At 37.4% G+C, this 144179-nt stretch overlaps 2 long non-coding RNA genes across 2 annotated transcripts; both read right to left on the reverse strand.

Annotated features, from left to right (window-relative positions):
* Positions 1–13763: 13763 nt before the first annotated feature.
* Positions 13764–36966, reverse strand: LOC114893302. The gene is made up of 3 exons (XR_003792859.1): positions 34955–36966; positions 32935–32971; positions 13764–14163 (listed from the first exon to the last, which is right to left on the reverse strand). It is a non-coding gene; the product is annotated as an uncharacterized LOC114893302 (long non-coding RNA).
* A 3053-nt stretch (positions 36967–40019) lies between these two features.
* On the reverse strand, positions 40020–94335 carry LOC114893303. Its single transcript, XR_003792860.1, has 5 exons — positions 94283–94335; positions 50374–50508; positions 49212–49375; positions 41657–41861; positions 40020–40094 (listed from the first exon to the last, which is right to left on the reverse strand). It is a non-coding gene; the product is annotated as an uncharacterized LOC114893303 (long non-coding RNA).
* Between the last annotated feature and the right edge of the window lie 49844 nt (positions 94336–144179).

Consider the following 144179-nt stretch of genomic DNA (forward strand, 5'->3'; position numbering starts at 1 on the left):
CGTGATTATACAGTTGACCCTTGAACAACAGGGGTCCACTTATAGAGGGATTTTTTAAAAATAAACATACTGGAAACTTTTTGGAGATTTGCAACAATTTGAAAAAACTCGCAGATGAACCTAGTAGTCTAGAAATATCGAAAAAATTAAGAAAAAGTTAGGTAAGTCATAAATTCATAAATTATATGTAGATACTAGTCTATCATTTACCACTATAAAATATACAGAAATCTATCATAAAAAGTTAAAATTTACCAAAACTTATGCATACAAACTGTACATGGCGCCATTTACAGACAAGAGAAATGTAAACAAATGTAAAAATGAAGAATTAAGTCATAACTGCATAAAATTAACGGTAGTACATACCGTAGTCCTGTGATAATTTCACAGCCACCTCCTGTTGCTACTGCGGGGAGCTCGAATGCTGCGAGCATCAACTTCAAACGCCAGAGACGCCAATCATCCCCACCTGAGCCCGTGTGTCTCGCCAGTAAAATCTCATCTCGCGGGAACATGAGCTCTCGCAGTTCTCGCGTGTTTTCCATCGTATTTAGTGAAATACCTTAAACCTTGAATAACACCGTGAGACCCATACAAAGTGCCACTAGTGGTGCTGGAAGTGCTCCGAAGAAGCAGAGAAAGGTCGTGACGTTACAGGAAAAGTCTGAATTGCTTGCTATGTACCGTAAATTGAGGTCTGCAGCTGTTGTTGCCGCCATTTCAAGGTAAGTGAATCCTGTGTAAGGACCATTGTAAAAAAAAGAAAAGGAAATTCATGAAGCCATCCCTGCAGCTATACCAGCAGGCACGAAAACCTTGTATTTTGCAAAATACCTTTTAATCTCGTATTAACAATGCAGCATCTATGTGGGTGCAGGATTGTTATAAGAAAGGATACCTGTAGACCCTAATAGGATTGGAGAAAAAGTAAAGTCAATATATGACAACTTAAAGCAAAAGGAAGGCAAAGTATATAAAGCTGGAGAGTTTAATTCCAGCAAAGGATTGGCACCATATAAAAAACTTTAGAGAAATTAGAAAGTCAGACAGAAATTACAGTGTATTTCCATAAAGTTTGCCGAGTGTGCCTGCCCCTCTTTTCTCCCTTCACCTCCCCCACCTCTTCTGCCTCTGCGACTCCTTAGTCAGCAAAACCAACCCTTCCTTCTCTTCCTCCTTAGCCTACTAAACGTGAAGGCGACAAAGATGAAGACCTTTATGATGATCCATTTCTACTTAATGTAGTAAATAATCATCATGTTGTACACTTAATAAACCTATCTGTTGTGTATGTGTGCGTGTCTTTGTGTGAAAATCTAATAACTATATGGAAAGAACTATTTAAGATGTTTTTGTGTCATCATCACCTATGTATTCATCATTAGAACATCGTGTACAAGACAGTCTGGATATTAATCCTATGAGAGTCATAAATATTACAAATACATCATTGTTTTTAGTTTGCACTTTCATGATTTAGTCTTTTGATAAATGTAAGGTCTTACCTTTAATGTAAAGTTAGTAATTTTCTCCTGTATAATTTGACGGTTTGTGTCATGTTTAAGAATATAATAAAGAATATGTTTCTCGGGCTTCCCTGGTGGCGCAGTGGTTGAGAGTCCGCCTGCCGATGCGGGGGACGCGGGTTTGTGCCTCGGTCCGACAAGATCCCACATGCCGCGGAGCGGCTGGACCCGTGAGCCATGGCCGCTGGGCCTGCGCGTCCGGAGCCTGTGCTCCGCAACGGGAGGGGCCACGACAGTGAGAGGCCCGCGTACCGCAAAAAAAAAAAAAAAAAGAATATGTTTCTCTAAAAATATATAATTACATCTTTTATAATTAATGTCACCAAGAATTGATGTTTGTGTGTGGGTCTGTAGAAGTGAAGTGGGATTCAATTTCATATCTTTCCACATAAACAAACGTGTGCCCATTAACTTTTATATTGCTAAGCCCACCTTTTTTCAAATCATCTGTACAGCACTTCTGTAATATAATGTTTTCATATAAACATGAAATATTTGGATATATGGATATATTTCTAGGATTTCTAACATTCCATTGATTAATTTATCTATTAGCAAGAGTTTTTTTGCACCTGCTGTTGCTTCTACCTGGAAAGCATCTCCAGCAGGTCTTTTCTTGGCTTACTCTTTTCTCCATTTAGGTCCTTTTTTCAAAGGGTACTTTTCTGACAATTTTAACGTAAAATAGTCCCCATTCTCTCATTTTTACCCCATCTCATATTGTATTCACTATATCCTTTACCACTGCTTTATATTTATACTTACTTGTCTGTTTATTGCCTGCATCTTCCATTAAAATGTAGAACCATGAGAGCTGAGACCTTGTCTGTCTGGCTCATTTATGCATATTCGGCGCCTTTGGAATACTTGGAAGATAGTAGGCATTTAATGAGATGTTTTTCAAGGAATAAATGAAGAAATAGTATAAAGTTTGCTCTGTCACTTATGAGATGAGGAATCTTGGGCAAGTTACTTAATCATTCTAAATGGCACTTCTAAAATGTCCATATTATTTCCTTATTTGCAGGCTAAGGCTTAGGGATAATGTTTATAATGTGCCTACGATGGTGCCTGGCACACAGAAAGTGCTTTGTAAGTGGTATATACTATTATATACCGTCCACTGATAAGAAGAAACAAGATGCAACTTGCCATCAAGAAAACCCCAAATATCAGGGCTTCCCTAGTGGCGCAGTGGTTGAGAATCCGCCTGCCGATGCAGGGGACACGGGTTCGTGCCCCGGTCCGGGAAAATCCCACATGCCGCGGAGCGCCTGGGCCCGTGAGCCGTTGAGCGGCTGGGCCCGTGAGCCACGGCCGCTGAGCCTGCGCGTGCGCGTGCGCGTCCGGAGCCTGCGCGTGCACGTCCGGAGCCTGTGCGCCGGGAACCTGTGCTCTGCAAGGGGAGAGGCCACAGCAGTGAGAGGCCCGCGTACCGCAAGAAAAAAAAAAGAAAACCCCAAATATAAAGATACAAAATATCAAATGAGAATTTTGGACTCTGATTATAAAAAAATGAAAGATATTTAGAGAGAACCCCCTTGAACTACTTTAAATAGAAGAGGGACTCCATTAGGAGATTACAGTGATATCTCATGGAGCACAAGACTGGAAATGGGGAATGCAAGGAGTCCTTCTCCCCCTCTCATTGCTGCTTCCCTCTGCAATTAATTTAATGTCCTCTTCATTTCAACTAGCTTTCTGTTTTTTTAGTTAATAGAGTAGCCACAGGCTACTGAATTTATATGTTACAAATTCAGCCAATCAAAAAGAGGTCAATCTCATTTTTTCAAAGTCCCAATTCCAAATTTTCATGGAAAGGATTGATTTGACTGCTTTGATTTATAGACCTACCATTCAACAAATTGGTTGTGGTTAAAGAGCAAGGGTCATATTGTACAAATATAGCAGCTCCCTCTAATCCTTGTGGGTGGAGAGAGCAATTACCTGCTCCCCAAAAGGAAGCAGACCTCAATAAGTTAAGGGGGCTGAGAGGATCATGGATAGGCATCCACTCTCACTATATTTTTTTGAATGTTAACCGTGTCCTTTAAGCATCAGCTCACAAAAGAACCACAATCACAGGCATACTACAGTGAAAAGACCACTACCCTGAAAGTTAAAAGACTTGGTTTCCAGTATCTAGTTAACCAGCTGGAAAAATTCAGAGAAGTCACTGTACAGTAAAAGGGTTAAATTAAACAGGATTACTTTTTATTGCTTTAAACGTTTAAAATTCAATCCTTTCAGTGATGGGCTAAATTCCAGGATATGTTGATGGCTATAAATAATATTTATTTTTCTCCAAAGTTAAAGGCAGATAGATATTGGGACTGACTTTCCTATCATGAAACTCTTATTTTACCTGGCATACTGAATGGCTCCAAAAGGGCAAGGCACTGAGAAGGATATATTTCTCTTCCCTCATTTGACCTAACATTCCTCTGGAGGGGTCACTCCCATGGTGACAGCTTCTGGGAAATTTGACAGTACCATCACCAATTAAAGTGCCTCTTTTTCTTGACAGTCAGTACCTATTTTATTCTAGATGTGCAATTTGGCCTCTTTCTGTCATAAACCTTCTCTCCTGGATGGCAGTTTGAGGAAACAGACACCGCTACTTGATTTCTCTCATACCATGGGAAGTTTCAGCCCACTGACATCTCATCCACATGGCACTAATTCGTTTTCCCTTTACAGCCCTCAAATTCAAAAGGCACTATCCACAGGTCCACGAGGCAAAAGACCAAGTAGATAATAGTTTGCAAATGATATAGACAGCAAAGCCATTAAGGTAAAAAAAAATAAAATACTGTGTTTTTATTCCCGTCTTGCCCCTAGGTTCTTCATGACCTTTTTTTTTTTCTTAGATTCCATATATATGTGTTAGCGTACGGTATTTGTTTTTCTACTAGAGAATGGATTTGAGGATATGGGGAGGGGGAAGGGTAAGCTGTGACAAAGTGAGAGAGTGGCATGGACATATATACACTACCAAACGTAAAATAGATAGCTAGTGGGAAGCAGCCGCATAGCACAGGGAGATCCGATGGGTGCTTTGTGACCACCTGGAGGGTGGGAGGGAGGGAGATGCAAGAGGGAGGAGATATGGGAATGTGTGTATATGTATAACTGATTCACTTTGTTATAAAGCAGAAACTAACACACCATTGTAAAGCAACTATACTCCAATAAAGATGTTAAAAAAAAATACTGTGTTAACAACTGTATTACAGTAATGTAGGCCACATTCATACATGAAAAAGAATGATTAGAGAAGCTAAGGCTTCTTTTTCTGAGCAACCACCAGAACCGGTATTAAGCTAAGATGTTTAAATGGGTTATCTCATTTAATCCTGTCATAAAATCTCCATTCTTAAAATGAGGAAAAGGCGGCTTGAAGAAGAGATTCCCAAATTACACACAAAAAAAAGTATTGTTTAGTGCAAGTTTCACAAACTCAAATGTTCACAGGAGCCAAGCAGGTAAGACAAACGAATAAATTAGGTGTGGCACTTGCACATTAAACAAGAAAAATTTTCTTTGCCTCTACAATTAAGAGTACAGCAACTTTCAAGTATACAATACAGTATTATTGACTATAATTTTAAATGTTCTCACCACAAAAAAAGAAAGGGAAATTATGTGACACGATGGAGGTGTTAGCTAATGCTATGGTGTTAATCCTTTTGTAGGATATAAATGTGTCAAATCAACACGTACATCTTAAACTTAGACAGTGTTATATATCAATTATATCTCAATAAATCTGAAAGAAAAAGAGAACACTGTCTCCTTTTCCTCGAAAATCCCCACCCTCTAGATCCATCCTTCATTTTTGAAGGTACATTTTCTCTATTATAAGAAAGGCAACAATGTGAAAGAAATGGTCACTGCTTATTGTCCCAGCTTTGCAGTCAGGACAACAATATAGAAGGATAGATATTATGGCAAACTGTAGAGGTCATGTCTTGACTAAATGGAGGAGACAGAGTAACTCTCTAGTTGATAGTTCCCCCAGGATATGGACACATTTTTCAAGGGAAGATGCAAGTCTGGATTTTTACATGAAGTCCTCCAATTTTTAAATGCTGGCTCAAACAATTTAAAAATATAATACATAGGCCAAATAAAATACACCTGTGGATAAGTAAAAAAATGAAGATTCTGGATAGTGCACACCTGGGTTTGAAACCTAACTATGCCACATAGCTATGTCCTTAACTTCTCTAATCCTGTTTTCTCATTTGTAAAATGGAGATTAAAAATAGTACCTGTAAAAGAATCATTAAAAGGATTACATGAGATAAAAAGAAGCACTCAGTACACAGTAAATGGTCAATAAATGTTAGCTAATGTTTATGCTAAGTAAATGAGTCAGGATTTAAACTAAAGTTTACCTTCCTCCAAAGCTCATGCTTTTCACATTATATCATCATTTATTTAACCAGCTGAGGATCCTTCACAATGATTTAAGGACCTCTCCTAATTTTGTTCCATCATGTAGTTGCTTTCCCCCCATATAATTGTGATTAATCCCCTGAACTTACTTTAGCTAGCACACTTAGAAGCTAAACATTGGCTTTGGTCACCAATAAAAGAAATACCCAGAAAGTTTAGGCTCAACTGTATCACAAAAGTTGTGTGTGCATGTGAATGTGTGTATGTATGTGTGTGTGCGTCCCATATCTCACTCTGCATGCCAAGATGTTTACGCTAAAACCAGCGTATTTTATGATCTCAAGATGGCTGCTAATGCATGGTATACACGCTTCCTTATCCACATGTAGCAGGAAAGAGAATATCTTTACTCCTGAATTCTCAGCAAAACCCTGAATTTCACTTCTATTAGAACTAAGGTGACATGAGAATGGGATGGCAACCCCAGAACCAAAGCATACAATCAATGAAATGAACTGATCTGACTGGCTTAGTCTACCTAGGTTTTTGGCTTCACCACTAGATGCCCACAAGAGAAACTGGCAAGTGTTTTCAAAAGGGATTGAGGAGAGGGTTATAAAAGAAGATAGCAACAAATGTCCACTAAACTGGTTTTGAAATTTTGTTTGTTTGGAGAATTGAAGGGTAAGTTTTATTACCAGGGGGTGTTGAGATAGCCATGGACTGCACCAGTTATGCTCAGTGATAATTTTACATTAAATAATGCCACACTTTAACACAAAGTAAAGTGATACTTAGTATCACAAACTCTTACAGCTGAAAAACTACAAGAAATCTTAGACAGCAGCTAATGCAACATATATATTTGATAGATAAATAAAAATGTTTCCTGAATAGCATAAATGTCATGCTTAACATCAAACTTAAAAGTTAATTGTAACTAGAATCCATATTTCTCTACTCATATTTATGTTTTCTTTGAGCAGCTTAGAAAAAAGATACAAAACAAACCTCAATCTTTATAGAGAAAATTTAGATTGATAAAACATAAAGCAATTTTTAAACCAGACTTACATTCTCTAAGTACTTCTAAGAGAAGACAACTGATGGATCCCTGTTTGAGGGAGGAAATAGATAATAGTCTCTACATCTGCCTGGGCACATGCTATGGTCCCACATAGCCATTCATCTGGCTTGATATATTTTCAAGTTCTCCAGCCTATAATATGAAAAGAGAAAGGAGAAGAAGAAACAGAGAAAGGGGATGGGAAGGGAAGAGAAGGGAAGGGAAATAAATAGCTTAATTACTAGACCTTGTATTTTGTCAAAGGCGAATCTTTTTCAAGGTTTTCAGATTTAGAAAAAAAAATTATATTGTTCTCGGATTTTGTCTCTGCCAACATCAATAGCAGAATATTGTCAGAAGTGGTAAGCAATGCAATACCGATACAATGCAATACCATACCATGCCATATCATACCATACCATACAATGCAACACAATACTATATATATATATACACACATATACAAATATATACATATATATGCTTCACTTGATAGGGAAACCAAATCCATTATAAAATCTACATCCTTACAAGTTTTTTGTTTGTTTAGGGATAACAATAGTAGTATAATAAACCTGTGTTCTATACTCCTAACTTGAAAGTTAAAACACTGTTTTTTTATAGCTTTCAAAGATATTCCATAATTGAACCCTCTAAAAGGTAAAGAATCTGTGCATATCCAAAGCAAGAAGAAAATTAAGCAAAGGTTTTATAATGACTTTTCCCAAAACATACATTTCTCAATCTCACTATTCTTCCTGGTATTTTTCTCACATAAAAAAGTATGATTTATAGCCTAGACTTTTAATGGAATAATGATCCTAATGTTAAGATTAACTATGGTCTGGATGGAACTGCTGTGTCAAACAACAGAACACAGGTTGAAAAAAGCCAATTTGGGGTTTAAATTAAAGATTGAAAAAAAAATTTTTTTTATTTCTCTGGAAATAATAGCCTTCTTGGACTACGTGATTATCATTGTGTCCCTAATTCACTGGTAAATAAAGATTTACAGAGTATATATGTGGCTGCACAGCAAATAATCTTTGAACTACTTTTACCACTAGTTCGACCGTTCGTTGGATGTTATTCATCAGTGTTTCACTTCAGGGAAAAAATACTTGGAGCAGTGTGAAAATTATTTCTTTAACAGCACCACATTTCTTTTTGTGGAGGGAACCAACTTTGTGTAGGAAATGCAATGAAACAAAAGCGAGTTTGGGAAAAGTGAAAGTGGTGATAGGTTGGCAAAAACAAGCACAACAGAAGAAATATTTAAAATTCTCCACACTGGAGAAAAAGAGATAAAGTATCCTCTTTTGGTTGCCTTTAATTACCTATTGTATACACAGAGAATCAAAAGTGGGGAAGGTGTGAGAACAAAGAAGAGAGAAGGAGGCACAAAGAGGGTGAGGAAACACAACCAGGGAGCCTGAAACTCAACTGGAAATAGCTACAGGACTTCTAAAAACAGGCATGTCTTACTGTGAATTTTAAGTTCTATGTGTTTCTTCAGGGTAAAACTCTCCATCTACTCAAAAATTCAGGAAAACCTGGACACAAATTCCTTAAATAAACGGTTTGGTGAAAAGTGAGGGGGAAGGCTAAGAAGGCTGCTTCTTGGTTCATGTGGTGTGAAACAGAGACAGAGGCAGAATGGACAGACCATCCCCAAACTGACCTTATTCATCAGAATATGATGACTTTATTCATCACTCATCTCAAGGACCTTAAATAGTATCTGGCATGTAGTAGGTGCTTAATAAATATTTGTTGGTTGAAGGAATGAATGCATGAATTAATTAATTAATTAATGGAGAATTTGAAAGGCAGCAGTGATTTTAAGAAAGTAAGCCCTTTGGGAACCATGCAAATCCTGGAGAGATGGTCATATTGTTATATATGAAATGAAGTTTCAAGTAATCTTTTCCAAATCTTACAGGTCAATAAAAGCCTGTTTAACATCTAGTTTACATCTAGGTTAACATTTAAGACTTTTAAAAATCATTGTTTCAAGAATAAATATGACCAAAAGGTTTGGTTTTTTTTAATCTTAAAGTATCTACTTTTGCTTGCCTTTAATTACCTATTATACAGAGACTCAAAAGGTTTCTAAAGTTACTACTAAAAATAAATGTCCAGAGCATAATTTAAAACTACTGGAAGAAAAGCATCCTGAAATACAGCTTTATAGACACTCTAGTTAAACCAAAAACTCTATCAGGCTGATTTCAAAGTATTAAAGGGTTAAGGCTAACAAATTACCTTAAAACTTAGTGACTTAAAAGAGCAAAAAATATGCATCACCTCCCAGTTTCTATGGATTGAAATGTAAGAACTACTTAGCCCAGTGATCCTGGCTTGGAGTGTCACAGGAGGTTGCAGCCATGATGTTGGCCACGGCTCAGTTTTCTGAAGGTTTGAATGGGCTGGAGGATTTCCTCCCAAGGTGGTTCATTCAAGTAGCTGGCAAGTCAGTACTGTTTCTTGGCAGAAGGACTCAGTTCCTCATTACAAGGATCTCTCCTTAGGGCTGCTTGAGTGTCCTCACAAGACAGCCAACTTCCACCAAAGCAAGTGATTCAAAAGAAAGACAGAAGCTTCAGTATATTTTACAACCACCCTTGAAAGTGACACACCATGACTTCCACCACATTTGATTCATTAGAGGAAAGTCACCAAGTACAGCCCATAGTCAAGAGGAGGGAAATTAGGCTCCACATTTTATAGACAGGTGTGCCAAAGGTTTGGGGGACACATTTTAAAACCACCACAATTACTGTGAGTCAAAAATTTTAAGTATTCAGTTAAAAAGCTATATTTTAAATATATGTTGTACTTCAGTAATACAATGCAATTTAACAATTTAATGACCTTTTTTTTTTTTTTGGCTCTGTTGGGTCTTTGTTGCTGCTCGTGGGCTTTCTCTAGTTGCGGTGAGCGGGGGCTACTCTTCGTTGCGGTGTGAGGGCTTCTCATTGCAGAGGCTTCTCTTGTTGCGGGGCATGGGTTCCAGGTACGCAGGCTTCAGTAGTTGTGGCACACAGTCTTCAGTAGTTGTGGCACGTGGGCTTCTGTAGTTGTGGCTCGTGGGCTTTAGAGCTCAGGCTCAGTAGTTGTGGCGCACGGGCTTAGTTGCTCTGCGGAATGTGGAATCTTCCCGGACCAGGGCTAGAACCTGTGTCCCCTGCATTGGCAGGCGGATTCTTAACCATTGCGCCACCAGGGAAGTCCCTTCACTATTATTTTAGCAATTAGAAATGCATTATTTAGCAAATTAGAAGTAAAGTAGTCCGTGAAGAATATTCCTTTACTGTGTCACATTATTGAAGAATGTTGTTAAAATTAGATCTTAAATACAACTTCTTTAATGCCAAATCAGCAAGGTCTGCCAGGTTGATAAATTTTTATCCCATTTTTCCATCTTTATTCATTATTCCTGACATTTTTATTTAATTAAAACTTGGCCATCTCCAAATGAAACTGAAAATAGTTTTTAAAGACAGACATCAATGCTTTGCATTCTAACAAAGGACAGCGTGTGTATAGTTTCATGCATGCATTCCCAGAAAATATGTAGGTATTTATAGGCACGGTAGTGTATCAGAATGAAATTGATAATTCATTAAAATCACTTTAAAGAGCTGTCCTTGGCCATTGGGTTTGAAGATGAACTTCTAGCTCATGACATTTCCTTTTGAAGGAATCGCTTTAAGAACACAAGTTATATTAACCTTAATGTACACCACAACAAGAAATAAAAAACGTCATAGTAAAAACATTCAGTTGAAGAATTGCTACCCTTAGGCAACACAGAGAGTGTTACCACCAGGCGTTGTAAAACAAGTATTTGATATCTTTTAGGGACCACTACTAAAGTGTTGTTATGAATGAGGATATTAGATCTTAAGATTCCTATATCTATTTGTGCTTTTGATTAATCACTTATAAATTTAAATAACAAAAAATCATGGAGATTGTTGACATACAAGAAAGAAAATTAGCATTAAATATTAGAGATCTTTCCTAAATAATGCGTTGTTTGAATAACCAGACTTGCTTTAATTAATATTTTCCATTGCATGTTTATTCATACCAGAAAGGGGAATAATTCATGTACAGACTATTGAACCAATTTTCTGCAAATGTTAGAGAAACAGTGGACACCTAATTTGACCAGAAATGGAAAAACATGACTGCTAGCTGATAATGATCATATTTTACTCTGAAATTATGGGTCAAAATTGTAATGTTTACCTCCCTACTTCACTTAAAAACTTGTTGTGCTATTTTCTCATGTGTAATCTCCTCAAGGAACTTCTAATGTCATTGAGGAAATTAGACCAGTATACATAGAAGGATCCCAGAATCCCGTTTAAGGCAGTATATGAAGAAGTCCTGGGTTTTAATGATTATGGTATCAGAGGTCACACAATTCCAACACTGAATGCACCTCTAATATATATATTAGTATCCCTTTAGCTGAGGCCCTATGAATAACATGATTCCTGTTAGAAATGGAAGTTATCAACAGATTTTTCAAAGGTTCTAAGGGCAATATAATTAGTAACAATAAAAGATATATAACCCATCAATAGTATAACATTTAACTGTTCATATACAAATTTTAATACTAACGACCATCTCTTCCTCAAAGCAAGTCATACATAAGACTTACATTCCAAAAGGAGGACTCCATATGTACCTAGACCAAGCCAGAAACAAAAAATGAAAGTTTAATCTAGCGTTGTATTTGCAAGTTTTAATAACTGGAATCTTGAAGAAAGTAAATAATTCTGGGTTAACCTAAGTTTTCAGCATATTTGCCATTCATCACTGGGTAGAGTATAGTCAAATTTGATCTTTTGCATTGACAGGCATTTTTAACTATATATTTAAGGTAACCACAGAAAATAATATCATCCAACACTGATCCATCATAATAATTCATGATTAGTATTTTCTCAAAAAAAGACATTGAGTTATATGCTCTTATAACCATATTAAATGCTTATTCATACTAATACAAAAAGAAAAACATAGTCACCTACTCGCACAAAGATTTCTAAGTTTATAATAGCTAATGATCTTCCTAATATTAAGAAACCTACAAAACTCTAGACTGACTCAGATGCTCCACTGCAGACTAAGCATTCTCGAATAAAAAACAGAGCTGGGCAGTAGTTAAAGCAGCAAAAACAACTTTTACTCAGGACTATCGCAATAAGGTAAAAGTGACTCAGTACCAAACCTGGATTAATTGCAAATACAGGGCAAGTGGGAATATACAGCCAAGGATTGGAAGGGGAGGGAGGGTAGTGGATGGAAAATTACTAAGGGGAACATCAGGGATAAGGAGAATTTCACCTAAACTGACCTAACAGGGTTCTTTGCTGAAGATAGGCCAGGGTAATTAGGCATCATCTGGGGGTGATGAAGGATGAAGAACCTGATCAGATATAGAGGGTGATCAGATATTGAGGATGGGGGACACTTGCTAAACTGACTTGGCAGGGTTCTTGCTAAAACTGGATTTTACAAGGAAGTATACAGGTGAGTCCAGGAGAAGGCTCAGGAGCCTAACTAAAGTTTGGTCAATCAAGCAAAGAATCTGTCAACATAAACATAGATGATTTTAGGATACATACTGTAGTGATGTACAATCACTGCATGATCATTTTCATAGTTAACATCTAGTTTCAAAAAGTTCTAAGTGTGAACACACTTATCAGTAGAGTTTAAAAGAAAAAACTACAGTCATCCTTCAGTATGCATGGGGGATTGGATCCAGGATCCCCCACAGATACCAAAATTGGACGGTGCTCAAGTCCCGCATATAAAATGGCATAGCATTTTCATACATAACCTACGCACATCTCCCATATACTTTAAATCATCTCTAAATTACTTATAATACCTATTGCAATGTAAATGCCATGTAAATAGTTGTAAATAAAATGTAAATGCTATGTAAATAGCTGCAGGCATGGTGCAAACTCAAGTTTCGCTTTTGGAACTTTCTGGAATTTTTTTAAAATATATTTTTAATCCACAGTTGGTCGAATCCACAGATACAGAACCTGCAGATACAGAGGGTCAACCGTATTTTTTTCATAATTGTGAGCACATGGAATGTCATCCTAAACATATTTTCAAAGTTCAAAACTGTAAAGAAAGAGGCTGATAGACTTGAAAACATAAACATTTCAGAAATTTGAATAATAAAATGCCATTATCAATGTTTACAAAAGACACACTGGCCTCAGCACTAGTCCATTGATCCAATAAGAAGCCTCCACCTTAAAATTTCTTATATTCACTGTTGCCCCTACTAGGAACTCTGTTGCTCAGGTCTCCAGATGTCCTTATTTCTCTCACTTCCTTCAAATTACTACTCAGCTGTCACTTTCTCAGTGGGGCCTTTCATGACCACTTTATATAAAATAAATGACACGCCTCCCCAAAATAAGCAGGTATTCTTATTCCCCCTTACCCTACTTTATTTTGTCCAGAGCATTAGTCCCCATCTGACATACTTTGTATTTAGTTGTTTGTTTATTTTCTGTCTCCATTCCCACTCCAAATAAAAGCATGATCCATGAGGTTAAGGACTTCATTTTGCCACTGCCATATCCCCAGTAACTAGAATGGTTGCTGCTCCATAGTCTGTGCTCAATAGGTTTTCATTAAATGAATTCCTAAAAGAAAAAAAGGATTTTAAAGTATTGCTACATGCTGCCAGATTACCTTCCGAAAATGTTGCAGTAATCACCACTATATGTAAGAATGACTGTAACTGCTTCCCCATACTTTCACCAACACTAGACATTATCAATCTATTATGTATTTATTTATTTATTATCAAAAGGATAGGTGTAGCTTTTATCAAATGAATAGTCAAACCTAATTTATAGCCAGGAGTATATATTTTTGTTGATAGATTCCTATGTAACACACTATACAGCATGCAAACAGAAACAATGCAAATAAAGTTTCAGAGTTAATATCCTCAATAGTTCATGATCGTGCCTTTTAGCTCTAAGAATTAAAATGCAAATAAAATACGTCTTCAGGGGAACCTGTGGAAGGCAGTAATCCCTCCCTTTCAAGAAAGCATCTTTCAGCCAGCACCATCCTTCTGTGAAATAAGCAGTTTCTCTGGCAGGTCTGAAAGAAAGAATGAGAAAAATGAGAGGATCACTCATTATAACTGCCCTCCTGGAATCCTTTCAAGAATATGCTTCCATGACGATAAAGAGAATTCAGAGGCTAAAAGGCACTCTACTAAGATTTACGGGAGGTTTGGAATAGATCCACATGAAAGATAAATACAAATGTGCAAAAGAAAGACGGATGTGGCAGTGGTAAAGACATTCCTCATGTGACATGGAAGACCCCAAGGAACAGTGATTCCGGGGATGCAAACTCAGCCTGTTGAATAGCTCTTGAGAATGACAGCTGTAAAAGAACATCGAGCAATTGGAAGACCTATGGGGAAATTGGCTTAGAATCTGAAACTAGATAGTCTGCATGATAAAGTTTCAAAGGCACAGATTATCTTTAAAATGTCTCAGTGTTCAAAGATCACTGCCATACCCAATGTAGAAATTACAAAGATGGGCCATTCTTTGGATAGTTCTGAGTTAATACAAATAATAGCATAAACCAAAATTAAAACAACTTTCTGCCATTCTTTTCTTTTTAAGTTATTCTTTCCTCTCATATTTAATAGGATTTTAAAAAGTAAAATAGCTGTCTTTCCAAATTGCAAACTATAGATGTTCTATATAAACACCAAATAGTCAGGCTTACTTCTAATATTGGCCAAATTCCCCATCTGAGAGACAGAACTTAAGCTGGCATTAAAGCAAAAAAAAAAAAAAAAAAAAAATTAATTAACTACTGCCAGATTACAGAAGACTTGGATCATTTCAATGATGTTGCCAACAGATGGCAAATTCAGAGCAATGGGAGGTAATGCCAAAATAATTACTTCTCAAGCCAGGATCCAAGCTAAGAGTGTGCTCTCTGAGAAATAATGATTCTGCTCACTGCTGAGGGAAAAGACATACACACACAAATATTAGGAGAAAAATAATCAAATCTATAGAAATTAAGGCTGAGAACTAAGGTTAAAAATATTCTAGTAGAAGGAAAGGAAAAGGGGAAGGAATATTTTAAATATGCCAATTAAGAATAAAATTATATTAAAATTATTCAATGGTAATAATGCTGACCTTTTTAAAGCAGTATGTATATAGTCCATGTCGTTTTACAAGTACGTCCCCATTCAACCCACAGGAACGCTATGAGCTTGATTTTATTATTACCCACATTTTACAGATAAGGAAACTGAGGGATAAAGAAGTTAAATAACCTTCCCAAGGTCACAACTTGTAAGTGGTAGAGCCAAGATTCATTGCTAGACATTCTGATTCCAGAGACCCTACCCTGGACATCACACCACAAGGTATCAGGTTAAATGTTGCATGTAAACACCCAAAAGGCAGTTTAACTTTCTGTTTGAAGGCAACCCAGCTCTGTAAGCCTAGTTCACTATGACAGCATTGCTCTGCTCGCATAAAACTCAAAGATTCATTGATTCAAACATTTAATTAGCACTACGTATAACACAAACATCACATCAGGCACTAGAGAGATGACAATTTATTTCCAGCTCAGAAACAGCTTATAGCCCAGCAGGAAATAATACAGATATGTAAACAAAAATAATCATAAAGTGATACAGGAAGTAACATCCTATGAGGTACATTTAAAATATAAAAAGTTACAGACTTACCAAAATACTATTGCATTTTAATCTCAGGCAGGGAGGGGGAAATGAGAAGAGAGAAAAGGATAAGAAAGAAATAATGGCTGAAAGCTTCCCAAACCTGGGGAGAGATTCAGATATTCAAGTTCATGGAGCATATAGGTCATGTTAAAACTTCAATTCAAAATAATCTTCTCCAAGACACAGCATAAGAAAACTGCCTAAAATCAAAGTCAAAAAGAGAGTTTAAAAAGCAGCAAGAAAAATCAAATTTCTTTCATACAAGGAAACCTCCATAAGGTTATTAGCAGATTTCTCAGCAGAGACATTACAGACCAAGAAAGAATTGGAAGATATATTCAAAGTGGTGAAAGAAAAAAAACTGCCATCCCAAGAATACCCAGCGAAGTTATCCTTCAGAAATGAAGATGAGATAAAGAATTTCCTAAGACCTACCTCACAAGAAACACTGAAAGCAATTCTTGAAGATGAAATGAAAGAATACCAACTAGTAACATGAAAACATGAAAATAAATAGCACACAAGTGAAGGCAATATATAATCAAATTCAGAATACACTAATACTGTAATATGGTGGTATATTAACCACTTAATGCTAATATAAAGGTTTAAGAACAAAAGTAATAAAAATAGCTATAGTTACAATAACTTATTAATGGATACACAATATAAAAAGATGTAAAGTGTAACATCAAAAATATAAAATGTGGAGGGGGAAATGAAACAGTAGAGTTTTCATATGCAATTGAAGTTTAGCTGTTATCAGCTTAAAACAGACTGTTATAACTATAAGATATTTGAAGTAAGCTTCAGGGTAACCACAAAGCAAAAACCTCTAGTAAATACATGCAAGATAGAGAAAGACATTAAAATATACTGCCATGGAAAATAATTAATTTACAAAGGAAGACAGCAAGAGAGGAACAAAGGAATAAAGGAATTACAAAACAGCAAGAAAACAATTAATGAGATGGCAACAGTAAGTACTTACCTATCAATAATTACTTTAAATGTAAATGGCTGAATGGAGACAAAATAAGACCCAACCATATGTTGCCCACAAGAGACTTACTTCAGCTTCAAGGACACACATAAGCTCAAAGTGAAGGGATGGAAAATGTTATCCCACACAAATGGATACGAAAAGAGAGCAGGGGTAGCTATACTTATAGCAGACAAAATTAATAGACTTCAAGTAAAAAATAGTAACAAGAGACAAAGAAGGTCATTATATAATGATAAAGGGTCAATTCATTAATATAATATAACAATTGTAAGTATATATGCATCCAACATCAGAGCACTTAAATATATTAAGCAAATATTAACAGATCTGAAGGAGTAATAGACAATAATATAATAATAATAGTAGGTTACTTCAATATCCCACTTCAAAAATGGATAGATTAATCCAGACAGAAAATCAATAAGGAAACATTAAATTTGAACTATACTTTAGACAAAACAGACCCGACAAATATATACAGACATTCCATCCAACAGCAGCAAAATACAGTTTTCTCAAACACACATGGCATATTATCCAGGATAGGTCATATGTTAGGTAACAAAACAAATATCAAAAAATTTAAAAAGACTGAAATTATACCAAATATATTTTCTGACCACAATGGAATGAAACTAGAAATCAATAACAGGGGAAAAATGGGAAAATTTATTAAAATGTGGAAATTAAACAAGATGCCACTGAACAACCAATGGGTCACAAGAAGTCAAAAGGGAAATCAAAAAATACCTTGAAATGGATAAAAATGAAAAAATATACTAAAACTTATGGGATGCAGCAAAAGCAGTGCTAAAAGGGACGTTTATAGCAATAAATGCCTACATTAAGAAAAAAGAAAGATCTCAAACAACCTAACTTTATACCTTAAGAAACTAGATAAAGAAGAATAAACTAAGCTCAAAGTTAGAAGAAGGGAGGACATAAAAAAAGATCAGAACAAAAATAAATGAAATAGAGAATGAAAAACACAGAAATGATCAATGAAGCTAAGAAATGATCAATGAAACTAAGAGCTGATTCTTTGAAAAAATAAACAAATTTGACAAACCTTTAGCTAGTCTCACCAAGAAAAAAATGAGTACTCAAACAAGTAAAATTATAAATGAAAAAGGTAACAGTACAACTGATAAAACACAAAGGATCATAAGAGACTACTATGAATGATTATATGCCAACAAATTGGACAACCTAGAAGAAATTAATTAAATTTTTAGTAACAAACAACCTACTAACCCTGAACCATGAAGAAATAGAAAATCTGACAGGTCAGTAACCAGTAAAGAGATTGAAGCAGTAATCAAAAACCTCCCAACAAGGAATATCCCAGGACCAGATGGTTTCCCCGATAAGTTCTACCAAACATTTAAATAAGAATGAATGCCAATCATTCTCAAACTCTTCCAAAAAATTGAAGAGGAGGCAACATTTCCAATCTCAGTTTTTTAGGCTAGCATTACTTTATACCAAAGACAGATATGGGGCTTCCCTGGTGGCACAGTGGTTGAGGGTCTGCCTGCCGATGCAGGGGACACGGGTTTGTACCCCGGTCTGGGAGGATCCCACATGCCGCGGAGCGGCTGGGCCCGTGGGCCATGGCCGCTGGGCCTGCATGTCCAGAGCCTGTGCTCCACAACGGGAGAGGCAATGACAGTGAGAGGCCCGCGTACTGCAAAAAAAAAAAAAGACAGATATGGATACTACAAGAAAAGAAAACTACAGGCCAATATCCCTAATGAATATAGATGCAAAAATTCTCCAAAAAATACTAGGTAACCAAATTCAACATCACATTAAAAGAATTTTAGGACTTCCATGGTGGCACATTGGTTAAGAATCTGCCTGCCAATGCGGGAAACACAGTTTCGAGCCCTGGCCCAGGAAGATCCCGCATGACGCAGAGCAACTAAGCCCACACACCACAACTACTGAGCCTGTGCTCTAGAGCCCGTGAGCCACAACTACTGAGCCCATGTGCCACAACTACCAAAGCCCACGCACCTAGAGCCCATGTTCCACAAGAAGAGAAGCCACTTCAATGAGAAGCCCGCACACCGCAACAAAGAGTAGCCCCCACTCTCCGCGACTAGAGAAAAGCCTGCGTGCAGCCACGAAGACCCAATGCAGCCAAAAATAAATTAATTAATAAATTTATTAAAATAAAATAAATAAAAGAATTTTACGCCATGATCAAGTGGGATTTATCCCTGAGATGAAAGGGTGGCTCAACATACAAAAATCAATAAGTGTGATACACCACATTAATAAAATGAAAGATTAACATCATATGATCTCAATAGATGCAGAGAAAGCATCTGACAAAATTCATCATTTCATGATAAAAACTCTCAGCAAATTAGGTATAGAAGGAATGTACCTCAACATAATAAAGGTCGTTATATGATAAGCCCACAGCTAACATCATACTCAACAGGGAAAGGTTGAAAGCTTTTGCTCTAATATCAGGAGCAAGATAAGGGTGCTTACTCTCACTACTCCTATTCAACATAGTACAGAAAGTCTTAGCCAGAGCAATTAGGCAAGAAAAAGAATAAAAGGCAAAAGGCATCCAAACTGGAGAGGAAGAAATAAATTGTCTTAGTTTGCTAACAACATGATCTTGTATATAGAAAATGCTAAAGAAACTACCAAAAAAACTGTTAGACCTGATAAACAATAAATTCAGTAAAGTTTCAGGATAGAAAATCAACATACAAAAATCAATTGCATTGGTATATACTAACAATGAACTATCTGAAAAAAAGATAAAGAAAACAATCCCATTTACAACAAAGTCAAAAACGATGAAAGCTTAGAAATAAATTTAACCAAGGAAGTGAAAGACCTAGACACTGAAAACTATAATACATTCATGAAGAAATTAAAGCCACAAATAAATGGAGAGAGATCCTGTTTTCATAGGTCAGAACTAACTAATATTGTTAAAATGTCCATACTACCCAAAGCAATCTACAGATTCAGTGCAATTCCTAACAAGTTTCCAATAGCATTTTTCACAGATATGGAAAAAACAACTCTAAAATTGTATGTAACCACAAATGACCCTGTACAGCCAAAGTAATCTTCAGAAAAAACAAAGCTAGAGGCACGATACTTCCTGATTTCAAACTATATTATAAAGCTACAGTAATCAAAACAGTATGATACTGGAATAAAAATAGACACATAGACCAATGGAATAGAATCAAGGGTGCAGATTGAAACCCTTGCACATGTGCTCATATAATTTTTGACAAGGGAGGCGAGAATACTCGATGGGGAAAGAATAGTCTCTTCAATAAATGATGTTGGAAAAAAATGGATAGTCACATGCAAGAGAATGAAACTGGACCCCTATATTACACCATTCACAAAAATGCAATGCATTAAAGACTTAAATGTAAGGTCTGAACTGGTAAAATTCCTGGTAGAAAATATAGCGAAATGCTCCTTGCCATAGGTCTTGGCAATGATATTTTTGGATGTGAAACTAAAAGCACAAGCAACAAAAGCAAAATCACCAAGTGGGATTATATCAAATTAAACAGCTTCTGCACAGCAAAAGAAACAATCAAAATGAAAAGGCAACCTATGAAATGGAGCACATGTATGCAAACCATATACTTGATAAGGGGTTAATATCCAAAATATATAAGGAACTCATACAACTCAATAGCAAAAAAAAAAAAAATCTGATTTTAAAATGGGCAGAGGACTTGAATAGACATATTTCCAAAGAAGATATACAAATAGCCAACAGGTACATGAAAAGTTGTTCAACATCATTAATCAACAGGGAAGTGCAAAACAAAACCACAATGAGATACTACCTCACACCTGATAAAATGGCCATTATCAAAAAGACAAGAAATAGCAACTGTTGGTAAGGATGTAGAGAAAAAGGAGCCCTTGTACACTGTTGGAAGGAATGTAAATTGGTGCAGGCATTATGGAAAACAATATGGGGGTTCTTGAAAAAATTAAAAATAGAACTACCATATGATCCAGAAATTCCACTCCTGGGTATTTAACTGAGGAAAACAAAAGCACTAATTCAAAAAAATATATGCACCCTCATGTTTACTGCAGCATTTTTTACAATAGCCAAGATATGAAAATAACCTAAGTGTCCATCAATGAATGAATGGATAAAGATGACATGATTATTATATATATACACACATATATGTATGTGTATATATATACATATATGTATATATACACATATGTACATGTATATACATATATTATACTACACACACACACAATGGAATACTATTCAGCCAGGAAAAAATGAAAGCTACCAGTTGCAACAACATGGATGGAACTTCAGAGCATTGCGCTAAGTTAAATAAGTCAGATAGAGAAAGACAAATACCATGTGATCTTATTTAATATGTGAAATTTTAAAAAACAACAAATGAACAAACAAAAACTAGTTCATAGATACTTGCCAGAAGTGGGGGGTAGGAGATAGGTAAGTGGGCAAAGGGGGTCAAAATAAATGTCATGGAGATGTAATGTACATCATGAGGATTATAGTTAATAATACCGTGTTGCATATTTGAAAGTTGCTGAGAGTAGATCTTAAAATTCTTGATCACAAGAAAACCAATTGTAACTATGTATGGTGATGGTGATGGATGTTAACTAGACTTACTGTGGTGATCATTCTGCCATATATACAAGTATCAAATCATTATGCTTTATACCTGCAACTAATGTTATACGTCAATTATAATTATAATACCTCAATTTTAAAAAATGTATTCAAATATAAAATACAGGCTACGGCAAAAGAAAAGGCAAAAAAATTTTTTTACATAAGCAGTACTCTAGTTGATAACATTTTTTGCCACAGGGGCTTAGATTAACAATTCTAAACAACTATATATGTATATTGGAATTGAACAATGAAGTAAATGGATGGTGGGTGGTGGGAGCAGGTTTTTCACTATTTGAGAGGAAATTATAGACAAGCAAGGGGACAAGACTAGATTGACCCTTGTGGTAATGGATTAGAATGGGAGACATCAGTATAAACTCATGTTTAGCTTAATATAAATATAGATGGAAATGTACAGGAATACTTACAGATATGTGTATATGCACAGGTTTATATACTTACATATACTTCCTTGTTCTGTCAGCTGTGAGGCCTAAGAGAAACAACATGCCAGTAGCAGCTAACACACCTAAAGCCCAAATTTTGATTTCTAATACCATGCTCAATAAAAGAATCCAAAACTACCTGGAGAAATGTCTGATTCTAGGACTTGGGAAGTAATTATTCAAGATGAGCATGGAATATCTTGCACAGAGTAATTTTAAAAATAAGCCAAGGGCTTCCCTGGTGGCACAGTGGTTGAGAGTCTGCCTGCCGATGCAGGGGACGCGGGTTCGTGCCCCGGTCTGGGAAGATCCCACATGCCGCGGAGCGGCTGGGCCCGTGAGCCATGGCCGCTGAGCCTGCGCGTCCGGAGCCTGTGCTCCGCAACGGGAGAGGCCACAACGGTGAGAGGCCCAAGTACCGCAAAAAAAAAAAGCGCCAAAATTGGTAAGGGTATGTCAAAATGGTACAGAAACCAAACGCAAGATCTCCCAAAGGCCAAAGCTGGAACAATTTGAGCAACAAATAAAGTTGTATTAGATTATAACCCAAAGTATAAAATACTCATAAATCCATACTAATCTAAATAACTGATTGAATAAATAAACAGAGGGAAAATATAGAAATCTCAATCTGACCTGGAGAATATTCTGCAAAATACATGAACAGTACTCCTCAAACTATCAAGGTCATCAAATACAAGGGAAGTCTAAGAAGCTGTCACAAACAAGAGGAGCCTAAGGAACCATGACGTGTAAATGTAATGTGGTATCTTGGATGGGATCTTGGAACAGAAAAAAGACATTAAACGACAAAAACTAAAGAAATCTGAGTAAAATCTGGACTTTAGTTGGTAAGAATGTATCAATGCTGGTCCATCAGTTGGGCTAAATGTATCATACTAATGTATATATTAATAATAGGGGAAACCAAGTATGAGGTATTATGGGAACTCTCTGTACTATCTTCACAACTTTTGTGTAAGTCTAAAACTACTATAAAGTGTAAAAGTTTATTAAATATAAACATCTATCATAAGAAATAAAAAGAATTTAAAGAATGTATGAATCAAATTGAATATTTTTACATTAATGAATTTCTAAAAAGAAAAATAGCATCCTATGAATATGTACCTCCAAGTATTACGTGGTTAAGTACCTTAAAAACTTATACACGGGAAAGATGGACATTTTTCTCAATATGTAAGAATATTACAAGAATAGAGCAACTTTTTAGCAAATTCCAAGAAGCAGGACTTCTGAAAAAAATAAAGGACTCAAGTAAAGAGTTGCACGACAAACCTGAAGTGGATAGAATTGGTATTATTAAAGAATAAGACTGTCTCCCTGAATGACTCTCTCTCGATTCCTAGGAAGGGGCTTGTTCTTATTTTTCTAACCAAAACTTTCAAAAAGATGGGCTTGAAATGAACTGCCAAAGACTGAATGGACAGTGGTCAATTGTCAAATCAACTGAACAAAAGAGGATCGTGGACTCTCAGAGTTGGCAAAATCACCAGGGTCAAACCTTTATTTCTTACATGAGGAGGCTGAGATGCAGAGAGATGAGGTGTCTTGTCCTACAAAATACGTGCAGCTGGTGATTCAGGATTCTAGAGCCGAATTCCCTCTATCTCCAGGGCCATGCTTCTCCCAGTGTATAACACCAGTGACAGCGAATGACTGCTACCAGTTACTTCTTATAGCCATTGCTTCCCCAGTACACTCTCATTCTCTCCCCTCTCTTGGGATAGACAAAGGTTTTTCTATCACAATCCACTTACTCATTGAGCATATACGGAGACTCAAATAGTTCTCTATGCAGTACCCCATGCATCCTCTACCCAGGATAAAAATTGACACAATTGAAAACAGTAAACTTCTAGTCCATTCCTAAAAGACAAGAAAAGGTACTAATATAAAGCAGCTATGCCCTAAGGTGACAAGTTAATACTGGAACTGGAGTGAACAGCCTCCTACCATAATAAACCCAGAAACTTCATTAAAGTAATGTTTGCTTATTAAACTGGAACCAATTAAAAGTAATCAACAAAAAAAGTGATCTATTTCTTCTACTATATTAATTTAATTTGGATGAGAATAATCTATACCTCGAATTAATCACTTCAATGGGAGTTGGTTAAAACAGTTAGGTTTTCCAGCCTATCAATTTTTAAACTAAAATGGAGAAAAACACAAAAGCAGTTCAGTTTAAATAAAAGTACTTTGAAGCTTTGAACTTCAAAATAATCAGATATTGAGCAGACATAGCTATTTTTCCAACATAGATCCTAATTAGTTTTCTTCAGTCTGAGGCTGATATGCATCTAATAAACTTGCAAATTTAGCAATTATCTGCAAAAATCTTTTCCTTTAAATAACTTGAGAGTTGTCTCCTGGGACTAAAAATATAAGCAACAGAGAGAGAAATGTTTAAAAATGACAAATTTGCCTGACTAAAATATACTTAGAAATGTGAAAAATCTGTGCTTAAATAAGTTACCTCAAAATTGCATCACGTGACCATGAATTTCAAACTTATTAAACTTTCAAAACCTCAAAGGTGTAAGGAAAATGTCAGCAGTTCCTGGCAAGCAAGAGTAAACTTTATACTATGATAATGCTTTACAGACTGCAAAGTCTGAATTTCAGAGCAGAAAGAAATCTCAGCAACCACCTAAATGAAATTCTGTGTTTCACATTTGTTTATTATACTTACAGTCTGAGTTAACTCCCAGAAGGGACAAGGGTAGTTGGGATTAAAACCCCAGGGTACTGCCTGCTCACTCAGTGCTTGCCACCTCTTCCCATCATAACGTGCAGCCCTCTCAGTTTCCTCTCTTCAGAGCTGGGTGGCTGCCAGGCTTATATAACAAAGAAACCTGCACTCCCTCATCCTCATCTGTTTTCTTGGTTCCTCTTCACCCTAAAAGTCAAGACTATTTACTTTGGGATCTTTATTTCCTCATAGAGCACAAGACCTGACTGTTTGCTTTCTAGCTTAAAGCAATAGGTCTAAAATATAATACAACCTTTATTCTTTTCCTTCTAAAACAGGGTGACAGTAAGTAAAATATATCTTTCAGATCCAGGACGAGCAAAAGAGAAGTTATTAAAGTATATGCCAATTAAAGAATAGTCATACTAAGTGGAGCTCCCCTCAGTGACTCAACATAGTTGGGTTTTTTTTGTTTGTTTTTTTGCGGTACGCGAACCTCTCCGCTCCGCGGCATGTGGGATCCTCCCGGACCGGGGCAAGAACCCGTGTCCCCTGCATCGGCAGACGGACTCTCAACCACTGCGCCACCAGGGAAGCCCAACATAGTTGGTTTTGTGGCAAAGAAGCAGGCTCTGGAGTCAGACTTCCAGAGACCTTAAATCCTGCTTCTCCCACTGATTAACTGTGTGACTTTAAGCTCAATGCTCTTCTTACCACATCCTCACCAGTTTTATATTTTTTTTAAAAAAAGGAAAGAAAATATCAATATACATATATTTATATATCTGAAATTATAAAAATATGTAATTATATATAAATTATATATCTAAGTCCCTGGATTACTGCCTCAATGCCTCTTTTTAAAATGTTAAATAACACATTATTTCATTACTTTTTATCTTTCAGGGGTTATCTCTGCTATACTAAATATGTGTCAGTCAGCCTATTATGTAATCCAGGGACTACTTACACAAGTTCCTTAAAATTTCCAAGTCTCAGGTTTCCTCATGTATAATCCTTAAAGAATAAAAGGAGACAATGACTATTCTGCTATGAGTTAAATGTAGAGATTTAGCAGACTTTTCACCCTCTTCTAGCCTTCTCCCTTTATAACAGAGGCTAGAATCTTAGGAACTATATTTCTCAGACTCCTTTGCCAATGTGATTCTAGATATAGTTTAGTTTCTACAATTCGGGTAAGTTTTGGAAGACAGACAGCTACAGTACATTACTCTTCCTTTGGTAGTAGCAGGTAATCATGTGACCTCTGGCATACACAATGCTTCACAGGGGCCTCTGGATATTTCCCACCCCCATCCCCGCCCACACCTCAGCATTACCTATCTTCATGCTACAAGTTGTCTTTTCCTAACATGGCAAAAGCAGCAACCTCTTGATCCTCTAAAAATCTAGAGCCAACAGAAAGTCAGTGACTTTTCCTGACCTTCACTCTTCAAGCCCATCCAATAATTTTGTAATCAACTAATCACCTGTATTAAATTCCTCTCTTCACAAAATACTTAGAATAATGTCTGTTTTCCTGACTGATAAACCTATAAAGTATTCATCACAGTGCAGTGCCTAGCACACAGTAGGCACTCAATAAAGATAACTTGTAATGGTAGTAGTAGTAATAGCCACAGCAGGAGGAGGAGTAGAGGCAGTAAACTAAATACCCACATTTTCAAACAAAACAAGGATAAAGTACCACGCAAATTAGGGGAAGTTCTGGATTATGGAAATCATAAGAGAAATGCTACCTTAGTTTTTAGAATTTGATGCAATAATTCAATTCAGCTGTCATGCTATTTTGTTGAACAATATATGGATTTGCAAGTATTGTTTGTGTATTTTATATCCTTGTGATTTGGAGGAATGATCTCTAGATGAGAAACCAGGAAATCTGGATTCAAATCTCACTCAGCCAATTTTTAAACTGTGATCTTGTAGAAGTCAGCTTTTGGTGCTTCAGTTTTCAAATCTGCAAAACGAAGTAGTCGAACCAAATGCTCAGTGAGGGCCTATGTTCTGCTTTTTTAACTAAGTATGTGAAGGGCTTTAAGGTCCTTGAAGACTATTGCCCAAAGTCATTTAAATATTCCCCTGAAATCAAATGTATGTGATTAATTTTCCTAAGAAAGAAAGCATTTGCATATCAAAAGGTATTTTTCATTTTAACGTAGCCTAGCTCCTGTCCCAATTATCACCAAATTTTTATTAATAAAGTAATGCTGTCTCATTTCAACCAATTTACTGTGGAGAGAAAAGAGACAGAACTGAAAAGTATCCATTCATTCCAGCTCCATCTCAGACAGCAATTATACACTGGTCTTTTCAATCATCAAATCCAAACAAACAAGTAGCTCCTAGTTTAAAAAAAAAAAAAAAAGGAAAAAGTAGAGGAGAGAGAGATGAGAGAGATGCAGAGAAAGAAAGACAGAGACAGAGAGACAGAAACAGAGATGAAGACACATGAGAGAATATGGAAACATTTTGAAAAGTACAAAGCACTCAATAAATGTAAATATAGGCAGCTTCAACCACCCACTGGAGAATTAATTAACCAATTAATGAATTCTACTTCTTTATGTTGCTTGAAAGTTTAAATTACCTAAGGCAGTCCAGCAGACAGTGGTGAGAGCATGAGCTTTGAGTCCAAGCAGACACAACTGAATGTCAGACTCAGTAATCACCAGCTGTTTTAACTGTAAACAATTTGACCTCCATGTGCCTCCGTTTCTCATTAGTAACATGAGAATAACAGTAATATCATAGGATTGTTGTGTGGATTAACTGACAAAATACATGTCTACACATGCATGTCTACACATGCACTTATCAAGGTATTTAGTATAGAGTAAATGCTCCATACCTGCTAGTTATTGGTAGAAATTGCCCCTCCCACCTGAGTTGTTCCACTTCATGAACTATCCTTAGCTAACCCATTGGTGCGTTTTGCAGCAATGTCATTCTTCTAAGCCCAGCTCTGTAGGGCTAAACTGATTTCAGCCTACCCCATTTGGGACATGTGAAGATATGCTGAAAGGAAAAACCAGAACAAATCAGAAAGTAAATTAAACTTACTAAGTTGACGCTGAAGTTGAATTATAAAGGAAAAGTATGATCTTTTTAATTGATTAGGAATACTCTATTCAGTCACAACTCAATCTTTTAATCTGCTTTTATTTTCAGCAGATGCTTACCCATTCAGTCCTAATTAAATTATAAAAATGACTGTGCCCCTGAAAAGACCAACACATGTGCTGGCACTTCCACATGAGCATGACTGATCAGATAACCTTCAGTGACAGAGGATTTTGCAAAATCTAAAAGAAAGAGGGAAAAGATACAAATCCAAGGGGCCTCAGAAAAATATTTCTCAATATACTAATAAACTGGTGTCTTATCAGGCAGTTATTCTCAAAGTGTGGTCCATGGCCCTTTATGGGCTGTCACACACTTTACAGTGGGCCACGAACTTCTCCAATTCAGTGGCAATATCATTAACAAATATTCCTTAGATGTAATATGTGCTATTAACTATTCTAGATGCTGAGGATACAGCAGTAAATAATATATAACAAGCCCTTGTTCTCCTGGGCTTACTTTCTAGTGTCCAGAGACAGACACATAAAAATTAATAAGTAATATATATTCTGTGTCAGACGATGATAAGCGCTTTGGAGAATAATAAACAGTGAAGGTGCATAGAATTGCCATGGTGGGGAGCAAGTTTCAATTTTAAATAGAATAGTCAGGGAAAGGCTCACCAAGATGATAACATTTGAGTAAAGATCTCAGTGAGGTGAGTTGTAAGCCATTTGCATATTTGGGGAAAGAGAATTCCAGGCAGAGGGAAGAAAAAGGCAAAGACACTGGGGTGAGGAAGTATAAGGAAGTCAGTGTGGCCAATCTTTTATCTAACTCCTTTTTTCACTCAATGCAGTAAGTGCACCATGGAATATTTTGACTTTCCCAAAACAACCTCCCCAAAATCAGGAAAGTCCTCTGAGGCACCGCTGCAAGTTGAGCCCTGTACAGCGGAGACCTGGGCAAATTACTCAGAACAACATGATACAATTAAAAAAGAAGCATGTCCAATGAAGATTCATTTTGTGCTGGTATATGCTTCAAGGCACTTCCCTAACTTTATCTCATAAGAACTCCAAGGACTGAGCCACCATCTCCCTCCAGAGCCACCCTGATTTCTATATTTGGATTACTTTCCTACACAGTTTGCCATGGACTGAGATACAGTTTTAAGACTTCTTCCCTTCCTTTCCCTGCCCCTTCTTTAGACAGATTCTTTAAAGGTTTTCCCTGTGATTTTACCAATAACAACTCTTGGAAAAGCAAGGGGAATTAATAGCATAATAAACACAGGGATCCTACCAAGTTATAAGACAGGACACGGGGAGGGGGAAGGGTAAACTGGGACGAAGTGAGACAGTGGCATTGACATATATACACTACCAAATGTAAAACAGACAGCTAGTGGGAAGCAGCGCACAGGGAGATCAGCTCAGTGCTTTGTGACCACCTAGAGGGGTGGGATAGGGAGGGTGCGAGGGAGACTCAAGAGGGAGGAGATATGGGGATATATGTATATGTACAGCTGATTCACTTTGTTATAAAGCAGAAACTAACACACCACTGTAAAGCAATTTTACTCCAATAAAGATGTTAAAAAAAAAAAAGAAGAATGTCCAAATGAATATCATATCACAGTCTCTTAACTCTGGAAAATACAAGCCCTGTGAATAAAAACTAAAGAATAGCAACCACGTAATAATGGCACTCATTCAATAGTCAGCAAATATTTGGTAAGCATGAATTATGTTTCAGATATTATTCTTTATATTATTATTAGGAATACAAATAAGTACACCATTTCCTCTCATCCTGGGCTTGGACAGATAAAAGGGACACATTCACAGAATCATGTGATAAAACAATTCATGCACATGGACTCAACTTTCCATCCCACCAAGTGCCATCAGGAACATTCTGAAGACAATTTCCTTTGGAGTCTCACGTTATAGCCACGGTAATCTCCATTTACAGACAATCCTGGGATTACCAACTTAACATTATTCACAAGTACTGGATAGCATAGGTTCTAAAAATAGATGTAAACAGATTAGATTCTGTGTTCCTAGTAGAGATAAATTTCACATAAAACAAAGCAAGAAATAAAAAGGTACTCTAGAGAATAAAATTTCCACTTACCCTTGGGCTGGACAACCCTTTGGTATTTTATGGATGCAGAAAATAGCACAGACAATTCCCCCTTGTCTTCTATTCCCATGGTGAACATCTGCTGCATTTGTCTTTCCACAGTCCATTCTCCCCTTCTCTTAAAGAATCATTTCCTTTTCCACTCTGAGTCTGTTACTTTGATTATGACTCACAACTCCAGTGGTAAGCAAGTGACTGAGATTGAAACAGAGTATTTCCCGTGCCCTTGCAGGGCCAGCTTTACAGGCATGTGAGCTGTGAAGGTGTACAGGGCCCTGCACTTACAAGGGCCTCACACTGGGTTTAATGCTCTTCAGTCTCTGTTTCAAAGTGCTAATAATTTTCTCTTTGAATTTGTGTTTTGTAAATAAAGCCCAATGAGACAATAGAATATACATGTGCGCAGAGAAAATACATACAATATGCACCATTCCTGGTCACTCCATTCACATATAAAATTTGTATATCACATTCTGGAGGCCCCATGAATACAACATTCCAGTCTGTAGAATTATGAAGATTCAAAGCAAACACTAAGAATTTTTACCTAAAACTGAGTAATTGAGGCCCCTGAAAACCACACTTTCCACGTGAATCAGGTTTGCTTCAATGGAGAAAAAAGCAATAGCATTCTAAGAAACACAAATGACCAGAAAACCCAATTGTATTCATTTTTTACTGTTACTTTCCTGTATTAGGCAACCACTTATGCTGAAAATAATGACACAGAAGAAAAGAGAACTATGGGGTAACTCATAGTTCCTTTTCCTTTTGGTCCTTCCTTACTCAACAGTAATCTGAAAGATGGAGAGTGTTGATAGAATGAGCACATAACAAGAAGTGAAGTTAGTTTGATGAAGCATCTCCACTGCTTTGGTAAGAACAAAATTCATGTGCATGGGCAGGCTATGAAACTTATACAATGTTATAAACCAATGTTACCTCGATTTTTTTGGGGGGGGATTCTTTTTTTGTGGTACGCGAGCCTCTCACTGTTGTGGCCTCTCCCGTTGCGGAGCACAGGCTCCAGACGCGCAGGCCCAGCGGCCAAGGCTCACGGGCCCAGCCACTCCACGGCATGTGGGATCTTCCCGGACCGGGGCACGAACCCATGTCCCCTGCATCGCCAGGCGGACTCTCAACCACCGTGCCACCAGGGAAGCCTGATTTTTTTTTTTAAGTTGCATTATATACTCCTACTTATGTCACTTAAGATGAAATGGAATTAAGGTGTTCCACATCCTACCTGATCAAGATCCTCCCTCACCTTTACTCACAGGTTCCATCAGACAATGCTTCAAAGAGACAAACTCTACCAACCTCTGGTCTGAGTCTCTCAAGTCACAGGTATTCATCTCTGTGGTACAACAGGGAATATACACTTGGTCGTTGTCCCAGATTCCTGGCACAAAGCTCCTAGAAGCCTTAGGATCTCCAGAGTGATGTGTCTTTTGTGTGCTAGTGACATGACTCGTGCTGAGGGCCCCTAGACACCTTCAGGATGGGGGTTGATCACCAGAAAGACCAATCATGATTAGAAGGTTGGAATTTCCATACCTTCCCCATCTCTGGGATAGGGAGAAAGGCTAGAATTTGAGCTAATCACCAATGGCCAACGATTTAATCAATCATGTCTGTGTCAAGAGACTTCTGTAAAGTCCTTAAACTACAGGTTTCAGAGAGCTTCTTGGTTGGGGAATGCATCCAGTGCCGGGACAGTGGTGGTGCACCCCAATTCTACAGGGAAGAAGCTCCTGTACTCAGGACCCTTCCAGACCTCACTCTGTACACTTGTTCATGTGGATTGCTGTGGATTGTTTTGATAGGATTTCAAATCCACTTGTTTATGACAAAAATGAAGTTGTTTTTAAGAGTAAAGTTGTTTTTAAGAATGAAGTGTTTGTCTTGATATAAAAGTAAAATTGTGTGTCAGGATGTCATTATCCACATCTGTGGTTTCCAGTAATCACTCAGAAGCTCAGCTCCTGAGGGGCCCTGCTGGGGCCTTATTAGAACATAGGGAGAAGCAACTATGGGGAGGAACATTTAGACTGTAAATACCAAAAGTTTATGAGCACTAACCGAGATCGTTCATCTAGGCAAGGCTAACCTTTGATGGTCTAAATTAGCTCTCCGAAGACCGTGGGGCACCAGCTCCCGCTGGAGTAAAGGCGACTCTTTTACTGGCAGTGCGGTAGCTGCAAGAAGAGAATCATCTTGCCCACCAGCATCAAGGCCATTGTTCCCTAGCAACGTGCTCTAGCAACAGGGGACCTTTGTTTCACTGGCAGCTGGATGTCAGCTCACGGTTGGTTAAGCCCACTCTCCCAAGAAGCAATTTGTAGAAACGGTTCACCTCAACTAAATCTGAACTTTATTTCTTTCATCTCCCCTTGTCTGGAACAATACTGTGATTAATCTGTCATTGGTTTGGAGTATGTTACATCTTTACTGGCTTATTAAGAGACATTATCCTGTATGCTGTTGGCTTGTGAAATTATTACAATTTCCACAGTAAACCTGTGTTAAATAAACTATTGGCAAAAACAATCTCAGTCTCTGAGTATAAGTTTCCTTGAAACAAAACATGACTGATCCTTTTAATATAGTAAACCAGTGATAATAAATGGAGTGTCTTCCTGAGTTCTGTGATCCATTCTAGCAAATTACTGAACATGAGGAGGGGTTCATGGGGACCCTCAACTCATAGTCAGTTGGCCAGAAGGATGGGAGGCCCAGAACTTGCAATGGACATGTGAAATAAGAGGGAGTCTTGTAGCACTGAGCCTTTAACCTCTGGGGTCTGTGTTAACACAAGGTAGTTAGTGTCAGAATTGAATTGAATTGTAAGACACTCAGTTGGTGTCTGGAAAGTTGGAGAATTGGTTGGTGTGGGGAAAAAACCCTGAAACATTTGGTGTCACAAATGTTGTGATTAGGAACAGATCAAAATATTTTAGGCAAAATCAGCACTTGGATATAGAAAGTCTCATATTGTATTCCAAACCATTTTTTATTCAATAAACAATAAATTCAATGAAGTCAAAGACATACCATTTAATTTTCTTCCATCTTTCCCTCTCTTCTACTCCTAGAACACAGAAAGCATCCAATAAACACTAGCTGAAAGATTTAAACTAAGATTTAGTTATTATCAAAGTCTATTCCTTAAATATTTCTTCCACAGTTGTTGTTTAGATACTGTAATGTAAATGGCACCCACTGAAGGACAGAATACAACATGAACAGTGCCTCTGGAGTTTTGCACTGGCCCTGTCTTAGCTTGAGTGTCTCCATAAACAATGATATGGGTGCAAGTAGTTTATTTAGAAGGTGATACCAGGAAGCACTTTGAAGGAACAGAAAAACGAGAGAGGGAAGGGAGGAAAAGTTAATACAGGGTTCACAAATAAGCAAGTTACTACTGTAGACAATTGGATATCAATCCTGCTAAAGACCCTCTGAGAGTCTCTGTGGAACACACACTAAGATTCCCATTCCTCACTGGGTTGAAAGTCACTCCAGGATATTAACTCTCTAGCACTTCTGGCCTTCCCCTCGGTTGCCATACTCCTGCAGCCAGAGAAAGTCCTTGGGCAAAGAAGCACAGAAGGCTCTGGGCATATAAGGGATCTATGTGCAGTTGTCCTAGGGTATGCTGAGGTGACACAACTGACAGAATCTACTACAGATCCCAATATGGGTCCATGACATGCTATTAGAGTGCCAATACTTATCTACTATGTGTCTGCTATGTGCTAGGCACTGTTCTAAATGTAAAAGATACAAAGTTGAAAATAAAAGATTAAAATCTCTCCCATTTTGAAACTTGTAGACTAGTGTAGTTAAAGGATATTAACTAAAATATTATATTGGCTTGGCCAAAAAGTTCGTTCAGTTAATGAATACATTGTTCAATAAAGTTCTTGCTGAAAATGAAAAATGTGTCTTTTATTTTTACTTAAAACTGAACGAACTTTTTGGCCAACCCAATACAAATATATGGAGCATGTTTCAAGAAGTTCAGGAAGAAGAAATGGATATAAATGATGATTTGGTCTTATCTGGGAGATTGGTAATAAGCTTCATAGAAAAAGTGAGGTTGAGATGAGGAATGAAAGATAAATGAGAATGTACTAAGAAATACTTTCAATGAATTAAAAAAAGGAAATAGAGGTGAAGTGTAGAGATAAAATGGGAAAACCAGCAGGAGGTAAGTCTGAAAAGGCAAGCAGGGGCTGGGTCATTCTGGGCCTTAAAGGCCATATTATAACCTGTAGTCCTTAAAATAAGATTGATGTTGTTCAAGGGTACGAATTTGTAACCAGTAGTAAATAAACCATGGAGACCTAATGCACAGTGTAATAAATATAGACAATTATTATACTATAATTATATAATGTTAGAAATACCACAATGGCAATCATATTACAATATATATACATGTATCAAAGTAGCACACTGTATGCCTTAAATTTACACAATGTTATATGTTGAATTTATTCAATAAATAAATAAGATCAATAAAAATCCATTGAAAGGTTTTAAGAAAGGAGTATCTGTGGCAAGAAAACTGTGTGTGTTTTGAAAAGACTACTATGCCTATCTTGCAGAGATTAGTTTAGAAAAGTGCAGAGTAGGTATAAGAAGTACCCTTGAAGCCATGTATAGCACACTGGAGCAAAAATGGTAGCTTGCACTAGACACAGAGTTAAAAAATAGATGAACTGATTTAAATTGGCAGGATTTGATGATGACTACGGGAGAGGGAGTATCCATGCAGATACTGCCCCTTCCACTTCTGGACCATAGAACATGTTAAAAAACAAACAAACTATACATATATATATATATATATATATATATATTTATAGAGAGAGAGAGAGAGAGAGAGTTATATAGAGTTATATTTGGATACATTTTAGATAAATATTAGAGAAGGAGCAAATATAGATAAGGGAAGATTATTTCACTTTGGACATGCATTTGAGACATTCAAGTGGAGCTGCTCAGTAAACATTTGGAAAAGGAAGCCAATAGCTCACAGAAGGGAATAGTCACATATATTTGTTACCTGAGGCCCTGGCCATACTTGGGATTGCCTGGGGAGAGAAGTTAGTGTTAGAAGATACCCATGAGGAACTTGATTTTCCATATATTAAACCTAATGTGTAACTTCAAAACAATTTCTCCTTTGAAAGTTTATGTCAATATTCATGTTATTTTGATATAAATAAATTGTCAAGACAGTAGCTTTTGGTGTTGCTTTTTTGCTTTGTTTTGTATTTTACATTGCCTTGATTTCTCAATCTCTTAGAGATAATTTTGTTTTTCTCTCAGACGTTAATTTCAATCCAGACACAAACATGCAAGTGGGTCTCACATTTTAAAAGCCTGTGATAAAGCTTAACACAGCTTGAACTATTATAAATAAGAAAACTATTCAACAGTGTTCTGAAATAGCTCTCTTTACCCTCTAAATTTTCTAAAATGCAGAGTTAATTACTTAGTAGGACATAATGGCAAATAAAATTAAATGGAAAGAAGGCACAGAGCTGTCAATAGAATCCCAGAAATAAGACAACTGCTTACTTGTAGGTTGATGAAGAGAAAAAACACCTCTTTCTAATTTTTTCAAGAGAAACAGAACATACACATCAAATGAATAGTTTTTATCTTACATCTAACAATGCCATAAATATACAAAAAAGCATTTGATCTTTGGGATCTTGTAACCATACACCAACCAGAAAAACAGTAGCTAAATGATATTTACAGCACTGGAAACAAAGCCATATAAACTGGAACTTCAGGTAATTCTACTTATTTTAAAACTCACTTCAGTTTAGATTTTCCCCAAATGTTTGTTTAAGCCCCACACACTAAAGGGAGAAAATAAATATATCCCCAAATCATAAACAGTTAATAGCAGTTCTGGCATCTGGATCACGGTGTGTCTTAGACCAGGACTCTCTTCCTCAAACCACACTTTTCATTTTTACCTCCCGTGAGTTCCTCTATTAAAATGAGTCTCTTCTCTATCATGTAGATTAATCCAAGGGTCATTATTCTAAATAAGCAAGAGAAGTGAAAGATGAAGCTTACATTTTAATATTACTGAGTCATCACCACCTGCCCATCAATGGATTGAAAAAGGAAACTAAGAAAAAATGGGCTCCCAGAGTTACATCCAAGGGTGAATCTCTTCGATAGGCGATATCAGCCTTTAGTTATTCAGGGTAACTTGACTTCAACCAAGAGTGGGTGGCGAACTGCCCAGTTGTGAGTACCATTAACTGGCTCTTCCCCCTGCTTCTGGGACTATACCCATGAAATGTCAAGAATCAGACTCCCTAAATTTTAGATTTTGGAAATACTACTAGACATGAATGAGGAAAATACAGTTTTTAAAATCTGACATATAAGTAAAATTAGATGTACAAATGGACTTGCCTCCAGGAAACCAAAACTTCGCAGGAAATGGTTCCTATATGTGATCAGATTCTGTTTGTTAGTTTCTCAAACATTGAAACAAATGTAGAGGTGCCCCAAATTATAAACCATAGCTTCTACCTCTCCTCTGACTTCCAGGTTCATACCCACTCCACGTCGACTCTTCCACTAGGCTCTTCTGCAGAATGCTCTAAAATTTGATTACGGATTGCTACCTTCTCCCTCCAAAGCTGTCCACCCTTTAGGTTTCCCTATGACATTAAACTGTGTTCAAACTACCCAGCTGCTTAAGTCAGAAACATAAGAGTCATCCTACTCCTTTACATCTCACATAGAATTTACCAGCAAATCCTATTGCTATCATATCTAAAATATGAACGGAATCCATACGGTAGTCTCCAACTCTGCTACCACTAGCACTGTCAAAATCACCATCAATCCTCTTCTGCGTAATTACCTTAGCCCCCTGTCTAATCTCCCTGCGTCTAAATTCATCCCGTACCCAAATTAATAGGAGCCATAGGGCTTCCCTGGTGGCGCAGTGGTTGAGAGTCCGTCTGCCGATGCAGAGGACACGGGTTCGTGCCCCGGTCCGGGAGGATCCCACATGCCGCGGAGCGGCTGGGCCCATAAGCCATGGCCACTGGGTCTGCGCGTCCGGAGCCTGTGCTCCGCAACGGGAGAGGCCACAACAGTGAGAGGCCCGCGTACCGCAAAAAAAAAAAAAAAAAAAAAAGGTAGCCATAGCAATATTAGAAAAACATAAACATGATCATGTCATTTACCTGATTAAAACCTTTCACTAGCTTCCAGATGAACTTCAAATTAAACCCAAACCCCTTTTCATGGTCAAAGGTGAGTCCCTGCAGGCTGAGCTCTGCCTGCTTCTCCCACCTACCCCACATCATCACTCACCATGTACTCACTGTCATGTACTCACTGTCACCCAGTCACAGGGCCATGTCAGGAGCTGGTCAAATACGCTGAGGTCTTTCCCACTTTGGGGTTTTTGCACGTGCTGTCCCTTTCACTTGGAATTTTATTCTTTCTGCTTATCCTTTTTTGTTCCTTTTCATATTCTGGACTCAGCATAAATGACATCTTCGCAAAGAGTCCTTCCAGAGTCAGTCAACTGGAAGAGAAACATCTTCTCCCCTCACCCTTATTCCCTACTCAGCAGCCTAGTCTTTGCTTTCTTCACAGTACTTGGGGCAACAGGTAATTAGATGTTGATTGCCTTGTTTACTAGCTTATTTCTCATTTTCCTCATAACATTGTGAGCTCTGTGAGGGCTGGGCTTTGTTTTACTCACTAATTTACACCTAGCATGTCAAACACTGTAGATATATATTTGCTGAAAGAATGAATGATGCAGTGAAGTGATAAATGCTCCTCCTTGGAGAATCATGAATGCATCTTCAAACATCAGCCTGGCTGATTTTTGAAGGAAATCATCAAGAGGATGTGACCTCCAGTTGACCCTTGATCTGGACTCAGGGAATTGGAGGCTCCTCACCCCGTCCTGTGTCCTTGGAATGTATGTTTTGCCCACTCTTCCCAAGTAGGAACTGTTTTCAAGGACACAGCCTTATGAGAGTAATGTGTTGTTGAGACCATCTGGACGATATACATGAATGAATCCCGTTAGGGCTTCTACATAAACTTAAGATTCTGGTGGGTGGGTGCGAAGGTCTCATTTTGCAGCTGCCCAAGACAAGCTTTGTATGTAAGTTCCCTTGCTCAGTGAAACTGCCACCTACCAATCTGGAGTGGTCTGCCTCTTTCTCTGATCTCTCCTTGCCCTCCATGTATGGGGGCCAGTTTGCAAATCACCACTAATAATCTACTGAATTCAGAACCTACTAACAGTAAATAAAGCAAAAACTGAAACCACAATCTGGCAGTTTTTTTCTGCAAAAGGATGCTATTTCCTCTCTCATTTGAAATATGCTAACCATAGAGTATTCCATTGATGTCTCCAATTTCACAAGTCTTCAAAGATCTTGGATTTTATTTTTAACCTTTTTCCCATTTTCAACTGAGTGTTTGTTTCAGTCAGCATTAATGGGTATGCCATGCTGATTTCAGAGAAGTGGAATGAAAATTTAAGACTTTTATTTCCAAAAACTCAATTATTTTGGATGTTATGAGAAACTAAAGGCTCAAACATTTCTAATCTTTTTTTTTAATACATTTATTTATTTTATTTATTTATTTTGGGCTACATTGGGTCTTTGTTGCTGTGCGCAGGCTTTCTCTAGTTGTGGTGCGTGGGGGGCTACTCTTCATTGTGGCGCGCGGGCTTTTCATTGCAGTGGCTTCTCTTGTTGTGGAGCACGGGCTCTAGGTGTGCAGGTTTCAGTAGTTGTGGCACCCAGGCTCAGCAGTGTGGCTCACAGCCTCCAGAGTGCAGACTCAGTAATTGTAGCACACGGGCTTAGTTGCTCTGCAGCACGTGGGATCTTCCCGGACCAGAGCTTGAACCCATGTCCCCTGCACTGGCAGGCGGATTCTTAACCACTGAGCCACCAGGGAAGCCCTCAAACATTTCTAATCTTAATAAGCAGTTCCCAAAAGAACTTTTTAATAAAAGCAGTTGTTCTAAGAAGTGATGGTGTGTATACAAAAACACATACACACATACCTATATACATACATAAGACATGCATTTATATATATACACACAGGTATTTATATAGTCAAATAAATATAGGAAATACTGAGTTAGACAAGGCTAAATAGGCCTTATAACTGTCAATTTCTCAGAGCCTTTATTAACATGCAAATATGATTATGAATTTCCAATTTGGAATAAAGTACTCAGCATTTCCAATTTTATTTGACCCTCAAGTCCTTGTCATCTGCTATCATCTTGTAGAAGCATTGTTCTACAGAGCATAGTATAGAAAATGCTTTTCTAGAGAGAGTAATTAAAATTCTAATTCAAGAATTTTAAAATTGTTGGGACTTCCCTCGTAGCGCAGTTGTTAAGAATCTGCCTGCCAATGCAGGGGACACGGGTTCAAGCCCTGGTCCTGGAAGATCCCACATGCCGCGAAGCAACTAAGCCCATGTGCCACAACTACTGAAGCCCGCGCACCTAGAGCCCATGTTCTGCAACAAGAGAAGCCACCACAATGAGAAGCCCGCGCACCACAACAAAGAGTAGCCCCCATTCGCCAGAACTAGAGAGAAAGCCGGTGCACAGCAATGAAGATTCAATACAGCCAAAATTACTTACTTACTTAATTAATTAATTAATTAATTTAAAAAAAAGAATTTTAAAACTGTAGAACCAGAAGAAATCTTAAGAGATTACCTCACTCGGTCTCCTGACCAGATGTCACAAACTCAAATGCAGGACTAAAGCACACTGAAAAGAATATATCCAACATAGAGGAGAAAGTAATGACTTAGCTTCAGTTTTAATGCAGAATCAATGTCCCAGATTATTTAATTTTCCAAAAGAAGCCAGAAACTCAGTTTGTATTAAAACTTTCCATTTTTAGATATTTGTAACTATTTCAAAATGATGTTTTTCAAACACTAAACAGACTAAATAAAAACACCTGTAGGCCATATGTAATACACAATATACCAGTTTTCAATCTGATTTAAACTGCCTAGTATAGATATTTGTCTATTCCATTTTTCAAAATTTGTATTTAGTGACTCACCTAACGCTGCTGCATTTGTAACCATCTTTGATTTACTTTCCTTTATGGTCTCCTGTGAATCCTCCAATTTGGCAAATCTTTCAACTGGAAGGTATAAGTAACATCAAAATGGTCAAAATTTCCTTTGCATATAACATTAAGAAAGGGCCAGGTAATGTGCTAGAGTAGATGTCCTCCAAGATAAGCTCCATTCCATTGAAAGATCCATTTACTGCCATACATTCTATAATGTTCTCTTCTACTCAAATAGAGATATCTAAACTAACTCATTAAAGACTATTTCACTTGGAAAAATAACAAAAATTTTCAAAGGGAAACTTGTCTATAACTCCTGTAAATAATAATTTTAACATCATTAGGACCTAGGCATTTATCAGTTACAAAGTAGGTGAAGAAAAATGAGCAGCATAGATAAGAGCATAGGATTTGGAGTCAAATAAGCCTGTGTTAGAATCCCAGCCCATTTCTTACTGGCCAGCTGATTTTTAACACGGCATCCTCCCAGACTCTTGGCATCTTTGTGTCCTAGGTTAAAATGAAGAAAATAATAGTATCTGCTTTAACAGGTTGCTGACAGTTCTAATTATATAATATGCTTAAAGTAATAAAGTTATAGCAATTGAAAAGAGATCAGTGGTTATCAGATTGTTTAGTTGGGATGTGTGACTATTATGGGATAACTTGAAGAAATTTCTTTGCAATGACGGAACTCTGTATCTTGATTGTGATAATGGTTACATGCATAGATGCATATGGTAAAATTTCATAAAACTGTATACCAAAAAATGCATGTAAAACCGATGTAATCTGAATATGGTCTGGATTCAAGTTAATAGTTTATTAATGTCAATTTCCCGGTTTTGACAATGTACTATGGTTATGTAAGCAATTATACTGAGGGACACTGGGTGATGGATACACAAGAACTCACTATATTATTTTACAACTTCTAATGAGTCAAACTAATATTTCAAAATTAAAAGTCTAAAGAAAAACAAAGGAAAAAAAAAGCTTGCTAAGAGGATTGCATGTGAGGGTGTGCAAAGAACTTGGCACAATATCTGGCACATTATAAATGCTCTCTAGATGGTAGCTATCATTTTTTAATTATTAAGTCTAGGAATTGAAACTTAAGAATAATGAAAATGGAATATATACCACTGAGAAAGGAGATAAAATTTATCAGTTATCTAAGGAGGTAACTCAAATTGAAATTTGAATATTAAGACCAGAAAAAGGGCAAAAGATGAAGCAATAATAACTCATCAGCTTCAAACTCATTTCTCATTGCCCACCTACCAACATTTCAGTCACTTGACATTATACCCAGGAATCACTAACACATCACTGAAATTATGCAGTCCTTTAAAGGACTGCATAATTTACTGTAATGACACAGTAAACTTTTCTATCTCTAAGCACTTTCATACTAATGATGCTTTAACTACTTACAGCTTATTAATAGCTATAACACATTATAAATAGTTTATAACATAATCACCTGTTTTAATTAATAGCAGGGCTTAAGCAGTAGGAAAAACTTAATTGTGATAAATCTTCATAGACAAGTTAAACTGACTTTCTGGTCAGTATAATGTTCCCTCCTCTTGAAGTAAACTCTGAAAATAATTAGAATATTAACATACATGAATCTTTACTTTCTTCTTTCCAGATGTACAGCTGCTTAAGAAATACAGCTTGGGGGCCTCCCTGGTGGTGCAGTGGTTGAGTGTCCGCCTGCCAATGCAGGGGACACGGGTTCGTGCCCCGGTCCGGGAAGATCCCACATGCCGCGGAGTGGCTAGGCTCGTGAGCCATGGCCGCTGAGCCTGCGTGTCGGGAGCCTGTGCTCTGCAACGGGAGAGGCCACAACAGTGAGAGGCCCGCATACCGCAAAAAAAAAAAAGAAATACAGTTTGATGTTCTAGTTTTTATGAAGAATTATGAAAAACATGTTCTAATCACTAATTAATTGATACATGTCTAAAATGATCTATAACCATACCAATACTCTGATTAAGGTATAATAAAAATAGCATGTGATTTGAGGTGAGATAGCATGGGCTGTTATTGATACATTTATTCAACAGATTTTATTGAGCTCATACTATGTGCCAGTCATTTTTCTAGGCACTAGGCATACAGCAGGAAGCAAGACAAAATCTCTACCCTTACGGGGCTTACATTCCAGTAGGGAAGACAGACAAACAAATGGCAAACAAACAGAATAGAGTATTTCCTTTTATAAAGAAGAATTACATAGATCCAAAATAAAAAGTGGGGGGTGATGGAGAGAGGGGGGACTATAACATGTAATGATTAGGGAAGGCTTCTTCAAGGAGAAAGCATTTGAACGACAGAAATGAATGAAGATGAGGAAGTAAGCCATTTAAAGACCTAACAGAAGAGTATTCCCAGAAGAGGGAGCAGCCAGCACAAATGTTCTCAAGAGAGTCAGTCTTGGTGGGTCTAAGGGACAAGAGATAACCATTGTAACGACTAAATTAGCCATGCAGAGGGTGAGGTAGGCAAGACAGCAAGAGATAGGCTCACGGGATATGGGTGTTACTGAGTGTGATCGGAAGCCTCTAGGAAGTTTGAGTAAGTGTGTGTGTCATCATCTGACTTAGATTTTTAAGTTCAAACTCACTGCTGGATGGGGAACTAACAGTAGGTGGGACAGAATGAACAAGGAGACCTAGCTTAGCAATACTCTTCCCGGTGAGAAGTGATGATGCCCCTTCTCAGCACTGTGAACATGTTACTTGGCCTCTCTGGCTTCAGCTCCCTCACCCACAGACTGTGAGCTATAAGTGAGCTGTTTTTACATGTAACTTAAATTCTGCATGGAAAGTGAAACAAGCTTGGCTGGCTGACCACAGATTCTGCATCTGAAATAAACATCAGGTTCCAGTTCTACCCTAGGCAAAACTAAGGGCTGCCTTTCACAGAATTTATTTCATAGGTACTGTATAAATTTTGGAAACGATCCCCAAATATAAAGAATAACATAAAAAATCTGCAGCAAGTCTACCATGTAAGAATGATGATCCCAATTATGTTGCGTTTTCCCCCCACCCACACATAACCTTTTTGGAAAACTGCTTTTTTCCTCAGAAGCGTTTACTATACTTCAAATCATTAAATATTCTTCAAAAATATGAACTTTTGATTTATTTGCATAAGTCCCTACCATGGTACATTTTACCTGTTTCCAGGCCTACATAACTATAAATGACGCTATGATAAACATGCTAATATGTAAATCTTTGCATGCAGAGCTGGTTGTTTCCCTAGTGTAAACTCTTAAAAGTAGAATTTCTCAACAATCAAAAACTGTATGAAAATTTAATGCATTTAACATATGCTGCCAAATTTCCCGCCAGAAACTATTCCAATTACCCTTTAGACCAGTAATATTTTTGAGTCTTCTAGGGCTTTTTTGAAATCTCTACATTTCTCTTTATCACTAATCTTACAGGGCTTCTTGTATCTACTGCAATTTCTATCTCTGTCTGTTCCTCTTGGGAGTCCTTGCTCCAGACTTCTGCTCTTCATCCAGATCTAACCCCACATAAGTCTACACACTCAAAGCCTCCCAAGTTTGGTTGTAGCACACACTGTTGACTCCCTACATAACTGCCTTTCCACCGTTCTCCCTGGCTAATAGTGACATGCTCTTGTCTGGGTATCAGATTGCTAGCAATGTACTTGAGGAAAGTAGGCTTCTCTTCCAACCCTGAGGGCGGGGGGGTGAATATTTATTTTTCTCATCCATTGTTAGGGGATAAATCTCTTTTTTTTTTTCTAATTCCATTGCCTTTGCCACTAAATAGCAGCATGTGAACTATGTCTAGTGAATAAAGCGTAAGGGGAGATATGCTGGGGCCTTCTAGAACAACAATCTATCCTTCCCAGATAAAAGGAAAGAAGTAGTTCTCAAGCTGCCCTAGTTCTCTCCTGCTTCCTACTTTTGAACAGAAATGTGATACATGGACGTTTGGCAGCCATTCCGCAGCCATTAGTTGTTTCAGGATGAAAAAAAAAAAGGTCAAGGATAGTAGAGCAAAAGGATAGAAAGTGGCTGGCTTCTGGACATTACTCAGGCACTGAACAAATCTTGAAGACCATCTGTATTTAATAATTGACATTTATTGAAGTAAGGCTCTGACTGTTCCACAGAGACTGCGAGATAGAGGCTCTATCTTTTTTGATGGTTACTATTCAAAGGAATGGCTCCTAGGTTCTTAAGGAAGACATTCTTGGGTTGTAAAACCGGCAGGAGGCTAGGAAAAGATTTATATCTCTAAGGGGCTGAGAGAGATTTTATAGTTGCAAGGTTTCTAAAGTAAATACTCTAAGGAAAGGAATCTCAGGGGCCTATAGTCAGAAAGAAAACTGCCTATGTTTAGTGATGGTGAGAAGAACACTGAAGCCATCTTTGTCAGTGAGCATGCTGCTTCTCCCTCAGTTACTCTAATCACTCCCCACTCTGAAAACCTGTGCTAAGGAATTAAGTGAGCCTCTTATGACCTTTCAGAAAATTTCTAAATTGGCCAGAGTTAGTTTCTGTCCTTTGCAACTAAAGCCCCTCTGATGAATCAAGATTGCATTCCTTACGTTTCTCTTTTTTGGAAATTAGGAAATGAAATTACATTTTCCACTGAGAGTAAATTAAAACAGATCAGATATAGTGGGGGGAGAAAGGTACTGAGCTTGGAGACCTGAGATATGGATTCTAGTTTCAGTTTGGTTACTGTATGTTTGAGGTCTGATGCCGGTTTTTCTCAACCTGACAAATGAGAAGGTTGGACCAGATGGTCTTTGAGGTCCCTTCCAAATCTGACTTTCCAAAACTCTGTGATAATTTTGCCAGTTAAACAAATGCACCTTTAGAAATGTAAAACCAAAAGATCATTTCTTTATTCTCAGATTTTCATTAGCTGGAAAGAATAAAGATAACTATGCCAAAACTGTCCATGGTTTAGCAGAAGCAAAATCACAGTCAGAATTTCAAACAGCAGGTTTTGAGTAGAAGGAGTTCAAAGCAGTCATAATTTACTTTCTCTTCAAAGAAGCTCTTAGCATAGACCTGCACAAATTACCAATATAAAGTGGTTGGCAGGTACAAGGTAAAAGACAAGAACTATATTGAGTAGATAAAGAATTATCTCAGACACTGGATGATATTTTAGAACAGTAACTTGGGAAAGGAGGAATACGACAAACTGATCGGCATAGAATAAGTTCATTTTTCCAGCAATTTGAAGGCAGCAATCCAGAGCAATGAAATAAAATCAGCACATCTCACCACATGGGGCAGCTAAAGTTGTAGTCTCCACAAAAGAAGGATAAATGGAATGTGTCACAGGGGATTAGGTGTTTAAGGGAGTAGAAAGTTCTTATAATAGCTGCTACTTGTGATAGATTTCAAGAATGCTTTTGAAATGAGTAGATAAGGTACTAAAATTCTTGCATTCCGCCTGGGCTCAATCCTTTGGGAAAGGGAGTAACGTAAGAAACAAGTGCTGAAATTTGTTGCTGGAAAATGCTGAACATAATTTTAAATATAACGTTTGTCTCATTTGAATCATAATTCATGCTCATTTTAGGAAAACTGCAAAAGAAATATATACAAAAAAAAATTAAGAACACATATTTCCATTACTCTTCTAGACACAACTCTGCTTCTTCATTTTCCCTGGAACAAAATCTCAGCTATTCCAACTGGGGAATTACTGCTTTCATTACTAGCCACATACCTAGAAGGGGTGTGTTCAAATTGGAGGACTAAAGAGAGATGGGCTGTTGCCTTTCTATCTCTCTCCCTCTAACTACAGATATAATTACATAGATATTACTTAAAGAGCCTAGGAATGTTGAGGGCATAACTTGGTTTGCCCAAGCTACTAGGTTAGGCTACTGGGAAACTACCTACTTCTACTAGTAAAACTAGCTTTCCTATAAGCCTGGCATCCCTTCTTGGGCAAAGACAGCAAGGAATTCCATATATTAGGTTTCCCTCCAAAGAGAATTATCAAGGTATAATTCCCTGCACTTAATCCCTTAGGTTCTCCTCCTACATGCCAGCATTACTGGGTCATGGTTCATGGAGAGTAATGCATATTCAAGTACAAATACTGCCTCTGTCAGCACCTACTACCTCTAAGCCCCACCCACTCAGGGAAGCAAGTGTTTTAGCACGTAGCTCCATCCTAATCCTCCTGCTCTCTGCATACCACTTGAAGAGGATTTAGAAACCCTGTATGGCTCCCAAATGCAGGATAGGTCATCTTTCTAGTCTGGATAATAGGGGAACAGACCACACTGAATGGCATGAAAATCTCTGTCAAAGGCACTAGTAAGGAGTTCCATGGGGTGCTACAGCCTTAGCCAATACCACCACTGGACTTTTCATTTAAAGTCAGGTGTTATTCCCTTGGATAGAGGCAGAGCCAATCACTTACACACATTTTAAAAGCACTACTGACCAACCCAATACTTTAAACATTTAATTTTTCTCTACTGGGTGAGCAGCTCAAGCCGTGCAGCCAACACCAACTAGTTTTTGCATTACTTCAAGCAAAGGCAACAAAAGAAACAAAACTCATTACCTTTGAGCATTCAAACCCTGACAATACACCACATAAATCATCACTTCAAAAGAACATGTTAACAATGACTTGACTTCCCCATACTAAGCAGCTAAGGAAGCATTACAAAGTATGCTGATTGGTTGGTTTTGCCAGGGGCAACCTATCCTTTTTAAGGGGTGTCCAAGATATTAGCATTTGTCATTTACTGATACTATCTGTACACAAGCTCTATGCTGGGACTAGATGTTGGAAAACATGGCATTCAGAAAGAAAGAGGGCTTGAAGTGGCTTTCTGCAGACTTCTGAGAAAAGGTCTCAGGATTCCCTCTTTTATTTCTCAATCCATCTGAGAAAGTTAGGAAAGAACCCTGAGGTGAAGTATGGAAATGAAAATAATTCTGAGGAATTTTCTAGAAATTTCCAGAATCCAAAAATTTCTTTCTCAAAATTTTAATGGAGCAGAAAGTTCTCCCAACGTTCCATGAGTTAGCCTTTATTTGCCAGTCTTAAGCAACTTTGGATAAATGGTTAAAAATCTGAAAGAGATAAATATTGCCAATCAATGTAAACAACTGATGGCTGTTGACTGATGATTAAGTTGTGTCATTGATACTTTCCTATAATGGCATATTACTCTGTGATGTGATATAGGTTGTAACAAGATGCAGCCACGGTAGCTAGGACCAGTGATGTACCAAATATGTGGGTGTTCCTAATTCTCTCAGTTGAAAATACAACCTGACACAACCCTTCTAGGAGCAATATAGGCCCTTTGTTTTGTTATCTCTATTTTAAACAAGGGAGAGGACTATCATGAAGTAGATAAATTATGCTAAGAATCAAGTATAATCTCCTTATCCTCTTTTGGTAGATTCTACATGAACTGGACTTGCCTATCTCTCGAGTCTCTTATCCTATTACCATAGCCTCAAAACTTAAGTCCCTTCTGACTTCGCTCACTTTCCTCTACAAGAAATTTTCTTCCTTCACCCAGTCATCACAGAGGTAACTCCTTCTTACCTGGGTTTCAGCTCAAATGTTAGCTTTTGAAATGTTTTTAACTGACCAATCTAAGGTAACTTTATACCCCAGGTAAAGCTTTATGTTTTTCATGGTTCTTACTCCTATCTGAAATTATCTAGATTACTTGCTTATTGTCTTTTTGTCACTATAACAATACAGATTGGATTGGGGATAGGAAACTTGTATATCATGTTTATTGTTAGATTCCTATCTTCTACAAGAATGTCTAGAATATTTGTTAAGGAATTACTAGAATGCAGAGTATAGTGGTTTTCCAAGGAAGAAAAATTAAAGAAAGATGTTGTTTCTTCAGTACTGGTATGTGCCTCGTACTTGGAACATATCATGAACATTTTCTTAGAACAGGATGCAAAAGACAATTTAATCAAATGCTGATCACTATAATGAAAAAGGTGTTAAAGTACCTCCACTCTCTTTAGTGCATTATTGTTATTCACATGGCATGAATAAAACCAAAGACATATGTAGTATATTTTTACATTTTTTCAGTGGGGGTTGTATATATTTTTTGACAACTGGCTCCCAGCACTTAATTTAATGCTATACTGGGGTATGTTTTAGCATTTTTGTACTCATCTATTTCTAATCAAATTAAACCAAGTCTATACCTTATCAGCCAAATGCTACACTGACCCAAAGTTTAAATTCCTGTTGGAATCTCTCTGGGAAGGTGGTCTATGTTTCAGCATGGTTTTCAACTTCTCTTCAGTGTTAACCTGTTATTCTTATTCCGAGATGTAACCCTTGGCCATTCCTACAAAAGACATGACTCTTTTTTCATACTAGGTCCAGTAATAAATTTGGGAGCTCCATCAAGCCTAGGAATGAGTTGTGCAAATAAATACCAGAGTTTATGATTATCTTTTCAAAAACAATATTATCCTCCAACCTCCTAAACAGCTTTCCTGGAAAATAATTTAAACATTGATAAATGAAATGATTAACCTAGTCCCATTAGGTTACTGCTAGCTTGTTTGGAATCTGAATGCTTTATTATTGCTTTCAGCTGATTTAATACCAACTGCCTATTTGCTGTCAATGTCAATGTCTTTAAAACTCCTTGACTGGGTCCCTAATGGAAAGATATTAGATGATAAGGCAAGCGATTTCTCTACCTTCCTTTTGGTGTCTGACATCATTAATGTGATTAATGAGGTGACCAGGGAACCAAAGTCACTTGTCACCATTAGATTGCTAATATAATAGCCAAAGCTGAAAGGTGAGGAAGGAATGAGAAAAAAGCCTTCTCTTATCTCTGTTCTCTACTTTATCAAGGAGACAAACAACCTACCTTGTGTGAACCTTTTTGTAATAGTAAACATTTTGTAATAGTAAATGCTAAGAAAATGAAAAACATGTTTATTTGGTTTCAAGTTATTTGTGATGACTGAAAAATAATTATTTTACCTTTAAAGATTAAGAATACATTCTAGATGATTGAATAATGACTATACATTATAGTCATTATACTGACTATATTGTATATACATTATATACATTATAGAAAAGAAATTGCTGGATCAGTGCCTTTAAAAAGGAGTAAGAGGAAAGGTAGACTCACCAATGGAAGTGATTGGCTCATGTTGATGTAAAGTCCAGCAGAAGCTCTTGCTTCAGGTACAGCTAACTCTGTCTTGCTCCTCCTGTCCCCCTCTTTCTCTCTTCACCATTTCCCCCTTCTCCCTCCATTTCTCTGCTATAATTTTCTCTGTTGTTTTCAAAATCCTGGAGAATAACAGAGAGAGAACTTCTTTTCTCTCATTGTAGTAAAATCCCAAAATTGATACAAACCTGGCTTGGACTACTTACTCAGTCTTAGAGGATGAGGATATGTATATTGATGTGTTCATACGAGCCCAGACCTGGAGCAGGGGGAAGTAGTTTACCCAAATGTGAAACATACAAGAGTGGGAAATTGTGATGCTTTTTTACACATAAAAGGAAAAATCAATCCTGAGCAACCAAACAATAAAAATAAACTACCTATCTACCATAAAAGGAACAAATGGTTTTTAAAGAGAAACTGGGTTTGCATTTGGTCATACAAACTTTTTTCTGTAGAGTTATATGGATTGATGGGCATTCTCGTACATGGCTGGTGGGAGTGTAAACTTTAGAATTTTCCTGAAGAGCAAATTGGAAACATTTTAAATATGAATATACATCTTAAATATGAATATACACCATTCTAGAAATTTATACTAAGGGAAAAATAATAAATCATCACAAAAATGTGACTAAATTGATGTTTCTCTCATTGTATATATGACAACAAAGAACTGGCAACAACCTAAATGTCAAAAAATAGGGAAGATTAAAAAAAAGCATTGAAAGTACTATTTTAAAATTTATGTGTTTGTCTGTTATTTATTTATTTATATAATCTGAAAAGATATATACCAAAAGACTAGGAATATCAGGATGGTTGAAATATGGGTGATTTTTCCTGTCTTCTTTTGGCTAATCTCTATTTACTAATTTTCCCCCAATGAGTATAAACATGTATTAACTGTGTAATGTTTGTGTTCTGAGAAGAGAGCAGCTTGAACACAGATTCCTGATTCACTCTAAATACCCTTTCTAAATAATACCATATTGGGATGGGAGGCTGGTGAGCAGGACATATAACACTTCAAAGGTGTCTTTAGGGACCAAGAATCAGCTGTAAACTATTCTCTTTTGTGATCTAAGCCAAGGGATCAGACCCAAGGGAAAGGGCTTACCTATGTTTGGGGTCTCCAATGATGACTCAGGTTTCTTTGTTTCTTGAAGGAAATCAGCAAGCAGAAGCCTGGGCTTCTCTTCCAGAAAGACTGCCCCTGTCCATTTGCTGCATGTGGTCCTACTGACCCAGAGGCCTGGAAGAAATTACACAGAGGAGAAAAATGCCCTGTCCCTGAAGTGGGGAAAGGCCTGCCACTTGTACCCCAATTTCACATGCTATTTTAAAATTAATTCCAGATGAAATAAGTTTTTAAATGCAAAATACATAATGGTTAAAACATTACAAGAAATTTAAGAAGAGTATTTGTGTGCATTATACAAGATTATACCTAGGCAAAATAGGAGACCTAAAAGCCTTATGTAATATTTCATTATGTAAAAATTAAACACCTTTCATGGCAAATATACCATAAGCAGAATTAAAGAGAAATGAGAAACTGAGGAAAATATTTTCAATGCCTATGTTAGATAAAGGGTTAATATTCCTTGTATTAAAAGATCTCCAGAAATAATTAAGAAAAAGGGAAGTAACTGAAGGAAAAATGGATGAAAAGGCAAAGACAGAAGAAGAAATTCTAATGGTCAATAAATACACAAAAATTCTCTTAACCTCTCTAGGGTTTAAAGGAATGCAAGTAAAAGCAACCAGATGTCATTTTTTCATTAATCTCATATAGAAATAATAATATAGTGAGAAAAAAGCACTGATGAAAAAACAGGGAGACATAACCTCTGATAGGAAATAATTTGTGAATTGCAATGACCTCTTGGATTGACCTATTAATCTCGATTTGGAAATCTATCCATTAGAAATAAAAACCCTGTGTTCTATGAACAAAGATGTCTATTGCAACACTATTTTATAGTAGCAGAATAAAAGAAAAAAATAAAGGGACACCAACAAAGGAAATGGTTGGATAAATCACAGTACATCTACTCCATGCAACAGTCCATAGCTATCAAAAAGAATAGATTAGGCCAATGACTCTCCAAGTGTGGCCCTTGGACCAGCAGCCTCAGCATCACCCAGGAACTTGATAGAAAAGCATGTTCTCTGGTCCCACGCCAGGCCTGCTGAATTGGAATCTGTGAGGATGGGGCCCAGTAATCTGTGTCTTAAGTTATCCATGTGTTTCTGATACATGGTTAGATCTATATCACTTGTCTTGAGAAGTCTATTCATATTGTTAAATGAGAAAATTAAAATTTAGAGTAATATATTTAACGTGATGCATTTTTATAAAAACAAACAACTATAAAGCATACATTTTTTTGATACGTACTCATAGTTTTGTATGGGAAAGCATAAAGTTGTGCCAATAACATTTTTTAAGGTAGGAAAGGAGTAGGGAAAGAGGAATAACCTCTCTCTTCATGTATCTTTGCTTCCTTTTTCACTGGAAACAGTGAGCATATATTACTTTCCCAATTAAAAAAAAAAGACATTTAAATAATAAGTTAAAGAAAAAATGGTCATTGAGCCTAGATTTTCACCTGACCTAGATCAAATAGACTCTAAGCTATGTGGACATCTATTAGTTACATCTTCCTTTCACCAAGCCTTAATTGGCCTTAAGACCTAGCTCGTGATGACTCTGGCATAATCCTTTACTAAGCAAACTATTAAATAGGTAGGTGGATCAGAGCAAGGATTCTTGCATTTTGCATGAAGGGGCTCAAAAGAACAATTTCTCTGGATTATTTCTCCAAACTGCCTTTATAGTTAAAGCTAAGACCTATCCATTGGACCCTCTGAAAAGGTTACAGTCACTGTAAGCAAACTATATAGATGTCAACAGCTATAATACAAGTCTATGCACAGTTTACTGAATTTAAAAATTTTGTCAACTGGTAGTTTATTCCAATCCTTCTTTCCATTGTGTTTTAAATTTTAAGTGTGGAGAAACAATGCATTCTTCTTTAAAGCCTTAATCATTTATTGAAATACCATTTTCAAAGTCAAATTAAGTTAAATGTTGAATTATTACATTTTTTGGCTAAGATTTTCCCTTCAAGGACAAAATACTCCAATACTATCATTTGAGATTGGTTTTATCTATATCCGAAGTTTGTTAGAAAATACATATATTTGCAAAGCTCTAGCAAGTCATAAGTACATGATTATAGGGTCCAAAAGTTACATCCCAGGAAGTCACAAAAGTTAACAACATGGGCCAGAATAATCATGGAGATTAGGTAAATTTAACTTGTGATCTTGACTTCTTCCTTTTAATTACTTAGCTCTTGAATATAGTCAATAGTCTGATGAGCTCTGATTATGGAGAACTCAGCTAAAAATATACTGAATTATAATCACCTGCAATGTGACATTTAAAATTCTACGATTTTAGTTCTCCTATCCACCCATTCTTCTTCCATGGGACAACTTTAGGGTTATAACTGAAATGAATCTCTAATGACTAATGCCCCAGTGATTTGATTTTTGCACATTGCTGGAAAATTAAGAAGAATGTTTATTTGCCCGTTAAAAACCTATATTCCACTGAAAGGAACCTAGATTTAAAATTCTCACAAGCCTGAAAGAAATAATTTCATAATCTAATATGTTATGGTGGTCTAAATGAGAATTTTCCAACTCAGTCTCATAAAAAGAAGCCATTTGCCACTAGACTTAAAAAAGATTAGACATACAATTTAATTAAGTTAACAAAGTCCACTGTAATTCCTTAGAAGTCAATCTCTTTTAATCTTCCAAGTTTATTGGCTTCATTACTGTTGCAAAGAATTTCTAACCCACGATTACATCTGTGCCTTTCTGCAGAGCCATTCAGCATCCTGAGAAATACCCAACTAATTTGATTACATGCTTTGGTTCTCAACAGATATCAAATAGAGAAAATCCTTTCTGCCTTTTATCTAAAATGTTTGCTCTGCATTAACATATTTCACTAGTATAAGTAAAATAAGCTTTTTTTCCTTCAACCAAGTATTTGAGAACCTACTATGTGCCAGTGCTTGCCAAGCACTTCAAGTGCATAAGGAAAATCAAGACAAGGATTTGACATAAGTAGCTTACATTACAGTGAAGGTCTCTCTCTAAAACGATTCCTTAAATATTTTTTGCTAACTCAATATTTATTACTTAATCAGATGCTTGATTTAACACCCATGCTATTTGCTACCCTATTAATAACTGATTAATGCATTTTACTATTTTGCTCTAAATGTTTTACTACCCTCCAAGGGAAATATTTGGACATTTCCCTTCACTGAGGCCAGATTATCACTGGCACCCAACCAAGGAACAGACCCTATGTTCCTTCCAAAATTATTTGACTTTATTTCCATAACATAACATCCTTTCTTTTATCAAAGAGTGTATGAAATGCTGGAACTGAGGAGAATATTTTTATTTAAATATTAGAAATTTGTACCTGTATAACTTAAAGCACCATACCTTACCCTGAAAGGATTTATACGTTGTGCTGAGAGAGTGAATCAATTTTACTTGTGGTGTTAACGGAAGTTCAAATTGTTAAATTAGATTCAGATAACATATTCATGGTTTGCATTAACAAGAAAATAAGCAGACAGTTGAACAGATTCAGAAACTGCATGTTTAGAGCAATGAGCATTTTAAGTGTGAAGAGAAAAATAATGTAGTTTTAGTAAATAGTCTTTCTATTTTAAAGTCTCAACCATGGCCATGGGATTTCTGTTCTCATTAAATCTTAGTTTTTTCTTAGTCCTAAAAAGACTTTTCAGTAGGGGGCGGAAGAAATCCAGTTTTGAAGAACTCATGTTACTGTAATTGCCATGGTCAGACTCTACAGGTGAGAGAATGTACTCCCTCCTACAAAGTTCGTCCTGTTAACCAGAGGAAGGACAGAACCTTGGGGCTGAAAGAGTTCAGATTCACTACCCATAACTGATACTAAATTTCCCACATTTGTAGTAGGTGATTATCCAAAAGATACTTCTATGCATTTGCAACAACAAACTTTTAAAAGTTTGATGCTATTCCATAGGACTTTTCCTGGAAATTTTCTTTAACTAAAAAGTACTTTAAACTTCACACTAGAATTCTTAGAAGGGTGATTTATAGAACCCACACTGGGGTTTTCCATTAGAACTGTAACTAAAGATAAATAAATAAGAACTGCCATCTCCAAACAATGGTTAGGAATGAAGGTGCTGGATTTGATATCCTGGGTTTGATTTCCAGCTGTGTAATCTTGCACACATTACTTTCTCTAATCTTGCTAAGCCTCAGATTCTTCACAGGTAAAATGAGGATAAAAGTAGTGCCCATCACAAAAGGGTCTTTGTGAAGATTAAATGTAATAAGGTGTTTATCAGTACAATGCCCTGCACATAGTTCCCACTCTATAAATTCATGATTCAACAAATAAATATGTGCTACTCTTTGGTCATTTTCAATATTTTTACTCTCTATTATTTTCCTTAATAGACTTTAAGGGGTAATGATGTCACTGTCATTTTCAAAGAACCAGATTAGTATTTATTTATCTCCTCTAGAATTTAAAAAAATGTTTGCCTTCTTTTTTATAAATAACACCTTTTATTTCTATTTGTCTCTTCTTGCTTTTTCTTTTAAGTTTTATTTATTTTTAGCTGTGTTGGGTCTTCGTTGCTGCGTGCAGGCTTTCTCTCGTTGCAGTAAGCAGGAGATATTCTTCGCTGCAGTGCGCAGGCTCCTCATTGCAGTGGCTTCTCTTGTTGTGGAGTACGGGCTCTAGGTGCATGGGCTTCAGTAGTTGCAGCATGTGGGCTCCGTAGTTGTGGCACGTGGGCTCTAGGGTGCATGGGTTTCAGTAGTTGTGGTGCGCGGGCTCAGTAGTTGTGGCACACGGGCTTAGTTGCTCCGCGGCATATGGGATCTTCCTGGAGCAGGGATTGAACCCGTGTTCCCTGCATTGGCAGGCGGATTCTCAACCACTGTGCCACAAGGGAAGTCCCTCTTCTTGCTTTATTTTTCTTTTTCCTAACTTCTTAATTCTTCTATTTTTTGCTTTCTCTCCTAAGGTAAGCATTAGGACTCTGATTACAACTTGTACTATAGCCTGTAGGTTTGTATGTGATGTGTCTCATTAAATTGCTTTCTAAAGAATTTGCAATATTCACTGTCTTCTCTTGGATTTGAGAATAATCTGGGAGTGAATTTCTTAGTTTCCATGTAGTTGAGATTCTTTTTGATCACCTTTTAATTTTTGGATTACTCTATTTGACAATACCTTTTAATTTAGAATCATCTTTACAAAAAAGAGATTTCTTTCCTAACAGTTAGTTAAAAATTCATTATCACCTAAGGGAATTTGTTTTATTTAATAATTTGGATAGCCCTTTAAGAATTCCCAAGAAAAATTTCACAGTTTCTGTAGCCTCAATACTGAGAAGCATGCAACAATGAGTAAAAGCAAAAGAAAGTCCATATTTAAATGTCTGGGCATTCAATGTATTTTGCTTTATTATAAATTTTAAATATCTAGTAGGAATCAAGATGGAGAGAATTTAAAGTATTCCCACTTGCTTATACACTTTACTCTTCTCAGTTTTAATAAAAAGCCTTTATAATAGAAGCTAGTCCAGGGAATTTTTCTGGAAGTAAAATTAATAAGAAGTCAAGCATCAAATCACAGTGTTAAACATAAAATGAGGCCAACAGACTGGGTGCAAGGAGTATGTAGATGATGAAAGTCAAACCTATGTTTAAAAAAATAATAAGTACCCCATCTGAGCCATATGTATGATCCACAAAGATAAGGAAACCCTATCACTGTTGTAGCTCCACCTCAAGGAGAAAAGAAACCCCAGGAACAAGTGGTTTAAGTTCCAAGACGTAGCCAACAACTCTAAATGCAGAGACTTCCACATTAGTTCTAGAAGTTTATAATCTAATCCTCAGTCCCAGGAAAACAAAACATTTTACCCTGGATCTAGAGTTCTCTCCAGTTGTATGCAGGGTTATAGAAAGAAAAGACTATTTTCAGAGCTTTAGGCAAGTGGTTCTCGCTGACCCTTAGTTTCCTCATCTGCTGAATAGCTACCAGGTGGCAAGAGCCCTGATTATATAATCTGTATGTTTATTTTTAGCTCTAGCATTTTAAAATTCTACAGGCAGGTTAACATGTGTCTATTCTAAGCATTAAAAATGTATGAAGAAATTCCAATCACAAATAGCAGGGCTATAATAGGACTTACCAAAATAGTTTTGATCAAATATACAACACCCTGAAGTATTACTTGATAAGACTAGTTTTGCACTAATCCTGTCATTGATAAATTAAGTGTTCAGGTATGAAGATTAGTCATGTCAAGTTATTTCATGATGCAGAAATTTTATTTACCCAAAAGAATAAGAAGAAAGTAAACTTCTGAGTACTTTAAATGGGCTGAGAAATAAGTGCTAAGCATTTTACGTGTGCCAAATAACTGGAAATCATGAAAATAAAAATTGTGGACTATCAGTCTAGAGCAGATGTTGCTGGTTCCCTGCCCATATCCCTCTGGTCTTGTTACTTCAGTTTGCTCCTGTATAAATACCAATGGCCAGAATCTGCATCTCTTTGCCCAGGAGCCTTTGAAGACTTGGAAGGCTGCCACACCTTGCACCCAGCAGACCTGCGGTAGAGGGAACTAACACCTCTACCCCAGGGAGCAGTCTAAACCAAGGGCTGAATGGAGTTGCTTGGTAAATGCCCAGCTTGCTCACCCCACAGGCAAGATGTGTGTTTTACACCATTTTTTCAGAAATTCCCAGAGGTGCTAAGATCTAGTTACCAATAGCAGTGGCTGCATTGATAGTTCTTCGCACATTGGCTACCCCACCTTCCTTGTGTCTCTTCCCCACTCCCCTACTCAAGTTTCCTGCACCTGCCAAGCTAACTACTTGCACTCAAGTCCTTCTATTGTCTCAAGATCTGCTCCTGGGGGGACCCAAACTAAGACTGACTACTAGAAACAGATTGATCTCATTGTGCAAGTCAGTTACGATTTTGTCAGTAACTTCAAGTCAGTTATGATTTTGTCCTTCACCACCCCACTTAAATATACAGTCATGCTCTTTGCCCCAGATGAGGAACAAACTGGGCAGGAGTCTTGTATATGCAATCAAGAAAGCAATACCCACTTCCAAAAGAAAAACAAATACAGAGGTGAAACTTGATACCCACCCTGGGAGCAAAGAACATGACAGAAACCTTTTGCTCAAATGAAGATATTATAGGATGGGGAAACGGAAGGAAGAAGATTAGCCCTTTGATTACCATTTTCCCTACTCTCAGGAGAATTTTGATGATAAAGATTTAGACAAGCATATTTTATTAGGGTAGACATGAGTTAAGGGTTCATTCTGCTGAACACTAGTTCTGAGTCTGAAAGCAAAATTGTGGCAGGGACACATCATGGATATAACCTGTACCTAACACAGTAGTTGGAACATAGTAGGAGTTCACTATGTATCTGTAAATGTATACTGAGAACCAAGATGAATCAGGCAAGCCTTAAAGACTAAGAAAGAGGAAGTTAATCCACTATAACTAGCTCAAGACTAGTTAGAAGGAAAACTAAAGCGTCATCCCGTTTCAGCTCATCAAGTTAGGAAGGAAGCCCGCATGATCAAAAACTCCACATGTACTGTCTTATAGGAGCTTGGAGATAATGATAGAAAGGGGGGTGGACATTCTCCAAAAGGAAGAAAGGGAAACGTCCATGATCCCAATTATGTTCTCATTATAAAGTCCAAACCAAAGGCAAACTTAACATGTTATATTCAGAATGACTAAAGAATTAATTACTGTTGTAATATCTTAGTTCTCCTGTGTTAAAGTCAAAATTATACCTTCCCAAATGTCTATTTTCATATCTCTGAATCACTCATGAACACACTGTAGGTTACAGGCATGCTACTTTTACCTGACCATTGTGGAGCCCTTCATATTAATAGACCTGATCTTAGATAAAAATATTCTGATGGAGACAAAAGAAATTTAACATTTGACTGATCCTAGCCTTCTTACATCACCTCCAGTTATAAAGAATTTGCTCATTCTCTTTCTCTTCCTTCTTCTCCACTCTCTTGAAAACCCAGTCCCCAGGATATTATCATCCTGACTTTGGAGAACAGGTATCGTGATATCTGATTGGAGGAATGAGGATGCTTCCAAGAACAATGGACACATGGTTTGGGGTTTGGTAAGACAGGAAATAAAGCGAGAGAATGAAACATTCAGGGATACTATGGTATATTAAGAAATGAGAGAGGAAGGGGGATTTTATAAAGCGTTGTTGAATTACAGAGCTGTGATTCAAATATAAACCACTAAAATACTTGTCTGGAAGTATAAGTTTAAAGCATAGTATGGTATAGTAGAGTAGAGTTTAGTATAGTATAGTATTGTCTGAAGTACTATAGCTTAAGCTGCCTCTAGGCTAAGCTGCCTCTTGGCTAAGCTGCCTCTCCTACCCTCTTTCTATCCTGAAACTATATACAATAATGTTGCTGGGTCCCCAGAGCACTAGCAGGACAACTTTGAAATAATTTATTAGAAAAGCAAATCACCAAAGAGGCATTAAACTATCATCTTTCCATCAACCACAATACCCTTCTGTCTTTAAAAGACAGATGTTCAAAGAGTGAAAATGTGCCTAGTTTATCTGGGAAAAAGTGGGAATTTTATTTCAACTTTCTGTGTATCATTAGGTTGCTGGAAATCATGGAAACCTAAATTACATATACAACCACTTCATGCACTGAGATCTCTTATAAGAAGAAAGCAGCAATATAATCAGTCAGCTCAAATCATCCTCAACATTAACAAGGTGCCTGTAGAGTCATTTTAAGAAATGACTTTCTGCTCCTATTAGTAGACTGATTATACTCTAGCTTTTGTTCCAGAAGCATATCACCAAACTAGTCTCTCAAAATGTGTATTAAAAATGATACATTTTCCTTGCCAGTGTTTATATTCAAGTCAAAGTTTCTTTAGAAAAGAACAGGAATACAAAAAAATTTGAAACCATGGCAGTTTGCATCTCTCCAGCGAAAGCAATCATCAAGGCAAATATTTATTGTTTGAGTTGTTGAACATAGATGTGTGGACAGAAGTTTAGTGTCCATGCAATCTGTTTCCAGTGCATTAGCTATCACATTACAAATGACAAACAAGATTCTTTCTTGTTTAAAATGTGTCCCACATGCTCAGAATCAATCTTGATCAACAGACCGTGGTATAATTTGGCAGTTCAGAGATGAGAAGTTTATGGACACATTTCAGTTAAAAAATAAATTCAAAGAAGACAACTTGTGTGCATGATGTTACCTAAAAATGCTTCCGAAAGACATTTAGAAATCTAAGTCAACTCTGAACAGAGAGTCTTGGTCTATTTTGTCAAACAATATAATGTAGAAGAATTACTTATGGAGAAGCTACAGACAACCTTCCACTTTTTATACAACAAATTCCTGAAGTATATTCAAAAGCTGAATGTGAAAAAATAAAACGATCTATGTGGAACCTTAGCTCCACTAATTACTAGTTAAAATAATTTAAATTATTTAATGTCTCTAATTCATACACTTATACATTCAACACATATTTACTGTGTTCCTGTTACATGTCAGACACTGCTCTAGGGTTTGAAAACACAGAAGTTCACAAAAGAGGCTACAGTCTCTGCCTTCACACTTTGAAATGAAAGAGGCAAAACTGGAGGAGTATTACATAGGTGTTTGATAGATATTTTAGAGTGGGACAGGTAAGATGTCACCAAGAAGACGACCTTGATGATAACCTGAAGAAAGTGAGGGAACAAGTGTGGATATCCATGGAAAGAAACAGCATTTCATGAGTGGCCAAGTGCAAAGGCCCTGAGGCAAGACTATGCCTGACAAGAAAAGGTAGCAAAAGAGAGCAAAAGCAGAGAGATGAAGGGTAGAGTGTCAGAAGAGGAAGTCAAGAAGTAAAGGGGGTCAGAGCTGGGGAACAGACCTGTTAGTTCATAGCAAGGACCCTAAAGTGAATAAAAAGCTATTAGAGGATTTTGAGAAAAGAAATTATATCATCTGCCTTACATTTGACAGGAATAATAACAATTCTTCCTCATAAGTTTACTGTAAAAATTAAGATAGGTACTTCCCTGGTGGCACAGTGGTTAAGAATCTGCCTGCCAATGCAGGGGACATGGGTTCAAGCCTTGTCCCAGAGCCCACATGCTGTAGAGCAACTAAGCCCGTGTGCCACAACTACTGAGCCTGCACTCTAGAGCCCGCGAGCCATAACTACTGAGCCCACAAGCCACAACTACTGAGCCTGCATGCCACAACTACTGAAGCCTGTGCACCTAGAGCTTGTGCTCCGCAACAAGAGAAGCCACGGCAATGAGCAGCCCACACACCACAACGAAGAGTAGGCTTTGCTAGCCACAACTACAGAAAGCCCGTGCGCACAAATGAAGACCCAATGCAGCAAAAAAAAAAAAAGTCTCCCTTTTAAAAATAAAAATTAAAAAAATAGCCCTCTTCTCAAAAATTTTTTTTTAAAAATTAACTAAGATAATTGACATAAAATGCTTCCCACAGTACATAGCAAAAGGTAAACATAAAATGTTAGCTGCTATAATTATTTTTGTTATTCAGACAGGGATTAGGAACACATAATAAAAAATGAAAGTCATTGCATGGGTTAGGCTTCTTATTTTTTATTTTGTCTTTATCCTTAAAAAACTCAGAATAACAATCCAAGGAGGGAAAGAAGAATAGTGAAGAGATGCTTTGGTTCAAAGATCAAGTGAAGATAATTTCTGATACATTTAAGTGCCTTTTTTTAAAAATGGAAGAAAAAACTTAAAGTACAAAACAGAAGGATAGTAAATTTTCAGGGTAAATCTCTCAATGCTCTAAGCACAGAAATAATTGGAAATCTATTTGAAGCAGTTTGAATTGATGTTTCTTCCAACTTAGGGCCAGGAAGAAGCATCAAAACTGCTTGGATGACTTTTGGCAAAGAGCTATACACAGTAAATAGAAAGGATTTATTGTAAATAGATTCCAAGAAAGCTACTAATAGGCCTCCCTGCTGGCTGAGCAAGATTACTGAAACAAAATAAAGCAAAGCAAAAGGTATTATTGTCTACTTAAGCAGTCTGGCATAAAAATTATTACAGTAGCTGGACTGGAGAAAAAATAAACAGATCATGCTTAAAACGTCATGAGAGGCAAAGTACATTTTGTCTCTCCCAGTATATCATGACAGGTGTACAATAGGCATAAATGATATAAATATTGGAGAAGGATTTATGACTTGAACTCCCAGAGAACCTTCAAAGTGCAGAATCTCATTTCACACACAGCGAAGGAACAGTATGTTGTTATCTTTCATTTTATATCATTTTGTGTATTTCATTCCTTTAAAAAGCATTTATTGATTACCTATTATGTGCAAGGAGCTGTAGAAAATAGAAAATTGTGTAACACATGGTCCTTGTCACCTAAGAAACCCACGTTATAGCAAACGGACACAAGGCATAGTGTCTATTTCACTGAACATAAGACACCATCAATTGGCGTTAAATCAAAATAATAATTTTATAGGAAAAAAGAAAATCAATAAATATACATAGAGTTTTTAAGATAAACCCAATATCAAAAACATTAAAATTTGAAAGAAATACATACCTTAACATATAAAATCAAGTATATAAATATCTACACTAAGAGGAAGCATAAGTGTCAAAGATGGTTTCTGAAATAACAGGATGTTACAGGCGCCCAAAGGAAAAAGTATTACCACTGGGTCAGAGAGGTTAGCAAAATCCAGATGATGTTAACATTTCAGCCGGGCTTTAAAAAAAGAAACAGAAAGTCTATAATGAAAATGACGGGTAAAAAAATAAAATAAAATGCATTCCAGGCAAGTAGAAATGGTGGGTAAGAAATGCATTCCAGGCAGATGAAATAGCACGTACAGAGTAAAAATTACTTTGCACAGAGGAGCAGCCATACATTCAGATTGACTGAAGGAGGTTCATAATGGACCCAGTTGTAAGGGGCTTTAAATGCTAAATAAATGATTGTAAACACTGCCCTGTCAGAAACTAGGAAGCTTCAAAAGTAGATAACATATATTGTTTAGGAAGAATAACACAACAAAAGTCCACAGTGAACTGGAGGGAGGCTAGACTGCAGAGTGGAAGAGCAGTAGGGAATCTTCCATAATACTCCAGCAAGATATGCCAAACCAGACGAGGGAGGTGAAAAGGTGAGTTGAAGAGAGATGGATGTGTCTCTCTCCCTTTAGCGTGCTTTTACTCACATGCTCGTAATTAATCCGTAATAATGTGACATCAAAAGAATTATTCAGATTTTAAAGAGGAAGAAGCCAAGAGAGAAAATTTATGACTTTTTTTTTTTTACTATATATCATGTTGAGATAAACTGAGTCATATTAAAAATTTTAAGTTTATTTGAGCAAAAATCAATTGGAACCAGGCAGTGCCAAACCTTCAGTGGTTAAGAGGGCTCTGCCGAGAAGAACGTGGGGGGGGGGGGGGGGGACGTGCCGAGAAAGGAAAGCATAACTTGGCTATAGCTTAAAGCCTAGTTGGCTGTTTGTGATTGGTTGTCCTTAGTGTATTGATTTTGGAACCCTAAAGCATTTGCAGGCTTAGATTTTGGTTTGCTCACGTAGGCCACAGCATTAGCGCCTCCGCAGTCTAAGGGCCTCGTTTAATTAATTTAACACTAGATAGATTCGACCACCCCAGAGGGCAGATCTGCTGTTCTCTTCTCAGCACATCACCTAACTTTCATAGGTTTCTGATCAGAAATTACAGAATGAATGCTTTAGGATGAGTTGGATGTTTCAACCTGAAAGATAAAAAAAGCACTGTGAGCATACAGGGTGCAGTGCTTTGCTAAACAAAGATGGCTATACTGACTCAGCTGTTCAACCTCATGCAGTTGTTGACAATTTTCGTGGCAGTAACAGTTTGTAAAGGCATTATCTCTGTGCCCAGCCTGCGCCATGTAATCAGAAAACTAGGACAGGTGGCTGAGTGACATGGGATGAGAGGTGAATCAGAATTTTGGCTACTTTGTTAGCAAAATCGTGTTTAGGGTGATTTGGAATTCCACATTCCTATTTCAAATGATAAAATATTTCTGAAGGAGATTAGGCATGCACACATCATCAAAAGAAATTTCATTTAATGATGTTGGACAAATTACCAATCAAAATAGACTAACTTCCCCAAGCATCACTTGCATTGAGAACACTGGTTCTCAATTTGTAAATCATTTCTTAGATACTTGGTAGAGTTAAAAAATAAGGGTCTTATTTTGTGGAGTCTCTGACAACTCTATCAGAGTCACCTTGGGTGACCCATAATTCAGATTATAAATCAGGCAGGATGGAGTCAGGTTTGGAAATCTGTAACAAACAGATTTGGAAAACACTGCTCCAGGGGACACTGTGACCAATAGATAGCTCACATTGAATCCATGAGTAGAAACTAGTTTTTCTCTCCATGCCATGATAACTTACATCTTCAAATTCATTCCAAGCACATTCTTTTGCAAGCAACCAATTTCTATCTTTTGTGATAATTATATTAATATTGATACTAAGCACAAATGAAAACCATGCATTCTTTTCTATCTGGCATCTTTCAAGATAATCCACGTCATGGTGTGTATAAGTAGTGCGTTCTGTTTTATTGCCAAGTATAATAAGAAGGTTGGGAAGCAGAAGCAAACCTGACCACAAGTGGGATTTTTCAATCATGAAAACTATTCTTAATTAGTAAATACTTACACATATGTACACATATATACATACACTTTCATATATATGCATCCTACGAAGGTCATCTATGGTTTCAAGATTATTCTATTTGTAGTTATACAGTTTGTGATGATATTTTATTGGTCTGGGGCAACCTCTGTTTATATAATGTCCCCCAAAAGGTGTTTTGTTCAACAAAGAGAGGAACACAAAAGTCTCATTTTTTCCAAGTTCTTTGTAGGATGGACCTGTATAATTTCTAAAACAGTCATCAGGGAAGGCACTGAAAAAAAATATTCTAAAGCAAGTCTCCACAAACTTTTTCCATAAAAAGCCAGATAGTTAATAGTTTAGGCTTTGTGAGCCATATGGTATCTGTCGCAACTACTGAACTCTGCCAATGTAGCATGAAAGCAGCCACAGACCACAGGTAAAGGAACAAGTACATCTATGTTCCAATACAATTTTATTAATGAAAACAGGTAACTACCAACACCTATTAGAATGGCCAAAATCCAACACACTGGCAACACCAACTTCTGGCAAGGATGTGAAGCAATAAGAACTCTCATTCATTGTTGGTGGGAATGCAGAATGGTAGCCACTTTGGAAGACAGTTTGGTGGTTTCTTACAAAAGTAAACATACTATTGCCACACGTTCCAGCAATGATGCTCCTTGGAATTTACTCAGAAGAGTTGAAAATTTATGTGTTTTGTTCATTAGAATACTCACAGGGGATTTTTAGGGCAGTGGAACTAACTCTTCTCTATGATAGGTAACGGTGCATACATGACATTATGCATTTGGCAAAACTCATAGAATGTACAATGCAAAGAGTGAACCCTAATGTAAACTTTGAACTTTAGTTAATACAAATGTATCAATATTGGTTACTCAATTTTAACAAATGTACCACACTAATGCAAGATGTTAATAATAGGGGAAACTGTGGGTGGGGTGAGAGCACACTTTCTGATGGGAACTCTCTACTTTCCGTTCAATTTTTCTGTGAACCTAAAACTGCTCTAATAAAACAAAACGAAAACAGGCAATGAGCCAGATTTGACCTGTGGGCTATAGTTTGCTGCCCTCTGTTCTAGAGAATGAAGACATCATCAGAGAATGCTTGGAGTTCATAAAGTTGTCTTTGTGAATGTCACTGACTTCAAAGAAATTCATTCAATATTGCTTTCAGAATTTTGTTTAGAAAAGCATGATAACACTCCTGCCAATTACATTCATATTTTCATATTTTTATTTCCATAGCAAAAAGTTATCCATTATAATCATGAAACTGAACCCATGCACTTTTCTTACAAGCCAACAGTTAAGCAGATCCTTCTTGCTCCAGCACTGGAGGGGCCTCCCACAACCCACAGAGCCCCTGTGTGGGGAACCTAGCACATCTTAATGTAACATAAGCAGTGCTCCAAATACAGGTGGTTTCAGGCTATGGCTTCATCTAGGCTGCTCAAAAAGATTAGATACTTTATTGCCCTCTTAAATAGTCTCATATTTTATACTTTAGAAAGTTTTATCTTCTAGAGTTTCCACCTGTCATGTTGCCATCAGTAGCACGGGAAACAATCCTAGCATTTTTATAAAGAGTGCTATAAACTCAGTCTTATCTCCATGGCCACTTTACAGTAGCAATGTGTATTCCATTTTTAAGATACTAATCAAATTTTAGTTAAAATAGTAACATGTATTCTCAGTAACAATACTATAAATGATCTGTTTTGCACTTAATGTAACAGTAAAAACATATATTCAATGGTGTTATTATTATTTTAAATATTTAATTGTTTTGGTTTATGTTTCAAAATGCAGCAATAAAATTTACTTCAACTGCAATCACCCATGCAACTACAACTTTTCTTATAATTTGCCATAAATAATAAATAATGCAGTGCCTATAAATGCACAACAATCTTTCTTGGGAAAAGTTGGCTTTTGACTGCTGTAATTTTTGTGAGATTTGTCAAGTCAAGATAGAATTTTAACTAACTTGGGGTCCACCTGCTGCTAAGTGATCTAGGAACGTGTAGAAGACTTGTTTTCTTTAGGACAAGCTATAACTGCTCTGGGAATCGTAAAATGTATATTTCTGCCCCTGTTTTGTTATTTTCAACAGAGTATACTCATTAACAATGGGAAAGTAGCTGAACTTCAACCATTTAGTATAAGGATTAGGTTGATTAGCTTCTGAGGGTAGGATGGCTGAGTTGGAATGAAAGACTTGACTTCTCAGTATCTGCACACATAAGCTATTTGCCACTCATAAAAGACTAACAACTTTCTGGGCTTCCCTGGTGGTGCATGGTTATAATCTGCCTGCCAATGCAGGAGACACGGGTTCGAGCCCTGGTCTGGGAAGATCCCACATGCCGCGGAGCAACTAAGCCCGTGCCCCACAACTACTGAGCCTGCATGCTACAGCTACTGAAGCCCGCACGCCTAGAGCCCACGCTGCACAACAAGAGAAGCCACCACAATGAGAAGCCAGCACACCACAATGAAGAGTAGCTCCCGTTCATCGCAACTAGAGAAAGCCCGCACACAGCAATGAAGACCCAACGCAGAACCAAAAGTTAATTAATTAATTAATTTTTTTAAAAAAGACTAACAACTTTCTTTCCTGACCGTGTCTGTAACTAGGTCAACAGCCATTTTGAAAAGAGACAGATATGTATATTGTGGAGAAGGTAGAATAGAAAAGAGAGAATCCAGAAAAATCTCTTTTAAATAGAAGCAGCAGCAACTGAGTTATGAATTGAGTTATTTGTCAAGTGATCTTGTCTTGAGAAAGTACAAATAACCTTTAGAGAAGTGATAGGGACATCTACTACCAGCTATTGACCACATACCATGCTAGAACAGAAGTCAATACATAAACAAAACAAGGTTAAATACATTAGCAAGGACCCAGTGCCATATAACTGCAGTGTGCCCCAATCCTTCTCTCTCTCTTTTTTGTCTCCAATTTTTGTGTGTAGGAGGAAGGCAGGAGGGAATCAAAGCTTGCAAGGAGAATTTTGCCTTGTTATTTTGCTAATTTAATGTTCAGCATCTGGTCCATCTGCTGCTGTGCACGGGCTATGGTGATCTGACACTGATCATGGAATGCTGATTGAAAAATAATGAAGAGTCGACTTCAGATTGAAATTCTTTGCAGGTGAACTAACAACATTCAAGCTTATTAAGACCAGTCAATAACTAACCAAATTTTTGCTTTTGAGTTATTTTAACAGATGGCTGCTTTATCTTCTTTCATAAGCTCACAAACAGTGCTCATTTGCATTTTCTTTACATCTTAGAAAACAGTTGCTGTGGTTCTTCACTTTTATTCCCTTATGCATTTAAGTTGAATTTTTTATGTTGAAATTTTGCTCTGGGCTTTTCCACTTTATAGTGGCAAGGTTAGAATAAGTTAGTAAGAATTAAGTGTGGGTCAGAGGCATATGTAATTTTTGACATATGCCTTGGAAACTCAAGCTGCCTTAGGAAAACACCCCACCCATTTCTTCAGCTGCAAAATGAGAGATTCTGTGTTTGCCAGTCAGCATCTGCCTATATAAGACAATTTTTCAAAGTTAGAGGAAGTTTAAGGCAATAAGGTGACTTTTTCTAATAGTTACGGTGACTTTTTGTAACTACAAACAGATATTTAAGCAATTATGACAAAGTCACATCTCTGAGTGCTTACAGGGCAAAGCTTTCCAATGGCTCAAAGCAATATACACATCACCCTAATTCTAGGACTATTTGGCGAGAATCATAGTGGCACATTACAGCAATATGGAATTTATCCCAGTTAGTTGAAACTTTTTCTCCTCTTGTCTAGCCTAACTTAGTTCTAGAAATACTTGAAAGAATTTTTTTATCTCATGGATAGAGCTTTCCTTTTAATCAAGGATAATAAGCGCTAGTTGAGAGAAATAGGAGTCTTGATCTGTTGGGAAGTAACATAAAGGCTTATATTGTGGAGATGTGGTCAATTAATTGCAATATTCATAAAAGTTCTCAAAACAATAAAAAGAAAATTGGTAGCAGGTCTGAAAATATCATAATTACCATCCCAAGATACAAGCAAACCAGTTTACACATAAGCTAGTTTGATAATTCTGCAGCCAGTTAGTAACGATACAACCAAAGTTACCTGAAGTACTCAGAGAACAGAGATTGTTCTTGTTACACTCTTCAAACAAAACAAAACCAAGCCTAGTATGGTAGATTAGTTATATTAATGGTCCCAAATAATGCCTCCCTACACTGTGGCCCTTAACTGTGTGGTCCTCTCCCACTCTGTCTCCCGCTGTGGTCAACTAACTTATTTTAGCCAATGGGATACTAGTCCACATGTTGCAAGCAGAGACTTGAGGACATGTACGTTTCTGCTGTTCTCTGGTGTGACTGAGGGACTGGCTTACTCTTGGACCCTTACCACTACCAGATGAACATTCCTAGGCTAGTCTGCTGAAAAGATAAGAGAAACATATGGACTAAACCCAAACTGTCCAAGCTAAAGTCATCCTAGTTAAGACAGCCCTCTGCTTACCTGCCAGCTGACCAGAGATGCATGAGCCAGCCCACCTCAGATCAACCCAGCCTCTATCAATAAAACAAGCATCCAACCCACAGACTTATGAGAAATAATAAAAGTGTGTTTTAAACATCTTTGTTTTGAGGTGAGTTATTAAACAGTATTATTATGGCAATAGATTATTGATACACCTTGTTACTGTCTGAAAATCTTTCTGAAAACTTATAAATCCACCTTTTTGCCTGAATCTGTTGATTTGCTAAACACAGTAATTTTCTCCATTTGTCTCTTTCCCTCAATAAATTGAAATTAAATGCTTCATTACGTACTGAAATGTCTCTCTGTTATTACCATTACCTGCATTTCCAGTACAGTATACCAGTTATCTAAAATTACTATTCAACTTCCAGGTCAAATTTTTGCAGTTTTCCAATATGCCTTCTACCTAAAAGAAGTCTCAAAACTTGAAGGGACACTTCTAAAAGAGATTAGGCTTAATCAGAGAAAAAAAATATCCTAAAGGTCTTTGAGGAAATAAATCAAAAAAAGAAAAAACTTGGAGTATATGCAATTCCTTGCTGCTACATTTTTTTTTCTTTTTGAGTTTTAAATAAAGGTCAGCTTAATAACAACTAGAACCAATCTATTTCTTGTCGTTATCAGTCAAAGTTCAGGTCATTTTAAAGGGACCCTCCACTCCTTGACAAGTTTTCCATACATTTCCTAAGGACAGTACTGTATCAACATTAGTATGATATGCTTATCATATGTCTTTGCACTGAGGGATTGGAAATCATCGATTTTTCTTTACAGAAAGGAAATCTGGGCCATTGAAGAGGTGAGGTCATTTGCTTTTTGCTCAGCCTCTCAGAATCTTGGTTTTTTCTTTTATCACAAATCAAATGAAGTTGCCGGGCACAGAAAGTTTTGAGCAATTTGATTGCCTTCAAATAACTATTTTTCCTCCATATTTCTGTGGGAATAGAGAATACAGAATCAGAAAACAGAAATGATCTGTTTTTATCATAAATCCATCAACCCACATAAAGGCATAGGTGTGGAAATTTAATGTGAGAAAGTTATAGGTTTTAAAGTTCTAAAATAAAGGTAAGATACTTTATTTCTAGTGGGTTTATAGCATGTGATCAGAGTGTAGGAAATAAACAAAGAGATGTAAGATTGCCAAGCTAATGGCCACTTATTGATAATGATAAAACACGTTACTGAGAATGATAAAAACTGCTATATCTTCTTACTCTAAGTCAGACTCTCTGCTAAGTGTTTTCCAAACATTTAGTTTAATGCTACAACAACCATATGATTCAATGGCAAATACAAGTAGTTGGCATATCCAAGAGCCATTTCTCTCTCCCTTTTCTCATACTACCTTCTACTACTATGGCTAGAAAAGTGAAATATTCAGTTTTCCAGTTTTCCTTGTAGTAAGAGATGGCCATGAGATAATGTTCTATCCAAGTATATATAAGCAGAAGTTGTTTCAGGAGATTTCTGGGAAAACTTTTGTTTTCTTAATCAAAAGAGATAGTCATGAATGACATGACTTTTCTCCCTTTCTTCCTGCCTTGAATGCAGATCTGATGCCTACAGCTGTGGCAGCCATCTTGTCACCACATGGAAAAGGCCTAGAGGATTACAGAGGTGCCAATCCTGTTAATACTGAACCACTAAACCAATCCCAAGAGCCTCTATCTCCAGATTTCTCATCATGAAAGAGAAGATAAACCTCTACTTATTCAAGTCACTGTTAGGTAAGAGTTTCACTACTTCAACTTGTAAACATTCCTAATAGGAATTTCAGATCCCATGTTTGTTTCTTTGTTTGTTTTTGTTTTATGTTTTTCTTTTTGCCAATTTGTAGATTAGTTTCTTTAATTCACCTCCAGTAATGCTAAAGTCCAAAATAAATCCACATATTCCATTAAAAATTTATATAATATCTAAATATGAAACATATCAGGTAGGTTTTAATTTTGCCTTGTTTAACATTCAACAAATTGAAATTGGGCAGTGCATAGATATCCTAGTAACTTCAAGCATTAAAGCAATCTCTTAATTTTGAATACCCATTCATTCTAAAATATACACAAAATATGCAAAGAGGTGTTCATACTTAGCTAGAAACAAACAGAAGCTATGATGTCATAATTGAAAAATAACCTTAAGTAAACATCCTATACTATTTAATATCCCATATTAAAAGTATAGATTTAAAAATGTAAACAATTAAAAAAATTAAATATCCATGCAAAATACCCAATGCAGAAGATACACTTTATATTCATTCATCTGTTTTTCACACATATACCTAAGTCCTTATGTCTGGGAAGGTGCTTTGTATTTCTGTTTGTTATCAAATCCCATGTTCTTAAGCAAGCTCAGTACTACCTCTCTCTGTACTCAATATTGAAGTAAACATTCTATCAGCAATCTCTCCAAAACTTCCCAACACCAATCTTTTCCTAGATTCCAAGTGCATGTAAGGTGCCGGTTATAAACTGAAATCAATTGATTGTTGATTTTAGTATAATGATCACCAAGAAAAGCAGAATTAGCAGATGGAATAAGCAAAAGGTTTACTTTTTATTTGGCCATAAGGTGGATATAAAATAACAGAGACCAAAACAGACATTAAAGTATAAAATGAATGACTTTCAGAGAGTGTATTTCCTGGGAGCAGGCCTTGCATTCATCCCTTTATCTCTGAGGATGCAGTAATCCTCAAACCACTCCTAATTTAGAAAACTTTGGAACTATTAGAATGACTCAGCGAGGATTTTGAATTCTGAGGACAATGAAGTATAACTGCACTCTCAGACTTTGGTATCATAGAAAGAGTTCAGGCTTTAAAGCCAGATGAACATTTACTAGCAAATCACACCTGGGATGATTTACTTAGCATCTTTGAGCATTAGGGTCTCATCTATAACTCACAGAGAAGTTGCAGACTAAATATACCATTTTTTAAAGTGTTGGTACAGACTATGGCATATATTAAATGTTCAATAAATGATGGCTATTTTTATTAGCTTATTTTGATATATTATCTTACTTTTAAGTATCTTTAGACAAAGCTAGAAAAAAAATCACAGTATGTTCAGCCAGTTTCACACTTACTCAAAATGAATTTCTGGCCTCAAAATTAAATCTTCTTTTATAACCTATAATCTTTAAGTATGAGGCAAGAAAACTGCGGTGAGAGCAACCATTGATCATGACGAGATCCCTGACTGAGCTGAGTAAACACTGGGTAAACTCCAAGTTCAATGAGGATTGAGCAAAAATGAAATAAACCCACAGCAAGTACTGTTTGCTCCATCTGCCTAAAATGTGGAGAAAGTGCAATTGGGGTGTCCTGTTAGCCTTCTCTTTATTTGTTTAGTAAATGTGAGAGTAGTCAAGGAGCCCGTGGTACATTTGGCAGTGTGGGTCACAAAATGTTAGCTATAAATAAAAAACAAGATCCGATACCCTCTTTTTATCCATTCTTCCCTCAAGACTGTTCATTTGACAAGTATTTCAGCTCCTTCTGTTTGTTAGGCACTGAGGATACAAAGGTTAATGAGATACAGTTCCTGTCCCTGTGAGATCTCCCATTGTGGTTAGAATGAGAAACCTTTAAAATCTGACTGCTGGAGCAACCATGATGAGCAGCAAGGTGAGTGCAGAATGAGAACGTGGAAAATAAAAGCTCTGCAGCTCAAGTTATTAATCAAAGTTATAATGTGAAAGGTCTCCCCCTCCCCTACCTCCCTGATCAAGCTTCTCTATGTGAGTGCCAAACCTGGGAGACTGGAGTGAGGCAGAGAAGATGACCCAGGCTTGGATTGAACTAAGATTATGAAACCAGCCTGAGGAAAAACAAAGAACTATGGATAATGTGTCCCATCTAGCCTGACTCAGAAACTCCAAATGTCCACTCTGCCCAGCAGTCCAGGTGGGCAGCCGGTGAACCCAGCTCACGTCCCCATGAGGTGACCTTCTCCCAAGGAGAAATAGTGGCAATTGTGTCCTGGTGACAAATCAGAAGCCTCCCTGGTTACCAAACCCAACCAGGTACTCTTTGTCTATGGTCACTGGGTTCCCTACAACAGCTGAGTGAACAGAGGTGGCGGACGGAGTAGTAGTGAGACTGACATGCAAACAAGTAATTATAATACAATGTAATGTGGAAGTTCAGATTGGTGAGCAATGAACTCACTTCAGTCCTGGGATCAGATGCTCACAGAAAGCTCAGAAGACTTGTCACCTGGTGATACTTGGAAGAGGATATAGAAATTTCGTGAAGCTGCTGTGTGGAAGCAGGGAGTCAAGGAGAGAGCATGCATGCCAACGGAAGAGCCGAGCAGGAGGTAAGAAAATAATTGAAGTGCTCTGCGAAAGATAAACAATTTGACGTAACTGGAGTGCAAGTGCTCCGTGTGCGGAGAGGTGAGGGCAGTGGGTGGTAGGGGTAGGAGTGAGGAGAGCAATGAGACAGAAAGTTAAACCCAGATTGGGTATGGCGTTTTATGCATAAGTAAAGGGTCAGACAAACTATGTGCCCATGCAGCTCAAATTTGCTCCCCAAAAGGGCATTTTTAAATTTCCTATAGATTACATAATCATCTTTACAAAAAATTCCATATTTTTGTTCTTTCTTGAAAACTCAGATGTGGTGGTAATCTCAGAGGTGAGGTGATCACGTGGCCCTCTTAGAGCCACGTGGGATCCAGTGGGCCACGGACCCTGCCCAGTGCATCTCACTTGTTTTGTTTCCCACCAGAGCCTGGAAGTCATGTGAGTTTTTCACTCCTGCACTCAGTGATGGAAAGATAACAAAAGTGTTTTATAGGAATACTGATAAGATCGCATTCATTATCTGCTCAACACTGTGAGCAAAAAAAGAAGGGATATCACAGAAACTCTACTAATGCCAGCATTTTAATAGTTTAAAACTCTTTCACTGTTGCCTTCGCAATTTTCAATAGTATGTAAAATGGACCTCTGAAATACAACTATCTTACTACCAAATCCTTCTTTTTCTCTCCTTTTGTAAAATAATTTTCAAATCATGGAACCCATCCCCAGAAAGCCACAGAAGATAAATTATTTCACTGTGCTGAGTGCCTTAAACAATTCAAATCAAAACAAACTCTGAACTTACTATCACTCACTGATGATGTTCTAATGCACATTAAATATCTAGCATTGCTCTACTTGGTTATATAAAAGTTTATCCTAATTTGTAGTGTTTGCAAAGCCCTTCAGCATATGTGTTGGTGTGGTATGTGGCCTCAGTATGTTTCACCCCCAAGTCAGAGCAAAGTTGAGTTTAACAGTATCAGCATACTTCATTGCAGTGTGCTGAATTAAAAACAAATTAATATTTTATCCTCAGGTAACTCTTAAAATCTACAAAGTCTTATTGAAAGAGATTTATTAAAAGAACTAGGAGTTTAGCTGGTTTAGTTTAGCTTTTTATTTATTTACTAATCAGAGCAATTTTGACATTCTCCAAGATGCACAGCCAAGATGCATAAAATGTAAAGCTTCTCAAGAAACTGAAGTTACAAAATCCTCTGAAGTAAAATATTGACCAATGAAGAATATGAAGATGTATCTCATGCCATCACAATAAATGAACTCGAGGTGGGAAAAAAATGATTGACAAAGAGATAGATCTCTATTATTTACTGAACACCTTCTAAAGTCAGGTACTATATTGGGCTTTTTACATATTATAGATTTAAATCTTACAGCAAATCTATGAGAAGTTTAAGTCCCCACTTTATAGGTGCAGAAGCTAAGGCTCAGAGAGGTTAAGTAACATGTGTAACAGGTCACAGCTGCAAGAGGCACTCAGTTTTGAACCCAAGATTCCAAAGTTATGCTTTTCTCTTATATACATAGATATGTATATACATATATGTATGTATATAACTATAATTGACTTACAGTATTATATTAGTTTCAGGTATACAACATAGTGATTCAATATTTTTATACATTATGAAAGGCTCACCATGGTGAGTCTAGTTACCATCTGTCACCGTACAAAGTTATTACAATATTATTGACTCTATTCTCTATGCTGTACATTACATTCTCATGATTTATTTTTTAAGCGAAGTTTGTAATTCTTAATCCCCTTCCCCTATTTAGCCCATCCTTCCCACCTCCCTCCTCTCTGGCAACCACTAGTTTGCTTCCTGTATCTATGAATCTGTTTCTGTTATATTATATTTGTTCATTTGTTTTATTTTTTTAGAGTCCACAAATAAGTAAAATCATATGGTTTTTGTCTTTCTCTGTCTGACTTATTTCATTTAGCATAGCATAATACCCTCTAGGCCCATCCATGTTGTCATAAATGGCAAGATTTCATTTTTTTTATGTCTGAGTAATATTCCATTATATATACATGCCACATTTCTTTATCCATTCATCTACAGACAGACACTCAGGTTGCTTCCATACCTTTACAATTGTAAATAATGCTGCAACGAACCTTGGGGTGCATATATCTTCTCAAATTAGTGTTTCATTGTTTTCAGATAAATACCCAGAAGTGGAATTGCTAGATCATATGGTAGTTCTAGTTTTAATTTTCTGAGGAACCTCCATACTCTTTTCCACAGTGGCTGCACCAATTTATATTCCAACCAATGGTGTACAAGGGTTCCCTTTTATCTACATCCTCAACAACACTTATTACTTATCTTTCAGACAACACCCCTTCTGACAGGTATGAGGCGATATCTCATTGTAGTTTGGATTTTCATTTCCCTGATGATTAGTGATATTAATCTATGACAAAAGAGGCAAGAATATACAATAGGGAAAAGACAGCCTCTTCAATAAATGGTGTTGGGAAAACTGGACAGCTATATGCAAAAGAATGAAACTAGACCACTTTCTTATACCACGTATAAAAATAAACTCAAAATAAATTAAAGACTTAAATGTAAGACCTTAAAGTATAAAATTCCTGGAAAGAAACATAGGGAGTACTCTCTTTGACATCAGTATTAACAATTTTTATTTCTTTTGGATCTGTTTCAAAAGGCGAAGGGAACAAAAGCAAAAATAAACAAATGGGACTATATCAAACTAAAAAGCTCTTGCACAGTGAAGGAAACCATCAACAAAATGAAAAGGCAACCTACTGGATGGAGAAAGATATTTGTAAATCATATGTCCAATAAGGGGTTAGTATCCAAAATATATTTTAAAAATTCATACAACTCAATATCAAAAAAAAATCTGATTTTAAAATGGGCAAAGGACCCAAATAGACATTTTTCCAAAGAAGACATACAGATGGCCAAAGCTATGCTTTGAAAGGAAACTCAACACTTAAAATGATCAGGAGTTACACTGAGTATTACCCAATCCTGCTAAAGAACCACTGCCAATCTCAGCTCTATGGAGGATCTGAAGCTAGATGCACATATTAGGGAAGGGAGGTTTACAGGTGCCTCATATTTGTTCCTCTGTTAAGGGGTACTCCTGCAAAGGTTACACAAATACACACACACACACACACACACCAGCAGCATTATTATCATCAAACTGACAGCAGTCCTATATATCTAGAAAGTTATGAGAGGATGGGCCATTCCTCCCCGCAAAATAGTTAGGCCATCTTAAAGGAGATCAAATATTGGGTACCTGGACAGACACCGCCCCTGTAAGCGCATAGATAAATGTGCACTATCCTGCTAAAAAGACAGCAATAAACACACTCACAAGCTATCCATCATGGCTAACACTCTGAACTGATCTGGGCACCAGAGGCCGCTGAAAAGAAATCCGTAAACCAAAGACCCCCTTTTACTTGTTTCTTTAATATTTCACTAGGTTTGAGGAAAAGCTGGCCAAACAACTCCACCAAAGTAGCAATAGTTCCATCCAGATATTTTTGTATGCAAAGGAGCCAAAAAACTCAAGGGTAAGAATAATGAAGCTGCCGAACAAGATGGATGTAATGGCAGCATGAAGCAACAGGATAAGTGACTGAATTGCAGAATGAGGGCTATGCTGCTGAGGCCAGTAAACCAAAGGTGGCTTGTTGGGACTAAGCTCTAAACATTAAGATTGGGTCACATCAGAAAAACTCCAAGAGAGGCTTTCAAAAAGCAGATCCCTTTCTGATGGCTTCATTTCATTTACGAATTCACACAGTTACACACCAAATTTCAAATTTTGCTATCTGCCTAGTATGAAAAAACAGAAAGAGCAGGATTTTGCGTGTGTGCGTGTGTGTGTGTTACTCTCATGGAAAATATTATCCTCCTGAAAGATTGTAGTTGGCAGAGATGAATGCCTGAAAAGGTTAGGAGAACCACTGACTTGATTGGAAGAGAGGACAGTTTGTTAAGAAACTGTCCCAAATCCACCACAGAATAATGAAGCTAATTTCCAAAGACCCTGATGCAATTCTCTGTCCTGGCTCTATCCATCTTCTCTACATTGGTAGGCAAAAACCACGGAAGCAAAACCCTTTTTCTAATTTAATAGATTCTGAGAAACAAAATTGACTAATGAAGGAGATCAGAACACCTAGGCAAACTGGATACTTACCTAACACTTGAATTTTCCGAATTAAAGAAAGAAGGTTACAGTCCCCTTCATTAATGTTCCATTTAGAATCTCTGCATCTTCTTCGGAAGAGAGACCTTCCATCCTACAGGGATACAACATTTTCTAGGGTTTTAAAGCTTCCTTTGAGTGGCTTAAAGTAGGGATATTTCACTATCATCTTCATTTTTGAAACTCTATGCCATTGAGCATGGTGTTCTCCTTGAAGTGTTTAGCTAGACCAAAATCACTCTGAGATGTACACACAGGAGACGCACCTGTCTCATGCCCCAAACACACACAAGGCCATAAAGCACGAAACCTAATTAGTCTGGGGTACGTAGCCACATTAACAGATGTTTTAGTTGTGCCATTTTTCTTCTTCACTAGTTTTCTATTCTCCTTGGCAGTGACTCTCAGAATTTAGTTGGCTTAAGTATCACCTGGGATGCTTTTTCAAAAATGCAGGACCTCAAACCCCCAGTGATTCAGAGTCTTCACCTCTAGTGTTGAGTTTGTGAATCTGCTTTTTAACAAATCCCCCTCCATCCTATGATGCCATCACAATATTTATAACACACTAGCCTGTGGGATAAAATCAATCCCTTATCACAGCATACACAGTCCTCCTAATCTGGCCCTTGCCTACTTCTATAATCTATACTTCTTACATCCCAGAGTGAATGTCATTGCTCTAGTGGAACTTGCAAATTTCCATGCTATTTCATATATGCATGCCATATTTCACATTATTTCCTGGGATACATGTCTCTAGCCAATATTTATTATTTTATGTTCCCATCATCCTGGGAATAATCTTACCTCCTGGGAATAATACGCTCTTAGGAGTGGGATGGGGTATGCTTTTCATACCCACTCATTCATTCTAAACATGTTTCATAGGATCTGCTAACCATAGTATCCACTCCCCCAGCCACAGGGAAATAGGAGTAGGTATGTGAGACCAACAAAATATTTTCCCTGGGATTTTTCAAACTGGAAATTTAAAAAAGAGATAGACCTTTACCAGTGAAAAAACTAAAAAAATGTAAAGGACAGGAGCTGCGTAAAGACTTGTTCCTTGAAAATGGAGGAAGGCCATCAAACAGAGTAAAGCTAACATTCACAAAGGAGCAGAGATAGTTAATAAATGTGAATTAACCAAAATACAATTTTGATACAGATGATAACTACTATACATTTTTAAGTTAAATATTCTGAAAGAATTATTACATGACTGGTAGACTGAGGACTGCATGGACAAATTTTATTTAGGAAAAATGTATTTAATTCTAAGATTTATTTAGGACTTTAGTGTTGTTCAGTTTACTTCAAAATGCCAATAATACCTTAATATGATAGCATATATTAATATGTAGTGAAGATAAATAATTTCTTATAAAGTGCCCTAAAATGACAGAAAATTATAACATTTTCTAGGTCATAGATCTTTTTGAGAAACTGATTAAAGTTAAAGATTCCCTTGGGGGAAAAAAAAATGCACATTCACACAAATTTTTACAATTTCTGGAGAATCACAGTTTCCCCTGAAGCCCATTCATGGACCTCTTAGAAATCCCTGGGCTCAGTGAGGCTTGTTTTGGTTCTATGTCACACATCTGCTACACGAGCCTACCTGTGTACATAAAAATGGATAAAGTAAAGTGACATGTGTGAGAATTGAAATTTATTTAGTTTCCAGGTTGGAGATGGTAGACAATAAAATAAATGAGAGAGTTTCAAGTGGCAATTAGGAATCAAGAAAAACCTTAACATAACCAATTTTAAAAACATCTTCCTTCTCTCTAATTTTTATTTGGTTTAGTTTTTGCTTTCTTTATTGCTGTTGGTGGAAGTGTTTGCTTGCTTATTTTTCTTATGATTACTTAGTATATTTATTTCATCTAATGTAAAATGCAAATGCTTTTCTCATGATTTTTATTCAGATTTTGTGATCTCTGATGCAAAATATAGGTGCTTACTTGCCACATTCCAAGTACTTTGTTTTCATATCTATTGACTGTGAAAATGAGGCAGCACTCTGAAATATTAAATAGATAATTCAAGATTGAATAGAGTACAGATTTTACATATTGAATAGAGATTCTAAACTGTCTTTACAACCAGCATCTCATGAGACAATTTTTAGATTATTTCATAGTCTGACATTTAACAATATATTTTATATTGTTTTCTAATAACTACATGCCTGTTAAACTTCTTTATCTTATTATAGCAAATTACTTATGAGCAGGTTTACCTGCTATTTTCTCCTATTTCCCAGGTAATTTTCACAAAATATTTTGGTCAACATTATGAGTTGCATGTGACAGTGACAACTCATACCGCCTTAGGGAAACAAAAGGAAGGGGAGTGCTATTGCCTTAAAAACTGAGGAGGTCGATGATGATTCTTCCTTCTGGCACAGCTGGAACCCGGGGTTCAAACAATGATGTCAAGGATCACTCCTTCTATAGTTTGCACAGTATTTCTCTGTGTTAGCTTCATCATCTGATGGGTTCTTTCCATGTGGTGGCTCTCAGCACTTCCAGGCTTACATTGCCCTTGCATTCTCCTTCCCAGTTATACACTCCTGCACGTTTCTGGAATTCAGTGCCATGTACCCAACTTGACTAATGTACTCATCTCTGAACCAGTCTGGACATAGGGATTGATTCTATACAAATTAAATGAGTTAAGAACTGAGAAGAGAGGGAGAGATCAATATGGCAGAATAGAGGGACATGGAGCTCTCCTCCTCCCACAAACACAACAAAAATACATCTACATGTGGAACAAGTCTCACAGAACACCTACTGAATGCTGGCAGAAGACCTCAGACAACCAAAACTGCAAGATCACCATATAACCAGGTAGGACGAAAGGGAAAAAAAGGAATCATGATGGGACCTTTGCTCCCTGGGAGAGAGCTGTGAAAGAGGAAAGGTTCCCTTACCCTGGGAACCCCCTTCACCAGCTGGGAGATCAGACAGGACAGAAAGGGAGCTTCAGAGGCTCAGAGAAGAGTGCAGCAGCTGGATTGTGGCAGGCAGAACAGAGAGAGACCAGCACAGCCTGTCCTGGCCACCTCACTGCACTCCCAAGACCAAGAAATGCATCCGCTACAGCACGTGTGGGCTGGGTACTGAAAATTGGACTTCAGCGGACAGACATGGGGAGAGGACTGTGGTTGGCTGAGTGGAGACAGCCTGAAGGGGAGGGAGTGTGGGCCAACCCACAACCAGGGGTATATGCAGGACAGAACCTGGGTCCACCATAGAAGCCCTGTTGTTAACACATGCGAAGGGAGGAGCGGTGCCCCACCATAGTAGCCTCATTCTTCACATGCTCACAGAGGGCATGGCTCTGCCTCTATGAGCTCTGGGAGTGTGCAAGCGCCAGGGGTTGCCTGTACATGAAGGCGGGGCTGACATTTGAGCCAATCTCAGGGGCTGAGCGACGTAGGAAACAGGGCTGAAATCTGAGCACAGCAGCTCTGAGATCCACGGATTTACACTGCTGCCACCTGTGGCTATGTAAGCTCTGCATCTGAGGGACATCCAAGCCAATTACTTTTGCTCCCATATCTGGGGAGGGTCTGGCATCAGTAGCTGCAGGCTTTGTGGGCACAGGCTTGCAGAGGCAGGGCCAGGGTCTGGGCTGATATCATAACTACCACTGCGGGTCCAGGTACATGACTACACATGACTACAGCAGGTCCCAGTGCTTGACTTCAGGGGACCTGCACTGGTGGCTTTCTGAGCACAGCACCTGAGGGACACCTGGGCTGATTGCCAGCATTCCCACAGTTGAGGCAGGTCCAAGGGCAGTGTCAACAACAGTGTACTTTGTGAGCCCACACAATGGGTGACAGGTGACACCACACAGCACACTTCCTGGTGGACACCTCCTGTGTCCTGACAGATGAATGGATAAATGTGGACAGATGTGGTACAACGGAATACTATTTAGTCATAAAAAAGAATGAAATAGTGCCATCTGCAGCAACATGGATGGACCTAGAGATTATCATACTAAAGTGAAGTAAGTCAGATAGAGAAAGACAAACAGCATATGATATCACTTATTTGTGGAATCTAAAAAAATAATACAAATGAACTCATTTACAAAACAGAAACAGACTCGCAGACATAGAAAACAAACTTATGGTTACCAAAGGGGAAAGGGGGTAGGGGGAGGGATAAATTAGGAGTTTTGGATTAATAGATACAAACTACTATATATAAAATAAACAACAAGTTCTGTGTAGCACAGGGAACTACATTCAATATCCTGTAATAAACCATAACAGAAAAGATTTTATATATATATATATATATATATATATATATCTGAATCACTTTGCTGTTCACCAGAAACTAACTAACCTACAACACTGTAAGTCAACTATACTTCAATATATTTTTTAAAAAAAAAGAACTGAGAAGATATACTTGCCCAAGGGAAAATCATAGTGTGATTATCAAAAGAATGGCAATTATGAGAAGGTAACTGGGTGCTGGAAAGGAGAAAAATAACATATATCTACTAAATAGAGTTTACTAGCTTTAAGTACATAGCAAACACTCTTTGGTTGATATAGCATCCTCTCTCATTCAAGACTAAAGATAAAGAATCATTTTGTGTCTGTCTTACACAGGGCCCACTTGACTACAAGGCACTCATCAGTATAGTTCAAGTAAAAATTGGTTTTATTTCATTCTCAAGCAATCTCACTGTAAGAATTACAGCAGGGTCTCCAGAAAACCTGAAGGTTGTCAGGCAACTACATATGTGTATGGGAGTGTTGGGGCAGGGTCTACCGGGTAGAAGATAGGATATGTCTTTTATATAAGATATGTCTTTGTGCATTTGTATGGCTTTTTCATTATAAATCAGCTTGTAACTTACATCATTTATTCCAAGGTTTACATATGGCCTCATCTAGGCCATCCAGAAATAGAGAACTTAACACCAGAATGCACAGGGACTTCTAGCTCTGCTGCCCACAAAAATCTCAGTTCTCTAGTTCAGATCTGATGGGCCAGCAGAGGTCAGAGATCCATTGTGGGTCCCCTAGATGAGTTGTCTGAAGTAGGAATAGTAGTGGAGGCGTTGAAAATGAAGACTACATAGCTCCAAGGAGCTCTCATTCTGGAGCTATAGGTGCTGGGCAGGATCCTTGAAGGTAGTTGTGGAGGCAAAGAGGAAATTATTGACACCTCTAATGCAATTTGATACAAAATTTAACTCTGAATTTTACACCAACTATATGAGAATTACACAAGTGGAAATAAATAAGAAAGTAATACTCTAATAATGAGAATTTCATTCTATTTGTCATGTCAAAACCAAGTTTTCATTTAAGGAAAATGATAATGAGATCATGTATGAATAAAATAAGAATTTCGTTCATCTATCTTAAAGCAAGGTTACTAAAAATGCTTAATATTATGAATTACGTAATAATGGTTTTAATCGGTAGAAGTTGGAGTTTTAAGGGATAATAAAAGTAATGAACTTTTGACTCCCACCAGATTTAACAATCTCTAATATTAAAATATTAATATTTATATATATTTAAAATTCATATTGGAGTTAATACTAAAACAGTAGATAATATCTATTTAAATAAATATGTGGTATCAAAAACAGCAATACAGTATGTATTATGTCTCAGCTTCTAAAAATTCACTGACAGTAAAAGAAGGGTTATTTTTATCATTTTAGCTATATTTTCCTTAGCTCTGAGTCTGTTGATATTAAAAAAAAAAATGGAAACGAACACATTTTTTCCATTAGATTTGAGTAAATTGAATCAACCACCCAGAAATGTGTGATTCTGGTGTATGTTACTTTTCAATATTCCATTTAAAATTAACCAGCACCAAGAAAAGCCCAATGCTATTTTCAACAGTACCTTCCAGAAGAGGGAAAAACAAAACTGATTTATATAGCAGCACTTAGAACATCTAGCAATAGAAAATCTGCCAAATGTTTTCTATTTGTTTTTATGACTGTGTATATAGAAGTTTATATTCCTACATGGGGTGGGTAGCTATCAATAGAATACAATGAAATAATACCTCTTTTAAATCTTAAATCTTTCCTTAACTTTGTCACTTTAGGGTGATTAGTTGTGCTCATAATAAGCCTATTGATGTGAAATCTCTAGTGCATGAAGTAAAAAAGAAAAATTCCTAAGCATCCCCCAGAAAATACATTATATCCAGTTCCCTGAGATTTCTGGGATTGTCCTTCTGGAATTTACATCTACCAGGTCCCATATAGACATTCATCTTTCTGGGGAAAACTACTTTTGCAAAGTAGTTAAGGCAGGGAGTGTAAAATCAGACAGAGTAGAGGTTGAACTCCTCCTTCTCCACTTATTGGCTGTGAGATTTGGGACAAATTACTTAACTCCCCTCAGCCTGTTCCCTCATCTATAAAATGGGTACCTACCTTACGAGTTGTTGTGTGGATTAACTGAGATAAAGTGTGTAAAGCACTTAAGATGGCACCTACAGGGTCTTCCCTGGCAGTCCAGTGGTTAAGACTCTGCGCTTCCACCGCAGGGGGCATAGGTTCAACCCCTGGCCAGGGAACTAAGATCCCACCTGTCGCATGGCATGGCCAAGATAAATAAATAAAGTTTAATCAAAAAAAAAAAAAAAGATGGTACCTACACAAGAAAATATGCAGTCAATTTGGTAGCCATTGTTGAGAAAGAATTCATTATGTAAAAAGTAATCATGTAATAAAGAAAGTAGGGCCATTCCTACATCTGAGCTTGTATATTATACAGCTTTTATAATATATATGGTGATTATTTTTCCATATCTGTCCTACCCACCCTCACTGGACAGTGAGCCCCTTGAGGGTAGTGATTTTGTCTTATCTTTTCATCCTTAATTCAGATCTTGGCACATATTAGGTCTTAAATAATTACTTGTAGATAGAATTGAACCTAAAAATTCCTACAAGTCCATTATTCCTTCTAGGATATAGAACTATGCAGCTCTTTACTCTGTTTTATGTAGCTGAAGTACGTAAGATATATTGCCCTCTGAAACCTTTAGTCAAATGCCAGGAAAAAAGAGTCATTTGTAAAACAGGCTATGCAGTGTTTTTTAACTGGTAGAGGAGATTTAAAATCTCAAGACAAGTACTGAGTAAATGTCTAACAAAACCTAACTGATATTACATCTTAAGTTCTTAGCAGTTGGTATAGAAAAAAGAATCTGCAACATTTTTTGAGATATTGCATCAGAATTTTTGGTGCTGGGCTCCAAACCTTGCTGCATCAATCTACATTCTTTTTCTATTTTTTTTAATTAATTAATTTATTTGTTTTATTTTTGGCTGCGTTGGGTCTTTGTTGCTGCGCGCGGGCTTTCTCTAGTTGCAGTGAGCAGGGGCTACTCTTCGTTGCGATACGCGGGCTTCTCATTGTGGTGGCTTCTCTTGTTGCAGAGAACAGGCTCTAGGCACGTGGGCTTCAGGAGCTGTGCCTCGAGGGCTCTACAGCGCAGGCTCAGTAGTTGTGGTTCGTGGGCTCTAGAGCACAGGCTCAATAGTTGTGGCGCACAGGCTTAGTTGCTCCACAGCATGTGGGATCTTCCCAGACCAAGGATGGAACCCATGGCCCCTGCCTTGGAAGGCGGATTCTTAACCACTGCGCCACCAGGGAAGTCCATCAATTTACATTCTGAAGGTTATCTTCAGGGCCAGAAGGGTGAGGAACAGAAAGGTTTAAAATAAAAAATTTCTCAGGGTTACTATATCTAAAAATCCCTGTATTTTAAATTTGGCTTTCACCTTGATAATAGGACTCTGACTGTGGTAAGAAACAGCCTTAATTCTGTTTCGCTTGAAAATGTACATTTACAGTGTGGGAGAATGCACTGAACTACCTTTAAAGTTATGTTCATGGATATTTCATAGATTGCATTGACTTGCGGGTCCTGAAAGGGTTAGCATTTCTCTCCTTCGGGATCCTGACTCAACTCCAGGACCAAAAATCAGCAGATGAAACTGCATCCTAGTTACGAGCTTTGAACACCTCCCACTTGTTTCTAAAGGTGCCTCAGGGACTTATCCGGCCTAGATAAAATTCAGCAAACATTGAAGATGTGTGCTAAATTGCGGAGCAGGGAGAGGTTGACTAAAGTCAGATAATCTAACACCTGCCTGGAGAGTAAGGAAGAAGTGTTTATCCTGATCTAGGGGCAGAAAAGTGGGTGATAAGATGAGGCTGCAATACTGAGGAAGAGAAGGAACCTCAAGGTGAAGGGCACAGAGAGAGGGGAAGGTCATCGGTGGTCACTTTGTGTAAGGGTTCTAATCAAACATTGCTAATTATTCCAGGTTACAAATCCAGAAAAGCTCCTGCTTTGGACAGAGTGAGTGCACCTGTTTAAAACGTGCTCCAGCATTCTTAAACTGACAATGTTGGGAGTCTCTCGGGTTCAATCCTGGGTCCTCTTTTCTCTCCCTTTTATAGCCCTTCTGCCCTTAGAAAACTTGTCCAGTCACATGACTTCAATTAATTTATAAACTCTGATGACTCCAAATTTTTATCTTCTAAGCTCCACCTGCCTACCTAACATTTCAATGTGAACATCTCAGCCACCTAACTGTATCCCCTCTAATGCAGAACCCTTGATCATCCTGCAAAATCTTCTTCACTTCAATTTTCCTTGACTTAGTAGATGATACTAGTATCTACTTCCTTCTATTTCCCCTGACAACATCCAAGTTTAAGTAACTGCTCTACCTTGTCTGGGCAACTGTATCTGTCACCTGAAATGGTCTTCCTTTTGACAGTCATCTTTGTCCTCCTCCCACCATCCATTTTCCATACTGCTGCCACAGTGATTTCTTTTTTCTTTCAAGGAATGGTGTTTGATAGTGTCACATTCCTGAGTAAAGGCTTTACATGGTTTACCTTTGCTCTTAGAATCTAATCTCAAATTCTTTTTTTCTTTCTTTTTTTTTGCGGTATGCGGGCCTCTCACTGTTGTGGCCTCTCCTGTTGCAGAGCACAGGCTCTGGACACGCAGGCTCAGCGGCCATGGCTCACGGGCCCAGCCACTCTGCGGCATGTGGGATCTTCCCGGACCGGGGCACGAACCCGTGTCCCCTGCATCGGCAGGCGGACTCTCAACCAGTGCGCCACCAGGGAAGCCCTAATCTCAAATTCTTAATGCAACCTAAAGGTCCAGCACAACCTGGTCCCTTTCAATTAACACTTTTCCTGTCCTTTCTTAAACTCCAGATATACCAGTGCCTTAAATATGCAAAGACCCACCTGAGTGCAGGACCTTTGCAAACACTCTTTTTCCACCTTAACTCTCAAACACCTTTACAGAGTAACTTCTACTCATCTCTTAAGACCTAATTTAAATGCCACTGCCTCTGGGAAGCCCTCTCCATGTCCTGGACCAGGATAAGTGTGAGCTTAGTTTCCTTCTCCTTTTCCCATACTGTAAATATAAGATTCTTTATACAATTTTTGTGTACAGGCATACCTCGTTTTATTGTACTTTGCTTTATTGAGCTTTGCAGATATTGCATTTTTTATAAATTGAAGGTTTGTGGCAACTCTGTGTTAAGCAAGTCTATTAGCACCATTTTTCCAACAGCATTTGCCCACTTCATGTCTGTGTCACATTTTGGTAATTCTCCCTCTGTTTCAAACTTTTTTGTTAATATTATATTATACCATATTATATCATATTATTATTATTATATTTGTTATGGTGATCTGTGATCAGTGATCTTTGATGTTACTATTGTAACATCAACATTGTTTTGGATTGCCACGAACCTCACCCATATAAGACCATGAACTTAATAGATAAACGTTGTGTGTGTTCTGACAGCTCCACCAACCAGCCGTTACCCCATCTCTCCCTCTCCTCAGGCCTCCCTATTCCCTGACACACAACAATATTGAAATAAGGCTAATTAATAACCCTACAATGGCCTGTAAGTGTTCAAGTGAAAGGAAGATCCATACATCTCTCACTTTAAATCAAAAGCTAGAAATGATTAAGCTTAATGAGGAAGGCATGTCAAAAGCTAAGACAGGCTGAAAGCTGGTCCTGTTGTGCCAAACAGCTAGCTAAGTTGTGAATGCAAATGAAATGATCTTGAAGGAAATTAAAGGTGCTACTCCAGTGAACACACAGATGATTTTTAAAAAGTGAAACAGATTTGTTGCCAATATGGAGAAAGTTTTAGTGCTCTGGAGAGAAGATCAAACCAACCACAACATTCCCCAAAGCCAAAGTCTAATCCAAAGCAAGTCCCTAACTCTCTTCAATTCTATGAAGTCTGAGAGGAGGTAGGAAGCTGCAGAAGAAAAGTCTGAAGCTAGCAGAGGTTGGTTCATAAGCTTTAAGCAAAGAAAGCATCTCCACAACATAAAAGTAAAAGGTGAAACAGCAAGTGCTGATGGTAGAAACCACAGCAAGTTATGCAGAAGATCTAGCTAAGCTCATTAATGAAGGTGGCTACATTAAACAACAGATTTTCCATGTAGATGAAACAGCCTTATAGTAGAAGAAGATGCCATCTGGGACTTTCATAGCTAGAGGGGACAAGTCAATGCCTGGCTTCAAAGGTTGAAAGGACAGGCTGACTCTCTGGTTAGGGGCTAATGCAGCTGGTGACTTTAAGTTGAAACCGATGCTCACTTACCATTCCAAAAATCCTAGGGCCCTTAAGAATTATGCTAAATCTATCCTGCCTATAAATGGAACAACAAAGCCTGGATGACTGCACACCTCTTTACAACATGGTTTACTGAATATTTTCAGCCACTGTTGAGGCCTGTTACTCAGAAAAAAAGATTCCTTTCAAATTATTACTGCTCATTGACAATGCACCTGGTCACCCAAGAGCTCTGATGGAGATGTACAAGATTAATGTTTTCATGCCTGCTAACATAACATCCACTCTTCAGCCTGTGGATCAAGGAGTAATTTCAATGTACAAGAATTTCAATGTTAAGACATGCATTTCATGGGACTTCCCTGGCAGTCCAGTGGTTGAGACTTTGCCTTCCAGTGCAGGGGGTGTGGGTTTGATCCTGGGTCAGGGAGCTAAGATCCCACATGCCTCACAACACATGCCAAAAAACCAAAACATAAAACAGAAGCAATACTGTAACAAATTCAGTAAAGACTTTTAAAATGGTCCACGTCAAAAAACTTAAAAATAAAAAAGAAATGCATTTCATAAGGCTATAGCTGTCATAGATAGTGATTCCTCAGATGGATGTGGGCAAAGTAAATTGAAAACCTTCTAGAAAGGATTCAACATTCTCGATGCCATTAAGAACGTTCATTATTCATGGGAAGAGGTCAAAGTATCAACATTAGCAGGAGTTTGGAAGAAGTTGATTTCAACCCCCATGGATGATTTTGAGGGGTTCAAGACAGTGGAGAAAGTAACTACTGGTGTGGTGGAAACAGCAAGAGAACTAGAATTAGAAGTGGAGCCTGAAGATGTGACTGAATTGCTGCAATATCATGATAAAACTTAAACAGATGAAGAGTTGCTTCTTATGGATGAACAAAGAGTGGTTTCTTTAGATGGAATCTACTCCTGGTGAAGATACTCTGAAGATTGTTGAAATGACAACAGAGGATTTAGAACATTACATAAACTTAGCTGATAAAACAGTGGCAGCAGGGCTTCCCTGGTGGCGCAGTGGCTGAGAGTCCGCCTGTCGATGCAGGGGACACGGGTTCGTGCCCCGGTCTGGGAAGATCCCACATGACGCGGAGTGGCTAGGCCCCTGAGCCATGGCCGCTGAGCCTGCGCGTCCGGAGCCTGTGCTCCGCAACGGGAGAGGCCGCAACAGTGAGAGGCCCGCGTATCGCAAAAACAAACAAAAAAAAAACAGTGGCAGGGTTTGAGAGGGCTGACTCCAATTTTGAAAGAAGTTCTACTTCATGAAAGGAAGAGTCAATCGATGTGGCAAACTTCATTGTTGTCTTATTTTAAGAAACTGCCACAGCCACCCCAGCCTTAGCAACCACCACCCAGATCAGTCAGCAGCCATCAACATCTAGGCACAGATGATGGTTAGCATTCTGAAGCAATAAAGTCTTTTTTTAATTAAGGTATGTACATTGTTTTATTAGGCAATGGTATTGCACACTTAATAGACTACAGTATAGTGTAAACATAGCTTTTATTTGCATTGGAAAACCAAAGAATTTGTGTGACTTGTTTTACTGCAAAACTCGCTTTACTGCAGTGGTCTGCATCTGATCCTACAGTATCTCCAAGGTGTGCCTCTGCTGTGAGCTTCCTAATTAGCCTGTGAGCGTCAACAGAAGCAGAGGCAATGTCTGTAGTGTCACCTACTGAATGTTCAGCAGCTAGCAAACTACTTGGAATGTACTTTGTAGAGAAACAGTAAATACAGCATTTTTAGAAAACTCACTAATGAAGAAAGCAAGTATATTAAAAGATCAACTAATGATGGCAGCCCTATTAGTTAAGGCTTTCCAGAGAAACAGAACCGATAGGATACAGACAAAGGGAGATTTATTTAGAGGAATTGGCTTATGTGATGACAGAGGCTGGCAAGTCCCAAGATCTGTAGGATGAACTGGCAAGCTGGAGACCCAGGAGTGCTGATAGCTTAGTTCCAGTCCAAGTCTGAAGGTCCAAGAGCCAGGGGAGCCGATGCCCAAGTTCAAAATTCTTCCTTCCAGGAAGGAAGAATTCTCTCTTGCACAGGGAAAAGTCAGCCTTTTTGTTCTATTCAGGCCTTCAACTGATTAGATTAGGCCCACTCACATTATGGAGTGCAATCTTCTTTACTCAGTCTACTGATTTAAATGTTAATCTCACCCCAAAACATCCTCACAGCAAAATCCAGTATAATGTTTGACCAAATATCTGGGCACCCTATAGACCAGTCATTAATTTTGGTGCATAAAATTATTATATCAGCCAAATAATCCCATGGGTCTGTCTTTTTATTGGCCATTAAATGTCCTTATGTCTCCAAAATATTAATGTCAAAGCCAAAATCCTAACACACAAAGAAAGGGTTTTAGGAAAGTCAGTTTGTCTGACATGTTGCTGCACAACTCTGTTTATGATTTTCCTTTCCTAACTGCTGAGGTGGATTTTACTTCAAAAACATAAAAGCCAGAAAATGATAGTAGAACTAATCATGTTAGATGGTCCATGGGCTCTCCCTACATCCCCATCACCACCACAGATACATTCCCAACAACTAACACAAGTCTGTGTGTTTTTTTCTGAAGCTCCAGAGACAACTAAAGTAAGTCACTGTAAAGAAAAAGAAATTTAGACATGGATACTCAATACAATTTTTTGCAGAGTCTATGGGAAAGAATTTTAAATAAAAAGTTAGCTATTGAATATTTACAGGGATCCTCTTAAAGGATGATCCACAGTCTCTATCTTTGTTTCTCTGTACGTCCTTCCTCATCTTTCCATCCTCAAAGATGCAAATCTGTACCCTTATTTTGAAGAAATGCTCAGTCTTGTCATGGGGTCCATTGCCTTCCCCTATCCATGGCTCACAGTAACACAATTACACATTCTAGTACATTTTCTGAAGAGTATTCCTTCTATAAAAAGGGGGCAAAGACCTCCAGCAAAACACTGCACAGTGGAAGAGTTTTGACATTCCAAATCTTTTAATACATTGGGTTCTTTCATTAGTCAGCTCTCCAAATGTTATGGACTGAATGTTTGTGTTGTGGTTGCCAAGGGAGAGGGCAGGGGGGAGAGGGATGGACTGGGAGTTTGGGGTTGGCAGATGCAAACTATTACATTTAGAATGGATAAATGACAAGGTCTTACTGTATAGCACAGGGAACTATATCAAATCTCCTGCGATAAACCATAATGGAAAAGAATATTTTAAAAGAATGTACATATGTGTATAACTGAGTCACTTTGTTGTACAGCAGAAATTAGCACAACATTGTAAATCAACTATATTTCAATTAAAAAAAGAGTCACATGTTGAAATCCTATTCCCCAATGTGATGGTACTAGGTTTGGCCTTTGGGAGGGAATTAAGTAATGAGGGTGGAGTCTTCATGAATGGGATTAGTGCCCGTATAAAAAGACACAAGGGAGCTTGCTTTCTCTCTCTCTACTCTCTGCCATTGTAAGGATGCCATGTACTATGGTGGCACGCTGATCTTAGACTTCCAGCCTCCAAAACTGTGAGGAATATATTTCTGATAAGCCACCAAACATACAATATTTACTGTGTCCCTACTACATGCCAGGCCCTATTCATTTTGAAGGGTCCACCACCAATATAAGGTAAAGATATGTCCCTTCTCACTTTCAACCATCAGAACACAGTATATATACACACATACATGCAAATACACTTCATGGGAAAACAATACTTTCCCAAATGTAAATTTCTCTGCAAAAGTTTCCCCTGCCCACAGTGCAGATAGCCTTTTTTTTTTTTTTTTTTTTTTTTTTGCGGTACGCGGGCCTCTCACTGTTGTGGCCTCTCCCGTTGCGCAGCACAGGCTCCGGACGCGCAGGCCCAGCGGCCATGGCTCACGGGCCCAGCCGCTCCGCGGCATGTGGGATCTTCCCAGACCGGGGCACGAACCTGTGTCCCCTGCACGGCAGGTGGACTCTCAACCACCGCGCCACCAGGGAAGCCCCGCAGATAGCCTTTTACATTTCAATACAGGGCAAGTGGTCTGAGTTCCTCTATATGCACTGTCTTGTTCATACCAAGTCAGGCTATATTTCTGCCTAAGAAACTAGCAGAGAACAGCATGCATATGCAACATAAACATCTGCCTCACATAACCACTCCTAGGTACAAATGACTTGAAAAAAAAATTTGAAGTTATCATTTTTTTGTTTCTCCTTTTACCATTTTCCAAACTCCCCCTGCCCCCACTTCCGCACAACTGGTTTCAGTAGGCAGAAGGGGAACAGAAGTGGGTAAAAAGGATGGGCATTCCTTCCAGTTACACAAATATATACCATGTATATATATGTATATAAATACGCACATATACATATACATGTATTTACATAGTCAAACTTCATGTGCCTTAAAATAAAATGTAACATGTTGTCAGAGGAAAGCTCTTTCCCAAATGAAACTTTGCAAGATGGATTTTTAAAGTAGGATCATACTGCAGTCACTGGGTTCTTGAAAGGTGACCTCCACCCACAACTACATTAGTCAGCAATTCAATTTCCTCAGTATCTTAAAGAGGTGATAATAGCTGCAAATTGTCCTGACATATGCTACCAGCTACTTCTTTAAAACAACAGTTATACAACTTGCTTTCTCTCAATTTGAATTTTTTAAAAAAATGTTCTTCTTTAACAGTAGTTTTACATTTTCAAACTCAAGTTTGGAATTGAAAGTTGGGAACTCATATGTGCAGGAAGATCCAACAGCCAGTCTCAACTAAGCATATTAAAGTCACTTTTACGGATACATAATTGCACCTTTTCTCAATCTCATTACTGAGATTGGTAGGTGGGGTGGGTAATATTAACCACAGTTCAGAGTAGGCGAAATGGAAGCTTAAAGAAATTAGAGTGTGAATATTCTCAACTCTGTCTTGAGTCCCCATTCTTCCATTACCCCAAAGAACTCTTGTACTATATAATCATAGATTCAACAAAACTTTATGTAATAGCCTCATAAAATTCTAACTTTAATGCCTCCTGTTTATCTGAGTGCCAAGCTTGTGATTCCAAATGTCTCTTGTCCATTTCTTGTTGTATATTTGACCATAATTCAAACTGAACTGAACATCTCCTATGACCTTTTTCTCCTTCACTAATTCCTATTGCTAGCACCTCCATAACCAGCTCTGACTTAAAAACCTTCAGATTTTTAGGGATTCTCCCATCCCTTTCCACAAATAAAATTAGTGTGATGTCATCCAACTCCTCCCCTCAGAAATCTTCAGTAGCTCCACATTTTCTACCACAATTAGCTAAAACTTCTCCCAGGTCCTTAGCATCCTTGAATAACAGGTGGAAATCATCTTCTCTACCAACTTCATTTTCAGTTGCTACCCATCCCTTGTCCTGGTTCTAATCAAATTTGCATACTTGACTGCCTTGTAAAGATACTAGAATCATTCTTGAATGTCTACCTTTTATGTTTTTCTTTTTACCCGAAATACTTTCCACCAATGACTCAGTCATCACTATTCTTTCCTTGTATGGCTGCTAAAATTAATGTCTACACCAAAAATTCAGCTATTCAACATTTTGGTATGATTTATTACTTGCTTTCTGAAATTTTTCTCATCTTTGAAATTCTTAAAGAAAATATGAAAATAGATAAGTTGAATTTTATATACCTTCCCAAGTACCCTAGCCCAGAGATTAGACACACTCAAGCAATGTGGGTGGCAAGGGTAGTTCTGAACTAGAAATCTGCAAGCTTAGCCTACTAGCTTGCAGTGTGATTTTGGATAACTCATTTAACCTCCTGGATTGCAAGATCTCTATCTACAAATATAGGAATAGTAAAATAGGGGGAAAAAAATCCCTCAAAACTCATTTCCTGCCCATCTTCATGATTCACCCACTGAATTATTCCCATCAGCATATAAATAGTGATATCACCATCACCCAGACCCCTCACTGCCTTCCACCAACCACTCCATTTTTCTGATGCCCTTTATGGCAAGGCTGCTCAAAAATGTTATTCCATTGGTTTTTTTTTCACTTCCATTTTTTCCTCAGCCCATTCTAATCAGATACTTTGCTTTTTGCACACTAGTAAACAATGTGTGCTAAGGTAACAAATTATCTCCATTCTGCCAATCCAGTGATCAATTCTTAGTTCTCATTTGACTGAATCTATTAGCAGCATTTAAAATTACAGATCACTCTATCCTTCTTTTTTGTTTGTTTGGGGTTTTTTTCTTCCAGTTTTATTGAGCTATAACTGACATACAGCACTGTATAAGTTTCAGGTGTACAGCATAATGATTTGACTTACATACGTCATGAAATGGGTACCGCAATAAGCTTAGTGAACATCCATCATCTCCTATAGATACAAAACAAAAGAAGTAAAAAAAAATTTCCTTGTGATGAGAACTCAGTATTTACTCTCAACAATTTTCATATATAACACACAGCAATGTTAATTTTATTTATCATGTTGTACATTACATCCCTAGTACTTATTTACCTTATAACTGAAAGTTTGTATCTTTTGACCACTTTTATACAATTCCCCCTCCCCGGCCCCTCGCCTCTTGTAACCACAAATCTGATCTCTTTTTCTATTAGGCATTTTGTTTGTGTACTTGTTTTTGAAGTATAAATGACCTACAATATTATGTTAGTTCCTGTTACACAATATAGTGACTTGATACTTTTGTACATTTCAAAATGATCATCATGATAAGTCTAGCTACCATGTCACCATGCAAAGGTATCACATAATTATTGACTATATTCCCCACACTGTACATTTCACACCAGTGACTCATTTATTTTGCAGCTATAAGTTTGTACCTCAATCTCCCTCACCTATATCTCTCTTGAGAGGGAAAAGTCCTTCTTGAAATACATGCTTAGCCTGCCTTCTAGAATGCCACACTACTCTGAGTCTTTCTCTTATCTCACCTTCTCCTACCTCTTACCTACCAAGGCTCTATCTTCAGCCCATTTCTCTTTTCAACATACATTAATTCACTAGACACACATTTAACTTTAATATCATCTACACATATATGCTCAAACCTATATCCATTTGTAACCTTTCATTTACACCTTTCATATACACTGCTTATTAAACATCACCACTTGGATGTCTAATAGGCATCTCACTTTTAACATGTCCAAGATAAAACCCTTTAACAGGGCTTCGCTGGTGGTACAGTGGTTGAGAGTCTGCCTGCCGATACAGGGGACACGGGTTCGTGCCCCGGTCCGGGAAGATCCCACATGCCGCGAAGCAGCTAGGCCCGTGAGCCATGGCTTCTGAGCCTGCGCATCCGGAGCCTGTGCTCCGCAACGGGAGAGGCCACAACAGTGAGAGGCTCATGTACCGCAAAAAAAAAAAAAGAAAAACCCTTTAACAAAACTTGCTCTCTTTAAAATCTCCAAATTTTCTCTTCCCTTACACTTCCCCATCTCTGTAAGTGGCAATACCTCTCCTTCCATCAACAAGGTCAAATGCACTGGAGACTTTCTTGACTTCTCTCTTTTCCCCAACCTACACATATTACCTATTAGCAAATCCTATTCATTAAACTTCTGACACTTATCCTGATTTCATTCTCTTCTCACCACCTCCATCATCACAACCCTAGTAGAAGCAAGGATGCTACTGGCCTAAAATTGTCATTGTACAAAAATTTTAAAGGTACCCACTTGGGGCAGGAATATCATTGGATGAGAAAATGGGGCATCTGTGAGATTTAGAAAATATATGCCCCTCCTGTGATCACATGGCTTGGCAACAGATGAACTTTGCAATGATTGGAAAAGGCTCTCCTTCCTCTAGGTGAAAACAACCCTTGCCAGGGCGTAAAGCTTGGAGAGCAGAGCTCTAGCTGTATTTCAGCCCCTACTTGATCCTCATCCTGCAAAACTGTGCTTAGCAGCCCTGAGTCCAAGCCACCACCACCTCTCACCTAGAAAACTGCAATCACTTCTTGTTCACCTCCTCGCTTCAGCAGGTGTCCCACCACATCCAGTTCTCCATAAAACTTCCAAAGTGGCATTTCTGAATTATAAAGCTAACAAGAACTCTCTCCTTGACCAAACTTGAGTCAGCCCCTCCCTCCCCTCTTCTCCACTAGGCCCCAAACTTAGGCTCTGTCCTTGGCCTGCTAAGTCCAGTTTTAGCAAGAAACCTCACCCCCCACCTTTGGTTCTGATGACCCTTGATATCTTACTGCTCTGGCCAGCCTTCAGCAAGAATCCTGTCAAAGCATTTTGGCCAGAACACACTTTACCTCTGATGTTTCCTCTTAGGAATTTTCTACCTACTGACCGCCATGCCCAACTCCTTGGCTACACATCCATACTTGTCCATATTGTATCGGGAGTGGAGCCCCATCTCTCTACCCCACTGCAAAATCCCCCTTGCAGAAGTCTCCTCTTGAATAAAGCCTTTCTTATCATCTTTAACCATTGTCAGGAAGAATTTTTCTTGAACAAAGTAGATCTCAGCACACGCTGACTCAAAGGTCGCCAATGACTTCCCAATCACACTCAGAATAAAATGCAAACTGCTTACCGTGGCCAAGAAGGCCTTGCATGATATCACTCTTCCTCTTTCTTTGCTTCATCTCTCTACATTTCTGCCATGTTCACTCCTGTCTAGCCATGTGGCTTTCTTGCTGTCTCTCCAGCCCACCAAGCTTATTCTGCCCTAGGTCTTTATAGCTGTTGCTTCTTCTACCTATAATCACCTCCTCTAAGACCTTAGCAAATATTGCTATATCAATTTATCTCAGTCCTCTTTAAAAAGTTCCTTCCTGTCTTTTATCTAAAATAGCACACACACAAACTTTCACTCTCTATCCCCTAGCCCACTTACTTGTTTTCATAGAATTTATTACAGTATGATATTTTTTATACTCATTCATTTTTTTATTATTTGTTTTTCCTTCTAAGTTGTGTAGTTGCTAAAGGAGAAAGTATCTATCCTATCACTATATCCTCCAATGTCTAGAACACAGACTGGCACTAGTGGATACTCAATACTTGTTGAATGAATGAATGATAATTACCGTGCTTATAAGCCACCTTTACAACTGTTTATTGACATTGTTTTATTTAAATTGAATGTCTTTGTTACTTAAATGGCTATATTTTAAATGAAAATTTTTTTCATTTAAATTAGAAAATGAAAATTACTAATTAGCAGTAGCATTTGACACATAGAAGGTAATCAGAAAATGGATATATTGAAAACAAAATAGTATTTATGGCATTTCAGTTAGCTATTATTCTCATCAAAGACTCTGAATGTGGACCTTCCTCTATTAAAAAAGATTACAAGGTATTGGAGAAGTGATAAGAACTCACCAGCACCATACTGAGAGTTTCTCCTCCTGAGTAAATCAAAACAATCAAGAGAAAACTAAAAAAGAGAAAACTTTTTTTACTTATGAGATTCAAAGTAATTAAATGCCATGCCGTTATACTACGTAAAATCATCACACATGTCATCAGTAGGTAACTTTTCACTAACTGGGATGCCCTGCACTAGGTGGTTAAGCCCTTCACACCTCTGACTCTGTGAGGAATAAAAGTAGCTTGCCCAGGGTCACACAACTGTTCAGGGTGTACGAATACTTGGAACCAGATTTTCTGATCCAATCTCATGGCTCTGTCCACTAAATTAATCATCTCCCCCATTTGACATCAAAACTATAGTTGCCTTCTTTCTATACACCTGTAACCTAGCTTTGGCCTTCCCTAAAGTGATCAAGTATTCCCAAGTCTCTGGCCATGAATTGCCCTCAAAGCTTACCCACGGGTTAAATCAAGGTCTAGGAGAATAACAAATTTTACAATCCTTAATGCAAAGTCAATTACACCGCTCTTTTTTTAACAGCTTACATTATCTGCATATGTGAAATGAAGTTGATGTGCAGTCAAAATGACAGAAACAGATGCTTCTGCCATCACTTAATATGAAACATAACTTTCCATGCTGTTGAACAGAAGGTTCTCAGCTGCAGAGGCTATAGGTACAAAGGGTCTTACATTTTAGAATCCATGGAGTATAAAATGTCTCCAACCTTTTCCCCAAACACGTTTTGTTTTGTTCATTGAATGCTATACATTCCTCTATTGGTTTAGGTTATAAGCCCCACTGCTTAATGGTCGTCCACTGGTTGACAGTCTCATTCCTGCTTCTAAGATATAAATATCCAGATAGAAAACCTGAGCTTCTGACCACCCTAAGCTTGACAAACACATTCATTACAAATGGTTGTCATAGCAATAAGCAGAGTATTACAAAACCAAGATAGAATAATACATTCCCATAAAATTTAGATAACTTAAAATATCCAATCAACGATCTTTAAGGTAAAATTCTACATCTGCTATAGTATAATGGTGATTTAAATGCCCATATTCAGCAGGTTTTCCAGTCTTAATTTATTCATTACTCAACAGTCATTTGTTGTTAGGAAGCAACATAATATGGTGAATAGGATAAGAAATTTGGTAATACATACTGCTGGGTTCGTATCCTGCTTCTCCCACTTACTAGTTCTATGGCCTAGGATTAGACACCTGGCTCTCCTGAGACTCTGTTTCCTCTTCTACTTTAGAAATGATTATGCCTTTCAAGACTCTTGTAGAATTAAATTAAGTAACATGTGAGTCCAGTGTTTGAAAGCTACTAGGCAACTAACAATCAACCCCTCTTCCTTCCCTTGAGGGAGCCTCTCCTACTATGTGCTGTTATATGTATAAACACAAAGATAAGGGGTAGAGTTGTTGACTCAAGAGTTCACAGTATAAAAAAATTCAAATTCTTTTCTACCTTAGTGCCACACATAGGATTTCTCAGTCTAGGAAGCTGGACACAATTCTACTCTCCTCTGATATCTTGTTCCCTTGTCATATTCAGATCTTAATCTAAATGTCATCTCTGAAGAAGAGTCTATCCTGACTAGCCCCTAACACATACAATGAGTCTTAATTCCAACATCCCATTTCTTTCTTTCATGGTTTCTATTACTATTTATATAATCATTATATGTGTGTACCTGTGTGTATTTTCCTCCACTGCTCGATGTAAGAGGGCTGGGAACACATTTTTCTTATTACTAATACCCCTAGTTCCTTGTCTAATGCTTGGAACTTAGTAAGCACTCAAAAATATTTGTCCAATAAGTGAATAAAGTGTTGAGCAATAAAAACACATCTCTTTCATTTATGAAAATATTCTAAAGTAAAAACAAATATTAAACAACAAATTAAAAAATAATTGTCCAGTTATAATTGAGATAAGAAAATAAAATAGGAAAAAGATGCTAAGGATATTCATTTCTGAATGAAGACATATCTATAATATAATTTGATGAGCACTATAATCAAGGAACGTTCAAAGTGCTTCACAAACAAAGATGATGGGAAGATTTGTTCTAACTAAACAGAGAGGGTAAACCTGAGATTTCATGGAGTAGCTGACATTCTGACCTAAGCCTTGAAGAATAAATACAATATGGCGAAAAGTGGAAAGGGTAAGAGAGTATTCCATGATAGAGGTCTCACAGTAAACAAACTAACTCACAACTTCCAACAATATTTGTCAAAAGGTAGAAAGGAATATTAAACGGGGTAAAAAGAGGAGCATAGATCAAAAGTAACTTAATAGGGACACCTTCAGGTTCAGCTGTGACATGTAAAGAGTTCGGCAGTCATCATTGCCATCCTTACAAAAAAAAAAAAATGGACATATGGACAAACTGAAAATAAGTGACTTTTCTTGGACTATTCAAAGAACTGACTTTGCAGAGTAAACCAGCAGCCTGAAATCTCAAGAGGTAAACTAATCTGGAGAGACAAAGCCAATGATCGGCTCTGTGCTATAAATGTAAATCATGTATGATTTCCTAGGGCTGCTGTAACAAATTACCACAAACTTGGTAGTTTAAAACAACAGAAATTTATTCTCTTACAGTTCTGGAGGCTAAATGTCTAAAATCAAGGTGTGGATAGGGCTATCCTCGCTTTGAAAGCTCCAGGGAAGAATCTTTTCCTGCTCCATCCTTCTTTCTGGTGGTTGACAGCAAATCCTGACATTCCTTTGCTTGCAGCTGCATCATTCCAATTTCTCCCTCTGTCTTAACATGGCTGCTTTTTCTCTGCATGTCTCTGTGTCTTCCCTCTATGTGTTGCCTCTCTATGTAATATAGATAAGCTGAGATTTTTTTCCAAATCATCAAGTTCTGGTTCCTTTTACTTACCAATTCCTGCCTCAATTTATCTCTATTCTCTCACATTTTACTATAATCAGAAATCTCCCTCTCCTTCCTCTTATAAGGACACCAGTTATCGGATTTAAGGCCCATCCTAATCGAGTACAACCTCAGCTGAACTTGATTACATCTGCAAAGACCCTATTTCCAAATAAGATCACTTTCACAGGTACTGGGGTTAGGACTTAAACCTATCTTTTTGGAGGGAAACAATTCAACCCACCACAGATTACCCTCTGGCCCCCAAAATTCATATCTTTCCCATGTGGAAAATACATTTAACCCATCCCAACATCCCTGGAAGTCTTAATCCATTTCAGTCTTACATCTAAGTCCAAAATCTCATCTAAATATCATCAATTCAAAAAGTCTCAAATTTCATCTAAATTAAGTAGGGTTGAGACTCTGCGTATAATCCCTCCTGGAGCAAAATCCCTCTCCATCTGTGGCCATGTGAAACTAAAAATAAGTTATTTGCTTCCAAAATACAATAGTGGGACAGGCATAAGGTAGGCATTCCTATTCCAAAATAGAGAAGTTAGAAAGAATAAAAGGTCATTGGTCCCAAGTCTAAAACCCAGAAGGGCAAATTTCATCAAGTTCCAAGGCCTGAAAACAATCTTCTGTGGCTCTATGCTTTGTCCCCTCTGCTCACTGCCCATTGCAAGGCCCCCTCCTCTGCTGCCCTTGCACTGGTATCCCTTCCCTCTCAGCTTATAGCTCTGTCATTTGAGTCATTCCTTCCTTTTCTTGAAGGACAGCACATGTTTGCAAATGAATACCTTGATTGGCTCATTCCCTGCCTGTAGAATCCCAGAAGCCTGATAGTCTTCCTTCATTTTATCCCATCTTTGTCCCTTCAATCCAAACTGGCAGTGGTTTAGGTGGCATAACATTCTCAAAAACTTTGTGGGGCTTCTGAGTATTTCAAGAAGATCCACATCATAGACATGAGAATCCTCCACAGGTCCTGCCTAGATAACTAATCCTCTATTCCTGGCTTCTGCTGAGATGGTTGCAATCAACCATTATATGATCCATGAATCAAATGCCTAATCTCACCAGCAGAAGGTTGCCCAGCTACACCCCTGGCACTCTCTCTAGAACATGTTTTAGCATCTCTTGCAATATAAATAGGCTGAGATTTCTCTAAATCATCAAGTTCTGGTTTCTTTTCACTTAACAATTCCCTCCTCAACTTAACTTTTTCCTCGCACATACTACTATAATCAGCAAGGTGAACAGGCCATGCCTTCAGTACTTTGCGTAGAAATCTCCTCAGCTAAAATATCCTAGTTCATTGCTTACAAGTTCTATTTTCCACCCAATAGCAGAACACAATTCAGCCAAGTTTCCTGCTACTTTATAACAAAGATTACTTTTCCTCCAGCTTCGATAACACTTTCCTTATTCCATATGAGAATTCAGTAGAAACACCTTTAACATCCATATTTCCATTAATAGTTTCTTCAAGGCAAGCTAGGATTTTTCTACCAGGTGCTTCAAAATTCTTCCACCCTCTCGCAGTACCCAATCCAAAGCCGCCTCCATATTTTTAGATATTTGTTACAGAAGCATCCCACTTGCTAGTACTAGATTCCTAGGGATGCTATAAAAAAATTATCACAAACTGGTGGCATAAAACAAAAGAAACTTATTCTATCACATTTCCGGAGGCTAGAAATCTAAGATGCCAATTCGAGGTATCAGCTGCGCCATATTTCCTCAGAAAATTCTGGGCAAGATTTTTTCTCCTTCTCTTGCAACCTTCTAGTGGTTGCTGACAATGCTTGGCTTTTCTTTCCTTCGTTCTTCCTTTTTTTTTTTTTTTTTTTTTTGGCTTGCAGCGACATCACTAAATTTGTTTCAGTTTACCAGCTGTCTTCCTTCTGGGTGTAGCTGTGTGTCACATCCTCCCCTCCTCTCATCTAAAAAGACAGCAGCCGAAAATATTTGAAGAGATTATAGTTGAAAACTTCCCTAATATGGGAAAGGAAATAATTAATCAAGACCAGGAAACAAACAGAGCATCATACAGGATAAATCCAAGGAGAAACACACCAAGACACATATTAATCAAACTATCAAAAATTAAATACAAAGAAAAAATATTAAAAGCAGTAAGGGAAAAACAACAAACAACATACAAGGGAATCCCCATAAGGTTAACAGCTGATCATTCAGCAGAAACTCTGGAAGCCAGAAGGGACTGGCAGGACATATTTAAAGTGATGAAAGGGAAGAACCTACAACCAAGATGACTCTACCCAGCAAGGATCTCATTCGGGTTTGACAGAGAAATTAAAACCTTTACAGACGAGCAAAAGCTAAGAGAATTCAGCAACACCAAACCAGCTTTACAACAAATGCTAAAGGAATTTGTCTAGGCAAGAAACACAACAGAAGGAAAACACCTACAATAACAAACCAAAAAGTATTAAGAAAATGGTAAGAGGAACATGCATATCGATAATTACCTTAAATGTAAATGGATTAAATGCTCTAACCAAAAGACATAGACTGGCTGAATGGATAAAAAAACAAGACCCATACATATGCTGTCTACAAGAGACTGACTTCAGACCTAGGGACACATACAGACTGAAAGTGAAGGGATGGAAAAAGATATTCCATGCAAATGGAAATGAAAAGAAAGCTGGAATAACAATTCTCATATCAGAAAAAACAGACTTTAAAATAAAGACTATTACAACAGACAAAGAAGGACACTACATAATGATTAAGGGATCAAACCAAGAAAAAGATATAACAATTGTAAATATTTATGCACCCAACATAGGAGAACCTCAATACACAAGGCAAATGCTAACAGCCATAAAAGGGAAAATCAACAGTAACACAATCATACTAGGGGACTTGAACACCCCACTTTCACCAATGGACAGATCATCCAAAATGAAAATAAATAAGGAAACACAAGTTTTAAATGATACATTAAAAAAGATGGAATTAATTGATATTTATAGGACATTCCGTCCAAAAACAACAGAATACACATTCTTCCCAAGTGCTCATGGAACATTCTCCAGGATAGATAATATCTTGGGTCACAAATCAAGCCGTGGTAAATTTAAGAAAATGGAAATCATATCAAGTATTGTTTCTGACCACAATGCTACCATACTGGATATAAATTACAGGGAAAAATCTGTAAAAAATACAAACGCATGGAGGCTAAACAATACACTACTTAATAACCAAGAGATCACTGAAGAAATCAAAGAAGAAATCAAAAAATACCTAGAAACAAATGACAATGAAAACACTATGACCCAAAACTTACAGAATGCAGCAAAAGCAGTTCTAAGGGGGAAGTTTATAGCAATACAATCCTACCTCAAGAAACAAAAAACATCTCAAATAAAAAACCTAACCTTACACTTAAAGAAATCAGAGAAAGAAGAACAGAAAAAAACCCAAAGTTAGCAGAAGGAAAGAAATCATAAAGATCAGATCAGAAATAAATGAAAAAGAAATGAAGGAAACAATAGCAAAGATCAATAAAACTAAAAGCTGGTTCTCTGAGAGAAGATAAACAAAATTGATAAACCATTAGCCAGACTCATCAAAGAAAAAAGGGAGAACTCTCAACTCAATAGAATTAGAAATGAAAAAGGAAAAGTAACAACTGGCACTGCAGAAGTACGAAGGATCATGAGAGAATACTACAAGCAACTATATACCAATAAAATGGACAACCTGGAAGAAATGGACAAATTCTTAGAAAAGCGCAACCTTCTGAGACTGAACCAGGAAGAAGTAGAAAATAAAAACAGAACAGTCACAAGCACTGAAGTTGAGACTGTGATTAAAAATCTTCCAACAAACGAAAGTCTAGGGCCAGATGGCTTCACAGGCGAATTCTATCACACAGTTAGAGAAGAGCTAACACCCAACCTTCTCAAACTCTTCCAAAATATAGCAGAGGGAGGAACACTCCCAAACTCATCCTACAAGGCCACCATCACCCTGATACCAAAACCAGACAAAGATGTCACACAAAACAGAAAACTACATGCCAATAACACTGATGAACAGAAATGCAAAAATCCTCTACAAAATACTAGCAAACAGAATCCAAGAGCATATTAAAAGGATCATACACAATGATCAAGTGGGGTTTATTCCGGGAATGCAAGGACTCTTAAATATAATCAAATCAATCAATGTGATACACCATATTAACAAACTGAAGAATAAAAACCATATGGTCATCTCAATAGATGAAGAGAGAACCTTCAAAAAACTTCAACACCTATTTATGATAAAAACCCTGCAGAAAGTAGGCATAGAGGGAACTTTCCTCAAAATATTAAAGGCCATGTATGACAAACCCACAGCCAATATCGTTCTCAATGGTGAAATACTGAAAGCATTTCCACTAAGATCAGGAACAAGACAAGGTTGCCCACTCTCACCACTATTTTTCAACATTGTTTTGGAAGTTTTAGCCACAGCAATCAGAGAAGAAAAAGGAATTAAAGGAATCCAAATCAGAAAAGAAGAAGTAAAGATTTCACTGTTTGCAGATGACATGATACTATACATAGAGAATCCTAAAGATGCTACCATAAATCTACTAGAGCTAATCAATGAATTTGGTAAAGTAGCAGGATACAAAATTAATGCACAGAAATCTCTTGCATTCCTATACACTAATGATGAAAAATCTGAAAGAGAAATTGAGGAAACACTCCCATTTACCACTGCAACAAAAAGAATAAAATACCTAGGAATAAACCTACCTAAGGAGACAAAAGGCCTGCACGCAGAAAACTATAAGACACTGATGAAAGAAATTAAAGATGATACCAACAGATGGAGAGATATACCATGTTCTTGGATTGGAAGAATCAACATTGTGAAAATGACTATACTACCCAAAGCAATCTACAGATTCAATGCAGCCCCTATCAAACTACCAACAGCATTTTTCACAGAACTAGAACAAAAAATTTCACTATTTGTATGGAAACACAAAAGACCCCAAATAGCCAAAGCAATCTTGAGAAAGAAAAATGGAGCTGGAGGAATCAGGCTCCCGGACTTCAGACTAAACCACAAAGCTACAGTTTTCAAGACAGTATGGTAGTGACACAAAAACAGAAATATAGATCAATGGAACAGGATAGAAAGCCCAGAGATAAACCCATGCACATGTGGTTACCTTATTTTTGATAAAAGAGTCAAGAATATACAATGGATAAAAGACCTCTTCAATAAATGGTGCTGGGAAAACTGGACAGGTACATGTAAAAGAATGAAATTAGAACACTACTTAACACCATACACAAAAATAAACTCAAAATGGATTAAAGACCTAAATGTAAGGCCAGACACTATCAAACTCTTAGAGGAAAACATAGGCAGAACACTCTATGACATAAAGCACAGCAAGATCCTTTTTGACCCACCTCCTAGAGAAATGGAAATAAAAACAAAAATAAACAAATGGGACCTAATGAAACTTAAAAGCTTTTGCACAGCAAAGGAAACCATAAACAAGACCAAAAGACAGAATGGGAGAAAATATTTTTAGATGAAGTAACTGACAAAGGATTAATCTCCAAAATTTACAAGCAGGTCATGCAGCTCAATAACAAAAAAACAAAGAACCCAATCCAAAAATGGGCAGAAGACCTAAATAGACATTTCTCCAAAGAACATGTACAGATTGCCAACAAACACATGAAAGAATGCTCAACATCACTAATCATTAGAGAAATGCAAATCAAAACTACAATGAGATATCATCTCACACCAGTCAGAATGGCCATCATCAAAAAATCTACAAACAATAAATACTGGAGAGGGTGTGGAGAAAAGGGAACCCTCTTGCACGGTTGGTGAGAATGTAAATTGATACAGCCACTATGGAGAACAGTATGGAGGTTCCTTAAAAAACTAAACATAGAACTACCACACGACCCAGCAATCCCACTACTGGGCATATACCCTGAGAAAACCATAATTCAAAAAGAGTCATGTACCACAATGTTCATTGCAGCTCTATTTACAATAGCCAGGACATGGAAGAAACCTAAGTGTCCATTGACAGTTGAATGGATAAGGAAGATGTGGCACATATATACAATGGAATATTACTCAGCCATAAAAATAAACAAAATTGAGTTGTTTGTAGTGAGGTGGATGGGCCTAGAGTCTGTTGTACAGAGTGAACTAAGTCAGAAAGTGAAAAACAAATACCGTATGGTAACACATATATATGGAATCTAAAAGAAAAAAAAAATGGTTCTGAAGAACCTAGGGGCAGGACAGGAATAAAGACACAGACGTAGAGAACGGAGTTGAGGACACAGGAAGGGGGAATGGTAAGCTGGGGCGAAGTGAGAGAGTGGCATGGACTTATATATACTACCAAATGTAAAACAGATAACTAGTGGGAACCAGCTGCATAGCACAGGGAGATCAGCTCAGTGCTTTGTGACCACCTAGTGGGGTGGGATAGGCAGGGTGGGAGGGAGACACAAGAGGGAGGAGATATGGGGATATATGTATATGTATAGCTGATTCACTTTTTATAAAGGAGAAACTAACACACCATTGTAAAGCAATTATACTCCAAAAAGATGTTAAAAAATTAATTAATTAATTAAAAAAAAAAAAGACAGCAGGCATTGGATTTATAGTCTACTCTAATCCAGTATGATCTCATCCTAACTTGATTATATCTGTGAAGACCCTATTTCCAAACGTGGTCTCATTCGCAACTACAGATGTTAACAAGAACTTAGGTGAGCTAGAGAGAGCTAAGTTGCCAAGTTCTGGAGTAGCAAAATAAAACAACAAGCCAGATGAAAGTAACAGTCAAGTTTTTAATCACTTACTGCCCCATAGTATAAGCAAGAGCCTAAACTAGAGAAAGCAGTGACTTCCCCTCTGTTCTGCTTTCCCCATGGAATGGTTCTTGTGGAGAACCAAATTGATCAGCACAGACATAGTGAGTTTTCTCACTGCTGAGAGAGCCCCCAACCAAAAGCCCCTGCAGTTTTTTGGACCTGGGGGCCACAGGGCGACTGAGGGGAAAGGCTAGTAATGGAAAAGTACTGAGTACTGTCAGAGTAGGGAAAAAGTGTCTTCAAGATACCCTCCCATGAGTAAGGAGGTTTTGGCAGGTGTTCCTGAGGAAAGCCCCAATACAAAGGCTTTTGAATGCAGGCTCCTAGGCTAGGAATGCAGATATCTGTAAAAGGATGGTCCTTGACTGCAGCTTCCTAAAGAGACTTCAGTTCATTGACTGTGCACCCCCAAGTCTGGTGTGGGGAGGTCATATTTTCCTTGTAAGGCATGGCAGCTAAAGCCTTTGTAATTTCTATGTTTGGACCTGAAAAATCACATGCAGGTTTTTGACCAGGAGATGGATTCCTCAAGGACTTGAGCATATCTTTTTGGAGGGGGCACAATTCAATCCACTACTAATGGTAATTTGGACATTGCTGGAGAGTAAGTGGTCTAGTATGAGAGAAAGAAACTCCTGAGGCTGCAGTATTAAGGCTTCACCTCCAGGAATCCCACCAGATGTTCACAGCAAAGATCTAAGAAAGATCCTCTCTTGGCTCTTTCAGGAAAGAGGGATATTAATCAAAATGAAATACACCCCAAGTCTTCTTCATAACAAAGGACTTCTCTCGAAAGAGAATTACTTTTCCAGACTCTTATCCTAGTTGGGGAAAGGGTGTTCCTCCCACTCCAGCTCCCTTTAACCTTACTGTTTCACCTAAGGGGAAAAATATTAGAGTTAACAGGGCTCAAGCCTTCAAGGAGATAAACTGGGAATGCTGTAGCGGAGGAAAAAGATAAGGGACAGTGAAGATAAAATGTATATTACTGGAGAAACAAGTGTGAAGATCATGGGCCCAAGACAGGGAGTCACCAGAGGCTGAAATTTGATTAGAAGATTACAGAATGCTCCCCCTCCCCATACCTTACCACACCACCAAAGAGACTCTAGAATAATAACCTTGCATTACAACTGAAAGAGCTATAAGACAGACTCTCTCTGTGAAGGGATACTCAGGAAACTTCAAAGTCAAGAGAGAAGACAAAAGCAAAGACCCAGAGGAATTTGAAATCTCTTATACCTATAACTATAGCAATCGTTAAATATAGCCCAAGTCCTAGGCAGGTTACTATAAATCCCCTCACCAAAGGCCCATTTACCTTCAGTTCTATTGCCTGATACCATAGGTATCACAAAATATTACAAGCATGCCTAAAGCTAGAAAAAAGAGTGAAGAGACAAAGCAATCATCTAAGCCAGACTCAAGTATGACACAGCAGGTGGAATTATCAGACAGAGAATTTATAATAACTATGATTAATACATTAACAGCTTAATGGAAAAATAGAGTACATGTAAGAAAAGATGGGTAATGTAAGCAGAGAGATGAACACTCTAAGGAAGAATCAAAACGAAATGCTAGACATCAAAAACACAATAGTGTGAATGAAGAATGCTTTTTTTTTTTTTTTTTCTGGTACGCGGGCCTCTCACCGCTGTGGCCTCTCCCATTGTGGAGCACAGGCTCCAGACGCACAGGCTCAGCGGCCATGGCTCACGGGCCCAGCCACTGCGCAGCATGTGGGATCCTCCCAGACCAGGGCACAAACCTGTGTCCCCTGCATTGGCAGGCGGACTCTCAACCACTGCGCCACCAGGGAAGCCCATGAAGAATGCTTTTAATGGGCGCATCAAAAGACTCAGCATAGCCAAGAAAAGAATTAGTGACCTTGAATATAGGTTGATATATAGTGCAAAGAGAGAAAAAAGAAGAAAAAAAAATAGAACATACAAGAACTGAGGGACAATTACAAAAGATGTAACATACACATAACTGGAATACCAGAAGGAGAAGAAAGACAACAGAGAAGAAGCTATTTTTGAAATAATAATAACCAAGAATTTTCTAAAATTAATGACAGACACCAAACCACATATCCAGGAGGCTCAGAGAATAGGAAGCAGGATCAATACAAAAATAAAAACAAAACAAAACAAATAATCCAAAAACCAAAAGTGACCAAAACATATAAAATCCACAGTTAGGTATTTCATATTCAAGCTACAGAAAAGCAGAGACAGAGAGAAATATCTTAAAAGAAGCCACAGGAGAAAAAATATCTCACCTCTAGAGGTAAAAAGAATAGGAATGACAGCAGACGTCTCAACAGAAATCATGCAAGCAAGAAGAGAGTGAAAAGAAATATTTAAAGTGTTGGGGGAAAAGACACATAAAGGACTTGTATCCAAAATATACAAGGAATTATTAAAATCACCAATAAGAAAAGAAACAACCCAAATTTTTAAAAAGCAAATGATCTGAACATACATCTCACCAAAGAAGATATGTAAGTACATAAGCATATGAAAAAATGCTCAACATCATCTGTCATTAAGAAAACACAAATTAAAGCAATGAGGTACCACTACACACCCATTGGAATGGCCAAAATGCAAAAATCTGACAAAATCAGTTACAGCCAATAGGAACTCTCATTCACTGCTGATGCGAATGCAAAACGGTTAGCCACTTTGTAAGACAGCTTACAAATTTCTCATAAAGTTACACATAGCCAAACAATACAATCCAGCAATCACATTTCTAGGTATTTAAGCTATGATTTGAAAACTTATGTCCTCACACCAAAACCAGCACATAAATGTATATAGCAACGTTGTTCATTAACTGCCAATCTGGAAGCAATCAAGATGTCCTTCATAGGTGAATGAATCAGCAAACTGTACTTGTTATCTCACCCATACAATTTGAGCAATAATAAGGAATGAACTACCAAGACATAAAAAGATATGGATAGATCTTAAATGCATCTTTCTAAGTGAAAGAAGCCAGTATGCATAGGATATGATTCCAACTATATGACATTCTAGAAAAGTCAAAACTGTAGAGACAGTAGAAAAAGGTGTGAACCTTAATGTATGCAAACTTTAAAAAATCATTTAGGAGGTCAGGGATCACAGGATGAAATACAATATGTAACAAAAGTATCCAAAAATATTGCAAATATATGAAACAACTTCACTGAAGAGGATTGGGGAGAAGATGCTGACTTAAGTAGCTTTAGAAATGAGTGGAACTTGTAATGCTAACAGCAAAGGGAACCGTACATAAGCATGCTACTCCAGTTGATAAAGTATCAAAAGCTTCCTACATGGGTATGAGGTAACAATTCTGAAATTATACTGTAATTGAAAAATTAAGTAAACAAATCATGGATGGTAGGAGCCAGGTTTCTCACTGTTGGAATGGGAAGTTAAAGATGATCAAGGGGAGACGACTAGAATAATCCACATGGTAATGGTTCAGAGTTGGAAATATCATATGAACTCATGTTTAGCTTAATAGAGATACAGATGGTTACAACATATAAATATTTATAGATATGTGTATACACACACATATATTTCCTTGGTCTATCAGCTGAGAGGGCCTAGAGGCCAGGGTATCTAGCACCCAGATCTTGGTTTCCAACACCATTCTCCAATGACAGGAACCAGGGCTCTTTGGAGAAATGGCTGATCCTAGGAATACGGCAGGATATACACAAGATGAGCCTGGAGCACTTAGTAGTGCCAGAAAGCAAGTGTTAAAACACTCATACATACACACACACATACACACAATGATAGGAGTATGTCAATAGGAACAGGACCAGCCGAAAGAGCTCCCACTGGTCAAAGCTGGAACAATTTGAGCAAAAAAATAAAGTAATATTGGAGTACAACGCAAAGTATAAAATGCATATTCATCAATCCATACTGATATCACTGAGTATGTAAATAAGGAAAAATAGACAAACCCGTTCAGAAGAATTCCAAATAGGTTTGTAGATACTGCCCCCTCAAGGAGATGGAGCACAAATCCCCACTCCTTAAGTACAGGCTGCTCATAGTGGCTTTTTGCCAAAGATTAGAGTATAAAAAGAGGTAAAAAGAATAACTTTACAGTGGAGAAATCTGGCAAACATTGACTGCCAGGAGATCAAGGTAAATATCAACAGTGATAACTCGTATTGATAGTGTGTTCCCTTGATATGTGATGGGAATCAAACTTTACCTCTGTGGTCTTCCTCCCAAGAACACAATGCTCCAGGCTAATCAGACACCAGAAAATCTCAATTGAGGGATTTCTACAAAGTACCTGACCAGTACTCCTTGAAATTGTTAAGTACATTAAAAACAAGGAAAATCTGAGAAACTCTAACAGCCTGAGGAGACATGAATGACAACTAACGTGGTATCCTGTTTGGAACCCTGGAACAACAACAACAAAACACAATGAGTTAAAAATGAAGGAAATCTCTATGAGTCTGTTTCTGTCTTGTAGATAGGTTCATTTGTGGTTGCCAAGGGGGAGAAGAGCGGGAGAGAGATGGACTGCGAGACCCATATATATGCTGTCTACAAGAGACCCATTTCAGACCTAGGTACACATACAGACTGAAAGTGAGGGGGTGGATAAAGATATTCCATGCAAATGGAAATCAAAAGAAAGCTGGAGTAGCAATACTCATATCAGATAAAATAAGACTTTAAAATAAAGAATGTTACAAGAGACAAGGAAGGAAACTACATAATGATTAACGGATCAATCCAAGAAGAAGATGTAACAATTATAAATATATATGCACCCAACATAGGAGCACCTCAATACATAAGGCAACTGCTAACAGCTGTAAGAGAGGAAATCGACAGTAACACAATAATAGTGGGGGACTTTAACACCTCACTTACACCAATGTACAGATCATCCAAACATAAAATTCATAAGGAAACAGATGCTTTAAATGACACAATAGACCAGATAGATTTAATTGATATTTACAGGACATTCCATCCAAAAACAGCAGATCACACTTTCTTCTCAAGTGCACCCAGAATACTCTCCAGGACAGATCCCATATTGGGTCACAAATCAAGCCTCCGTAAATTTAGGAAAATTGGAAACATATCAAGCATCTTTTCTGACCACAACACTATGAGATTAGAAATCAATTACAGGAAAAAAATGTAAAAAACACAAACACATGGAGGCTAAACAATATGTTACTAAATAACCAAGAGATCACTGAAGAAATCAAAGAGGAAATCAAAACATACCTAGAGACAAATTACAATGAAAACACGACAATCCAAAACCTATTGAATGCAGCAAAAGCAGTTCTAAGAGGGAAGTTTATAGCAATACAAGTCTACCTCAAGAAACAAGAAAAGTCTCAAATAAACAATCTAACCTTACACCTAAAGGAACCAGAGAAAGAAGAACAAACAAAACCCAAAGTTAGAAGGAGGAAAGTAATCATAAATATCAGAGCAGAAATAAATGAAATAGAAACAAAGAAAACAATAGCAAAGGTCAATAAAACTAAAAGCTGCTTCTTTGAGAAGATAAACGAAATTGATAAACCATTAGCCAGACTCATCAAGAAAAAGAGGGAGAGGACTCAAATGAATAAAATTAGAACCGCAGAAATACAAAGCATCCTAAGAGACCACTACAAGCAACTGTATGCCAACAAAATGGAAAACCTGGAAGAAATGGACAAATTCTTAGAAAGGTATATAACCTTCTAAGATTGAACCAGGAAGAAATAGAAAATATGAACAGACCAGTCACAAATAATGAAATTTAAATTCTAATTTTAAAAATTCCAACAAACAAAAGCCCAGGACCAGATGGCTTCACAGGTGAATTCTATCAAACATTTTGAAAAGAGCTAACACCCATCCTTCTCAAACTCTTCCAAAAAATTGCCAGTGAAGGAACATTCCCAAACTCATTTTGATGAGGCCACCATCACCCTGACACCAAAAACAGACAAAGTAACAACAAAAAAAGAAAATTACAAACCAATATCACTGATGAATATAGATGCAAAAATCCTGAACAAAATACTAGCAAACAGAATCCAACAGCACATTAAAAGGATCATACACCATAATCAAGTGGGATTTATCCCAGGAATGCAAGGATTCTTCAATATATGCAAAACAATCAATGTGATACACCATATTAACATATTGAAGAATAAAAACATTTGATCATCTCAATAGACGCAGAAATAGCTTTTGACAAAATTCAACACCCCCTTATGATAAAAACTATCCAAAAAGTGGGCACAGAGGGAACCTACCTCAACGTAATAAAGGCCATATATGACAAACCCACAGCAAACACCATTCTCAATGGTGAAACACTGAAAGCATTTCTCTAAGATCAGGAACAAGACAAGGATGTCCACTCTCGCCACTATTATTCAACATAGCTTTGGAAGTCTTATCTACGGCAATCAGAGAAGAAAAAGGAATAAAAGGAATACAAATTGGAAAAGAAGAAGTAAAGCTGTCACTGTTTGCAGATGACATGATACTATAAATAGAGAATCCTAAAGATGCCACCAGAAAACTACTAGAGCTAATCAGTGAATTTGGTAAAGTTGCATGATACAAAATTAATGCACAGAAATCACTCGCATTCCTACACATTAATGACGAAAAATCTGAAAGAGAAATTAAGGAAACACTTCCATTTACCGTTGCAGCAAAAAGAATAAAATATCTTGGAATAAACCTATCTAAGGAAGCAAAAGGCCTGTACTCAGAAAACTACAAAACACTGATGAAAGAAACCAAAGACAACAAAAACGGAGAGATATACCATGTTCTTGGATTGGAAAAATCAACATTGTGAAAATGACTATACTACCCAAAGCAATCTACAGATTCAATGCAATCCCTATCAAATTACCAACGGCATTCTTCACAGAATTAGAACAAACAATTTTATAATTTGTATGGAAACACAAAAGCCCCCAAATAGCCAAAGCAATCTTGAGAAAGAAAAATGGAGGTGGAAGGAAGAATCAGACTCCCTGGCTTCAAACTATACTACAAAGCTACAGTAATCAAGACAATATGGTACTGGCACAAAAACTGATATATAGATCAATGGTACAGGATAGAAAGCCCAGAGATAAACCCATGCACATATGGTCACCTAATTTATGACAAAGGAGGCAAGAACATATAATGGAGAAAAGAATTCAATAAGTGGTGCTGGGAAAACTGGACAGCTACATGTAAAAGAATGAAATTAGAACACTACTTAACACCATACACAAAAATAAACTCAGAATGGATTAAAGACCTAAATATAAGACCAGACACTATCAAACTCTTAGAGGAAAACTTAGGAAAAACACTGTTTGACATAAACCACAGCAAGATCTTTTTTGACCCACCTCCTAGAGTAATGAAAATAAAAACGAAAATACACAAATAGGACCTAATGAAACTCAAAAGCTTTTGCACAGCAAAGGAAACCATAAACAAGAAGAAAAGACAACCCTCAGAATGGGAGAAAATATTTGCAAACGAAGCAACAGACAAAGGATTAATCTCCAAAATATACAAACAGCTCATGCAGTTCAATATCAAAAAAACAAGCAACCAAATTTAAAGTGGGCGGAAGACCTAAATAGGTATTTCACCAAAGAAGATATACAGATGGCAAAGAGGCACATGAAAAGATATTCAACATCACTAATTATTAGAGAAATGCAAATCAAAACTACAATGAGGTATCACCTCACACAAGTCAGAATGGCCATCATCAAAAAATCTACAAACAATAAATGCTGGAGAGGGTGTGGAGAAAAGGGAACCCTCTTGCACTGTTGGTGGGAATGTAAATTGATACAGCCACTATGGAGAACAGTATGGAGGTTCCTTAAAAAACTAAACATAGAACTACCACACGACCCAGCAATCCCACTACTGGGCATATACCCTGAGAAAACCATAATTCAAAAAGAGTCATGTACCACAATGTTCATTGCAGCGCTATTTACAGTAGCCGGAACATGGAAGCAACCTAAGTGTCCAACAACAGATGAATGGATAAAGAAGATGTGGTACATATATACAATGGAATATTACTCGGCCGTAAAAAGTAACGAAATTTGGTCATTTGTAGAGATGTGGATGGACCTAGAGTCTGTCATACAGAGTGAAGTAAGCCAGAAAGAGAAAGACAAATATCGTATATTAAGCATATATGTGGAATCTAGAAAAATGGTACAGATGAACCTATTTGCAGGGTGGGAAAAGAGACATAGACGTAGACAATGTACATGTGCACACAGGGGGGAAGGGATGGGTGGGACGAATTGGGAGATCAGGATTGACATATATACACTACCATTAGTAAAACAGCTAGTGGGAACATGCTATAAAGCACAGCAAGCTCAGCTTGGTGCTCTGTGACAAGCTAGATGGGTGGGATGGGGGCGGAGGTCCAAGACGGAGGGGATGTAGGTATACATATAGCTGATTCACTTCATTGTACCGCAGAAACTAACACAACATTGTAAAGCAATTATATTCCAATTTAAAAAAAAAGTTTCAGGGGTAAAATTATCTCTAGAAAACTAAATAAACAGAGAGCTCTATGAGAATAACTTTGTTATATCAGATACCTCAGAACTTATTTTTATATTTACCTTCTCTTTATTATACACAATGTTAATTTAGACAAAAATAATATGTAAAAATAGTGGAGGTAGAACTTAAGTGGTTGAATGTTGAGGAAGATTGCTCTGTGGGATTGTGGTAAATAGATAGTCTTCATTTTATTAGCCATGAGACTTATCCCTTTAATTAACTAGAAAAAAAATTAAAGGCAATCTACCTTTCAATTTGGTTTGGTGCCTTGCACCAAGTGTTGCACGTAGTAAGAAATGCATTAGTAAAAAGGGAAATAAAATCACACATTTCACCCCTGAATAGTGAATCTCTAAGGTCATTCACACATTCAGTCCTTCAGTCATTCAACAAATACTCATTGAGCATCTGCTATGCAGGAAGCTCTGTTCAACCAGCCATTTGTATGCTACAATGACTGTGTAAAAAAAGCTTGAAATTTTCATTTTTAACACGTTATCTGGATGACTGTGATGAGCCTTCAGGTTTAGGAAGCACTGGTCTGTGTTACATGGATGTTTAGTCATGTATTCATTAACACCACCCTCATGAAACATGTATTTTCCATGTGGGAGAAGTAGGCAACAGACAACTTAGCAAATAAATACAGTCTGACAACTAGTAAGTACTATAGAAAAATAAATCATGGTAGTACCAATTTCGGGCAGGTGGTGTTATTTTATATCCAGTAACCAAGAAAGTCCCATTTATAAGGTGGCACTTGAACAAGATCTGAAGAAAGGAAGGGAATGAGTCATGGGCTGTCTGGGGGAAGAGTGTTCCATGAAGAGAGAGATCAGGGAAGGCCCTGAAGCAGGAGCTTAAATGGAATGCTTAAGGAACAACAAAGAGGCCAGACAGGGAAGTTGAGCCACAGAGAGAGATGTAGGAAATGAGGTTATTGAAGTAGCAGAGGAGCTGATCTTGAAAACCTATTTGACCATAAAAAGACGTGGAATTTATTCTGAATGAAATGGAAGGCCAGTTGATGATTTTGAGAAGGGCATAATCTAACTTACATTTTAGAAAAATTATTTTGCCTAAAATGTTGAGTATAGACCATAGGAAGAGCAAGTATGGAAGCAGGGAGACAAGTTAGATGAATAAGGCTGTAATGTGTGCAGAGAATTTGGGAGGTGATCATAATAAAAGTGGTAAGAAATTGATCAATTCTGTATGTATTCTGACATTAGAGCCAACAGGATATCCTGAAAGATTAGGAGTGGGGCTTGGAAAAAATAGAGGAATGAAGGATTACTCTATGGGTTTTGTTTTTGCTCTTGGTTTGCTCATTTTTTATTTGTTTTTGCTGGGGTTTTTGGTTTTATTTTGGGTTTTTGTTTGTTTATTATTTTTGTCTGACCAACTGGAAAGAAGGAGTTTCCATTTATTAAAATAGGGAAGACTCAGAAGAGTAATACTGGGGAGAAATCAAAGTGCAGTTTGAGACATACAATACTAAGTTTAATAAGTTTACAGTACGTTGAAGTGGAAACAAGTAGGCATTTGAGTCTATGAGTCTGGTGTTCAGGGAGGGGGTCAAGGTTGTATACTGAAATTTTGGAGCTGTTAGTATTTAGAAGGTATTAAAGCCATGAGAGCTGATGAAATCACAAAGTGAGGGAGTGTGGATAAAGAAAAGGGACACTCTAAGGATGTAGCCCTGAGGTGTCCCAAATAAGTTAGGGAGATGAGAAAGAACTACAGACTGAGAAAAAGTGCCCAGTAAGGTAGAAGAAGAATCAAGAAAGAATGTCCCCAAAGCTAAATTGAAAATTAGGGAGCGAACACCTGTGTCAAATGATCTGAAAGGTCAAATAAGATACAAACTAGGGATTGGTCATTAGAAGAGCAAAAGGAAAGTCACTGACGACTTTGACAAGCACAACTTTGAGGGAATGAGGGGAGAAATGCACAGAGATAATGGGAGGAGAGAAATCGGTCACAGGTGATAGAGACAGTTTTTCTAGAAGTTTTGTTATAGAGGGGCTACAGAATGGGATGGGAGCTAGAGGAGGAAGTATACTCAAAAGGTTTTTTAGTGGATAATACTCCATCATACCACTAGGCTGATAAAAATTTTAGTGAGAAAATTGATTTACAGAAGAGAGGAGAATTGCTAGACTGATGTTTTTGAAAAAGCAAAAGAAAATGGGACCCTGTAGACCAGGAGAAGTGTTGGCCTTAAGTAGGAAAACAGATAGTTTTTCCATAGTAACAGAAGGGAAGGCAGGATAAGTGGATCTAAATGCATATAGGCTCATACATGTGGTAGCATCAAACAGTACCCCAATACCAGACCTCAAAAATCCTAAAACATTATTCTATGTTTCACTTGACAAGAAGAAAAGATGAGCCATTATTCTGTTTTCCACTGACAGAGGATTTTAATTGGGTCCAAGTTTTGAATGAACATAGCTTTACAGAGATGTTCTAATCAGCTGGAAAGAAAAAGTAGAAAATAGCAATATTCAGATATGTAATCAAAACTATGTTGACTTCAAATGCTCCCTAATAATGAATGAAGGAGGGAGTAAAGTTTGAAAGTTTCTTTCACTTACGTATATTACTCTTTTTATTTTCTTAATTTTATTTATTTATTTATTTTGCAGTACGCGGGCCTCTCACTGTTGTGACCTCTCCCGCTGCGAGCACAGGCTCCAGACACTCAGGCCCAGCGGCCACGGCTCACGGGCCCAGCCGCTCCGCGGCATGTGGGATCCTCCCGGACCAGGGCACAAACCCATGTCCCCTGCATTGGCAGGCGGACTCCCAAACACTGCGCCACCAGGGAAGCCCACTCTTTTTATTTTTAATGTTATCCATAATGACTAATAATTACAAAACTCAATAATGTATCATTTCCTTTTGACTACAGTTGGTCCTAGCTATAGGACGAGGTGATTGATTGTGGCCTGACTTAGTCAATGATGATATGTCTCTTTCAACTTTCCAGTCGAATTTGACTTAGGAATCCCTGGATTATGGTAAATTTGATATTGAAATGATAATTTAAAAGCCTGTAGAAATATGTAATACACTAAAATTGTGCACACCTGGATGGGATCCAAAACGTGATTAGCTTTTCCTGCTACCCAACATCAGGCCAAAGTCCCTGGAATGCTGAAGCATCCAGGGTCAGCCTTGATCAACATCCAAAATAAATCAATGATGTAGGAAAAGTTGAACAAGATAGGCCATTAAGCCCTTGAGAGCAACTGAGGCTTGCATTTCTCATTCTGATGAGCTAACAACAAAAAACAGAATAATGAAACTACACAATCTTATACTTTAAGCTGATTTTTCCATAGACCATAAGTATATGCAGCATCCTCTCAATATTCAATAGCTTAAGAATAGCACCTCTAAATGCAAAAACATCTCTGCCATATTTGAGAATATCTGATATTTACATATGGAGCCAGTAACTTTTCACATTTGATACAAAAATGATGGCTGGGGCAAGGCCTACAATTACTTTATTTCCATTAGTTGTTGGGAATCAGTCATTCTTCTACTTCTGATGTAAGTGTTAAATCACTTTTCTTTCCAAATTAGTGACCCAGAGTCACCCTAAAAGCAGACCAATTCTTCTTTTAGGCAGTAGAAAATTAAATTGTTTAACTTCCAAATGTTGAAGGCTCTTATAAATCAAACTTAAACTTCACTCATCATATAGTTACCAATCCTTCACCATGGCTAAATGAGAATATAAGACACTTAGCTCTGAAAAGATATGTCATGATGTAATATGTAATATTGTCACATTTCAGTACATCACTTTCTGAGTCATTAATAAATACACAAATCTGCACAAAGTACATGTCATTGGAAAACCAAGCACAGGAAATACCTGAATGAAATGCAAGCACCTGAAAATCAGGAGAGATGGTGTCTGGAAGGACAAGTTGAGCTTTTCAGGTGCTCTAACCTGCATGAATCATTAATACTTCTTCAAGTATTTAGGACACAATTTTTATTTTTCACTGAAGGCATCGTGAGATTTATAATAGTTTTTAAGTGGTTATATTACCACTTCTATTTACCTAAATAAGACTATATCTTGTTTTATGTACGTGCTCATAACCACATTCTAATGCTAAAGACCAAATGCACAGTGCAGCAGGTTTTGTGACATCAACCACTTCATTTTTATTAATCCCCAAAGATATCAGAAAAGAATATTTTAGCACTTTTAAATACCTGTGTCATAAGGAACTACAGCAGAAATAACTGGAAATAGAATTATGCACACTAGAACTAGCTGATATATAATTCCACATGTCAAATACAATAATATAAATACATAAATGTTTCTAATCATAGTTTTCTACCTACTGAACCAAATCTAGCTTTTCTTCACTTTTTTCCTAACTAGAAATTTCATGGGTGAGTCAGAGCTCAAACCTAAAAGAAAGTGAGGAGGGAAATGAGTCAGGAAGTCTTTGAAAAAAGCTATACCAAAAAAAAACCCCAAAACTAATTTTCTTATCTATATTAACAGAAAACACTTCTGTCTCCATAATGTCATCTAATACTATAAATGCAAAGTTAATAGCAGAAGTCAAAAGCCTTTCACTAATTCTAGAAGCACTTCTGGGTTCAGACCCCCTTTCTTCACTCTTTATGTCCTATTTATGGTTGGGGAATACATGGAGACTACAGGATTCTCAGAACTGATCACACATCAGAACCAGGCCTGCTTATCTGGAATCCGCCTTTCCCATCAGGAAGAGCTCAGTCCCATCGCGAGGAGCTCAGTCCCTGAGGATTATATGGCTTCGATTTCATTATTTATGATTAGTCTTCCTATTAAAACAACATTCAGAAAGCAGGATAAATGGAAATGCTTTTGAGTTTCCGTTTGCAGTATGAGTACTTACAGAAGCTTGTAACATCCAGTGTAGTGAGCCCTGGTGACTGTCCACATACGGCATGAAAGGTAGGAACTAGGTACTGTTTAGCATCTACCAAAATGTGAATATAATTCCTTCTGCTCTTGCTTTCTACTTTATGCTCCAAGAAGGTTATGGCCTTTAGATATTCAGTAGATGACATATTTAATAATTCTGTAGACCCAAGTATACCCAGGCAGTATTTTTCATGAAAAAATATGACCATATTGTCCCCTGCATTAATCAGTAATGCATTGAAAACTGGTTTTTATAAATTCTAATGGCAACATAGTTTAGCGGGGAAAAGCTGACACTTATGATGGAAGACCTACAGCTTACTCTAAGCCACCAAATATTTATGATTGCAATCCTGTCATTTTTCAGGTTCCCTTGCTGGTATATGGGGATGGAATCTGATTACAAACAAATGTTGTGGGGTTCTGATTGAGAGAATGCTGGATACAAGTTTACAGCATATGGTCAAAGGCAACATGCACTTTCCAGTCTATCACTATGACACTCATCCCCACAAGGCCACAGGGTATAAAGGCAATGACATCTGTGAGATAGTAAGTTCACTGAAGATTGTCTTTGGGATTGAGTCAGGTCTCAAAGCAGAGTTTAAACAACTGTGTATCCCAGCAGTGCCAGTTTTTTATAGCTTTTACCTGCACTTGCTTCAGCAGAAGCAGGGACCCACCTATCATCTTTCCATCCCACTCATGGTGGCTTCTTTGGAAACCAGACGGCACATCTAATTGGCTTATTCACTCTGAAAACACACACACACACACACACACACACACACACACAAAGCGAGGCTACTTTTAATGGTACAAGTTTTTTTGTTTGTTTGTTTTCCTTGCTCATTGAGGTAAAGCTCAGTAATCTTTAAAAAATAAAAGATCTGTTAAGTACAAAGTCCAGTACAGTTCCTTCTCTGACAACATTTTACTGTAGAAAGTCTCTAATTAACCTTCATTTAAAAAAATCACTAGATTAAAAGACCTGTTTCATTCCCTCTGATAGACTCACCAAACTAATATCCATGGCATGATAAACTTATAGGCATTTTTCTAGCATTCTATCCAATTATGGGCCCACCAGTTGGGTTGTACTTTTACCAAGAGTGAACTGTGTTTCTTTGTTCCTACCCTGTTGAGACCAGTTGAACTTGTCAAGGTAATTAAAGCACTTAACAAACTGTTGTGTAAACCACGGAAATATGAATTCAAAAGAATGAAAGGTGTTTTTCCATGACAACCAAGGTAAATGTTTTTAAAAGATATTCTAAATAGGACCACTATCAAAAATTGTTATTAAGTTGTGTGAATGAGATGGGGGTGGTGATAAAAAAAAATCTAGATGGAGTCTGGAAGTAGACAGCTTCACAATATTTTTAAATTCTGACTCTTTTTAAAGAAATGGAACCTGAAACAGGATACAAGTGAACAGCAACCTCACGGGTATAGCTTAGTCGAGAAAAAAGATAGAGAACTCCAATCAGTGAAGCTCCCCTCAAACAAAGGCCTCAGATTATATCAGTGAGATTGGCAAATGAATATATATTTAAATATTTTACATTAAAACAAAATATTTAACTATGTTTCATTTTTTTTTATGATTCCCTCATTAAATGACTTTTTCAATTAACCCACCACCCATTGTTCCTACTTGCTTTGGGTAAGAGGTCTGCTTCTATTTTTCTAATCTAACCACATTTCACTTTCTCCTGTTACTCACTCTACTTCCTCAAGGCAAACTCCTCAGAATAGTATTTATTAAAAAATCTCTCTACAGCATGACTAAAAATGCTGGCAAATAAAAAGATACAAGTCTTTGCATTCTTTGTGAGTAGTGATAAGGAATCCTATTAACCTGCATAAAGTAAGATTTCATTCTTGCTTCAATTTACTTCTAGCCCTGTTATCATTCCATGACATTTTGCACTACTGGGGGAAGAGGTTGGCTAAATCGTTGGTGCAGATGTAATTTATGGCAATTTAAACTGAGTCAAGAAGTTAATAACTTTGAAATAATGCATGCACCTCATACTGAGTTTCATCAGGGTTTATTAAAAGATGGGTTACATATGCCTTTTTGCCCTTCACGTATCCTCATGTAGAAACAAGTTTACCAGTAATTAAGCAAAAGCCCTCACAGTGCTCTTAATCTGAATTGTGAGCTTTTTGTAAAAATGACTTCTCAGAACGTAAATGGTTAAAAAAAGATTCCGCAGCTCACCTTCATCACTCCTAGGATCAGCAAAAAGCTGATCTCCACTTTGAAATTGTAGAAAATGACCCTCTTGTGAAGCCTGTGGGACTCCTCACTAAACATGAATATTCAGCACCGAGAACAGAAACTTCAGCACATCAAATTAAATGTAACCTTAAGAAGAGCTTATCATTTTTAAGTCATTTGCATCTTTTCCCCCCAGACTTCCTTTCCCAACTGTGGAGGATGACTGGGCATCTCTACCCAGTAAGCATGAACTTCAAATGGATGCCTTTGCTGGCAGCTCCAGGGTGAGAAGCTTGGGCTGGTCACCTGTAACAGCCATGCAACCACCAAACAGTCAGTATTATATGGGATAAGGTTATCGCTGACAAGCCTCACAGCAGTATTCAAGTCCTGTGACAGCAAGTATGAGTTAGGAATTCTCAATTATGATCGTTTGGTTACAAGTATCAGAAACCCAACTAAGCTGATTTAGGCAACAGCAAGAATATATTGTTACACTTAACCTGGAAGTTACAGGGGAGCGGATTGGCCTCAGACACAGATGGCTGAGGGGCTCAAACTATGCTGTCATGTCTCTTGCTCCCTCCCTAATCTCTGTTCTCCCAGATATCCCTCACTGTATAAGAGCAGCGATAAGGTATGCTGTTCTCTGAGCCTGTAAATTCAGCAAAAAGAGCACCCCTGGGTGTCTGTGTCAGCCTCTTGATTGCGCCATCCCTGTTTGGGTTACATGCTCATGCTTTGGGCAGGGAACCCAGGGCCAAATAATTAACCTTTTCAGGAGAGCAGGGTATGGAAAAAAAAAGACAGTTCCCCCAAAAACAGATGCAGGACAGACCAAAATATAAATTAAATAAAATAGCCAACATCCACAAATATCCCTTAAAAGAGTCAATAGACAGGGAGGTAGGCAGAGAGGATTTATATGGGTAAGAAAAAGGATGCAAGCTTTGGAGCCAGAGTTCTGTCTTTGAAAACTGTTTATACCACCTACAAGCAGTGAGCCCCTAAGTCACGCATCTCTCTAAGCCTGTTTTCCCCCCTGCAAAGCAAGTCCTAGCTTGCAGAATTATTTCAAGAATTAGATGTCCTCTTTGTAAAGCACCTAGTGTTGGACCTGCCACATAGTAGACATCCAGTAAAGGGTAGTTCTTATTATTTGGGTGAGGCAAGGGGACCGAGATTAATTCTAAATCTCAGTCAAAAAGAAGCAGACAGTTGGAGAGATATGAAAAAATATAAACTTATTCTCTCTAACAGGGAGTAAATAAAATGACTATATTTGCTTTGAAATATTTGAAATAAAATTTAGCACAAACTTACAAAATAGCAATTATATTTAAGTATCAAAGTATTTTTATACGGTGAAGTATTACAGCGACATTTACAAACCAAGCATGTTGCTCAGAGTGTGTAGTTGCAATAAATAAGTGGCAAATTTTTTTCAGCCTCAATATTTACATTGATATTTAATGCACACTGAATAATTAGCACAACTCAAGATGTGTTTCTCAAAGCAGAACTAGGAGAAGGCAGCAGCAAAGGCTTGTGGATGAGCAAGGAACCGAAGGCTGGAGTTTGAAATCCCATTTCTGGTTCTCACACTAACCTCCTCTGTGACCTTGACTGCCAGTCCATTAACTTCCCAATGCTCACCTCATCTGTGAAAGGAAAAGCTAGTGGGCTCTAATCACCTGTGCTTGAGAACATGCCATGAAAAAGAAAGAGGATTTATTTCAATCCTCAATTTCACCTCACCTCTCAGGACAATTTTATTAAATGAACAGTTAATTAATACACACCTATCCTTCTGATTAGTTGCACATCTATGTTAATTGGGTCTTAATATGTAAGACCAAATCTATTAAATAGGCATATTTTGTAGTTAATATAGGAATTCAAATCCACAGAATCACAAACCTATAGAGACAGAGGTAATCCTAGAATTGAACTAGTCCAACTCCTTCATTTTATAGATGAGGAGAATCAAAACCAAGTCCATATCTTCCAGGCCTGAACTGTATTCTACCATTCCAGTTAAGCAAGAGCTTTTAAAGGTTTTAAAGTTATTTTTAAGGCAGTGTTAGGTCTCTCAACTACAAAGAGTAAAACCGAGTCCCCCTAAAACCGAGCCCTCTGCCAAGTTTATGACTAACTTGTCTCTCCAAACATTATTCCCTTTCTTTGCCAACACCTGTTCCCCTCAAGACTGAGGAGTAGCAAAGAAAAGGGGGGACTGAGGGCTTCCTTGGTGGCGCAGTGGTTGAGAGTCCACCTGCCGATGCAGGGGACACGGGTTCGTGCCCCGGTCCGGGAAGATCCCACATGCCGCGGAGCGGCTGGGCCTGTGAGCCATGGCCGCTGAGCCTGTGCGTCTGGAGCCTGTGCTCCGCATCAGGAGAGGCCACAACAGTGAGAGGCCCGCATACCGCAAAAAAAAAGCAGGGGGGGACTGAAACCTAGCAGGACCCTGTGGGACCCTCCCAGACATGAAAGCCTTTCCATGTCCCCTATTTCTTGTTTGTAGAAAAAAGGTTTCAGTCTCCTAGACATTCCCTGAATTCCAAAGGGCAGATTCAAACAGTCACTAATTAGGGAAGTGAGGGAATGCAGAAAGAAACAATACTGCAGAGATGGGGCCTGGTCCTGGCTCCTCCCCAAGGAATATACGTAACAATCTGATACACATCTCTGAGTTCTTTTACAGGAACTAGGGCCCCTACACAGGTGGAGGATGGTAACTCCAGGCTGAGCACTAGCACTATTGCTTGGAACCAGAGGCTGATGACTGAGATACCTGGAACACCATCCTTTTACCTCACCACCAACCAATCAGAGGAAGGTCACACACCCTGCAGACTTTACCCCAAATTTTGCCTATAAAAGCTGTTCCCTGAAAACCACTTGGAAGTTCAGGTCTTTTGAGCATGAGCCAGCCTGTTCTCCTTGCTTGGTCCTGCAGTAAACCTTTCTCCACTCCAAACTCCAACGTTTCAGTTTGTTTGGCCTCACTGTGCATTGAACACACAAACTTGGGTTCGACAACAAGAGGAGAAGACTATAAGTAAGAAAAAATAAAGATGTAAGAGGCAGTACTGAACACAGATGGTCCAGAATGGGGTCTGAAACTGGTTGAAAAGATGTCCTTGAGATGGGAGACTGGAGAAAGCCATTAATCATGGAGATGAATGAAAGAGCAGAAATGAGAGAGCCTCAGAGAATTTTAACTTAATAATCTTCACATTCCACAAGGATAGCACATGACTATCTACAAAGTAAAGAATCAGGTAGATGTATGTCAGAGGGAGAACTAAAGACTAGAATTCAATGAAAATGTTCACTAACCAATGTAATATAAGGTTACTAAATTAGCAGTTGATAAGGAAAATGTTCAATAAAATGTCATCATACCATACAACTGTTTTGAGTAACTACAAGCAAATTCTAAGCAGAGAAGTGATTATTAGTAGGCGGTATGGGCCAATGCCTAGAAAATCAACAAATCCATTGTGTTTAATAATAGAAAACATTTTTTAGTCTTAAATATACAACCTCTATAACCTTATCTTTATGGCTCAGAGAACTGCTAAAAAGTGACTTGAGCAGGACTCGTGGAATTCTGGAGTAAGAAGCTCAACAGATCCTCTCCTCAAAAAGCATTGACAAAACTGAACAAAATTATCCAAAACTAACATTTCAGAATTTTGAAATGGGCCAAAGGTACAATTTCCTTGGAAATAGACTGAAGGCATACAACAAATTGAGATATGTTTATTCAAGAAAAAAAATCCTAAATCTTTGGTCATAACTGTGGGAGTCCATGGGGTTTTAGCCTGGAATTGCTTCCAACCCCTTACCCAGCACCATCAGCTTCAAAGATCTACTAGGGTGGCGGCAAGCTCTGAAAACCAGGGATATTGATTTAGATATTGATTAAAAGTGATTGATTTGGAGGGATATTGTTGCCTGAGAGGGATATTGATTTGGAGGAAAAAGTCAGAAAAAGCCCATGCTCCTGGGAACTATCAAAAAGCGTAGCCACCTATATGTTAACAGAATGGGGAAGACCAAAGTCACAGCTGGCCTGAGGAGATGATCCTGGTTGGGTCTAGTAATAAAATGGCAGACTAGCTAGAAATTTAACAGGGAGGTCCACAGAATGAGACATACCTATTTGGCTTCGATAAGCAACTATATATCCCTGGTAGTCTGAGAAGCTACGCATAAGGACAAGGTCATGAAAACCAAGTAGGACCCTGTGGGGTTCCTGGGCACAGAAGCCTTTCTGTCCTCTGTTTATTGTAGGAAACAGACTCTAGCCTCCAAGACCTTCCCTAAGTTCTAAAGGGCAGATCTGGCAGTTGCTTACCTGGGAAGGGACAGGATGAAAAGACAAAGGAGGGGCAGCCTCCTTTGAGGCTGAAACACTAGTGCAGAAGAAGAAACAGTAGTGCAGCCTTGGGGCAGGGTCCTGGTTCCACCTCAAGGGGCACACATAACAATGTCTTTAAGCTCTTTAAGATGTCAATATTCTTCATACCAAAGAAAGACCACCTGAGGCTACATTAAAGGAACCGAAGCTCATCAAGAGGATTACCAGAGATCAGGTTAGAGGAGTACAGGCCCTGCACACACCCTTATCTTATCAGCAACCCCACCCTTGAATCATTGCTATAAAACTCCTCATCAAATCCTCCCATATTGAGACACAAAGTTTTTCAGGGCAGGAGCCCGCTGTGTCCCTCTTTGCCTGGAAAAGCAAAAAAGCTATTCTTTTCTACTTCACTCAAAACTCTGTCTCCAAGATTTGATTCGGTACTGGTGCACCGAGGCTGAGCTTTCGGCATCAACTTTCTTTTCTACTTCACCCAAAACTCTGTCTCTGAGATTCTATTTGGCACTGGTACACAGAGGCCAAGCTTTTGGCATCAGTCAGACAGGAGAGCAATCACACTCCCCTATATGAATATGAGGCCATGCACATGTGCAGAGGTGAAAGAGGGCTGAGCAGTAAATAAAAGTCAGGGAAACTGTAAACTGATGGAACTTTGCATGCACTCCCCAAACCACACATACATCCATTGGCAAAGGGTGGAAACGTTACCAACTTGAGATTTTTGAACATGAAGCAAATCAGAATATGTAACCCCCAAATAAGCTACTTTGGCACAAGGATTATTTTGAGCTGAAGGCATTTGAGAAGCAGATACAAGAAAAGATCCCTGCCTTCTCCCTCTTTGCTAAAAGCAGGACACACATTTTCAAAGGTGTCTTTCCTCCCCTCTCTACCAGGAAAGACAAAAGTTAATTATTGGAGAAAACTTCAGACCCTATTAACCCAGTAGCCTTTAACTATTGTACCATTAGTTTCCCATATATTTACTTCCCCATAGTTTGTTGCTCTTGAAGCCTATAATTGCTTTCCTTTGTCCTATCATTTCTTTACAAATTTTTTGTTTCTTTGTTGGAGGTATTATATAAGCCTGAATTCTAAGCCAGATCTCTGAGTTACTCTTCCTTGAGTTTTATATATATACATGTAAATAAACATGTTTTTATTTTCACTTGTTAATCTTTTATTACAGAACCCCAGCCAAGAATTGAAGATGAACAGAGTAAAATTTTTTCCACCCCTGCAAACATAGCCTTTGACCAAACATTGGCTGAACATCAAGTCATGCTGACTCAAGGGTGACCCCAAGTTAGCCAGATTTTAAAATAAATATAAAAATTAAGGAAAAACAACAATAACAAAAACACTGAACAGAGACATCCGTGGCTACACATGAAGGGGGAGATAGACTCCAGAGAATTAGTCCAGGCAACTTACTTACAAAACAAACAAAATAGCAACAACAAAAAAAACTCAGAAGGGTAAAAATCAGAATCCAGAATTATATTAAAAATGCCCAGTTTCAACCACAACAAAAAATGATATATGAAAAGAAATAGGAAAATTTGATTCCTACTGGGGGAAGAGAAAAATAGGCAATTAGACACGTTTCTGAGGGTTCCCAGATGTTGGACTTGGCAAAGACTACAAGACAAGTATCATAAATATGTCCAAGGTACTAAAAGAACTATATTTAAATAATTAAAGGAAATTATTATAATGACATATTAGACAATTTCAATAGAAAGCATCTTTAATGAAAATTCTGGAGTTGAAAAGTACAATAATCAATTACTAAATCTGACTCTAGAAAAACGATAAACAATATTCTTTCATTTACTCTCCCATAAAATTCCATGAGGCCGGTATTAGACACAACAAGAAAATAAATTACAGAACAACATCCTACATGAACACAGATGTAAAAATTCCTCAACAAAATATTAGCAAGCCCAATCCAGTAATATATAATAATGATTAAACACCATGACCACGTGGGATTTATCCCAGAAATATAAAGTTGGTTTCTAGCTAAGATCAATCAATCTAATGTTTACTGGACTAAAGAACAAAAATCACATGACCATGTCAATAAATGCAGAAAAGGCATCTGACTAAAATTCAACATATTCATGATTTAAACTCTCCACCAAGTAGGAAAAGAAGAGAACCTTCTTCAGCTTAATAAAGAGCATTTAAGAAAATCTATGGTTAACATCAAACTAGATTTTGCCTTCCCCCTAACTTTGAGAGCAAGGCAAGACTGTCACTGTCCGACCTGCTGTCACCACTTCTATTCAGCATTGTACTGGAGGTTCTAGCCAGTGCAATAAACCAAAATAATAATAACAACAATAATAATAATAACTGTTATAATACAATAATAATAGAAAGGAAGAAGGAAGAGAGAAGTAAAAGTGTAAAAATTTCTTCATCAACAGACAATAAAATCTTGTAGAAAATCCTATGAAATCCACAAAAACAGTTAGAACAAATAAACATGTCAGCAAGTTCATAGAATACAAGATTAATATTTAATAACATTGCATTTTACACATTAACAATGAGCAATCAGAAAAGGAAATTAAGAAAGAAATTCTTTTCACAATAGCATCAAAAAAGAATTAAATACTTAGGAATGTCTTTAACAAAAGAAGTACAAGACTAGTATACTGAAAAATACAAAGCTCTGCCAAGAAAAATTAAAGATCTAAATAAACAGAGATACATTCTATACTAATGGATTAAAGATTCAATAGTGTAAGATGGGAATTTTCCCAAAATTGATCTTTAGATTCAATGCAGTCTCTATCAACATTCCAGCAGGCTTTTGTGCAGAAATTAACAAGTTGACCCTAAAAAGGATCTAGAAGAGCCAAAACAGTTTGAAAAAAAGAAAGTGGGAAGACTTACTCTAAGTTCAAAACATTCAATCAAACTACAGCAATCTGGACTGTATACCACTGGCATAAGGACAGACATACAGATCAGTGGCACAGAAAAGAGAGTCAGAAATAAACTCTTACACTTATAGGCAATTGATTTTCAATAAAGGTATAAAGAATTAAGAAAGGATAATGCTGGGACAGTTGAATCTCAATAAAACACTCTTACAACTCAGAAATGGAAATGCAAACAACCAATTAAAAAATAGACAAAAGGTTTGAACAGATATTTTATTAAAGAACACATACAAATAGCTAAAATTCACATGAAAATGTGCTCAATATTTTTAGTCATTGGAGAAATGCAAAGTAAAACCGCAATGAGATACCACTTTATACCGACTATAATGACTGTACTTCCAAACCAGATAATCACAAGTGTTGGCAAATATGTGGAGAAACTGGAACTCTCGTGCATTGCTGGTTAGAATGTAAAATGGTACAGCCACTTTGGAAAAGAGTTTCACAGTTTTTTTTAAAAGTTAAACAGTAAACTTAACATATGACACAACAATCTTATTCCCACCTAAGAGAAACAAAAACATATCCACACAAAGATTTATACACAAATGCTCACAGCAGTTTTATTCAAAAACCAGAAACAATTCAAATGCCTACCAATTAGAGAATGAATGAAGAAACTGTAGTATATCCACTCAGTAGAATACTATTCAGCATTAAAAAGGAACTAACTACTGATCCATGCTAAAATCTGCTCGAAAACATTATACAAAAGATTAAAAAATTATATATTGTGTAAGTTCATTTAAGTGAAGTGTTCCAAGCAGGGCAACTGAAGAAATAAATAGCAGATCAGTGGTCGTCTGATGCTAGAGGTGTAGCAGAAATTGACCACAAATAGGCATGCGGGATTTTTTGAGTTGATAGAAATGTTCTAAAATGGAATTATAATGATAATTGCACAACTCTATAAATTTACTAAGATCATTAAATTTTACATTTAAAACAGGTGAATTTTAGAGTATGTGAATTTCGCTTCAACAAAGCTACTAAAGTAAATGATAGATAGATTTAAAAATTAAATGACTATGGACACCAAGGGAGGAAAGCGGGGATGGGTGGGTGGGATGAACTGGGAGATTGGGATTGACATATATACACCAATATGTATAAAATAGATAACTAATAAGAACCTGTTGTATAAAAAAATATTAAGTGACTAGAAGTATATAATTCACACCACTTGCAAATAATATGAATTGAAATTACACATAGGAATCTAAAACAACTTTGGAATCTATCTTTCCTTGATATCCCTTACAGTAGGGGATGGTTCAATTAGTCCTCTGTCAATTTCAAATCATGACTTGGAAGAGATTAGGGAACTGAACTGAATAAAGGAGACAAGTGAGGCAAAACATTTTAAAGACTAACTGAAAACCTAAATCACAGTGTATGACATAATAAGAAGATCAAGATCATACATAGGTCACTGAGTACTAAGATTCATGTCACTCCACTTTAATAACATGTAAAGCAGATGATACATGGGTGAAACCATGAATGTTGATATCTCTGAGTCCTAATGTTATCATTAAAAAAATCTGAGTGATGGTTCGAAAAGTCATAAAACTTAAATATTCATACTTTGCATCTTTCACTCTTTCCTCACAAAGAAACTGATAAAATGTGGGATTTTTGAAATCACTGTTTTCCCAGATAAAGTACTTCAAAATTCTTTTCCCACATTTGCAATAATTTCTTATCTGAAGAAGACCAATAAGACTTTTCTTCTTCTTTCTAAGGACTAAATTAGGCTGAAGAAAGCATGTTTCTCCTATACCCTACATACATTCAAAGAAAATATGGATGTTTTTATTTATTGATATTTATTTATACTGGAGTTACAACCACAATATTATTATATTAGGCACTGAGGAGTCTGGAATGCTTGGACACTAAAATTTAATTGGCAGTGTTGTAGGCAACAGACTGTCAACAAGAGCAAAGGTTAAAAAGCAAACATAAGTCGCGTGTGGAATGTATGTTGTTACAGAAACTGGAGTAAGGATGAGGAAAATAAGGAGACTGGAAAGCACGGTCATAATGGACAGAAGCTCATCTACAAACTCTGTATAAGACCTTTCTTCTTTGAGTTATGCATAAAACCAGCCTGATCTATTGTTACCATCAAGTTCAAAATAAGTCTCCCAAGGTTCCAGGAGTCAGGTTGATCTCTGTATTTACCTTGCTTACCCAGGATTCTCATGGAGCCTGAATTACAGGGTGTGGGGAGGAGTATCATAGTATTTGTAACAAATTGACCTTATTTAACAACACTGAGGGATTACAAAGATCTTTAACACTAGAGTTTGATTCCTATTTTTGTAAAGATGGAATCATCCTGTTTTTCAAAATTGAACTGGAAGGCAGTGGAAATTTTAATAAAGAAATCCTAAGTCACATTCAGTTTAAGACAGGAACGGGGCTGTGAGCAGAGACTAAACTTTTAAAATAATGCTACATATGGAATAAAAAAAAGAAAAAAGCCCTCCTGATGTGCTGTTCTACGTGTTAAGGGTACAGGGCTCAAAGCTGTATCATCAATGCTATAAACAGCCAGGAGCATGGGGTGAGTGTCTGTGGGGCATCTCTCATAAAGACCTCCTGTCTACTCTTATCACAAGTAAAGATGTGCAAACCTCTTCTGTTCACTGAGTGCTCTTCTAGATGATATCCAGTCCATATATTCATGAAATGATTTACTTATTTTTTTCACTATATCAGATTACAGCCTGATATTTTCATGTATCTTTTTAGATATTAACGTTGATGTTATTATTGCTTCCTCAAGTCATGACGTTAGCCATCACTGAGAAGACATTAAGGTATCTGCATTTATTTCAATCTTTCTGGATACCTAGGAAAAATAATGTTCCAGTGTAAAGAGCTTTAAGGTCAATAGACTTTAGGAGTCTGGGCTTTGTCACTAACCAGCTGTGAACACTGGGGCAATTTCCTTAATCTCTCTGAGCCTCTCTAGAGGGCTAAGAGACAGTTTAAAGAAACTGCATATATAAACTATTTATGATAGAGCCTGAGAGGGTACATTCAATAAGACAAATAAGGGGACATTTTCATAGTTAAATCTGGGTGTTTGATCTTAGTAATTGCCTGGATCCTGCAACTCAGTTTACGTGTTATGGAAAAATTAAAGCTGTAGAAAACTGCATTACACTGAGAATCATCCAGATCTTAATGCTTCTTCTACTGAGGCAGGAGTGAGCAAATTATTGCCCAGAGGACAACCAATCTACCATCTGTTTCTGCAAATAAAGTCTTATAAGAACACAGTATATCCTGTCATTTACATACCACCTATGACTACTTTTATGCTGCAAAGGCAGAGTTAAATAGTTGTGACAGAAAAGTATGGCCTGTAAAGCCAAAAATATTTATTATCCAGTTTTCTGAAAAAGTTTACCTACCCCTCCTGATACTAGAGTATGCTATATAAGCATATACAGCAAAATCAGTATCAGAACCTATATAGTCTTGAAGATAATTCCAAGCTTAATCATTCAAACTTAATCTACTAGGAAAAGAAATAAACAAACTGTGGCTGTTAACTCTCTGACAAAAATTCCAGAAGAATATGCCATAATTATGATCCAGTGGAATTTCTTAGAAATCCTACATTCTGACTGGGGGGTAGGGAGGTGTCTGAATGTACAATACAGCTTTCTTAACATATTTTCTAACTTAAATCATCAACACTCAGGTAATTTGCAGAAGAGCAAATTTATTCCTAAATAGACTAATTTCTTGAGTGACAACTAGGTATCAAACAGTCCACAGAAATGTTATCTCATGGGCACTGAGTCATTCTTCCTGTGTGTCTGTTTTTAAAGTTTAAACGATGAACACTGCTCAAGGGGCAGAGGCTAATGGAGGACGATATTCTGTCAGTCTTTCTTAACCAGTATTCCATGAGAGCATTAAGTCCTGATGGCCCAAGACACTCACCATATATAGTGAAGTAACTTATTTCTTATGCACCTAGAATGGTACTAGCATACTATCCTTGGGAGAATTGAGCTCAATCATTTTCTACATGCCTTAGTTTTCTCATAGAACACTGGTAGACAAAAGCTGGTAGATATAGGGTTGGGGGACTATGATTTAGTCACATTTTCTTGACAAGAGCTATGCACACCCTACTCTCTGTCCTGAGATTTGACCATCAGGAAATGTCTATGGGATGTGAATAAGAAACAAATAGACTAGAATAAGAGATTATAAAGAAACCACAGAATCATCCTAGCTCTGGAGTTAAATAACTACTAATGGTGAGACTTTGGTAAACTAAATGGAATAATGCTTGCTAAGGGCTTGCAATTTAATAGGGACTCAATAAATGATCATGGTTATTAGTTATTCCTACTATTATATCCAATTCTCAAAATCTTCTAGCAGAAAGAACCACCTTGCTTTAAATGCACCGTACTATAATTGCTAACCAAAGTCTCAGTAAGCAAACGTCTAGAAGATGAAAATGGAGAAAGTACTTGAGCATATCTTTTAGATTTTCAGTAAGTTACTGAGTCAAATAATTCAAAGATGTAAGTGACTAAAGAATCACTATTCTTGGGCTTCCCTGGTGGCGCGGTGGTCCGCCTGCCGATGCAGGGGACATGGGTTCATGCCCCGGTCCAGGAAGATCCCACATGCCGCGGAGCGGCTGGGCCCGTGAGCCATGGCCGCTGAGCCTGCGCGTCCAGAGCCTGTGCTCCACAACGGGAGAGGCCGCAGCAGTGAGAGGCCCGCGTACCGCAAAAAATAAATAAATAAATAAAATAAATAAATAAATTAGGAGGACCAGAGCATAGAGGCTTGTTGCTATATGAAAGAAGACTCTTCATCTTCAAGAAAATTTCACTGGTAATTAGAAAAATACAAATAAAATAACAATGAGAGATCATTTTCACACATTAGTTTGTAAAAAGTAAAAATATATAATAAATATCCATTGTTACCAATGGTATGGAGATAAATACTCTCGCACGATAGAAGTTTAAATTGGCTCAGCCTTTTTAGAGGGTAATTTGATATCTATTTATGTGCACATCTTTTCACTCAGTAATTCTACTTTTATGAATCCATGCTGCAGAATTCTGACATGTTCAAAGATACATGTTCATCCCTAGCTTTTATCTCCAGCCTTACTATTTCACCTTTACTGTAGATTCTTACATACAACTGCCTATTGGACATTTCTATCTGGATGAATGATGGCACTCTCACAATTTAACATTTCCAAATCCAACTTTTGAAAATACTCTTCCCGAAAAAGAAAAAAGAAAAAAAAAACACAAAGATACATGTTCAAAAATATTATTGTGTACTGTTTTGCTATTAAAAATGAAAAATTTCGTCAATAGGAAAATGCATACATTATTTATGATTACACTATGCCATGGATGCAATACAACCATTTTAATCATGAAACAATTTCTATAGCTGATTTAGAAAGTCATCCCAGATATACTGTTAATTGAAAACAGATTTTAAAAAAGCAAATTCCAGAACAAGTTTCACAGCATGATATTATTTATGTAAATATTATTTACGTCATTAGGGTGCATTTGTGCACATGTGTGTACATACATGATTCCAAACGCAAAGAAAAATATGTGGGAAGATATATATCAAACAGATGACAGGATTTTCTCTGGGAAAAGAGATGGGATTAGGAAAATGTGAGTAGGGAAGAGTTAGTTTTTACACTCTACTTACTAATTATTTTAAAGTTATTTAAAATTGCCATCAAGCATACACTACTTCTGTGATTAAAAGTATTTTGAATCATTACTAATAGATATGATATCTATTATTCCTATTTGCTTCAGATACAGACCTAGAAGCTTCATCTAATAATGAAGACTTCTATCAATAAATATTAGTCAGAAAAATCAGTGCTAATTTTCAAAAATAAAGAACAATAAATCTTTTAGGATAACTATAAGGACAAAGAAATGGATAGCCTAATTTTAAATTCAACAAACATTCATTTAGTACTACCAATATGTCAGTCACTGTGAGTTGCTTGCCATTGAAAGATTGTTAAAACAGATACAGTCCCTGGCCTCAAGGAGTTCTCCATTTAGTGGAAGCATTTGACATATAGGCAGATTGCTTCAGTATCCTAGGATAAAGGCATTGATTGGAGATCAAAAGGCTATAAGAACAGTGAAGAGGAGTCCCAGAAAGGAAGTCTGGATGTTTACTCTTAGACTCTAAGGAATTAATCTCTAGGAAGTGAGACTCTTATCCATCTAACTGCAAATAAGCTGAATTGAAAAACAGAAAACACTGAAGAGGCCACGCCCTAATAACTCTTCAATACATTTCTTTTACGTAAGGAGTAGAGAATTAAAGAGCCTTATCAACACCGTGTTACACTTTAGCTTACTACGAACAAATTAAAAGATTTGGGTTTACATCATTTATTTATTTGTTGCTTAGCTCCCAATGATATAGTCATAGGCAATTATTCAGTCATTTATAGTTTACAAAGCACCTACATATACATCATTTTATTTCATCCTTACAATTTGTGTGTTAGATGTAGGAATTTTTCCCATTGCAAAGATTAGAGAGGGGAGGTTTACAGAGGTTATAACAGACTGTCCCTAGCCAGATGACATTCTGCAAAAAAATGGGGCATTTTTCTTCATCTGGAGGAAGATTTTGGATTTGCAAATACACTATTTAGTAATTAGAGAAAATATAATAAAGTGTTCCTGTTTTATCCCAAATTAACAGCAGGACCTTTTTATACCATCCTTATATGATTACAGTAATTATGACGGTAACAAGAATAAAACATACTGTAAGAAAAGGGGAAAATATCAGCCTAAACTTCCCTTAGAACTCCTAGAAATGCCCAAAATGGCACCTTATTGTTTTCAAATCTTAATTCCTTCCATGCAGTTGTTCCCTCCATCCAAAGCTTTTAGTAATTTAATTTTCCATTTCCATGACTTAATTCACTAAGTTACTACATCAACCATGTGACTTTCAGGAAATTAAACACAAAATAGTTTATTTTAAAAAGGAAAGGTGTAAGAATCATATAATGTAAATTCCAAGAATATGTTTGTTTCGGGTATATCTTGATCCAAGGGCTCAAATAATGACATGAGGACCGAGATCTTTTCTTTCTCCTGGTTCAGCTCTCCTCAATGTAGGCATCGATCTCAGGGGGCAAAATAATTGCCAACAGTTCCAGACCACAGGCTTCCAGGTTCAAATCCAATAGGAAAAGTGCCCATACCTTTTTCTTAGCAACTTAAGAAAGTTTTGTTTTGCCTCATTGGCTTTGCCTCATTGACATACTTATTCCTAAACTTTGGCCAGAAAAAAGTGATCCTTTGAATGGTTAGGTGTTAATCTCAAGTCAATCCCTTAAACTGGGGGTGAGTCAATGACATACAAAGCACACAGAATGAGAAGGAAAACGAAGTGTATTCCCACAGGAAAATCAGTATACAATTGCCAGAAGAAAGTTTAATGGATTCTGAATGACAGAAACAATAGTCATTCATGACAGTTCCATATAGGTCTTATATTAAACCCCAAGCTCAATTTTGTATTAATTGAAGGCTGAGTGCTAGTTTTATGGCATAAAGCTACATAAGGAAGGGTAAGAAAAGGTGCTGTAGATCAGGTTCCCTGGGAAGCAGACTCTGAAATGGAGATCACATGCGTGAATTTCACTGGGACGTGCATTCATCGACACTTGTGAATGGGTGAAGGAAGCAGTATTGAGAGGTGGAAAAAGAACTCTGAACAAGTTGGTCTTAGCCAGTGCCACAGGGAGCTCTGAAGCTAGTATAGTCTTCAGAGTTGTCCTGAATTGTGGCAAGTAATTGGCTCCCCACATTGTCCAGTAATTGGATACAGGCTACACCGGGGGAGGGGACATAACCTTGGGTGACACAACAGCCTTCCACCGAAGTCAGTTCCTGGGAGACACTCAGCTGTGCCCTCTCAGCAGATAACACTACCAAAAGTGCCTTGATATTGATGTAGGTGATCTAGGCAGCATACCACAACATTCACGGGTTTGCCTCTTTGCTACTGAGATCCATTGGTAGTAAATAAGTTTACCTCATTTGGAAACACCTCCTCTAGCATTCTGATTGCTCTCTTTTCCTGGGAAAACTTGCAAGTAGAAAGTTAGTGAGATAAACTACAGTTCGTCCACCACTGCAACTATTCTCAGGGCCTCAACTGATATTCATCATCTCCTTCCTATGCTTCCAATTTGAGATTCCCCTCCCTCACCCCCAATCTAGCACATCTGCCAGTATAAGCCCCTTTTCATCATGCCTTTCTCAGGTCACTGCACTTGTCCACTTATGGTCAAAATCAGGCAGGGGAATACCAAGAGATGCCCAGTGGATGTTTGTGTGGATCTGGGTGTGCTCATTATATAAAAGCAATCCTACTTCCTCCTAATGATGATAGTCAATTATCTTTGCCAGGGTGGTCCCCCCTTACCCTGCTTTCTAGTTTCTTGGCACAAGGATATCAAAGTGACTGGATCCTTAGCCATAGATTAGAACTTAATGAAATGTTTGCTGTGTCACCTGGTGGATGGATTCTCTCTCTGAGACCATAATCTCTAGACCCACAGAACCCAGAGTTAAAAGAACAAGAAAAAAAATTCCTTAAAAGGATCATTGGGAGTGATAGGGAAGCAAGTCAACTCCTACCACCACTCCTTGGTTTCCAGACCTATGGAGTCAGCTTACTGGGGCCATCATATAATGGCTATTGACTAAGAAAGATTGTATCTGGTGTTCTGCACCCTTACAAAGCTGTTCATTCATCATTTACTTACTCTGACAGGCCAGCATTTTTCGGATGTTTTGGTATAGGATAGAACAGTGAATACCAGAGTCAAGCATTCACAGTCGCACCTCCTTAACTATAAAGTGGGTCCCTTGGTCTGAAACAATGTTAGGTGGAATCCTATGTCCATGGATCAAACACTACTAAACCCTTGGATAGTGGAGCTAGCTGAAGCCCTGTGGGCAGGAGAGTCAAAACCATACCTAAAATGTATTCCAATCCCAGTCAACATTAATCTCTTTTCATTCATGGTGGAAGGGGTCCAATATAATCAATATATTGTAATGACTACCAAATGGTTAGTGTTTTCAAGGAATGGTGGCATATCAAGGGTTCAGCATTGTCTCTGTTGCTGGCAGTTTAGACATTAATCAGCAGGAGCACAGCTGGATTAGCCTAGGTGAGTTAAAGCTGTGGGCTCATGGATAGCCTCCATCCTTGCTACCATGGTTATTCCCAGAACTTAGGTGCTGATGCTAGGCTGGTAGACATCTCCTGGTATAATCATTGTTATCTATTTAGTTATTTGGTGAACTTTTGTACAAATGCTCTCTGATAAGTATTAACATATAATGCAGAAGCTTTCACAAATGATGAAGTTAGAGACTAAATTTATACTCCCACCTGAAACGATTTTTAAAAACCCATGAAATATATGAAAGCACAGTTTCAACACACTAGACGTCAGGCAACAAAAGACAGTAATTCCCTTCAGTTGAGGAGATAAAGGTGAGAGTCCATCGTTAAGGTATGGAAAGAAACTGTCAACCCCAAATTATATACTCAGTGACAATATCTTTCAAAACTAAAGATGAAATAAAGGCCTTTTCACACATATAAAAACCAAAAGAATATATCAACAGCAGAGCTGCACTATAAAAAGTGGTAAAGGGGGCTTCCCTGGTGGCGCAGTGGTTGAGAGTCTGCCTGCCGATGCTGTGGACATGGGTTTGTGCCCCGGTCTGGGAAGATCCCACATGCCGTGGAGCGGCTGGGCCCATGAGCCGTGGCCACTGAGCCTGTGTGTCCGGAGTCTGTGCTCTGCAACGGGAGAGGCCAAGAGGCCACAACAGTGAGAGGCCCGTGTACCACAAAAAAAAAAAAAAAAAAAAAGTGGTAAAGGAAGTCTTTGAGCCAGTAGGAAAATGATACCAGAGGGGAACATGGATCTACACAAAAGAGTTAAGAATAGCAGAAATGGTAAACACATGGGTAAATACTTGTTTTATCCTTATTATTTAAATATAATTAAACCACTTGACTGTTTGAACAAAAAGAATATCAAAATATTGTGGGACGGGTAACATATATACATATGTAAGTATGTATAAAACAAGAGCATAAAGTTGGAAGGAGAAAAATGGAAGGATACTACTATAAGGTACTTACACAATTTACACTATATATGAAGTGGTATAATACCACTTGAACGTAGATTGTAATAAGTTAAACATGTACTTTAAATCCTAAATCAACCACTAAAATAACAAAAAGTTACAGCCAACAAAAGAGATGAAGTGGAATCATAAAAACTACAATTATTCCAAGTGAAGGCATAAAAAGAGGAAAAGAAAACAAAGAACAGATAAGTCATATAGAAAATGAATAGCAAGAGGATAAACTTAAACCTACCCATATCAATAATCACATTAAGTGTAAATGTCTAGATAGAAAAATATATTCCATAAAAATGGAAACAAAAGGAAAGCTGGGGTAGAAATAGTTATATCAGATAAAATAAACTTTAAAACAATCTATAATAAAAGACAAAGAATGACATAATATAAATAAAGGGGTCAATCCAAGAAGAGGATGTAACATTGGTAAATATATATGCACCTAGTTTAGGATCACCTAAATATGTAAAGCAAACATTAACAGACATAGAGTGAGAAACTGACAGTAATACAAAAATAGTAGGGGACTCTAACACACCACTTATACCGATGGATAGATCATTCAGATAGAAAATCAATAAGGCAACAGTGGTCTTAAATGATATACTGGAACAGGTGGACTTAATAGATATCTACAGGACATTCCATTTAAAAACATTCTTTCCCAATGTACGTGGAATTTTCTCCAGCCTAGATCACATGCTAGGCCACAAAACAAGTCTTGGTAAATTTAAGAAGATTGAAATTATATCAAGTATCTTTTCCAACCACAATGGTATGAAACTTGAAATCAGTTACTGGAAGAAAAATGAAAGACAAACATGTGAAGACCAAACAGCTTAGTACTAAAAAAACAAATGAGTCAACAAAGAAATCAAAGAGGAAATCAGAAAATATCTTGAGACAAATAAAAACAAAACTTTCCAAAATCTATGGGACAGAGCAAAAGCAGTTCTGGGAAGATTACAGCAATACAGTCCTACCTCAAGAAGATTATAACAATATAGTCCTACCTCTAGAAACAAGAAAAATCTCAAACAAACATTTTTCATCTAAAGAAATGAAAAAAAGAAAACACAAAGCTCAAAGTCAGCAGAAGACAGGAAATAATAAAGATCAGAGCAGAAATAAACAAAATAGAGACCAAAACAATCAATAAAACTAAGACTTGTTTTTTTGAAAAATAAACAAAATTGATAAACCTTCAGCCAGGCTCATCAAGAAAAAAGATAGAGTGTCCAAATAAACAAAGTTAGAAATGAAAGAGAAGAAGTTACCACCAAAATATAATCATAAGAAAATACTACAAACAGTTATACACAAACAAATTAGACAACCTAGAAGAAATGAATAAATTCCCAGTAACATACAATCTTCAAAGATTTAATTAGGAAGAAATAATCTGAACAGACTGACTACTAGTACTGAAATTGAACCAGTACTCAAAAACTCACAACAAACAAAGTCTAGGATCTGAAAGCTTCACAAGGGAGCTCTACCAAACATTTAAAGAAGAATTAATACCTATGCTTCTCAAACTATTTTCCAAAAAAATTGAAGAGGACAGAAGACTCCCAAATTCACTCTACAAGGCCAGCTTTACCCCATTAATGAAACCAGATGAAGACACAAGAAAGAAAGAAGGAAGGAAGGAAGGAAGGAAGGAAGGAAGGAAGAAGGAAATTACAGGCCAATCTCCTGATGAAAATATATGCAAAAATCCTCAACAAAAATTTAGCAAACTAAATTCAACAATACATAAAAAGGATCACATACCATGATGAAGTGGAATTTATTCCAGGAATGTAATGATGGTTCAATTGATGCCAATCAAACAATGTGATATACCACATTAACAAAACAAAGAATAAAAGATACATGATCATCTCAGTAGATGCAGAAAATGCATTTGACAAAATTCAACATCTATTCATGATAAAAACTCTTAACAAAGTTGGTATAAAGAAACATACCTCAGCATAATAAAGGCCATTTATGACAAACCCACAGCTAACACCATACTAAACAATGAAAAGCTGAATGCTTTTCCTCTAAGATCAGGAACAAACAAGGATGCTCACTCTCACCATCTCCATTTAACATAGTATTCAAAGTCCCAGCCACAGCAATGAGACCAGAAAAAGAAATAAAAGTCATTCAAATTGGAAGGAAGAAGTAGAACTATTTGCAGATGACATACCAGATAGATAGATAGATAGATAGATAGATAGATAGATAGATAGATAACCCCAAAGACTCCACCAAAAGCTACTAGAACTAATAAGTGATTTTGGTAAAGTTGCAAGATACAAGATTAGTATACAGAAATATGTTGCTTTACTATACACTAATTATGAACTATCAGAAAGAGAAATCAAGAAAACAAGATACCTAGCAATAAATTTAATCAAGGAGGTGAAAGACATACTCTGAAAACTATATGACATTGATGAAGGAAACTGAAGACAATACAAATAAATGGAAAGATATCTCATGTTCATGGATTGAAAGACTTGATATTGTTAAAATGTCCATACTACCCAAAGCCATCTACATATTTAATGCAATTCCTATCAAAATATCCATAACAGTTTGCACAGAACTAGAATAATCCTAAAATGTGTAAGGAACCGCAAATAGTCAAAGCAATCTTGAGAAAAAAATAGAACAAAGCTAGAAGCATCACCCTCTCTGACTTCAGACTACACTACAAAGCTACAGTAATCAAAATTGCATGGTACTAGAACAAAACAGATGCATAGATCAATGGAACAAAATAGAAAACCCAGAAATAAACCCACACACCTATGGCCAATTAATCTATGACAAAAGAGACAAGAGTCTACAATGGGGAAAATAGTCTCTTCAATAACTGGTTTTGGGAAAACTGGAAAGTTACATGTAAAACAATAAAATTGGAGCATTTTCTCACACCACATACAAAAATAAACTCAAAATAGATTAAAGAACTAAATGTAAGACCTAAAACCATATGTGGAATCTAAAATATAAAACATATGAACGAATATTTTAAAAGGAAACAGACTCACAGATACAGAGAACAATCTAATTGTTACCAATGGAAAAAGGGAGGGTGGGAGGGGCAATAAAGGTAAAGAGGATTAAGAGGTACAAACTAGCAGGTATAAAATAAATAAGCTACAAGGATGTGCTATACAGCACAGGGAATACAGCCAATATTTTATAATAACTTTATGTGAAGTATAATCTATAAAAATATCAAACTACCATGTCGTACACCTAAAACTATTAGAATTATTTTCCTCTTTATGACTTAAATGATGAATGGAAGATGAAATAATTTTAAAAATTACGGCTTCCCTGGTGGTGCAGTGGTTAAGAATCCTCCTGCCAATGCAGGGGACACAGGTTCGAGCCCTGGGCCGGGAAGATCCCACATGCTGCAGAGCAACTAAGCCTGTGCACCACAACTACTGAGTCTGCTCTCTAGAGCCCGTGAGCCACAACTACTGAAGCCTGCATGCCACAACTACTGAAGCTCATGCGCCTAGAGCCTGTGCTCCAAAACAACAGAAGCCACCACAATGAGAAACCTGTGCACTGCAAAGAATAGCCCCTGCTCGCCACAACTAGAGAAAGCCTGCAAGCAGCAACA

The sequence above is a fragment of the Monodon monoceros genome, unplaced genomic scaffold, assembly GCF_005190385.1.
Source record: "Monodon monoceros isolate NGI ecotype Baffin Bay Population unplaced genomic scaffold, NGI_Narwhal_1 Super_Scaffold_12, whole genome shotgun sequence".
In the NCBI taxonomy this organism is placed as follows: domain Eukaryota; kingdom Metazoa; phylum Chordata; class Mammalia; order Artiodactyla; family Monodontidae; genus Monodon; species Monodon monoceros.